Here is a 141,627-nt window from a genome sequence, read left to right as displayed (position 1 = left end):
AACTGGCACCTCCGGGTTGGGCAGGGAGCAAAAAGGTGCAGCATAGGTCACCCAGCATAGTGGTGGGTGCCAGTGAGGGCAGTTGTGCCCTAGTTGCTATTAAATGATTGAAATATTTATTTAACTTGCATATTAGAAATGCGATGGAGGGAGTCTTGCCAGGCTTGGCCTCTCTCTGCTGTGCTGCCCAGTGTGACTGGGAAACACAGCAAGTCAGACACCAGCTCTGACTGCAACCTCCCTCTGGCAGACCCTTGCCTATCAGCCATTCCTATCACTGTCACTGCGGTGGTTTCTTGGGAGCATAAAAGCAGGAAAAAGGGGTAGAAAAGGCTCTTGGCTGGTTCTGGGAGTCTTGGAAAGGGGCTGCCCAGCTCTTATCGGGAGTCACTACTAACACTTCCCTAGGTCACATCAGAAAAGATGGACAGGCTAGGACCAGCAATGCAATCTGGATGCAAGTCTTTGAGGATGTGCCTGTGTGCCTAGTCCATGTGAGACGGGTCCCAGATTCCAGAACTGGTTCTGAGAATAAAGCTCCAAAAAATGAAAATAAAGAACAGCTGCTGTGGTCTAAGGAGAGGATGTATTGAGGGGCACCCACAACTTTTGCTGACACTTCGGACATGGAACAAACATTTCAAGCATTTCCTTTGGGAGCTTGGGATAGAGAGTTAGGAACAGAAATTGCTGCGCTCAGGTGCTGCCCAGCACAGGGTAGGTGAAGTCGTGGTTTTCAGAAAGACAGGCCTAACTGGAGAGAAACTGGGCCTGGGGCAGGACCAGAAGGGAGGCTCATGGGCTGGAGTAGAACTCAAGCCAGTCAAGGCCTGGAAAAGAAGCAGTAGGCCATATTTGAAGGACGAGACCACCAGGGTGGACAGCTCTGGAAAGGACAGGTTGTGCCATGGTAGCAGTGGAGCAGGTCACCATGTAGGCAGGACTGACCCACGGTGGGGGAGGGCATGTGGTGTGTTCGCATATGGAACAGTGAGGCTGGCATCACAATGTACCAAGGGAGAGCCCAGGCCCAGAAGTAGGTCTGAGGCCCAGAGCCAGCCCAACATTCACAACTGAGACCTTCCATTCTGGCTGCTTCCATTTCTTTCTCTGAGGATGCTCTGGGCTGCACACCCATAGCCCACCTACTGGGTGGCTATGTCTAGAAACTCCTCCCCTGTATACCTGTTCTTTAATAATTCACTTGGCTTAGGTAGGGGGCAACCCAAGACTTCCTGACCAGGTGGGCCTCCCAGTGGTACAGCCTAAGTCCCAGGTTTGACTCATCCAAATGGATCAGGAATTCCAGAGCTCACTGGAAAGCCTTGGCGTAGACTTGGGCTCTGCCCACCCTTCCTGGGGGGAGTAGACTTGGGCTCTGCCCACCCCTCCTGGGGCTTGCAGGAGAGGGTAAGGGGCTTTGGGTAGAGTAGGGTTCTCCTGGTTCATAGACACTGGGGATATGGGGAGTGGGCTCTATATATCTCTCCACCAGCTCCCTCAGCTCTTGGTGCCTCCTCCTCTGCTCCCCTCCCCCTTTAATTAATTCTGGGTGAGCAGCCTGGCTTTATTGTGCAAGGAGCTAGGGTCTCACTGTGGGAAAAGTCACACCTTCTGAGCAGCTTCTGATGCCATGCAAATGGAGAGACCGTCCAGGAAACGCTTTCATCTGCACGGTCGCCTGTCCAGCCCCCAGCCCAGTAATTACCCACATTTCATTTGTTTGGGAGCAATTCCTGGGGGAAGCTACAGGGTAGGAGGGAGTCTGGGGTGGGGGGTGGAATGTCAGGCTCTCTGCCTGTGATCCTGGTCACAGAGTGGGGCCGGGCTGGGCCAAGGCTGGTCACTGGCTAGGCCAAAGCTAAACCTTTAGCTCCCAAGCTGGGGGTCCTCAGTCCTTGGGGGTTGCGGGGCAGGATCATGTATCTAGGAAGAAGAGATGAGCTGTGCAGAAAACCAGACCTGCTTTCCAGAGATGGGAAGATGCCCCTATAGGAGAGGGTGCAGGAGAGGTGGACAGGAGGCAGGAATCTGGTCCTTAAGATGACCAGAGGCATTGGGGCTGACCCCAGTAGGTCCCCATGTTGGGACCCATGAGAGTTGAGCATAGAGCAGTGGGACAAGGTACCTACCAACTTGTTTATCTTTGAGTTGCTGCCTCCACAGAGCCCTCGCTAATGGGGTTTTACAGCCCACTCAAGCTGCAACTGGCCAAGAATCAATCATTACCGGCACTTAGTGGTTTGATAGTTAACAGCCTGAACTGAAGCCAAACTGGTTGTTAACTGTGATAACAACTGATTTCAAGGGGTTATTGCCGGCCCAATATGCTCAGCCCATTTATTTCAGGGAAAACAAGCAGGGAACTGTGGCAAGACCCAGAAAAGGGAGGAGGACCCGGCAGCCCTCAGCCAAAAGGCTGACCACTGTATCCCAAGTTGGTGCTGGTTTCGAAGGCCTGGGGGCCAGCTGTGGTCCACAAATAAGCTTGACCACCCAGCATCCTCAAGGTCTGTGGGTGCACAGGTCTTCTGGGCAAAAGGCCCTCTTCGGCCCACCCTTCTCTACAATTCCTGCCTGGCCTCTCCTGGTGCTCCTCATGATGCTCTCACAGCCTTGACTCCCCATGGGAAGGACCCCAGCTCTGGTAGCCAGACCTCTACTTGTCCCCACTTAGCAGGTGAGGCTGGACCCCTCACCCAGGGCTCCCAGATCCCTGCCAAGTCAAACCAGAAACTTGCTTGTCATTTTGAAGCCAGTGAAGATCCTATCTAGGTCTGAGCTAGAAGGAATGAGTGAGAGTTCTCTCCTCCCACAGCAGCAGGTCCTGTCCATACCCCCTGTTCTTGGCCAAATGGAAGCAGGTGAGGCCATGGTGGAGCAACATTCTAGAATGCTGCTATTGCAGCAAAGAACCTCAGTTCTCTACCCTCTACAGATGGACAACATGTGGCCTACTAGTCACATAACTAGTGTCATAGCTACCCTAGAAGTCAGGTCTCCATTCCCAGGTCCAGGCTACCTCTTAAAGGCTATAGGTCTCATCCTAATTCTATTCATTCATTTGTTCATTCGTTTAGTAAATCTTTCTTGAGTGCCTATTATGTGTCAGGCTCTGTTCTGAGCAGAGAAGACTGAGCAGGCAATAAGGAACAAAAATTCCTGTTATTATGGTGCTCCTCTCATAGGAAGAGGAAGGTGCAGAACCAGTAGGATACATTGTGTCAGACACTGATAGCCACTATAGAGAAATTCAGAGACAGAAGGTGAAGGGTGGAATCTGTTTTAAATCAGGTGGTCAAAGAAGTCCTCCATAATAACTTTGTGTTGTAGACACCTGGCAGAGGAGAGATGTTCACATGTGGGTGGGGACTGTTCCCAGGTAGAGAGACAGCAGGTGCAAAGGCTTATTGCATTTGTGGACAAGGAATGAGGCCAGTGTGGCCGGAGCAAAGTGAAGGGAGGATGGTGGGGTTGTTCTTGGGGACAGGGAGGAGGAAGCTAGATGCTGAGGTGAGGTCAGAGAGGTGGCAGGGTTAGTGGTGAAGGGCAGATCATACAGGGCCCTTGAAAAGACTTCAGCTTTGCCTCTCAGTGAGATGGCAGCCCATTTCAAGTTTTTTGTTTTTTTTGTACCAGGGATTGAACTCAAGGGTGCTTACCACTGAGCCACACCCCCAGTCCTATTTTATATTTTATTTAGAGACAGGGTCTCACTGAGTTGCTTAGCGCCTTGTTTTTGCTAAGACTGGCTTTGAACTTGTGATCCTCCTGCCTCAGCCTCCCAAGCTGCTGGGATAACAGGTATGTGTCACCATGCCTGGCCCATTTTGGGGTTTGAGTAATAAAGTGACATGATGTGAAGAAAGGTTTAATAAGATTACTTTTTTTTTGGTACTGGGGATTGAATCTGTGGCACTGTTTTGGCAGGGGGATACTGGGAATTGAACTCAGGGACACTCAACCACTGAGCCACATCCCCAGCCCTATTTTGTATTTTATTTAGAGACAGGGTCTCACTGAGTTGCTTAGCACCTCGCTTTTGCTGAGGCTGGCTTTGAACTCGAGATTCTCCTACCTCAGCCTCCCCAGACGCTGGGATTACAGGTATGTGCCTGCCCAGTCCAGGGGCACCTTTACCACTGAGCTACATTCCCAGCCCTTTTTTGTGTGTGTGGTGCTGGCAATCGAACTCATGGCCTTGTGCTTGCAAGGCAAGCACTTTACCGACTGAGCTATCTCCCCAGCCCTCCAGCCCTTTTTAATTTTTATTTTGAGGCAGGTCTCCCTAAGTTGCTGAGACTGGCCTCAAACTTGTGATCCACCTGCCTGAGCTTTCTGAGTCACTGGGATTACAGGTGTGTGTCATCATGAGCAGCTAACAAGATTTTTTTTTAGTTATAAAGTTACTGGAATAATTAAAGATACTAGTGGATTGGGAGTGGTGAAAACGGATTAGAATTTTGGACATTTTTTGCAGGTAAAGATGATAGGATTTGCTAATGTGTTGGGATGTGGAAAAGAAAGGAGTCTAGGGATTTCCAAGGTTTCTGGCTTGAGCAAACCAAAGAATGAAGATTCCATTTGCTAAAGTGAAGAAGATTCCAGAAGGGGCAGATGTAGAGGAGAGAAATGGGAGTTTAGTTTTGAACATGTGAAGCCTGAGCTGATTAAATATTCAAGAGGAGATGCTGAGTGGGTAGTTGCTTGGGTCTGAAATTTAGAATATAAATTGGAAGTGTACAGCACAGTTGATTTTCAAAGCCAGGAAATAGAATGGATTCCCTAGGGAGTGGGTGGAGGTAAAGCAGAGAAGAGATCCACACCTGAGCCTTGATGTGCTCCAAACATTTAAAAGTCAGAGGGAAGGGAAACCCTGGTAAAGATGGAAGAAGTTTGGCCCAGGGGTGGGAAGAAAACCGAGAGAGTTCTGTATCCAGACAACATAAGAGAAAGAACAATTTCTGAATCTGTAGCTATACTAGCTTAAGGATACATTTGCCTGTCATCATCTGTCTTCCCCACCCAATCCCCACCAACCCCAGGACCAAGAGGAAGTGGTCAAAAAACAGTTGGTTTAACCTGGGAGCCTGCTGGATTCTTCTCTCAGCCCCACCCCTGGCTCTTGTCAGCAGGTGCTGTCTTCTCTTCCAGAACATCTCTCCAGTCTAGTTCATCTGCTGCCCTACTGTGTGCTGCTACCACCCTGCTCCAAGCCAATGTCAGTTGCCCCTGCCCCTACATATTCTCCTTTGTTCCCTTCATACACCCCACGATCCATTCCACACTCTGGGGCCAGTCTTTTCAAAACACAAATCTGATTGAGTTACTCCCATCATACCTAGATGGTCTTCCACATGCACTGGCTCTGGTCTGCCCATCCAACCTCACTGCTCACCCACTCTCCCACTGCACTCTGGCACCTGCTCCCAGCTTTATCTGCCCATCTGTGCCTCAGAACCTTTGCATTTGCCGTTCTCCACACTTGGAATGCTTTTCCTCTGGATCGGTGAATGGCTGACTGCCTGATAGGGATCTCTGTTGTCATTCTCTGTTTTATTTTCTATATTATGCTCATCATTGTCTGATGTTTTTCTTGATTTTTATTAATTTACTATCTTCTAGTCTATCTGCTCTACCTTCCAAGAAAGAAGGTAATTTGTGTAACTTGCTCCCTGAGGGAAAGCACCTAGCACACTCTGGGCAGTTGGTGAACAATGTCCCCTTTCCCTATTCAATGGATAAAGTAAGAATTACCCTGAGGCTGTTTAGTGGAGAGGGCATGTTGGGAGTACTTGGTATCCAGGGACATGCAGGATGACCCTGGGGTGGGGATCTCTCTAAGCCTATCTAAGAAAGCCCAAGGTCTGTTTTCTCAAGCTTCAGTAAAAGTCTCCCAAGCCTGGACAAATGGACATCTAAGCAGGACCTGTTGGGCTGGACATCTCAGAACCTTCCAAAATTCTGCTTCCTTTGCAGCCTCTGGGTTTCTATAGCAACCAGGAAACTTCAAAGGAGAGAGTGAAGGGGAATTAAGAGCCAGAGAGAACAGAGGAGAGAGGAGGAGTAACTGGTAGCAAAACAGATGGGGAGCTGGCAGGAACTCCAGGGGGATCCCCAAGTCCCATGTTACTCTGGAGGGTTGTGCCAATAAGGTCTCTTTGGTTGCCCCCCTTCCCCATCTGGATCTTTTGCTGACCCTCAAGAAGTAGCTGTCCATCTGGGCAGGCCCCAGAGCTGACCCTTCATGGAGAGCCCCCACCCCATCCCCCTACACTGGCTGGCAGATGCTGAGCAAGGTTCTGGCTCTGTCCTGCAGTCTGGCTCCTCCCTCAGTCCCTCTCTCAGCACTAGTGAAACAAACTGGAACCCCTGGGCTGGTATTTCTTTTCCTTTCTTTCCTTGGCTGTGTATGATGGGAGGAGAGGATGCTATCCCATGCTGAACAAGCATTAGCATTTGGAGATCATGGTCAGGCCCCCAATCATAAAGCGTCTTGCTTAGGGCCTGGCTGGAGGTGCTCAGAATAAGGGTCCAGACCAGAATAAGGGACTCTTTTTGAGGGAGCAAGGAGAAGCCTGGACATAGCTCTTCCTGGTTTGCAGCCACCCCTTCTCTTGAGCCCAAAGGGTTGGTAAACTAGGTCCAAGACCTAGGAGTGATAAAACAGTGAGCCTGTAAGGAGCCATGGTACTTTGGTCCTGAGATTTAGGGAAGCTTCCTGGAGAACCAGTCAGTGACTTTCAGGGGTGGTAGTGGCCAGGGTCACCACCAAATTCCAGCTGTCTCTCTGTCTGCCCACATGCACATGGCTCCCAAACATCTTACCCATGTCTTGAATCCTTTAGCAGGATTCCTGTCTCTGATTCAACTTTTTTTTTTTTTTTTTTTTTTCTTCTTCTGTGCTGGGGATTGAACCAGGGCCTTGAGTACTCTGGGCATGTGCTCTCCCACTGAGTCACATCTCCAGTCTCAATTGTTTCAATTTGACAAACATCACCAAATCCTGCAAAATCTTTCTTCATGAGCTGGCGGTGGTGACACAAGTCTATAATCCCAGTGATTCAAGAGGTTGAGGCAGGAGGATCCCAAGTTTGAGACCAGTCTCAGCAACTTAGTGAGATCCTGTCTCAAGATAAAAAATAAAAAGGGCTGGGTATATAAGCTATGTAGTAGATCACCCTGTTTCTAATCCCTAGTACCACCAAAAAAAAAAAAAAAAAAAAAAAAAAAATTTATTTTTTCCACAAAGAAATTCCATCATAACAAACATCTCAGTCCCTCTCAACTCACTTCTGCCCAGTCTCTCCTGGGCTTTGGCTATACCCTCCCCCTCCCAGCCTCTGCACCAGCACTCAGTAATGAAGAAAAAACTCATGAAACATTCATGCTGTGTAATACGCCATGTAGGATCTGCCTGATCTCAGTTCTGATAGAACAGTCCAGGTCAGCAGCCAGCAGCATGCTGGGTCTTAGGCTTCTCAGGGTTTGGGCCAACTGCTCTGTCTTGGGCTCAAGTTCCATCCACTTCCCTTCAGCCAGGTCTGATCCTCCATGGGGAACTGGGGTGGGGGTCCTGAACAGAGTAACAGAGGAGATTCCTGAGAAGGGATGCTGGCAGCCCAGTGGGGAGAGTGGGTTCTAAGGGTGCCCTTAAGTGAGGTGTGATTTGGTAGCTTTGAATAAACACTAGAGCACAGGTGAACCAAGTGACCAAAAAGCTAAAAAGGCGAGAGGCTTGTGCTGAGCTTGAAGAGGAGCAGAGTCTTGTGTTGCATCTGAACCCAGGAAGATGGGCGTGTGCACAGGTGTTGAGGGATGGGAGGACTGGGGTTGGTGACAGGCCTTCTGCAGAAGCCTTGCTCTGGAAAGCAGGCCTCCACCTGGGGCACTTCCATCAAATCAGTGGGGTGGGCAAAGAGGGAAGGGAAAGGAAAGGGGGGTCTTCCATGTTCTTGCTCTGCCCCCCACCCTTGGAATTTGCCCCACACTTATGTGGCAGCCCCGCCCCACCCCAGGGCTTAGCAACCAGAGAGAAGGAATTCAGAGGAATGGCCGGAAATCCAAAGTGGCTTGATGTGAGGGTTAGGAGCAAGGGCTTTGGAATCGGAGCTCTGTCACTTCCTACCTGTGTAACTTGGGCAACTTGTATTATGTCCCTAAGCCCCAAATCCTTCACATGCAAAATGGAGAGAACACTCCACCACACAGAGTTTTCAGGATTAGAGTTGGTGCAAGTATGTATAGTGTCTGGTGAGGCAGGGCTCTTGCAGGCCACCACCCCATCTACCCCTCTTGGTTAGATGCTTAACCATGGTTCCTAGCAAGGTAGTTACTGTGACAAGGGACTCTGGGGGAGGAGTTGGGCCATGTGAGCAAAGACCCTGAGAGCTCAGGTTTGCAAGTGATGTCATCTGATGGCACAGTGAGAAGCTATGAGGAAGTCAGAGTCTCCAGGGGTCCTGCTTTCCTGGGGAAACAGTTCTGGTAGCCCAAGGTCCTACGGTCACCAGGAAGCTGCATAGATAAAGGGGAAAGTTCTGCATGCACATGAGGCCTGACTTGTCCCTCAGCTTTCCACCCATTCAAATAGTGTGGCCACCAAAGGTCTAGGTCCCTTAAGTCCCACCTGTGAGAACCAAGAAGGGTAGATGAGGTGGTGGCCTGCAAATGGTGAGAGTTTTCCTGCTTGCTCTTGGGGGGACCAATGTGTAAGTTCTTATACCCTGGTCCTCAGAACTGGCCTTGCCTCCCCTCTCCCTGACTCCCAGAGAAGCCAAGACAAGTTGAGAAGGTCAAGTCTGAGTGGCCTGGAGTGGGGAAGCACAGAAGGTGAGACCAAGAACCTCTTCTCATCATGCCTGATGTCTCATCTGAGACAGATGACAAAGGACATGAGGGTATGAGTGGTTCTTTGTGGTTCTTTTGGGCATCCAGAAGATAATGGGAGGACCCTCCATTGGGGAAGAGGTGGGTGGGCTCTAGAACTATTGTCCAGAGACCCTGAGGAAAAGGTGCCTCCAGGCTGAGAAGCCAAGCCTTGCTCGCTCCTCAGAGCACCTGGGCTATTGGGCTGTTCCCATGACCTCCCAGAGCAGCTCCTGTCTCTTCCTGCACTGACCACTCACACCCAGGGATTATCCCAACCAGAAACTTCCATTTGGAACAAAGCTCCCAGGAATGAAACCCGAGCTGCCCCGAAGAGGCTCAGCAGCTAACTGGGAAGTGGCTGGAAAGGGAGAGAAAACTTGCAAAGCACTGGGAGCCTCAGGGAGGCTATGAAACTGAAGACAAACGACCAGCCAGCAGACTGGTGCCGCGGAGCTGCCTCCACTGCCTTGTGCAGAACCAGAGGTCAGGGCTGAGCGAGAGGAGAGCGAGGGGAAGTGCACCCCAGGCTTTCTTTAAGGGGAGAGTAATTGGTGCACCTGTGGCTATGGCCAATATCCCCCCTGAGGCCCTCAGGGCTGGCCTGCAGTCACTCAAGCTGTCCCCTCCTCTCCCTTCTTCCCCACCCCCCTCCCAGCTGCTTCTACTTACTCCAATGGGCTGCTGGAGCTGTCAGGGTTGGGCCTGCCAGCAGCCAGGGGGGCCTGTAGCCACAGGACACAGGGAGGGGAGAGAAGAGCAATAACCATTCTCCCCATTTATCGAGTGCCCTCTAGGAGCTAGGCATGCGGAATATACTGTTTCTGATCCTCACAACAGCCCTGAAAGGTCAGTACTACCAACTCCATTGTATTGACTATGAAACTAAGGCTCAGAGGAATTAAGCAATTTGCCCAAAGTGCTAGAGCTCATTAGTGATTGACCATGGATCTGAAACCAGGACTTTTAGACTGTACAGGACAAACAGGTCAAAATCCTGCACTAGGGTCCCAGAGCCCAGGTTAATTTCCAAATAAAGTCTTCTGTTCCCTTCAAGCCACTGTGGGAGACAAAGGAATGACTAGGGTTTCTCATTTCTCTGACTTGGATTCTGTGACCTTGAGAAAGTTATTTCACCTGATTGGGACACAATCTTCTCTCTTCGTGTGTAAAATGGGATTCATAATGGTGCCTCCTGATAGGTGGAGGACCAAAAAGGGAAGCTCATCAAATGGAAGTATTTACAACAGTGCCAGGCTGAGTCAGGCTTGTTACTGTTTGAAGAGTTCTTTTCCCCTTCTTCAGACAGCCCCAGGAAGAAGCTCACACAGGTTGAATGATTCAAGCTGAAAACCCTCCTTGCCTACCTCTAAGGATGCACAGGGGCTAAGGACCTTGGGATATTCTGGGAGCCAATAGGGACCCAATGCTCACATCTCCAGGGTAACTGCAGGTCTCCCTGTGGCTGAGCCACCAAATCTTGCCACTTATGTAATGTGCTTGGCTGAGCTATTGGATCGCCCTGGTATGCCTCTGAGGACCAACTGCCAATTCCTATCCCTTTGGAGGACCCTTAGAATTAAGCCAACTAAGCCAGGTGTGGTGGTGCACTCCCAACAATTTGGGAGGTTGAGGCAGGTGGACCACAGGTTCAAAGCCAGCCTCAGCAATTTAGCAAGAGGCCCTAAGCAACTTAGCGAGACCTTGTCTCAAAATAAAAAATAAAATGGGCTGGGGACGTGACTCAGTGGCTAAATGCCCCTGGATTCAATCCCTGTTACATATAAAAAAAAAAAAAAAGAAGGAGAAGAATTAAGTCAAACTGCCAACTGGGAATGGGGTGAGGTGAGGAGTAATTTTACTGATGCTGAAGGCTAGGAGCTTATTCAGATGCTGTGGGTTCTCTGCCTGACCTTCACCTGTAGCTCCCAAGCTCAGGTTTCCCAGAATGATCAAGAACTGGCTCTGCTGATCTTTCCCTGCTCATTTCCTTAGCATCTGAGCATGTCAAGGACAGGTGTGTGACGGTCATTAGTGACTGGGGCTTGCATCAAGAAGCAGAACCCACTCTTCAAGACAAACACAAAGTAAACTTTTGGCATGACCACGCTTGAACCTTTGCCATCAGTTGAATGTCAACTGAGAGGGAGCAAAGGGCTGGGAAGGAGGGCAACTCCTGGTTCAGGGACTGGCTTCACATGGAATATGGGTTACAAAGGATTCTCTCCACCGACAAGCACCATGCCCCAGGCTCCACTCCACTTCTTACCACGTGGAAACCAATGATTTGTTCTGTTTCTCAGGAAGTTTGCAGTCTAGTTAGAAATACTACATGTAGTAGTCCCTCTTTATCACAATTTGTGGTTTGAAATACCTGTGGTTCAAAAATATTAAATGACAAAGAATTTTAATATTCATATTAAATATTAGAAATTTAATATTAAGTGAAATTTAGAAAGAGATCATTTGCAGTAGCACAATAAAATCTTGTGCCATTCCACTCTCTTTGGCCTGGAATATGAATCATCCCTTTGTCCAGAGTATCCACACTCTGTATACTCTCTGTCCATCACTTACATTGTAGCTATCTCAGTTATCAGATTGACCATCCATTGTGGTACCACAATGCTTGTGTTCAAGTAGGCCTCATTTTACTAATGATGATTCCCAAGTACAAGAGTAGTGAGACTGGCATTTTGGATTTGTCAAAGAAGAGCCAGAAAGTGTTTCCTTTAAAAGGTAAAAAAGTTCATGACTTAATAAGAAACCTTGTATGCTGAGGTTGCTAAGGGCGACAGAAAGAATGAATCTTCTATCTGTAAAATTGTGATGGAAAAAGAAATTCATGTGAGTTTTCTGTCATACCTCAAGTTGCAAAAGTTGGAGCCACAGCATGTGACAAGTACTTAGTTAAGATGGGAAAGATGGGGCTGGGGAGATAGCTCAGTTGGTAGAGTGTTTGCCTCACAATCACAAGGCCCTGGGTTAAAAAAATAATTCAATATTATTTGCAGTTTCAGGTATCCACTGGGGGCAGGTCTCGGAATGTATTCCTTGCCAATAAAGGGAACTACTGTGTAGAAATGATGGTTGGATTTGCAATAGGCAATTACAAACGGGTTTTCAATTTTATGCCACCTATTCAGTGCAATAGGTGAGTTAAATAGGGTCATTACCCTTTAAAGGTAAAAAAATCAAAACATAAATACAATATCAACATTGCTGAGGACATATAATGGGGGGTGGGAAGTGTTAGCGTTAGGGTTAGGTTTAGGGTTAGGGTTAGGGATAAGGGGGGTGGTAAGAATGGAGGAAGGAAGGACTGTATAGAGGGAAAAGAGGGGTGGGAGGGGTGGGGGGGAAGGGAAAAAAATAACAATGAATCAAACAACATTACCCTATGTAAATTTATGATTACACAAACGGTATGCCTTGACTCCATGTACAAATAGAGAAACAACATGTATCCCATTTGTTTATAATAATAAAAAAATTTTTAAAAAGCTTTTTATGTTATCTTAAATTATATTTGTTATTCACTAATAGCTTCCATTGTATAAGGAAAAGACATGACATCTAAGTTGAAACTGGACTATTGAAAGAGAACTCTTTAAAAAATTAATTAACTAATTAAAAAATTAATTAAATTTTTCAACAAGGATTTAACCCAAGGAGGGTTAACCACTAGGTCACATCCCTAGCCCTTTTAAAATTTGTTTTGTGACAGGATCTCACTAAATTTCTGAGGTTGCCTTTGAATTTGTGATCCTCCTGCGTGATCCTCCTGCCTCAGCCTCCTGAGCCACTAGGATTACAGGCAAGCACAGATCTCTTTTTAATAAAAAATAAATAAAAAGTGATAATGTGATTTTCTTTTCTTACCATCAAAGGAATTCCCCAGCATAATATTTTAATATTTTACAAGTTAAATATTTTGAGGGCACACACATATGGTCAAAAAAAAATATAATATCAACATTGGTATTGAGACCACACCACATGAATATTTTATGCTAAGTGCTTAGGTACCAAGACTCTTCTTTTTTTGTGTGTGTTCACATTAATGTTCTTTAATGAGTGCCTATGTTTCAGGTACTATGTTTACATACTTTATTTCAGTTAGTCCTTTTATTTACTTTCTAATGACCCAACATGTTAAGTATTAATATTCTAAGTTTTCAGAGAAGGAAATTTGAGTGTTTAGCAGGGTTAACTGATTTCTCAAGTCACATCACTGGTAAATGGCCAAGTCAGGATTTTTAGCCAGATCCACTGACTCCGATCTCTTTTCACTCTGTAAACCACACAAATACAAAGCAGAAGATAATGGGGAAAATGCTCTATGACAGGTAACAACCTGGCTGGGGAACTTCAGAGGGGAGTGCTCCATCTGGTTGAAGAAAAGAAGCACTAAGGAACAAAGACTGGCTTGCTCAATGTCATGTAACTGACTAATCAGAAATTAGAGGTAAAATTCAGGTTTCTTGATTCTAAGATCAACACCAGTTTTTACCAACAATAAGAACTTCCAGAGGACTTTCCTTCAGCTTTGTTCTTTTTTTTTTTTTTTGGGGGGGGGGTGGAGTGGGTGGGAAGTGTACCAGGGATTGAACTCAGGAGCACTCAACCACTGAGCCGCATCCCCAGTCCTTTTTCGTATTTTATTTAGAGACAGGTTCTCACTGAGTTACTTAGCACCTTGCTTTTGCTGAGGCTGGCTTTGAACTTGTGATCCTCCTGCCTCAGCCTCCCAAGAGTCTCTGGGATTACTGGCATGTGGCACTGCTCCCAGCAGCTCTGTTTAGTTAAAGCAAAAATTCTGAAGTCTTTGAAAATCTCTCAGAACCTTTGGGAAATTTCATGAACTAAAAGCACATGTAAAAAATGGAAAGGTAACTACCTTCTCCCTGGGCCTGGGCTTTCCCTCTTCAGAACAGCAATAGTGCTTCCCGCCTTCCTGGGCCAGGATCCCTTTCCCTGCCCCAAAAGGCTGGACCTTGAACTGCAATCATTGCACTACAAAGCAGCTAGAACAAAAATTTCTAAACAAAACCAAAGAGCCTATCAAGTCACCTGAAGTTTCAAAAATCTCCAGTTTCCATTTGCCCACAGGATAAAATTCAAATTAGTCAGGCTTATGGGGCCTTCCACAATCTGGTCATGGCTTTCCAGTCACCTCAAAACCTTAACAAAAGTGAAAGGTTCTAGTGATATAGATCTTGTTACCATTTCCCAAGTACTCCATGCTTTTCCATGTGTTTGTCTTCTGACATGCCATTCCCTCTGCCTAGGCAAGCTCCTTCATATCCTTCAAGACTAGAAATTGTCTCCTTTCCATTACCTCTCCAGGCAATCCTCTGTGGTCTCATCTTTATTCTCTTTATATATCATCTTGTAACTCCCTACATATAACCATAAGTTTTCAAGTAGTGTTGGAGTTTAGTAGGTAATTTGTAAAATTTGGTGAATGATTGAAGTCTATTCTGGATGCCTCACTGCTTGGTCCTACCATTCTGGAGCAAATAAGAGGACTATAAACATAATCTGGGGAGACTTGGCCCCAAACGTTCAGAGTTCTGGATTCTTCAAAGATGAGAGGTAGTTTTATTTATTTATTTATTTATTTATTTATTTATTTATTTATTTATTTATTTATTTTGTGGTACTGGGGATTGAACTCAGGGCCTTGTGCTTGCGAGGTAAACACTCTACCAACTGAGCTATATCCCCAGTCCGAGAGGTAGTTTTAGAAAGAAAAACAGCAATGGCACTATCATTTATGTTCTTTTTTTTTTTTTTTTGGCAGTGCTGGAGATCAAACCCAGGGCCCTGTGCCTGCAAGGCAGGCACTGTACCAACTGAGCTATCTCCCCAGCGACACTATCATTTATTAAGTGCTTACTATTTGCTAGGGACTGAACCAAATCCTTGATGCATTTCATGTCATTCATCTTCACAATCCTATCATGAGGTACTACTATCTCAAGGGACTTTATCCCCCAAATAAGTTGTTACCCCAGTTTACAACAGGGGAAACAGGTTTAGAAGAGTAAAGGAATTCTTACCTCTAAAGATATACAGCTAGGATTTAAATCCAGATTGGTTGGTCTTTCAAACCCCAGGTTTTAACCACTAAGCTCTTCTGCCTCTAATTCCTTGAAATGTGACCTTTTCTTCTGTATCATGGAAGGACCAAATGCCATTGCTCCTTCTATTGAATCTTAGAAACACCATGGGAATGCGGGTTCATCACTGTATGGCACCGGGCTGGGGTTACAAGGCAGGCTGGGAGAGATTAGGAATTCCAGCCTGACATTTGCGCTGAAACTTTGTCACGCATCCTTGTGGGAAGTGAGGCATTACAAATCATTTACTTAAAACTACCTCTGCCACACCCTGGAATGGCCTAGGTTGAGAACCAAAGACAAAAACAACAACAACAACAAAAAAAAAAAAAAAAAAAAAAAAAAACCAGAAAACAAAAACAAACAAAACCGACTTGTATTGACTGGGGTTTCCTTCTTCAGATTATAAACACTTTGTTGGGAAACTAAAATCCCTCACTGGAAGCTCAGAAGGACTTCATTCTAAGGACTAAACCCAGGTTCTAGCCTGGCTTTTGTTACTAACCAGCCGTGTGACCTTGAGCAAGGGATTTAATCTTGTAAGCCTTCCTAAGTGGGCAGAAAAATGGGCAAGGACACAATGTACTTAGGAAAGAAAGGTCCAGACAGCATCCAGAGGATGGGAGTCTGAGCTGGAGCATAGGGCTCTCAGGGAAAGAGGCTCCTGAGCTGCCTGCAGTAGCATCCCAATTGCTGCTGGGGTTGAGGAGACAGCATGGAAATAAGAGAGGACGCCAAAGACAAAGAATTTGGCTTTCCTTGTGTGGGGTGCCAAAAAAACGGACCCTGTTGCAGTCTCTTTGGAATGTCAGAAGGCAGGCATCTCCAAACTTCCACCTTCAGGAAGAGCTAACTTCCCCATCTTTGGACTTCTTTGTACACAGAGGTGACTTCTTGGTAGATAGAGAATTTCTTTTCTTTTTTTTTTTTTTTTTTTTTTTTTTTTCCTTTTTTTTTTGATAGAGAATTTCTTGAGGGAAGAAAACCTGACCTCTTCATCTAATTCTTCAGCTGCTACACTGACTGACTACCTGGCACCAATAGACCACATAATTGAGAAATGAATGAATGGGTAACGGAATAAAAGTCAAGGTAACAGACGAGGCCCAACGTCAGAACAGAGTGAATCTTTGAAGTTCATTACAAAAGAAGAGGTCCATGCAACAACAACAACAGAAGTAGAATTCCAAATGGCTTGGGAAATTTAGGAGCAGAAGAGTTGAGAATACCAATTCACACGGTCCCTTGGACCACCAGTGTGGCCATGGAATCCTTGACTGTTCTTAGGCTCCTTGAGGCTATAAAGGCAGATGACACACAGAGCCCAGGTTCACTGTCTCTAGCTAGAGTGAACTTAAACCACATGTCCTGGCTTTATGACTACATATTTTCCCAGGGTAATTATTAATACCTTGAAAGATTTGAAAGTCCCGGATTGAGTAACATAATTTTGGGGTGGTATTTTCCTCCTACCTTATCTATTTTTATTGTTGAGCTAGTATTCACATACCACAAAATTTACCACCTTTAAAATGAACAATTTAGGACTGGGGACATAGCTCAGTAAAGTAAAGCACCCCTGGATTCAAGTCCCAGTACCACCAAAAAAAAAAAAAAAAAAAAAAGTTTACAGTGTACAATTCAGTGCTTTTTAGTATATTGATGACATTGCACAATCATCACCATTATCCAATTTCAGAACATATTCATCACTCTAAAAAGAAACCCTGGTATTAGCAGTCTTCCCTCCTTCCCTCTCCCTCAACCCTGCAGCTTCTAATCTACCATCTGTATGGATTTACCTTCTCTAGACATATAAATGGACTCACACAATATGTGGCTTTTAGTGTCAGACTTTTTCCAGCATGTTTTCTGAGTACTTGTAGTAGGAATCGATACTTGGGACAAAAAACTTTTTTGGTCATAGTGCTATGGTTTAAATTTGATGTATCCCCCAAAAGCTCAGGTGTGCGATAATGCAAAAATGTTCAGAGGTAAAATGATCAGTTTATAAGGGTTTTTTTTAACCTATCAGTGGATTAATCCATTGATAGAGATTAACTTGGTGGTAACCGTAGGCAGGTAGGGTATGGTTGGAGGAAGTAGGTTGTGGGGGGAGCCTATGGGTTTTCTGTTTTGTCCCTGGTGAGCAGAACTCTCTCTCTGCCTTCTGGTTGCCAAGTCCTGAGCTGCTTTCCTCTGCCACACCCTTCTGCTATGATATTCTGCCTCACCTTGACCCCAGAGCAATGGAGTCAGCTGTGAGTCAAAATAAACTTTTCCTCTCTAAATTGTTCTTGTCAGGTCATTGGTTCATGGTGACGAAAAAGCTGACTAAAACACTCTTTATAGCCCTCAGTATTTTGGCTATTGCACTATGGGTGTTCCCACAGGATCAAAAAGGAAGTAAGAGGAAGGAGCTATACTGACTGACTGGAGAGGCCATTCTGTTGTTCAAGGCACAGAAACACAGGTGTGGGTGAGCCAGAGAAGGAGCTGTGCTCAGAGTTCTAGACTCTAGAGTTGGCACTTATATTGGTTTTGATGTCCTGACTTCCAAATTGTAGTTGTAGACATGACAACAATCTAATCTAATGCCAGTTTCTTAGGGAAAACAATGCTTAATGAATTAAAAAAAAAGGAATCAGGAAGAAAATGGAACAGAAGCTCTACTTTGAGATTTTGCTCCACAGTTGACTTTGAACGATCTTGAATGGGTCCCTCCATTTTTTTTTTCTAGTCCCTGTAAAATGAACACAGTGATAAGAAAGAAAATCCCAAAGCTATTAGGTTTTAGGACATTTCACAGATTCTTCCACTATTCTCTGACTTCTTCCATAGATGTGTAATGCTGAGTCCCACACTTAGGGTAGGCTGATTGTTTTTGAAAGGTAAATGGTTCCCCACCGTGTGTGATTTGGAGCACTCCAGTCATTTTGTAGTTCATATGCTAAGCAGTTAAGTCAGAAAGGTTTGGTATACTTTGCACTATTTAGGATGAGAAAATGTTATGGATGTGGCTACAGATCCATGTCTACTTGTCTCATTTCCCTTAATAAGTTGAGTTCCCCGGGTCCAGGGCCAATTTTTAAAAATTCAGTTCTGTCTCTCCTATAATTGCTAGCAAAGGCCTTACCCACATAGGGTCCTAGTATGTAAGGTGAGGAAGTGAAGTCTGAGCAAATCACACTTGCTAGTGTGTGGAAGTATTTCCTCAGCTCCAGGGGACTGTTAGAACAATCTGCCTAAGACTCAGGGGACCGGGAAAGGGTCCCACGGCTCCACCTCTGGCAATCAAAAGAGGGTTGGAGGTGCCACCAGACCACATACCAGCAGCAGGGCCTGTGAGCTGGCAGAACTGGGGAGGCTGTCCTCAGGGGAAAAAGGAGGAGGGCAGGGGCGCTAGCCAGGCCTGCTGCGCTGAAAGCGGCAGACGGGTAATTTCCAAATGACCATTTCAAAGGAAGGTTGAATTTCTTCAAGATAAGAGGGAGAGCAGAGAGCATGCCTATATCTCTAACCCCCTGAGCTCCGGGCCGTGATAACAGCTGTGGGGTTGGAAACCTAATGCTGATGAAAGAGTTAAAGGGTGGCTGCAGGCAGCTATCGGTGACACTGCTAGGAATTGAGCATGCTCCTGGAGCGGCTGGGGACTGGTGTTACTCCATGAATAGAGGCCACTCTCAGGGAGTTTTTCCAGGAACAGAATGGGGTCAGGGAGCCGCTTGGGGAACAATGGTTGCCACCGACTAGCTGAATTTCTTACAATCACACACCATACCCCCTGATCAAATAGCTCCTTTGTCCGGCTGATATAAAAACATGTCATACAATGATGATTTGGAAGAATGACACGGGTTTGCCTTTCACAGAGATCAGAAGGGCTTGTTGTGCAGCAGGGGGAAAAAACATCAGAGTCAAGGAAAACCTGGAGAATAAAAGGAGCAAATGGAAACAGACCGCAACAATGAGAAAAGGGCTGGGTTGCTAGAAAGGCGGACAAGGGCTTGGTTACCAGCAGGGAGACCGACAGCCGGCAGCTCTGAGGTAGGAAGAGCCCGCTGGCAGCCTGGTAACCAGTTTCACAGCGCCCCCTTGAAACTCCCGGGATTAAAGGAAGGCAGCTTGGAGGAAGAGGTGGCCTGAGTTGGCTGGTGATTGCAAGGCTGTTACAGACCTGAGAGAACACGAAGGTACCTGAGTTGGGACCTGAGTTGGTTCTACCCACACCGTTACTTAAGGGATGGGGATACTGAGACCTAGGGAGGCATGTGGCTGAGTCATCTATTTGAACTGTCTAGACCCATGTCTTGTTTTATAAAGGCCTCTCCCATTCCTTTGGCTTTGAAGATGGAATTGCAGGTGCTTCTTTTTTCTTTCTTCTTTCTTTCCTTCTTCCTTTCTTTTTCTTTTCCTTGCATTACTGGGGAAGGAACCCAGGGGTGCTCTACCTCTTAGCTATATCCCCAACCCTTTTTAAAAAAAATATTTTTTAGATGTTGATATTTATTTAATTCATTTATTTATATGTGGTGCTGAGAATCAAACTCAGTGCTTCACACATGCTAGGCAAGCGCTCTACCACTTGAGCCACAACCCCAGCCTCCCAACACTTTTTTATTTTATATTTTTAAGACACTTGCTAAGAATGCTGAGGATGGTCTCAAACTGGTGATTCTCCTGCCTCAGTCTCCCGAATTGCTGGAAATATAGGTGTGCCCCACTGCATCTGGCTGCAAACACTTCTTTAGCATTCTCTTCAGACAGTAGAAGAGATGAGTGTTAGAGCTGGAACTGGGGTTCCTGCCTGACCCAGGGTTTCCTTCTATAATGAAATTCACTCAAGGCATTGTCCTGCATGCCTCTGTTTCTCCATCTTTGAAGTGAGGGTCTTCCTGATTGCAGCTAGTCAGTCAGCCATTTGCTCAGCCATCCTTTATTAAATGCCTCTGTGCCTCCCACCCTGGATGAGAGCACTCACTAAAAGATAAGACAGAGTCACTAGACCTAGTCAAGTAAATGCTGTCTAGATAGACTGGTGGACAACAAGCCCTTATGCTCAGCTGCAACCTGTAACTGAGGTGGGTAGGTTTCCTGTCTGTTTCAGCTAGGTCAGATGGTGACTTTGTTGTTCAGAGACAGCAGGCTTATGTAGCAAGATTCCTGCAGCTCCCAGTCATCAAGTAGGTTCACAAAGAAATTGATAATTGTTAACTAATGTCACTAATTGACTCACCTCGAGTGCAGCATCTGTAAATGGATCTGACACCTTTGTATTAGATTTCCCTAGAACTATGTTGGATTAAAAAGCAGGAGTATTTTGTGTTAATATATTCTCTTTCATCCCCAGATCCTGAAATCTGGTACCAGTAGATAGGAAGTTCTCGTTGCTACCCCTGTGGGGAATGCAGCAAGTCCCACTCTCCTGTTCTCCAGCTGGGAGGCCTGGCTCATAGAAGGGTTCTAAGTCCTGTAGTGGGGGATAGAAACCAAGACCACCAGCCTGTCATTCACTGCTCTGGCTTTGAACTAAAGAGCAAGGTACTGGAGACTAGATCCACAGCAGACTGGTTTACTTCTCTCATAAGAAAGCAAAAAGTCTGTTATATTTTAAAATTTTGTTTCAATTGATAACACATATAAATGGTACTTTTAAAAATACAAAAGAATAGAGAGTTTCCTCCCAACCTCTCTACACACAGCATTCCCCACCCTAGGGAAGACTAGTCATTAAGTTATTAGGAGCTATTCTACATACTTCTAAGGCTGGGGATGTAGCTCAGTAGTAGAATACCTGCCTAGCAAGCATGAAGTGATGTGTTCCATCCCTAGCACTAAAAAACAAAAGTTGTGTATTTGTAAACACAAAATATTTTCCCTTGCTCATGTGAGACAGATATATGTATACACATAGAGATTTGTGCATATATACTGTTCTATATATACAGAACGTTTTTATAAAAATGAATATGAAATGGATAGAGACATAGGGTTGGGAGAGCTATATGAACCCAAAGGTTGACTGCAGGTACTGGGAAAAATGTCCACCAGCCACAAACTGAGCTGCTGGCTTCCTGGGCTCTGATTCTTGGTTTCGGAGAAAGCTATGTAACACCAGGGGTGTGGGGTATGTATGGCTTCTTACAAAGAATGGCCTCCAAATGAGGATGGTTGTGGTCCCACAATTATTTTTCTACATCGAAGAATGAAAACAGCCTCCAAACAGCCCAGAGTCTCGTCCTTCCTGCAGGACTTGGTGTGATCTCTACATAGGACTGAGAGCCCTTGGAAGGCATGCATTCCATGTAAGTTTCTGAGCTAACGTTTTGAGTGCTTCTTGGCTCTCAAAGGGTGATAAGCACTTTCCCTACATTATTTCACTTAATCCTCATGGCTGTTATCTCATTGAACCTCTGAGGAGACAGAGGCTTAACTAATAAATGGCAGAGCAAGGAAATCTTGACCTTACGTCTGGGTTCTACCTCCACACTTACTCCCCTGAGGTCTCGCCTCTGTCTAGTACCTGAAGAGTCAAACCCAAACTCCTCAGTCTGTAGTTTCAGACCCTCCAACATCTGTATGTATTTCCTTCCCAGGCTTCTCTCTTCTTGCTCCTCGCCCGGCACTGTGTGCTTGAGTCACACCAGATCACTCGCTGTCACCGGTCCTTACATTCTTCAGGCCTTTGCACAGGCTCTTCTCTCCCTATGGAATCTTTCTTTCCCCTCTGCCTGGCAAGCTGCCAATGTGATTTCCCCCAAATTCAATCTGACTGTTCCTTTGCTGTTTAAATCTCTCTGTGTTTCCTCACCACCTAATGTGAGCAAGACCAAGTTTCTTAACTTCAAACAGAGGATCATTATGCTCCAGGTCCCTCTGACTCTCCATGTTCACCTCTCCGGCTTTTGTCTCCTACATAATCCTCCATACTCATGAGCTACTTCTAGTTTCCTAAACATTTCGGGTCCTCTTGGTCCTAGGTCTTTTCATATACTGTTCCTTCTGCCTAGAACACTCTTCTCACCTTCTGCCTTCACTTGGTCAATTTCTATCTGTCCTGATCATAGCTTGGGGCCCTTCTTCTCAGAGATCTTTTCCTTGTCCTTTCAGGACATCTACAACTTCCTCCTACCCCAGGATATCCATTTTAAAATATCTTTTTCTATACTTTGAGTTCCTCAAGGTCAATGACCACATCTAGTTAATGTTTGGTTCTCTAGAACCTCTCAGAGGCCCTGGAAGCTAAGCAGTCTCAAGCCTGGGTGAATGAAGGCGTTAATTAATGGAGCTAGAATTTCGAGCCCTGAATGGGGTCTCGCTATTCATTCTAGTCTCAGGTCTTTCCTTTTTTGCCAGTTGCTGCCTGATAGTCTTGCAATTACCTCTTCATAGTGTGACCTAGTACCTCTCTGAGACTCAGTTTCCCCAAATGTAACATGAGAAGGGAGGAGCACCTGATTCCTACTGTACCTTTCAGATCAAATTCTACGTAAATCCATGCTATCTGCAAAGGCAAGGGGATTTTCCGAGTCCTATGGGATGGCGTGTAACAAGTGCTTCAGTGGTGCTGGTGTTGGAAGAGGTTTCCAGAATTTCCAGTTTAGCTCTCCCAACTGCGAGACTGGCAAACTATAGCCTGAGGGCCCAATTCCACCCACTGCCTGTTTTTGTATGATTCATAAGTTAAGGATGGTTTTTACATTTTAAATGACTGGGAAAAATCAAAAGAATAATATTCCATGACATGTGAAAATTATGTGAGATTCAAATTTCAGTGTCCATAAATAAAGTTATCTTGGCACACAGCTAATGCTCACTGTTTATGTATTGTCTGTGACTGCTTGTGTACTCCAATGGCGGAGTTCCACAGTTACAGTGAATTGTATGGCCCTTAAGCACTTCAATACTTACCACTGGGCCAATTACAGAAAACATTTACCAAGCCCTATTCTGACTCAACAACCCTCAATGGCTTTCCACTATCCATCATGGAATATTTCCCAATAGAAATATAACACAAATCACACATGTAATTAAAAATTTTCTAGTAGTCATTTTAATAAGTGAAATAAACATGATTTTTAAAAAAGCCAGGTATGGTGGCACATGCTGATAATTCCATTGATTCGGGAGGTTGAGGCAGGAGGATTAAGAGTTCTAGGCCAGTCTTGGCAACTTAGGGAGATCCTGTGTCAAAATAAGAAAATAAAAAGGACTATGGATATAGCTTAGTGGTAGAGTGCCCCTGGGTTCATTGTCCAGTGCTGCAAAAATAAATAAATAATAAAAGTTAAAACTAAGACTAATAATGTTTCATTTATATGTAATCAATAAAAACTTATTAATGAGGTATCTTCCATTATTTTTTCACTAAGCCTTCAAAATCTAGTGTATATTTCGTACCTATAACACACCACAATTTAGGATGTTTTAGGTGCTCAGGAGTCACATAAGTTACATCAGTGGTTAGTGGCTAATATATTTGACAGCTCAGAGCTTTAAGTCCAAACTCTTTGTCATGAATTTCTAGACCCTCTGTTTCATTTCTAACTGCTTCCTTAAATGACAATCAGACTGACCCGTTCTGTATCCTCTAAATTATATACAATACCTCCCACCTCTCCATCTTTGGCCCTCCTTTTTCTTTTCCAGTGAACACTTTATTCAGGTATAATTCACATTTTATACAATTTACCCATTTAAAGGGTACAATTCAATGGTTTTTAGTGTATTCACCAAGTTGTACAACCATCTCCACAATCAATTTTAGAATATTTTCATCATTCCCAAAAGAAACTGTCCTTTTAGCAGTCAGCCTTATTCCTCCCAGTCTCCAGCCAGCCCTAGACAACCACGAATATATTTCTTTCTCTATGAATTTGTCTATCATGGACATTCATATAAGTGGAATTATATAACATATAATCTTATGATTGGCTTCTTTCACTTAGCATAATATTTTTGAGGTTCATCCATGTGGCAGTAGGTATCAGTTCTTCATTACTTTTTTTCCTTTTCTTTTCTTTTCTTTTTTTTTTTTAAACTCAGGGGCACTCAACCACTGAGCCACATCCCCAGCCCTTTTTCATATTATATTTAGAGATGGGGTCTCACTGAATTGCTTAGCAACTCACTGTTGCTGAGGCTGGCTTTGAACTTGCGTTCTCCCTGCCTCAGCCTCCTGAGTCGCTGGGATTACAGGTGTGTACCACTGCATCCAGCGTCTTCATTCCTTTTTATTGCTGAGTAATATCCCATTGGTTCTTCCTTTCTGGTATGTTCTCTTCTTCCAACAACATTCCTTCAAGAGACTGACCCCAGCAAAAACCCAAGAAGTGGGGGTGGGGTTGTGGTAGAATGCTTGCCTGGCACATGCGAGGCACTGGGTTTGATTCTCAGCACCACATAAAAATAAAATAAAGATATTATGTTCATCTACAACTAAAAATATTTTTTAAAAAACCCAAGAAGGAAAAGAAAAATCTGCCTGTCCTAGTCCATAATGTCTATGAACAAACATGGGATCTGTTCAGATTTTTAGAGGAAAAAAGAAGATGAAGACTTTGTGCAATCATTATATTAGTAACAAAATACATTTTTTAAAACAAGAAAGCCCTCCAAACCACCATATAGTCCAAAGGAAGAGGAACTTCAGATCACATCCTGTATGCCTCTCCAATAACGTATGGCTTGGTGCACTGGCCTGAAGACAGCAATCCAGCTTCAGCTCCAAGCCAGACCCAGCAGCACTAGGCCCAGGAGTTCCACCCCAGCTCCAGGTTCCTTCCATCAGATGCTCTGGTCAAGCTGACTGGTTGGTTGATAACACCACGGATAATGATGCCCATCCTCCATGCTTTCACAGCAAGAAAAAAACAAATTATAAACACGTACTAAACTACAACTCTTTTTTAAAAAATATTTTTTAGTTGTTGATGGGCCTTTTATTTAATTTATTTATTGATATGCGGTGCTGAGAATCAAACCTAGTGCCTCACACATGCCAGGCAAGTGCTCTACCATGGAGCCACAACCCCAGTCCAAGACTCCAGCTCTAATTCAACCCCTAGATTAGGCTCCAGGTGACTGGTGTCATCTTTTTCTTCTTAACAGATTCCTCCTTTCCTATTGTTCCCTCTCAACTCTTCCTTTTCCTCCTTACTGTCCATCCTTTGATCATCTCTTCTATTTTTTTGCCTTGTTCTCAAATTCTTCATCTTCTACCCAGGGCCTCACACATGCCAGGGAAGAGTTCTACCTCTAAGCTATATCCCCAGCTTTTTTTATTATTTATTTATTATTATTATTATTTTTTTTTTTTTTTTTTTTTTTTTTTTTTTTTGAGCGTACCCGGGATAGGACTCAGGGGCACTTCACCACTGAGCCACATCCCCAGCCCTATTTTGTATTTTATTTAGAGACAGGGTCTCACTGAGTTGCTTAGTGCCTCACTAAGTTGCTGAGGCTGGCTTTGAACTCGTGATCCTCCTGCCTCAGCCTCCTGAGTCACTGGGATTACAGGTGTGTGCCACCATGCCCAGCCTTTTTAATTTATTTTTTATTTTTAAATTTTTTTTTAGTTGTAAATTGACACAATGCCTTTATTTTATTTATTTATTTTTAAGTGGTGCTGAGAATCAAACCCAGTGCTTCACACATGCTAAGCAAGCGCTTTACCACTGAGCTGAGCTACATACAGCCCCAGTCCCCTTGTTATTTTTTTGAGAGAGGATCTCACCAAGTTGCTGAGGCTGGCCTTGGACTTTCCATCCTCTTTCCTCAGCCTCACCTGTCGCTGGGATCACAGGCATGCACCACCAGACCTGGAAAATTCTGACCTTCTTTACAGTGTCTTGGTTGCTTCCTTTTTCCTTACTATCATTCTTCCTCCTCTCTTTTTTCTCTCAGAACATTAGCCCTGCCCTGCCAAGCCAGGAAGGCCCGTAGTCAAGGATCTAGCAGCAGACCCAGGCTGAAAATTGACTCCATAATTTGATAGCTGTGGACCCATGAGCAAATTACTCCATGTCCCTCATAGGATTAAATGATATAAAGCAGCATACGACAAGCATTCAATAACTTCTTCAAGAAGAGAATAGGAGACCCTTCCCTCCGTCCCAGAACTGCCAGCCGCCTCTGCGATCTTTCCCGCACACTGTCTCCTGTCATGGTTCTCCTACCCGCATCACATTCTTCCTCTCAACTTCCGGAAGCTCTTTCACTGGCTCCCCATCTTTGCTTGGCTCCCACCTTTTCTACAGGTCTGCTACTCTCTCTTCTCCTCTCATTTTCCTAACTCTTTGGGGTACCCCTCCCCCACCAAGAGCCCTACAGGGCAGGCACTAGTGGGACCCGGTGCGAAAGTCAGTCCTTTAAGTCAGGACTGACTTAAACGTTCCTTAAAGTTCATGATCCACCAAGACCCTGAGTGTCTCCTAATAGTTTCTCTGGGATGGGGGTCTGCTATTCCCACTGTCTCCCACTGCGCAAGCCTGCCGGTCACATGACCCAGATGCCCAGGACCAGTGCTTTCTGAAGGTCAGGGCTTGGCTAGAGTTTTTAAATTTCTCTTCCTTCCCTTCTTCCCCCTCCTCTGCCTCTTCTCCTCCCCTTCCTCTCCATTTCATCTCCTCCTCTTTTTAAAACTTTCCATATTATCCTAGTCACTAGTGCTTGGCAAGGAAACCTTGGGAAAATACATAAAAGTGGAAGCAGGCACTCTGTCTGTTTTTTTTTGTAGACATTCTCTTCTAAAGTCAGGCTGCCCTTGAGCCTAGGGTCCAGGGGAAGCATGGTAATAGATGTATTATTGTTAAAGCATTGGGGTCTTGCTGCAACAATAAAAGAAGTAGCAATAATAATAGGTAAAATCCACTGACACTGTCCTTGTTCCGGGCACTCTACTAAGTGCTCTTTGCATTTCGCATTGATACTATCTTTATTCCCAATTAAGGATGAGAAAAGGGGTTTGCAAAAGCTGACTAATTTGCCCGAGGTGTTGCAATTAGTAAGTGACCTGGGATTTGACTCAGAGTCTGACTGCAGAGCCTTGTGCCCCTCTCCCCTGTCTGGAGTGCCTTCACACCCCATGTCTAGTCTCCCTCTGCTTTGGGAACAGTCTCTCTTGACATGACTTCTTATTCATGACCTCGGTGCATCATCTCCGGGTGGCAGATATTAAGGAAACAGCAAACCCCAAGTGAAAACTGGGTTAACACCTTTAGAAAAAGTCTATCAGGCACAACTGAGAGTTAACCATCCTTTAAAAAAAAAAAAAAAAAATCTTCATGGCGCTGGAGTGGAACCCAGCGGCCTGCTACTGAACTACATTCCCAGCCCAAGTAAGCCACCCTAAGTTCTCTCCAGGAATACCAAGAGCTAGACCACGAAGAGGCTGCTCCTGGGATGAGGGGTTCTCCCTGGGATTTAGTGACCCGGCAACCCCAGCTGCCAATGCTTGATAATAATAACAACGACCATCTTTATCCAGATACCAGGAAGTTTATGAACATTATTTCAATCAGCTCTCACAATAACTCTACGAGTTGGTTGATGATTTGTCCAAAGGCAGAGTTGTTGGGTTCAGACTCAGGCCTGTCTGATGCTGGAAACTGTGCTATTTCCATCTTGCCCTTTGCTTTTTCTTAGAACTAAAATGGCCACTAATAATGAGCCTCTTGTTATGTGCCAGGTACTCTACTGGAGTTTTCTCTTTTCTTTTTTTGTTTTGCAGTGCTGGGGATGGAACCCAGGACCTTGCACTTGCTAGGCAAGTGCTCTGCCACTGAGCTACATTCCCAGCCCCTCTACAGGGTTACTTATGTACATTATTATCTCATTGAATCTGCAGTAATCTTTTCTAAAGTATATCATGATTCCCCTTTTACAGATGAAGAAGCCAAGATTCAGAGAAACTCAGTAACTTACCAAGATTACATAGACTAAGAAGAAGAGGGCTGGGGGTGTGGCTCAGTGTAGAACACTTGCCTAGCACTCACGAGGCCCTGGGTTCCATCCCCAGCACTGCAAAAGGCAACAACATCAACAATGAACAAACAGACAACACCAGAGAGAAATAATACTCACACCAAGGATTGAATGCAGGGGCTCTTGCATTCATCCTAGGCAAGCACTCTTCCACTGAAGTACATGTCCAGCCCTTTAAAAATTTTATTTCATGACAATGTCTTGCCAAGTTGAGACTGGTCTTTAATTTGTGATCCTCCTGCCTCAGCCTCCAGTATAGATTACAGGTGTGAGCCACTGAGCCCAGTCACACCAGATTTATTAACTTTTTTTTTTTTTTTTTTTTGGGTACCGGGGGTTGAACTGGGGGCACTTTACCACTGAGCCATTCCCCCAGCCCTTTTTTGTATTTTATTTAGAGACAGGGTCTCACTGAGTTGCTTAGTGCCTTGCTTTTGCTGAGGCTGGTTTTGAACTCACAATGCTCCTGCCTCAGCCTCCTGAGCTGCTGGGATTATAGGCATGTGCCACCTTTTCTGGCTCAGAATTTATTGACTCAAACTCCTGCCTATCTGCAGCCCCACACCATGGGGCAAAGTTTTTGATACGGAATGTGGGTTTGACTCAGAGCTGGGTTCAGCTGGTAGGCACTTGTTTAGAAAACAGTTAAGAGCTCAGATCTATCTGAAATTTCTTCAGGACCCCAGGTTCTTCCTTGCCATCCCTATGAAGTGAAGCAGGACAAAGCCCTGAGAGGAGGCAGTTGCAAAGGGATCACCAGGAAACTCTGTGGTGTTTTTATTGTTAGCTCAGTCCCCTAACCTGTGCACTTTGGTTCTCTTGGTTTTGTTTAAAAGAGAAATATTCCCATGCTATAAACTCACAGAGGTGGAAAAGACTCTGAAAGAAAGTTTCTAGTACAATCTTCCATGTGATGCTTCTCTGTGCACCAATTTCTTTCACTGTCTCTCAAGATTTCACAAAGTCTTAAATAGGAGAAGTAATCCAGGTACAGTGGCTCATGCCTGTAATCCCAGCGGCTAGGGAGGCTGAGACAGGAGGATCGCAAATTCAAAGCCAGCCTCAGCAACTTAGTGAGGCCCTAAGCAACTTAGCAAAACCCTGTCTCTAAATAAAATATTAAAAAGGGCTGGGGATGTGGCTCAGGAGTTAAGTGCCCCTGGGTTCAGTCACTAGTACCAAAAAAAAAAAAAAAAAAAAAAAAAAAAAGATAGTGAAGGTGGTCGAATAAGAGCTACAATAAATAGAAAGCACTTGAGATCAACAGTTCTCAAAGTGCAGTTTAGGGACCTAAGATCCTTTCAGGGGTCTGCAAGGTCAAAACTATTTTCATAATAATACTAACATGTCATTTGCCTTTTTCACTCTCATTCTTTCTCAAGTATATGAGTAGAATTTCCAGAAGCTACAGAACATGTAATATTGCAACAAATTGAATGAAGAAGCAAATATGCAAATCATATCTTTTATGAAGCCACAAATTAAGTAGATTTGTAAAAATGCAAATCAATGCTACTCATCTGTTTTTAAAGCAAATTTTATGTTTTATATGTTATTTATAGGTGGGCACAGTGGAACATTCCTGTAATCCCAGCTTCTTGAGAGTCTTAAGCAGGAGGATCACAAGTTTGAGATCAACTTGAGCAACTTAGTGAGACCCTGTCTCAAAATAAAGAATAGAAAGGACTGTGGATGTAGCTCAGTGGTAGAGTGCCTAAAAAAAAAAAAATTGGCTGTGGTTGTAGCTCGGTGGTGGAGTGCTTGCCTGGCACTGGGTTCGATCCTCAGCACCACATAAAAATAAATAAATAAATAATAAATTAAAAAATAAATAATTTAAAAGGTTATTTATGTCATAGGTAATAGGTTTATTATTTTTTAGAATGAATTAACCATCTTTTAAATGTCTCAGTTTCCATTTCTAACATGGTAAGTATGAATAGATGTTGCCCATATAAACAAAAGCTCCTTGGGGTCCTCAATACTTTTCAAGAGTATGAAAGGGTCCTGAGACCAAAGAGTTGAGAACTGGGAGCTGAAAGAAAAAAAAAAAAAGAGTTAGAATTGCTGCTTTAGATCATCAATAGCATCACACCAACTGTGAGTGATGCAGAAGAATTTTTAGAACCGCAGTCCTGACTAATAGAGTTTCCCGTGAGAAGAGCCAGTAACAGCCAGCTCCTCTCCCCCAACAGGACCCAGATGCAACAGCATGAAAGCCTGAAGCAGAGTCCCTCTAGGCCCTGCAACGTGAACCATGGCAAAGAGTAAATGCATTTGTGGAAGTGATTAGGAATGGGATTTTTCCCCCTTTTATTTTCAACCTTACTGAGATTTATTTGAGATGCACTAACTTGCACATTTTTCATGCACATAATTTGAGCAGTTGAAAATTTGTTTGCACCCCTTTGTAACCCATCCTTCCCTCCATCCCATCCCCAGATGACCACTGATCTGCTTTCCATCACTATAAATTAGCTTGCACTTTCTATAATTTTATATACATGGAATACAGTAGGCACTCCTTTTGTGCCTAGTTTCTTCACTTTGCATGCTGATTTTGAGATTCATCCATGTTGTGTTGAGGATGAGGTTGGAACCCCCATTCTGCCATATATTAACTGGGATACTTAAAAAAACATTGTTTAACTTCTCTGTGCCTCCAAAAGAAAACAGTACTTCCTACTTTGCATAGTTGTGAAGACACAGTGAGTCAATCAATGTAAGCAAATAAAACATGTGGTTCCATTCCCGGTACTTACTGGGTACTTGATAAATAGTAGTTATTTTTAATATATGGTTGGGGAGGACTTAAGGAGGAATTTAACACAGCATATGAATGGAGGAGTTTTTTTTTTTTAGACTAATTTGATTCATAGCTAACATTTAACTATTTGTTAAACTTTTTTCACTTGTACACCCAGTCTCCACACTTCACCAGGAAAATTTCCTTCAGTGTAGGCTGGGGGCATGGAAATTTGTAGTTTTGAAAGCCTTGCCAGTTTGGAGTTGCCCTGTTGGAAAAAAACAAAATCCCACTAGGCTGCTTTGAAAACGAAAAAGGTGTATTCCTTCTTCGTCCTCATTGATTTCCAGCCCAACTGGATGGCTTTGCTCACACCTGGAATGAAAACTCCTTGCCTGAGGATGGGGAAGACTCCAGAAGTTTCCTGGCCAGAGGAAGTCTGAGAGAGAGGTTTTCTGTGTGGCTCCTCATAGCTGAGCCTGGGTGGGGATGGCCGTAGTCAAGTTGAGAAGTTTCTCAGAATCCTAACAGGATCCCCTGCTTCTTGGTCTTTCCAAGTGCTAAGGGTCATGGGGTCTTGCTACAATCAAGTGGTGCTTGCTACTGGCAATTGAAACTGTTTTTCCCTAAGTCTGAAGACACATTCTGAGAGAAAAAGAACACAAAGAGGACATGAGAGAAGAAGAGAGGAGGGAGGGTGGGAGAGGGTTGAATGGATCACTGTCTGTTCAGGTCTAGCTAGAAAACACAATGAAGTGAAAAGGCTTCGTGGTTGGTGTGCTTCTCCTCATTTTTCCCCCACGGTTTGAAGTAGGGAGGGAGGGATGGGAGAAAAGAAAGGAAGAGGAGGATTGGCAGGGCCCTAGCAGAAGCAGCACGAAGCTGTTGGGGTTGAAGGAGAAAGTCATTTACTGATTCTGGATCTCTCCCTAACTGACCAGTCCCTTCTTTCCATACAAGACTGAGACTGATGCTACTGGTTGTACTTAATTAATAATAAATTAAGAGATGAGGTCTCTCTATGTTGCCCAGGCTGGCCTTAAACTCCTGGGTTCAAGCGATCCTCCTCCCTCAGCCTCCTATGTAACTGGAACTGCAGGCACATGTCAATGTTCCTAGCCACAATAGTGCCTTTGGAAGGAAGAAAACCCAAGCTGCTGAAGCCTGTCTTTCCCTGCCCTAGAAAAAAGAAATACCCTACAGTTTTTCTTCTAGGTGGGGTAGGGTGAGAGTTGATGTTGATTTTAATTTTTCCAGCATAGAGAATTTGTCAACTTTTCTTCAGTTCTGACTTTGTGCTGAGCACTGTGGCAAGTTCTATACATGTAGTATCGCAATTAATTCTCATAACAACTTTGTGAGGTGTGGGTTTTATTACTATTACCAATTTACAGATAAAGAAACAGAGGATTGGACCGGTATGGCGGTCACTCCTGTAACCCCAGTGACTTAGGAGGCTGTAACTCAGTGGTAGAACACCACTGGGTTCAATGCTCAGACACACACGCACAAATAAAAAAGAAAGAACCTTGGAAAGATTAAGAACCTAAGGTTCTATAACTAGTAAGTGGCAGATCAGGTTTCTTTGCCAGCCGTCTGGTGGCAAAGCCTGCATTCTGAAGTGATATATAGTCTCTTAAATAGCTCAGAATTTACTGTTATTGGGGGGAAGGAAGTTTGGAGTTGGGGAGGAGGAAGATGGGTAATCACATATGAAAGCAACTACAATTCAATGTGTGGCCATACCAGCAAGCTGAAATGAATACTGGAGAGCCAGCTGTGACAGTGTGCACCTGGAGTCCCAGCTACTGAGGAGGCAGAGGCAGGAAGATCTCCTGGGCCCAGGAGTTTGGGGCTAGCCTGGCAGCATAGCAAGACCTCATCTGGGGGTGGGGGGAGTTTGAAATGAAGACTGAAGAAGAAAACAACTGCTTCTAGAGGGCTGGAGTGATGGCATAAAGGAAGGTTTCTTTCTTTCTTTCTTTCTTTCTTTCTTTCTTTCTTTCTTTCTTTCTTTCTTTCTTTCTTTCTTTCCTTTTCTTTTTAATGTATGTGACTTCTAGAAAGGTTAAAGCTCAGGCTGCCGAGCTTGCTGCCTGCCACTTCGTAGCTCATTAACTTCGGCCAAGCTACTTACCCTGAGATTCCAGTTCCTCATTTACAAGCTAAGAATGCGTAATTCACCCATCAGAAGTTTATGAACACTATTACGTGTCAGGCGCTGTTCTAGACAACAAAGATCTATTGGTAAACAAGACAGACAGGACCCTGGCACTCACAGAACGTACATCCCAGTGGCGATAATCATTGCAACTACCTCATGGCGCTGTGTCTGGAACGTTCTCCTCTGGTTCTTCACTCCTATTATCTCTCCCCATCAGTTCAAGTTCCATTTTGTCAGAGTATTCTCCCTAGACCTGTCCGTTTCCACAGGTCCAGGGATTTATCCTTTATGACATCATTGTCAGCTTTTTGATTCTTTGTCCAAAGTCTGTAAACTCATTAAGGACAGGCATAATGTCTGATGTTTTGTTTTGTTTTTCACTCATGGATTGACGGCTTATTTTAAGTTCTCGTGAAATGCTTGTTGAATAAATAAAATGAGACATTGTGGGGAAAGGGTTTGGTGTGGCCTTGGTACAGTCAGTACTCCATGAAATACTGTCTCCCACTGGTTCCTGACATTTAGGCTTCCTGACTGGAAAACTGCAATAAGCCTCCTGCCCCCATCTGCCTTTGGCATCTGGCATTGTGTAACGGGCTTGCTGGGCACCTGCTTGCCCACCATGCTTCTTTCTTTCTCAGTAGATCTGGGATTCCGTGAGGTTGTTCTCCATTTCCTCCAGACTAGTAAGTGGCAGAACTGGGGTCTGAAGTCAAGCAGTAGACACTACAGCCTGAGTGTCTAACCTTTAAAAAAAAAAGTCACATATTGGTAACTATTTGCAAACAATATATCTGATAAGGAGTTAATATCCAGACTAAATGAAGAAGTCCTATAACTCATCATCAATGACAATAACAAAAAATGAGCCAATTAAAAAATGGGCAAAGGACTTGAGTGCATTTCTCCAAAGAAGACATACAAATAAATGGTCAATAAGCACATAAAAATATGCTCAACGTCACTAATCATCAGAGAAATGAAAACGAAGAGCACAATGGAATACCAGCTCACACACTTTAGAGTAGTTACTATAAACAACAGCAACAAAACAGAAAAGAACAAGTGTCCGTCAGGATGTGGAGAAATTGGACCCATTATGCACTCTTGGGAATGTAACATAGTGCAGCTCCTATGGAAAAGTTTGGTGGTCCCTCAAAAAGTTAAATAATTCAACAATTCTCCTTCTAGGCCTGTATACAAATGAATTGGAAGGAGGGTTTCAGTTATCTGTACATTCCTTTTCATGGCAGCATTAATCACAATGGCCAAAAGGTAAACGCTACCCATGTGCCCATCAACAGATGAGTAGATAAATAAAATAGGGCATATCTATATGATGAAATATTATTCAGTCCTGAAAAGAAAATTCTGACACATGACATAGCATCATCCTACCCAATTCTGTTTCCTTTCTCTTGTGTCTTTCTTAGGTCCCCTCCCCACAAGCCAAGCTGCTCACAGTGTCTCAGCATCTGCCTCCCCAAGGATCTGTGTGACAGAGTTCAAGATCAACAGTGACTCTTTGGAGGGATTTGCTTAGTCTGTCTGAAAGCAGAAGGTTTATTTTCTCCTTCTTGTCATTCTATATCTTTCTATACAGATTCCTGATATCTTGAATAACACATCAGTGAATGTTCAATTATTTAGCCACTGTTTGATATTCTTTTTTTTTTTTTTTCCCCTTCAATACTGGGAATTGAACCCAGGGCCACTCTACCACTGAGCTACATTCCTATCCCTTTTTATGTTTAATTTTGAAACAGGGTCTTGCTAAGTTGCTGAGGCTGCCCTTGAACTTGAGATCCTTTTGCCTCAGCCTCTCAGGTTGCTGGGATCAAATCATGCTCTACAGTATGCACTCTTTAACACTATTCAGGTTAGCACTGTGCTGCAAGACATATATATATATATATATATATATATATATATATATATATATATATACTTTTCTTTTCTTTTTCTTTTTTGGCACTAGGGATTGAAGTTAGGGGCATTTAATCACTGAGCCACATCCCCAGCCCATTTTCGTATTCTATTTAGAGACGGGGTCTCACTGAGTTGCTGAGTGCCTTGAGAAGTTGCTGAGGCTAGCTTTAAATTTGCCATCCTCCTGCCTCAACCTCCAAAGCCACTGGGATTACAGGCATGTGCCACCGTGCCTGGCAGGACTTACATCTTTTGTCTTATTTCCTCCTGATGGAAGTCATGTGAGACATATGTAAACATCATTATTTAACAGGAGGAACAGAATCTTGCAATGTGGGTGATGTATCCAAGTTTACATCATTGAAGAACACTAGGTACTTTAGTTCTGGTTGTCAGAGAGCCCTGCCTTCCTGTCTAGCACACGTCCCCAACCTCCGTTATTCTCTTTCTCTGTCCCATTTTATTTTTCCCCATAGCATTTACTGCTCTCTGAAATTTGCTTTATGCTTTTATGGTTCCTCCCTCTCTGAAAGTGAACCATTTGAGAGCGGTGGTCCTGTCACATTAACTGCTATGTTCCCAGAACCTAGAGCAGCATCTGGCAAATAGTAGTAGAGTGGATGCTCAACAGAAACTAAACTCATCTTCGGAGCACACTTTTTCTCAATGCTATGTTGTCCAAAATGTCTCTGCTGCATCTCATTTGTTCCTCTTGAAAGTCTCTGAGGCAGGAGTGGCAGGGTCTTCTCACACTTGCTGTCCTGCCCGGAAGGACCCCTTCCCCACACTCATTCTTTGCCTGTATCGCTCTTCTTCTATATTTCTTCCTTAGGGAGACTGGCCCTGACCTTGCAGCCCAAGCTAGGAACCTTGTTACATACCCTCCAGCTACTTACAGGTATAAAATGAATTACTTCTACTCAATAGAGGAGGACTCAAACCCTCTGGTCTAAGCCACTGACTTGAAAACATGTTTGCTACCTATTGTGCATTGTGCATTGTGACCCCAGGAAACACACATGCACATGTATGTACTTATCCTACTGTGAACTAAGACTGATATTTTCTGTTTCATTCAGCTTATTATTATTATTTTTTAAAGTTCCAATCCATCTCTTTGATTCCATGACCAACTCATATCTGGATAACCCTGGCCTGTGCGACTTGCCCAAGGTCACAGAACTAATGGAATGGTGGAATCCAGTATTCTTCTGTCTGCCACACTCTTGGGGGTTTTCTTCCCTGAAGGCAAAACTGTCACAATAGCTCTGTGGCCCTTTTGGTAACCCAGAACAAATACATTCCATCTACTTCCACAGCCGCAGTCAAGGCAAGGTTGGTCTCACCATCTGTAGGCATTTCAGTTTAGTTCATCCGGATACCTTGGCTCTCTGCAATTTAGGTTCCTCCTAGAAGTTCCAAAGGGAAAGATGAAGCCCTCAGGGGTGGCACACTCAGACTTGCTGGAATTCTCATCCGAATGACACCAAACATTAACATATGGACAAAGACACATGGCATATTAAATGATTTACTGGGGTCAAAGATCAAGTCAATGGCAGGCCTGAAGTGAACCTGCCACACATCCTCAGTCTGCTTGGCTACGACACAAGAAGCTTTGGCTGGGCCCAGCCGGCAGCCTGGACCCGGTCAGCCGTCAGCCAGTTAATCTACAAGGACACCTTCTTTTCCTACCAGAGGGAGACTTTGACTTGAACTCCTGGGAGACCTGCCTTCTTGGAATTCAGATTTCTCTGCTTTATAAGTCTAATTTAGTTGCTATTGGATGCAGAAGCCTAGAAAAAGCTGAAACTTGTTTATTTGTTCTTTTATTCCTGGATTTATAATTTGACCTAATATACTGTACATGTGTTGATCTCGAAAAATGTTTGAGCTTGCCTGCTCCTCAGACCATGTTGGCAGGCAGCTGTTAAAGCCATCAGCCATGTTTGCTTCCAGTTACAAAAGAAAACATTCTCTATTTGGGGCTATGTTGTTGTCTTTTTCTTTCTCGATTTAAAAGGGGAAATACATTTCCCAGTAGAGACGCGGGACTGCCCCCGTCCCCTTTCTAGGGCTGAGAATGGCTAAGAAAATGTTCGGCACACCTGGCTCATCATCTTTCCAATATTCGTACTCTTTTTCTCTCCCTGTGGAAGTATTCTTTAGGGGCTTTTGTTTGAAATTATTTGAGCAACTGGGCAGATTTCTCTTCCTTCCCTGGGGATACCAGTTTATGGTTCAACATCTTCCTCAAACCCTGGTGTGTATTTTAGCTGAGAGTCAGTTTGTGTTCCTTTATCAGGTGCACTGACAAAGTAACAACCACTGATGGGAGCAGAAACACGTGAGAATTCGAACCTCTGCCCAGAGTCTTGGAAGGCGTGCACAGACCCTGACCTTGCTTTGGTGCTTTGGAGACACCATCTGGGGCAAACTTCATTTCCCAAAATATGTATGAATTTGAGAGTTCCTCTGGCTGGGAAGTAGGGAAAGCCATATGGCAAATGTGGGGTTCACATACGCAAATATTTGTTACAGAAAAGATTTAAACAAGTTGTCCATGATAAGCACACCTTTTTAGTGGAGTGGAGGAGTACTTTACCACTGAGCTACATCCCCAGTCCCTTTTTTTTTTTTTTTTAAATTTTGAGACAGCATCTTACTAAGTTGCTGAGGGTCTCACTAAATTACTGAGGCTGGCCCCAAACTTCTGATCCTCTAGCCTCAGCCCCCCACATTGCTGGGGTTATAGGCATGTTCCACCACACCTGGTGGTGAGTACATTCCTGAAGTTCTAGTCTATGTACCTGGAGCGGTGAGAGGAAGTGAAGCTGAAGGAAAAAGAACAGAGAAGCCAGACCAGAGGTGGGAAATGGGCTATCCAGGGCACAGAGGCAGGAGGATTTGCTGTAGGTTGGAGGTGCTTTTGGAAACGTGTAACCAAAGCTTAGTAACCAGCTGGAAGACAGGCAGGAAAGTTAGACAAGGAAGAATGGAAGACTACAAGGAAAATTTGACCCACCCAAATGAAAGAGGCTTGGAAGAGAAGAAAAAGACTTGACAGGTAGTACCTAAGAGGGATCCAGGGAGAATTAGAGCCACTCAATACACTGTTTTGGCTCAAAATTGTAGAAGGGACCTGGGCTACTCCATGAAAAGATCTCAATAACCCTAGGACTTCTGGCTAAAGGACACAGTCAAGTTGAAACTGCTGATCACTAAGAGAAAGTATTCACTTAAACTGCATAACACTAAGAACTAAGACTTGGGGCTGGGGATATAGCTCAGTTGGTAGAGTGCTTGCCCTGGGTTCAAATCCCCAGTACCACCCAAAAACAAAAAAAAACTAAGACTTACAAATAGTATGTTTTTAAATTTCAAATTCCAATTATTGGTGTATAGGAAAACAATTGACTTTTGTATACAGACCAGGTAACATTAAATCTCTCTCCATTTATTTAGACTTCTTACTTTTATCAGTTTTTGTGGTTTTCCACATAAATATTCTATATGTATTTTGTTAGATTCATAACTTAGTATTTCCTTTTTGGGTGTGATTGTAAATGGTATTGTTTTTGTGATAGTCTCACTATGTTGTCCTGGTCTCAAACTTCTGGGTTCAAGTGATCTCCAGCCTTCAGTCTCCTAAATAGCTGGGACTCCAGGCATGTGCAATGGTATTGTTTTTAAATTTCAAATTCCAGTTGCTCATTGCTGGTCTTGAGAATAGTGTAAAATATAAGACTTTTCTTAACTGCCACTGAGTCTTGTCTCCCCAACCAATCTCAGTGAGGGAATCTTGGGCAGGATGGGTCACTAATCACAGCTATCCCCTACCCCATCTTCCCCTCCTTCCTCACTCTCTAAATATTTGTTTATTTCATTTGACTGAGTTGATGTTATGCTAAAGAACAGCCAGGGAGGAAGGGAGACTGAAATAGGGGAAAATGTCCAAGTCCCAAGGTTCAGATCTTTGGAAGAGAGATGTTTGAACTCTCAGTGTTTGAGATGAAATGGTGGGTGTGGGAAAATCAGCAGAAAGGGAGACAGATGCATAAGTTAGAAACCTGGTGAAGTTAAGGCATGTTAGGCCTGGGGCTACATGTAACAATCTATCAAAATAGTGTGTGAATTGAGATCTATCTCTCAGTTTTGGTCTGGAAATTAGAGTAGAATTAAATCATTGCTTCTTAATGCTAACACTTTAGAAAAGCAACTTTATTGTACATGTGGTTATTCATTCAACTTGGGCTTGTTGATTCTAAGTAGGGGCTTTCTGTGAAAACTGGGTTGAGAAAAAAATAAGATTCCAAACCCTTTCCTTTCCCCTCCATGGCAGGCAAGTTACCTGGGAAGCAGTTCTCAATGAACATATTGAATGAATCTGGGAGCAACCCTGCATTAGTGCCCAATTGCTAGGGATTGACCCCAGAGGGGGAGAGAGATGGGCTTATGCAACTGTTATTGACAGAATCTAAGGCAAGATTCATTTGGCCTCCAGGAGTTTTTGTTTTGTTTGTTTGCTTGCAGTGCTGGGGATGGAACCCAGGACCTCCCTCAAGCCAGGCAAGTGCTTTGCCACTGAGCTATATCCCCAGCCACCTTCCAGGAGTTTTCACTGAGACAAAGGGTGGACTTACACTCTGGACAGAAAGGCTGGTAGTCGGGAGATATGGCTCCACCTGAGATTGCAGGTGAACTCTGAATTTACACTTTCCCTAAATCTGAAGAGTGGCGATTGAGCTGTCAGATAAAAGGAGTAAACTGGGCGTGAAGGGATGACCCTTGGAATCTGCTTTTCGAGATCCTCCTGGATTGTGTGCATTTTGCAAGATGTCCTGGAGCTATGATGACAGCTGTGCCCTTGGCTGGAGGAACTCTGGTTCCCAGAGGGTGACTCAGGGGGCTACCTCCTGGGGAGTCAGAGCCCAGGCTTTGGAACAAAAGTCTTTGAGCTTTGAAGAGCAATGGGGCAGAAGGTCACCAACAGGTAGCAAGTGTTTGGAGGAAACTTTCTAAGAGGGCTGCTCCATATAAGGGAAAGGACACCTTCCTATCAAAGGCCCAGCTTTTATTCTGGGTCCCAAGGAAATAATTCATACAGGTTCTCACCTGGAGCGGTTCCTCAAGAATTGGCATATCATGTTCTTTCTTTCATGCCTTCACAAACACTGCAGGGTTTTTTTGTTTGTTGGTTTTTTGTTTTGTTTTGGGTTTTTTGGTATGAGAGATTGAACGCAAGGAAGCTTACCCACTGAGTCACATCGGAAAGGGACAAATGGTATTTACCAGCTAAATATGGAAGTTCTTGTGTTGACAGACTAAGAGCATGAGCTTTGCAACCAGTTCAATTTCTAGTTCCGTCATTCATTAGATTTTTGCTTGGACAAATCACTTGATATCTCTGATTCTCTGAGAAATAGATGATGATGATGATGTTACCTATTCTGTTTGCCTTTTAGGCTATTGTTGTAATCTAGGAAGTGCTGTACATTAGTTGAAATTATTGTTGGGACAAAATTGGTATCAGACTCCATGAAGACTGTTCCAGCAGAGAGTCCATCTAGAAGGACCAACATAGACCTACTAATACAAGAAGGTCATAAGGTACAGGAGGAGTGAAAAGGGTCAGTCACAAATATTTATTTAGCACCTACTATATGTAAAGCACTCTTGACATCAAGGGGGAAATGTGGGGCGGGGAAAGAAGCAGTATATATGGTTTCCATCTTTTGACAGGTTACCTGGAGAAGTAAAAAGCATGACCAATACTAGGTAGCATAGGCAAATGCTACCTAGTATTTAGTGGGAATGCTTAGGTTTTGCATGGAAAGACTTTCAGGCAGGTTGATACACGAGTTTGCTTTAATGGATGGGGAGGATGCAGATGAAGAATTTTTCAGAAAGAGAATAGGTAGAAGCAAAGGCTGAGAGGCTAGGACCAAGAAGGACTTCCTGTCAAATACTATATGCTCTGCATTGTGCTAACTTCTTTTGCATACTGTTATCTAGATTAACACATATACATATATTTGTACATATATATATATATATATAAAATTAGTTAACATATACATAATAATAGAGTGAATTAGGCTTTGTCATCCCTATTTTACAGATGAGGAAACTGAGGCTCAGTAAGATTAAGGATTTTGCCCATGCTCACCTAATACAGCAATGGCACACTCAGCATTCAAATTCAGATAGTCTGATTTCAAGTCCCAAGGTATTTTCACAATATATGCTACTTGTTTGGAATATAGGAAATAGGTCAGTTTGGATGGGATGGAAAGTTTCTTGCTAGGGCAATGAGAATGGTGAGAGGGGAGGCGGAACCAGAATATTGAGTGGTGGGTAAAGGGGTTTGAGCTGACCAGCAAGCCCAGGCTGGCTAAGGATCACTGAGTAATGGAGAGGTATAACTAAAGTTTGTCTAGAATTCCCAGATCTAAGGCTCTCTGGGGGTAAAGGCTATACTAACTGATCATTAGGCAGCTCAGGAGGGAGAAAGACAACACCTTGTTATTTATTCCTAGATGTTTCCTTCTCCTGAATTTATTTTTTGGTTTCTCAATTGTGTTATTCCCAAGTACCCCAAAACACTTCTGCAACTTCCACCCAAGATATAGCATCATATTTCAGTAATGGGCAAAGGGAGAGGGATGTAGGTTGGTCCTGGATCCGGTAGTGAACCTCGGTGATGAAAACGCACTGGCACAGACTAGTCAGCACCTAATGCTGCTGACTCAAGCCTTCTATTAAGAGGCTCCTACATTCTTCCCCCAATCTGGAGGTTTCCATGTAGGTCAATGTGAAAGACAAATTGTTGGAAGACTAACCAACAATGCCCACTCTTTACATCGTGTGTTGGAATTTCTCAACTGATTAAATAGCAGTTTGTATGGGAGTCTTAAGTGAGTAGCATCAGTAGCCATTCACCCTAGCTGCATTTTAAAATGGAATTGATTTCAAAGCTTGAAAAATGTTTATGATAGAGCAATATGGTTAGGAATTTATAAGCAAATTTAAAGCAAAGTCAAAAATTTGGAAATGCCTAAGTTTTCAATAACAGAGAGCTGACTGAGTAAATTGTGATACATCTTATTTAGTGGAATGCTTCCCTTGGCCATTAAATTATATTGTTGAAGAATGCTTAATGACAAAAAAAAAGTTATACTATACTACCATTGAAGCAATTTTTAATTTTTAAAAGTATATAACCACTTCACATCCATTAGGATGTTATGTATCCAACACAAAACAAGTATTGGCCCAGATATGGAGAAGATGGAAACCTCTTGTACATTACTGGTAAGAATGTAAAATGGTGCACCTGCTGTGGCAAAGAGTATGGTAGTTTCTAAGAAAATTAAAAATATAATTCCCATATGATACAGCAACCCTTCTTATGAGTATATATATATATATATATATATATATATACTCACATATATACACATATATGTGTATACACACACATATATATATATATATATATATATATATATATATATATATATACACAGGAGCTGAGAGCAAGAACTTGAACAGTGGGGCTGGGTTGTGGCTCAGTGGAAGAGCACTTGCCTGGTGTGTGTGAGGCACTGGGTTCAATCTCAGCACCACATAAAAACAAATAAAAATAAAGGTATTGTGTCCATCTACAACTAAAAAAAAATTTTTACAAAAGAACTCAAACAGTTACATACACTGATGTTCTTTAGCAGAATTTTTCACAATAGCCAAAAGGGGGAAACAATCCAAAATGTTCATTGAGAGAAAAATGAATGAACAAAATATGGTGTATACATACAATAGAGTATCATTCAGCCTTTAAAAGGAATGAATTCAGATACATGTTACAACATGGATAAACCTTGAAGACATCTTGCTAAGTAAAATAAGGCAGACACAAAAGGACAAATATTGTAGCATTCCACTCAAATGAGATACTTGGAATAGTCATATAATTAGATACAGAAAGGAGAAGAGAGGAACCATGGCTGAGGGAAAGAAGGGATGGGGAATTATTACTTAAGGGGTAGAGAATTTCAGTTTGGAAAGATGAAAAAGTTCTGGAGATGGATAATAATGGTTGTTGTATAATAATGCAATATACTTAATTCTACTGAATTGTACAGTTGAAAATGGTTAGAATGGTAAATTTTATATTATACATATTTTACCATCATAAAAATAATTTAAAGCTATATGTAGTATACTAAAAACTACAAAACATTGGTGAAAGAAATTGAAGAAAATACAAATAATTGAAAAGAGATTCCTTTATGTATTGGAAGAATTGATGTTGTTAAAATGTCCAGATTACCTAAAGTGATCTAGGTTCAAAGTAATCCCTACCAAAATTCCAATGAAAATTTTCATAGAAATAGAAAAAGTAATCCTAAAATTTATATGAAACTATAAAAGACTATGAATAACCAAAGCAATCTTGAGCAAAAAGAACAAACATCACACTATGATTTTAAAATCTACTACAAAGCTATAGTAATCAAAATAACATGGTACCACCATAAAAACAGGAATAAAGAGCCCAGAAATGAATCCATGTATTTATAACCAATTGATTTTTTTTTTCTGGTGATGGGTTTGAATCCAAGGTCTCACACATGCTAGGCAAGTACTCTACAGCTAAGCAACACCCCCAGTGCTGTAATCAACTAATTTTTGACAAAGATGCTAAGAATACAAAATGAAGAAAGAATAGTCTCTTGAATAAATGGTGCTGAGAAAACTAGTTATCAATACATGGAAGAATGAAATTAGACCCTCAACTCATACTATACATAATAATCAACTGAAAATAGTTTAAAGACTTACATGTAAATACTAAAACTATAGAACTACTAGAAGAAAACAGCGGAGCTGGGCGTGGTGGCACACACCTCTGATCCCAATGACTCCCAAGGCTGAAGCAGGAGGATCACAAGTTCAAAGCCAGTCTCAGCAACTTAGCAAGACCCTAAATAACTTAGAAAGACCCTGTCTCAGCACAAAAAATAAAAAGGGCTGGAAATGTAGCTCAGTGGTGAAGTACTCCTAGATTCAGTTCCCAGCACCCAAACAAAACAGAGAGAAAAAGAAAATGGGGAAAATATCCATGATATTGGTCTAGGCAAGGATTTTTTGGTTATGAGTTAAAAAGCACAGACAACAAAAGTAAAACAGACAAACGGGATTGTATAAAAATAAAAAGCTTCCTCAAAAGCAAAAGGAACAATCAACAGAATAATGAGACAACCTGCAGATTGGGAGGATATATTCACAAACCATACACCTGATAAGAGGCTAATACTCGAAACATATAAGAAATTCAAATAACTCAATAGCAAGAGAGTAAATAACTCAATTAAAAAATGGGCAATGGGCTGGGGATATACCTCAGTTGGCAGAGCACTTGCATAGCAAGCACACGGCCCTGGGTTCAATCCTCGGCACCACAAAAAAAAAAATTTTTTTAAATTGGCAAAAGAAGCTGGGCACAGTGGCCCACACTTGTAATTCCTGCAATTTGGGAAGCTGAGGCAGAGGATTCAAGTTCAAGGATAGTCTCAGCAACTTAGCAAGATCCTGTCTCAAAATAAAAAATAAACAGGGCTGAGGATGTGGCTCAATGGCAAAGTTCTCTAGTATAAATAAATAAGTAAATAAGTAAGTAAATAAATACATTGGCAAAAGGCCTAAATTGACATTTCTCAAAATGGCCAATAGATATATGAAAAAATGTTTAACATCATTAATCATCAAGGAAAATTATTAAAACCCCACAATGAGTATGAGGTGAGCTATCACTCATACTTTGTCAGAATGACCATTATCAAAAAGTTGAAAGATAAGTCCTGGTGAGGATTTGAATAGCATCCCACTGCTGGTGGGAATATACATTAGTAAAGTCATTGTGGAAAACAGTATGGAGGTTCCTCAAAAAATTGAAAATAGAACTGCCATGATTCATAAATCCAACCATTGAATATCTATCCAAAAAATATGAAATCCATATGTTTAAGAGATATCTGCACCCCAAGTTCACTGCAGCACTATTCACAATAGCCAAGATACAGAATCAACCTAATGTGTATTTGCACAGTGGAATACTCTTCAGACAAAAGGAAGAAAATTCTTTTATGACAGTATGGATGAGACCCAGAGGCTCATATTAAGTAAAATAAGCCAGGTACAGAAAGGAAATATTGCATGGTCTCACCTATATGTAGAATCTAAAAATGTTGAACTCAGAAACAGAGTAAAATGGTGGTTGCCAGAAGGTGAGGGGTTGGGAGATTGGGTAGATATTGGTCAAAGGATACAAAATTTCAGTTAGGAGGAGTAAGTTCAAGAGACTTATTTTTACATTATGGTGATTATGGTTAAAAATACACTATCTACTTAAAAATTGTTGAGAGTAGATTGTGTTTTTAACACATACACACACACATGCAGTTATACACATGTTAAACAGCTTGATTTAGCTATTCTGCAAAGTGTACATTTATCAAAACATCATATTGCACACCATAAATACATACAAAACTTTTACTTGTCAATTAAAAATAAATACACAAAGTCATATATACAGGGCTGGGGTTGTGGCTCAGTGGTAGAGCGCTTACCTAGCATGTGTGAAGCACTGGGTTTGATTCTCAGTACCACATATAAATAAACAAATTAAATAAAGGTCCATCAACAACTAAAAATTTTTTAAAAAACAATCATATATACAAAGACTATATGGAAGGCTGTGTAGTATATTATAGGTGTTTCTTTTTAGTTATCTTTTATTTGTTTTTTTTTAAATCACTTAACCAGGCACATTGATATATGCCCTCTAATTCTAGTGACTTGGGAGGCTAAAGCAGGAAGATTGCAAACTCAAGGCTAGCCTCAACTACTTAGTAAGCCCCTAAACAACTTGACGAGACCTTGTCTCAAAATAAAAATAAAAAAATACTGGGGATCTAGCTCAGTGATAAAGCATTCCTGTGTTCAATATCCAGTATAAAAAAAAATCATTTAAAAATTATATTTTAATTACATGAGAATTATATAAATACATTCTCCTTGTACAAAAGTCAAACATTACATATAAAATTAAAGTTCCTTATATCCCCTCCCTCAATCTTTGTATAATATATTTATACCTGGACCTACTAAAATTATACAGGATTATTTTGTACATACCATTTTTGTGTGTGTGTGTGTTACTGGGAATTGTACTCCATGGTGCTCTATCTCGGAGCTACATCCCCAGTCCTTTTTCCTTTTTATTTTGAGATAGGGTTTCACTAAGTGGCTGGGCCATCCTTGAACTTGTGATTCTCCTGTCTCAGCCTCCTGGATTGATGAGATTACAGCTGTATGTCATCACACCTGTTTATACATCATTTTCCTAAAATTATTTCACATATTTGTTTTACCCAACAGTATTTCTTAGATATGTTTCTGTATCACTATGTTACAGTTTTATGTTCTTTTTAATTAGTGCTCTTTTTTCAATATTGGATATTGAACCCAGGATCTCACACGTTCCCAGCAAACACTTTACCACTGAGCTACATCCCTAGCCCTTAAAAAAAAAAAAAAAAAAAAAAAAAAAAAAATTTTTTTTTTTTTTTGAGAACCAGTCTTGCTAAATTTTCCAGGTTGGCCTTGGACTTGTAATTCTGCTTCAGCCTTTCACGTAGGCCGGATTACAGGTCTGTTCTGTCACACCCAGCTAACTATTTCACTTTAAAAAGGTATTACATATTATTCTATAGATGGATACATTATCCTTTATTTGGCCAATTCCCCACTAATGAACATTTAGGTTGCTTGCAGTTTTTTGCTATTATAAATAATGCAGCAGGAATACCAATCATTTACCTTTTTTTAATATTGATTCCATTGCAATGGGTTACAATTGAACCCAGGGCCCTGTGCATGCTAGACAAGTGTTCTACCACTTAGCTACATCCCCAGCTCAGAAAAATTATTTTTAAATATTAAAAATATTTGTTTTAATTTGAAGTGGAACAAAGGTGGTGCCTTTTAGGTATTAATTCAGAGTTTACTGCCATTTTCCTAAAGGCCAAGGTGGCCCCAGACACAAACAGTGCCTTAACACTGTTGATGCACTGGGGACTGAAAGATCATACTTGGTTTCTGTCCAGTATTTTTTTCTCATAGGATTTGGAGCAATGTAAATCCATCAACTCCCTTGAATTTTCAGGATCCAGGATCCATATGAGAACTGAAAGACAAGGGGTTGAATCCCACTCCCTCTAAAACCTCAAATAAAGGAACTGAGACCTGGTTGGAGATTTTTCAACCCATAGAAAGGCAGGAGGAGATAGATACCTCAACCCCCATGGCATCACCGAATCCTTGGGTAGAATTTATCTAATTCCAGCCCTTGGATATGCATCCCCATTAGCTTTTCTTGCCACCTGATCTTCAACTCTCACTCATACACTTGGGATGCGGGAGATGGAATTAATGAGGAAATCAGCAAATTCCCAGCACTTTCTACTTGGAGCTATGTCATCCTTAACCAAAGGTGCAACTGAGTGTAAAATAAGTAAAGTTCTTGCATTTGCTAAAATGAGTTACGACACAAAGACTCTCCAGTTAAAAAAAAAAAAAAAAAAGAAAAAAGAAAAAACACTCCCCTCCCTTCAGACTCCCCTCAAGCCTCTAATCTCATCTGTGAAAAGGAACTGTACTTTACTGTCCACAAAACAGTCTATTTTCAAAGTGGAGAGCAGAAGGGCCCTGCGAGGAGAGCCATCGGTAACTGTAGCTCCGAATTCCTGCTTGTTTATAGAAAGCAGTGGCTGAGGATAGACACTTTGAAACCACCTGTGAAAGAATTAAAGACCAAGGGGGGCAAAACCCCCATCACAAACAGAATCTCACTGATCAAGTGTGAAAGAAAAGGAAGAAAGAAAAAGCCAAGTAGATCTTTGCAGGCAACCACTAGATGGACATAGAATTCAAAAACATTCTTTAGTGAGATCAAGGATGGCAGGCTTTGAAGCCTGGAGGGCTGGCGAGTCTCAGAGCCCGCCTGGCCGCGCAAGCCCCACACCCAAGCGGCCGCAGTCTTGCACTTGCTGGAGTAAAGCATTTAAATTGGAACAATGTCAAATTTCACAGCTATCTTATGTCCAGTGACCTTACGGGACCCCAAGGGAAAGACAGATAAAAAATGATTGTTCTCAACAAGTTCCTGAAAGCGAAGAAGTCAAATAGGCAACCTCGAGAAACAAGGTTTCAAAATGAAAACGCCCACAGACTGCTGCGTGCGTGGCGGCGGGCTAACTGTGCTTATTTATTTATTCATCTGTTTATTCTTTTGATGGAGGACTCACAGTGTATCTCATTCTTTATAGAACACACACAGAGATAAAGTTCCATCCCACAGTCCATTAACTTAGTAAATTTTATTGTGGGGAAAAGAGGAGGTAACGACTTTTCTGAATGATTTAATCACTTTGAAACAGCTTTTACTGTTGTTTAAAGAAAATGAGACATAACTAGGGTCTGACCAAAAAACAACAAAACAAAACAAACAAACAAACAAAACCAACCCCAAAACCAAAACAAACAAACAAACAAAACCTACAGGTTAAGCGAAAGAACAATTTATGAGAACAAAGATGAGATCTGAAACTTTTGTTGTGTTTTTTAGTCAAGAATTTCAATGACACTTCACATCTCCTGTGCCTAAGTGAGTCATCTTAGGTTAATGAGGTTTTTTTGTTTTGCTTTGTTTTGTTATTGTTCTTGTACCCCACCCCATTAAAAGAAACATTATAGATGGAACTAAAAGTCCCTTCCACCATCACCCAAATTTGCATTTTCCAACCTTTTTCCCAGAGGCAGCCACTAGCTGAATTTGACATGTATAATTCTGGTTTCTACTTGTGTAATTTTTTACACATACCTGGTCCTTAAAGAATTATGATGTTATTTCACATGAACTTTTTATCATAAAAGGTATTATTCTATATATATTGCTCTAAATCTTTTTTGTTTATTTTACTTAATATTTTTCCACCTATCCACACATACATATTCTTTCTTTTTCTCTCTTGTGTGTGTGTGTGTGGTGGGGGTCAGGGGGACAATATTTTAAAGGAAAAGACCAAGAAGAAAGAGGTTTATTCACAGAAGAATATTATATGTACATGTAAGTTTCTACCTGTCTGGGAGTCTGAAGTCAGAAGTACTTCGTGCAAGAGTCAAGGAACTTAGTTTGGTTTTTGAAAAAGATTGAAATCATGCAGAGTGACAAGAATGTCATGAGCCATTTCAGAGATACCCCTTAAAATAATTTCTCAAACTAGGAATAGTGAGGTTTGCTGAATGATCTGAACTATTTAGGATATAAGTTCTACTGAACTCGGGTCTCAGTGTACACTGGCAAGTGCTGTACCACTGAGCTACATCCCTAGCCTTCTGGCTTTTTTAACATTTAGGCTAGATGAAGGCTTTGACTGTGAAAGATACATTTAAAAAGGGATGCTGGACTAATCTAGTCAAGATTTACTGAAACAGAACAATAATCCCAGAAATTCTATAAAACATTATCATTTAAACCCAACAGGTGGACACACAAACCAATTACAAAGGAAAGAGACTGATCAATGGAATCACTGGCGTGTGCTGAGTAACAGACATTGAAAATGTATTTGAAAAGTAAGATAAAGATACGAAAGTCACTGAGAGAATGTTGCTTATGCTAGTAGTTTTAATTTTACCTTGTCAGTGCCCCCATGTACAAAATTTGAGAAAGCAGTGCTTTGATTTGTTCAGGTTTCCTTAAGGAGGGGCCACCGAATCCTTGAACCACGATTTGAAAAAGATGGATAAGATATTCTACCCAAAATTCAACATCACCTTTAATCTTGCCCTCTCCTCCTCTAATCCCTAGGTAATGTTTTGTGCTTCTTTTGCAGAAAAGCAATTTTGTTAATCACTTTAGCACCAATTCTTGCATCCCTGGCAATACTCAGAACTGCTTCCATCCAAGTCTTTGATGTGGGAAAGAAACACACACACACTCTTTCGCATGTAATCTGAAAACAATTCACCTCTTGCCAATGAATGCACAGCACTCCACTTTAATAGAGAGCAAGTTCTGTGGAGGTTTCTAATCCTTTCTGCCAAAGAAGAGAAGAGAGAGAATCACTCAGGTAGCCCAACCTCATTCAGGAGTTAAAATCACTTGGAATGTTTTGTGGTGTGTTTGGGGCTTTTTAAAAATATCACTTGCTGAAGATTACTGCTCTCAGGGGAAATCAAAACAACTCAAGATCAAAAAAATAAAAATAAAAATAAAAAATAAAAAAGATTCCCCATCCCCAACTCAAACAGGATATTCTTCTCAACTCAGATAACTCTTGATCTAAGTGTATTACCAAAAACCTGCTTTAATCCCTCAAAGCAATGGTGTTATAGATAAGTAGCAGTAACTGAGGTGGCTTAAATTCCAGAAATGTACAAAAGATTTGGTTGGAAACAAAACTAAAAAAGAAAAAAAGCTCAATCCGCATTGCTGTGACTTGAAGAGGTAAATTTAGGGCAGTAAAAATGCAAAGAATGACCCCTAAGAATGAAATAGCCATAAAAGTGCAGAATTATCTTAATAGTCTCGTAGACTGCTTTGTGTGTGTGTGTGTGTGTGTGTGTTGAGGGGGTATGTGTCAGGGCTTTAAAAAATTGAAATTTTTCTACTGACTTTTAGATATAATAGACTTCATTTAAAATATTATTTGTATGTGTTACTGTGATATTGCAACATTATGAAACTATTCCAAAAATGAATTTCTCTTTTTATAATTTTTAGTCGAGTTCTACTATTTTTTCTCCCAGTTTAATTCTTTCCCTAACATCTTCATCTTATTGCTTACTAAATTATTGCAATGGGATGGATTTTATTGTTTTTCCTTCTATTGGTTGTTCTCCATTGCAAAGTAATTGTGGTTTCTCTCATTATGACTTATTCATTTACCCCAAACATGTTTGATAAAAGCCTTTTCATTTTTTAGAGTTCTATTTTATAGATAAAACTTTTTTTTTTTTTTTTTTTTTTTTTTGGTACTAGGGATTGAACCCAGGGGCACTTAACCACTGAGCCACATCCCCAGCCCCTTTTTGTACTTAGAGATAGGGTCTCAGTGAGTTATTTAGAGCCTTGCTAAGTTGCTGAGGCTGACTTTGAACTTGGAATCCTTCTGCCTCAACCTCCTCAGCTGGGATTATAGGCACGCACAACTGCACCTGCTAAAACTTATTTTTTTTGATAAGTAATACAAGTGAGTAGTTAAAAGCTAAAAATTCAAAAGGCATAGGTGTAAAATGGTAGTGAAAAGAAACGGTCCCCCATTTACCTGATTCCCCTCAGAGGCAAACACTAATACTAGATTTTTTTTTTTTTTTTTTTTTGCGGTGCTGGGGATTGAACCCAGGGCCTTGTGCTTGCAAGGCAAGCACTCTATCAACTGAGCTATCTCCCAGCCCCTAATACTAATTTTTTTGTATATCTTTCCAGAGATAACTCAGCATTCACAAGGCAAAGCGCATACATGCAGTTTTTTCCCCTTCATAATAGATAATACACACGTTTCTGCACATTGCTGCTTTTCACTCAATGTACATTAGAGATCGATCCTTTTATAAGAATGCATATGATATTTTGTTTTGTTTCTATTTTTTGCAGTATTTGGGATTAAACCTAGTAGTACTCTACCACTTTTTTTTTTTTTTTTTTTTTTTGAGACAGGGTCTCACTAGTTTGCCCAGGCTGGCCTTGAACTCCTGATCCTTCCATCTCAGTCTCCCAAGTTAGCAGCACAACTGTGCTCAGCTTTCTCATTCATTTTAACAGCTACTTATTATTCTAATCTATGGATGTTCCATGATTTATTTACACAACTCACAAGACATTTGTTCCAATCATGTCTATATTCTGACAGTGTCTTGTTTCTTCTCAGGTTGTTTCTGTGACTCTGTCTTGGGTACTTTTGAATAAGAGATTTAAAAATGTAACACTATAGGCTCTTAAATGTCTTATTTTCTAGCAACTTAATTTTTTTTTTTTTAGTTACCAGAAGTGATGTTTATAGTTTTTTGAAAATCATCATTATGGAAGTTGTATAATGCCAAGACTTTCAATTACTTTTTCTCAGTCTCCTCATGGATCCCACCTAAACTGTGTTATAACTGCTTAAACATTTAAAATTGTATTTATGGATTTCCTATGTGAGTTAACACAGGCAATGAAGTGAGAAGTCCCTTCTAACAGCTGATATTAACTTTAACTTTCTAAACCATACAAAATATCAAATATTATTGCTTTACATACCTGTGATTAAATTCTGATTCAGCATGCTATCTCTTATGTGGCTAAACATTCAAATCAGGGAAATCAGAATTTCCGATTGACCTCAACTATTTTGGAAGGTTAGGCAGTTCTGGGGCCTGATGCTTGTGGTTCTTCTATTGTTGAGCAGTACAAGAGATGAAGATCTTGACATATTATAGATTAAATCTCCCAAGTTGTGCCATGGGTGTGAAATGCATGAGCACCAAAGTTCCTCTTTACTTTTGGTGGCTCAATAGTATTCAGAGGACCATACCCTTGCCAAGTGAGGATTTTAACTGTCTCACCAGGGTTGATACCTTTGTGGTCATTTTTTAATTCTATTATCAGATGGACTTTGGTTTCAGATTTTTAATTTACCCATTTGGCTCCTAAGTTCTGAGCTTCTTTAACAGATGTGAAGTTCAGTGTTTCTTTGCCCACTCTTTTGCTAGGAGACTCTTCTAGCAGACAGTCTGTCATCTGTTGGGAAGGAGATCTGGAGTTGACTGGAAGCAACAGAGTTGGTGGTCCAGTGTCCATTGTCCTGTGAAGAGTAGGTGGTCTTGCTAAGCTCCACGTGTTTGGAAACGTCTCTGACTAGCACTTACCTTGCTGAAGGAAGAAGAGCTAGGCTGCACTCCTTGTTTCCAGGCCAACCTACTCAACCTGAGAAAATCCCTGGGGGCTAGCTTGGACTTCTTCCTAACAGGGCATTTTTCTCATTCATCTCTCTATTTGGTTTGAAACAGCTGCTACAGGAAAGGGGAAAGACATATTACTAGAGTATGTAGTATTTTAGGAACAATCACAAAATTTTTCAAAAGATAACATTAAATTTTGATTCAAAGGCCATAATTGCTCTTTAATTAGTATGTGTGTGTATATATATGTATATATGTACATACATGTGTGTTTGTATGTTTAATTATACATATAAAAGTACAAATATGCATATGTATGTGTGTGTATACAATAAATACGGTATTGAAGATTGAACCCAGGACCTTGTATGTATTAGGCAAATACTCTACTACTGAGCTACATCTCCAACCCTTATTTATTATTTTATTTTGAGACAGAGCCTTGCTAAGTTGCCCAGGCTAGCCTTGAACTTGTGATCCTGCTGCCTCAGCCTCTCTAGTAGCTGGGATTGCAGGTGTGTGCCAACACCCAATTGTTTTTAAAGTTAAAAAAAAAAAAAAGAAAAAAAAGAAAAAATTTAAATTAGACCTATTCTTGTTTTATTGACATCGAAACTTGTGTTTATATTTAATAACTGGACATAGTCCACCATCTGTTGAAAAAAATGTAACTAAATGATACTTTAGAAAAGTTGTCCTTTGGGACTGGGATTATAGCTCAGTGGCGGAGTGTTTGCCTAGCATGTGTGAGGCACTGGGTTAGATTCTCAGCAACACATAAAAATAATAAAATAAAATAAAGTTATTGTGTCCATATACAATGAAAAATATTTAGAAAAAAAGAAAAAGAAAAGTTATCCTTTGTGCTTTTTTTTTTTTTTTTTTTTGATCCTGGAGATTGAATCCAGGGGCACTTAACCACTGACACATATCCCAATCCTTTTTTATTTTGAGACAGGGTCTTACTAAGTTGCTTAGGGCCTCACTAAGTTGCTAAGGCTGGTTTGATTTGTGATCCTCCTGCCTCAGCCACCTGAGCTGCTGGGATTCCAGGCATGCACCATAATGCCCTGCTGTTTTTCACATTAAAAAAAAAAAAAAATCTTTATTAGTTGTTGATGAACACTTATTTATTTGTATGTGGTGCTAAGAATTGAACCCAGTGACTCACACATGCTAGGCAAGTGCTCTACCACTGAGCCACAACCCCAGCCCCTATTTTTCACACTTTTAACAGGACCTGAAGCCTAAGACAAGATCAATAATTGACATACTGTGGTTTCATTCAGTGTAATGAATGTATTAAATGAAAAACAATTTTACTTGCAGTTAGGCATTGTTAAGCATCATTAATAATAGTTAAAGAATCAGAAATAAGAATTTTATATTTAACCTGGTACTTTCTTCCAGAAGAACTAACTAAGATTCTGAAAAAGTAATCTTTTCCTAGTACTTATCTTACTCATTTATTGGAAAAGAACTGATAAGATCATATTTGTCCATTTATGGTGACTGACTGACTTTATTGATCCTTTATTTATTGGTCCTTTAAAAAAGAACCAGAATCTGATAGCACAGTAAGAAATCTCCAATGATCAGGAAAATTTCACATGATTTTATAGTTCTCTTCAAATATTATATCTTCCATTATTTTTGCCAAATGACTCAGTCTTCTGAAGGACAGAGAGCAGAAAAATCACAAAATCTGATGACACATGGCAATTTATCTAAATTCCTAATTCTGATGCCTCTATACCTTGTTCAAAACTTCTGTGAAGCCAGGCATGGTGGTGCATGCCTGTAATTCCAGAGACTCGAGAGGCTGAGGCAGGAGGATTGCAAGTTCCAGGCCAACTTAGGGAGGCCCTAAGCAACTTAGCGAGACCCTGTGTCAAAATGAAATACAAAATGGGGTGGGGATGTAGCTCAGTGGTAAAGCGCCTCTGGGTTAAATCCCCAGTACAAAAACAAAACAAAACAAACAAAAAAACCCAACAAAACCTCTTTGAACATCACCTATTGACACAAAGGCGGCTCTTGCAGACTGACTGATGAGAGCATTACTTAACTGGCAAATCTCCCAGAAATCTGTTTTGGCTATTTTCCTCATCAAAGTTACATTTTATATTTCCTGTGCCCTCTCTTACTTGCTCTTCCATTCATTATTGACATATTGTCCTTAACTTTTATATACATGAGTATATTTACATAATATATAAATACATACATGCATATAATTGATATAAAAATAATGACTGGAAATGTCTGTTTTCTCACAGTTGTAAAGTCAGGACAGCGTCTCAGAATGATGTTTTCTGACCCTTTGGAAAATGAACCTTTCTAGTAAGAATGTTAATCTAGATGACTAGAATTTATTATTATTATTTTTTGTAGTGCTGGGGATTAAACCTAGGGACTTGTACATGCTAAGCAAGTGCTTTACCACTGAGCTACACCTCCAGCCCTAGATGACTAGAAATCTTAATTAGAGGTACATAGTTTATTGGAGATGACTTATGAGACATCATTTTTACTTTTTAATTCCGCATGTGAGGTAACAGGATAGGGTTTCATAATATCATGAATCTATAACTCAGGAGACATACTGCTTTCATGAATTGGTTTTTGCAGAGACTTTTCTGTTGTCAGAAAAGACTAAAATAGGCTTTCTAAAAACTTCAGTTTTTAGAACAGTTTTAAATTTATTGAAAAATTGTGAAGATGGCATATAGGATTCTTACATACCCCCATCAACACACTTGATGTTAGTATGGTGTATTTGTTACACTTTATGAACCGATCAGATTTCCTTAGTTTTTATCTAATGTCCTTTCCCCCCCCTGTCTCAGGATTCTGTCAAGGATACCACATCACAGTTAGTCTATTATGTCTCCTTTGGTTCCTCATGACTGTGATGTTTTCTCAGACTTTTCTTGTTTTTGGTAATCTTGACATTTTTGAGGAGTACCGGTAAGTTATTTTATAGAATTATTCCTCATTTGGAATTTATACAATTTTTCTCATTATTAGACTTTTAAAATTTCTCATAATTTGATTTTTTTCTCTATTATTGTGGGTTCCAGGGAGGAAGACTATGGAGGAAAAGTGATGTTTTTAATCACATTGTGATAAAGAGTAACTACTAGCAACATGACTCATCACTGTTGATGTTGACCTTGTCATCTGACTGAAGCAGTGCTTGTCAGGATTCTCCACTGTAAAGTTACCCCTCCCCCTTCCATATTATATTTTTGGGAGGAAGTCACCATGTGCAGTTCTTAAAGAGGAGTGGGGAGTTAAGTTCCACTTCTTCAAAAATGAAGTAGCTATATAAATTATTTGTAATTCTTCTGCATGGGAGAGGGTTGGGTGTGTAGCTCAGTGGTACAGTAGAGTACATGCTTAACATGCACAAAACCCTGGGTTTAATCCCCAGCATCAAAAGAAAAAAACAAAAAAGGGCTAGTTCAACTAAATTATTTCTTGTACTGAGGTATGAACATCTCAAATTTTTTTCCTTAAAAAATGATTATTGATACTTAGATACTTATGCAGGAAGCATACAAAGCAAGAACAAATAGATTTACCCAGAATTCCACCTCTAATCATCAACAAAGCATTTATCATTTTTTTCCAGTCTTCACTACATGAAGTAGCTTTTAAAATAATTTTTTTGGCAAAGATTTTTTTGTTTGGTTTTGGTACTAGGGAATTGAACTGGGGGTGGGTGGGTGGCACTTTACCACCAAGTTACATACACCCCCAGTCCATTTTATTTTTATTTTGAGACAGGTCTTGCCAAATTGCTGAGGTTGGCCTTGAACTTGAGATCCTTCTAAGTGGCTAGGATTACAGTTGAGCACCACTGGGCTGGAAAGTAACTATTTTTATTCAACACTTGCTTGAAAAAGGTTCATATCAACAAATTTTATCTTTGAATTTGGCGAATGGTGGATTCATATAAAAATGGCTGATCTTGGTGGCATTCCTAAACAAAATTCAGAATATAAAATGTCTACCGGTAGATAATTTATGAGCTTTTTAGACTCTTTATTTAAAATAGTATAAATAAGATTTGAAGAAACTTGGGACTTGTTAAAAACTCAGGCAATGATCTAGGTATCAAATCTCCAACTTAACTGGCGCATTTAGACTCATGGAACTTTTTCTTTTTGAAGGAATTTTTCTTTTCTTTCTTTTTTTTTTTTTAGTAAAAATACTATATTTATTAAATATTTTTACAGTCCATTTAGATGTATGTACAGAACTATTTCTGCATAAGTTATATTACAGACATCCAATTCAGGTAATTGCTTCTTGAGTAAGACAAAGGACGACAATCTCAACATGATAGAATTTATTAATTTTGTAAAGGTGATACACACTTATGATACAAAATCAAGCAATAAAGTACAAAGTAAAATCCAAAAATTCTGTTACCTAGATCCATTATTAACGTCAGTCTACAAAAACCCCTCTTTGCATACCACATATATATATAAATTTATAAGAAGTCTCATTTAATACATGCCTGTTACTAAATAGTTACTAAATGTAATAGAATTGTTAAATTCTGTTAGGTAAGTGTTTAACAGAAATGTTACTAAATTTAACTACTTTGTTACTAATTATTTTTTTTGGGGGGGAATTGAACTCAGGCACTGAAACACTAAACCACATCTCCAGTCCTATTTTATATTTTATTTAGAGACAGGGTCTCACCAAGTTGCTTAGCAACTTGCTTTTGCTGAGGCTGACTTTGAACTCAAGATCCTCCTGCCTCAGCCTCCGGAGCTGCTGGGATTACAGGCCTGCACTACTGCACCTAGCCTTTGTTACTAAATTTAACAGAAGAAAATGAAGCTGAAACAAAATGAAGGAATCACCAAACTTGTCTTGAATGTTCTTTGCTAAGATATATTAATTCCTATAAATACCTTTCAAGTTTTGCAAAAAAGATGAAAAGCGTTTGGAGGTTGAGGGTCTTCACGATTAACTCCTTTTCCTCCCTGGTCTTGGGGGTCAAACCCAGATCTTATACATGCTAGGTAAGTACCCTACTACATCTCCAGCCCCATAATTAACTCTTAAAAAGTAATTAAGCCAGGTATGCTGGTACAGGGCCTTAATATCATCTACTTGGGAGGTTGAGGTAGGTAGCAAGTTCAAGGCCAGCCTTGGCAACTTAGGGAGATCCCATCAAAATAAAAATTAAGAAGGGCTGGGGATGTTGATGTTCCATGCATGTCAACAATCACTACTACATATGTCACTTACGTGGACACAGTAACAAAGGACTTTATATATCTGTACCTAAAAATCCTCTTTAAGGTGGCCTTCCACAGTCATTTAGAAGTTTTTATTAAGCATTAAATTCTAAGTTCCTTAGGGTCTCACTAAGTTGCTGAGGCTGGTTTTGAACTCACAATCCTCCTGCCTCAGCCTCCTGAGACACTGGGGTTACAGACTTGCAGCACTGTGCCGGGCTTTTTTTTTTTTTTTTTTTTTTTTTTTTTAATGTTTGGGACACATAGCCCTCCAAATAATAGAATATTTGCCAATTTTTTATTTTGACTTTGCCTTTCTTCCTGTGTAGTGAGTACTTTTATTTATTTACTTATTTATTTAGGTACTGGGGATTGAACTCAGGGGTGCTTTACCACTGAGTCACATCCTCAGGCCTTTGTATTTTTCATTTTGAGACAGGTCCTAAGTTGCTGAGGCTGGCCTTGAACCTGTAATCCTCCTGCCTCAGCCTCCCAGATCACTGGGATTACAAGTGTGCACCATTGCGCATGTAGTACTATGAGTCATTTTGGAGATCATTAAATAAATTCTAGACTAAGTAGTTCATCTGATCTGTAGCCTGGGTATAGGACAGTGATTTGACATTTTAAAATGATGGTTTAATTTCTCCATCAATGAAGGCAATGTGGAATAAAGGGTTAATTATACTTGTTTGTGGATTTTAATCCTGACAATTTATATTGGGTTAATTAAATAATTGTATTTTTGTGGCTTTAAGTCTCCACTAAAAACTAGGTATAACCAATGTGGATGAACTACTCAGCTTTCCTATGTGCAAACAAGGGTTTAAAAAGTTGACAAAGAAGTTACAAACATGTCAACACAAATATGCACACAAAACACGAGAACCATATGGTATGTTCATTTCTGTCTTCCTTCCAGAGTGCCTCACAATACAGATGGAGCAAGATAAAAAAATGTTGAATTGATGAAGACTTCTCAATTTGCACTGTTCCTACCCCAGTAGCCTTTGAATAGTTTGATACCTAAGAATAAATCAATTTCTTTGAAATGATCTTTAAAAGATGCTCTAAATTCTTTGGTTATATTGAAATGTAGCAAATATTGCTCTTGATAAACCACTGCTTACAGTTTGGAAATCATTTTCTTACAAAGCCTTTGTTTTATTTGTGTGTGTGTGTGTGTGTGTGTGTGTGTGTGTGTGTGTAACAGGATTTGACCTGTAACTGTTACTGAGAATTTTTTTCAAGGAGTTCAAAGCATTTTACAGGGATCATCTCATTTATCCTCCGAAAGTAAGGCAGAGGTATTATCTCCACTGTAGACTAAGAACACTAAAAGGCCAAGATAGGTGGGGTTTTTTGTTGTTGTTTTGCTAAGATCAAAAAGTCTAGGGCAAAGCCAGATTCCGGTCTGACCTTGTTACATGATTCTTCTGTAACACAATGCTGCAGATTCCCCTGGTCTCTTTTTGGCCATGCTAGATGAATCATTTTCAGAATTGAATTTTCATTTATTCCTGCTCCCTGAAAATGGGTATTAAGATGTCCGTTAAGTCCTTCAATCAAATATTGATTTGGGGTACAGAGTCATCTTCCTCCACTCTTCCAGGTCTTACTGTGTAAACCAGTGCTACCTCATAGAAAAATAACTCAGGGAAAAAAAACCAGACAAACCCAATAACTTGGGTCACAAATGCAAGTCATATGTATAATTTTAAAATTTCTAGCATTTACATTAAATATATTGTATTCAGCCCAATATATCTGAAATATTAACACTTTACTATATAATAAATATAAAATTATTAATGCTATTTCGCATTCTTTCTCTTGTATAAGTCTTCAAAATCTGGTTTGTATTTCATGCACTTAGAGCACACTTCAATTTGAACTAGTCACATTTCAAATGCTCGTAGCCATGTGTGATCAGAGAGGATTGCTTTGAACAGGACAGGTCTGGAACTAGGCCTCAGTAGATCTCTCTTCAGACTGATGCCATGTGAATGGAATTGGTGATACAGGAATGGGATCCTAAGTGACCTTGGGGGATCAACTTGCACTTGGGTGGGGTCTAATAAGAAGCCCTAGCTCTGCCATTTCCTGATACATGACTGGGGAGTTATGGAATCCGGACCTAGTAGATTGCAACCTCCCAAAATGTGTCTAATGATACAAGTTCACTGCTAGGACCTTGGTTCACATCCTCTGTGAGAACTCCAGTAACTGCAATGGAACCTGCCAAATTCTAGGGCTGCAGTTTCCTGGGGCTCGGGTATGTGGCCTGCCAAAAGGAAGTATCACTTGGGGAAAAGAAATGTTCTGAGAGGGGACCAACTATGCGCTGCTTGAGGGCAGGGGCTCCAACTTGATGCTTCCTGAAGGCGCGGGTTCCCTTATGGTCTTGGATGGGGCCTTTCAGCGAGCCTCAGAACGAGCTTGACTGAATGCATGTGCTTCCACTAAGTGCTCCCGGCGGCCCTGGGGATGGGGATACCAGAGCCCCGGCCCGCACCCCGAAGTAGCTCCACCGCCGCAGGTGTGAGGGGCGGGTCTAGGCCTCAGCCCGCGCCGCCCCATGTGACCCGGTCCGGCATGGTGTCGCCTCCTCCCGGGGCGGCGGCGGTGGCTCGGCCTCGGCTCTGCGTTGGGCCGGCCCCGCGGCCGCTCATGGGCAGCCAGGGCCGCTCGGGGATCCCCGGCAACAGCGGGCCGGGAGAGGGCGGGGAGACGAGGGAACTGCAGGAAGCGAGGGTCGTGCGGGGGAAGCGAAGGAAGGGGAAGGGAAAAGCGGGAGCAGGGCAAGGCGGAAGAGGAAGCGGGCTGGAAGGGAAGCCCGTACTACAGAAGGCGCAGGAGGCAGCGGGGTCGGGGACCGAGGCAGAAGCTGGGGCAGGCCCGGGACAGGACTCAGAGGCAGGCGGAAGCGTGGAGGAAGAGGCGAGAAGCATCGTGAAGGGAGATGAGGGGAGCGTAGGGGCCGGGAAGGAGGCACAAGGAAGACATGATGGGAAAGAGGAGGAACGGAGAGTCAGGACTGGGCGGCGGGAGGATGCCAGGCCGGGAAAAGCACAGGGACAAGGGGGTCAGGCTTGGGGCGGCATCGCAGGGACAGGGGCGGCCATGGCGGCGGCGGCCGATGAGGAAGCGGCGACTCGGGAGCCCGCTGCCCGGCCGGCTGCGGGGCCAGCGCTCTGGCGCCTGCCGGAGGAGCTGCTGCTGCTCATCTGCTCCTACCTGGACATGCGGGCCCTCGGCCGCCTGGCGCAGGTGTGCCGCTGGCTGCGGCGCTTCACCAGCTGCGACCTGCTTTGGCGCCGGATAGCGCGGGCCTCGCTCAACTCCGGCTTCACGCGGCTCGGCACCGACCTGTAAGCGTCCGCTCGCCGCCCGCTCCCCGCCCCGGGCCGGCCAGCATCCCGGGAAAGGGCGGGGCGCCGCGGCCTGGTCGGCCCGGGGCCGTGTCGCACCCCGAATTCCGAGGCCCAGACCCGGCCTCCGTCGAGACCCCTCCCCGAACACCTTCGGGGATCCAGTGTCTCTCCTGTCCAAGGTCCTCACCGAGGAAGCCCCCCAAGAGCATCCCTCAGTTAGCACCCTCCCCATAGGGCGCTCTTCGCAATTATCCATATTAAGCACTCGCGTCAGCTTTTAATTGTGGCTTCCGAGGACCTTGACTGCCCGGTTTCCTCAGCCCAGAGCACCTAGGACCGGTGGCCCGTCACGCTTTGGACGATTTCTCCAGTCCAGGTCGAGGACCCAGGTCCCCTAAGTGGTCTATTAAAATGGTTTTGTGGATGTTCATCTTCCCCACTCTCTTCTAAAGGTAGTTAGGTTTCAGGACTCAGATCCTAATAGAAAGCACTTAGTTACACTATCAACATAATTTATGACTTGATATAGGCAGAAGGACCCAAAAAAGGGTGCTTGCTTGAGGCAGGAGGCTGGATTAGGACACGGCCTAGGTATTGTGGTTTGGCCTGTTTGGGTAGCATCTGAGACCTGAAAATGAAAAACTTTACTGAATAGTTAAACTGTTAAATATAGGAAGGGGAAAAAAATGTATGGAATTGGAGTAAAAGCTTTCAGATTGTACTCACTCTGTACAATTATAGTAGAATAACGTTAAAGAAAGTTTTTAAAAACATAACCAATTCCATTTAAGTTTTTTCAGTTGCACCTCCCCCATAGTGTCTATCTTACTGATCCTAACAGAATAGGTGCCTAATGAATAATTTAATGCATTTTTGGGTAACAGCTTTATTGAGGTGCCACACACCATACCATTTGTCGTTTTGAATTAGTTTCTTAGAATAAATATCTCAGGATAGGCATTATTGGATCAAAGGTTATGACTTGCAAAGGCATTGGACCAAGTTACAGTATACCAACAAAGAATGACTAAATCAATTTCATGTGAGAATTTAAAAAAACTTACGTGTTTATATGACAGTATGTCCAATTTGATATTTTGTATCTCTTTTAATCACTGGCAAGGATAAATATCTTCCCACTTGTTTGTTTCACATGTGAGGTTGTCTCTTCTAACTTTTTGACAATTTATTATTGGGGTCTTGATGTTTTTCTTATGAATTTTGAGTCTTTCTGGATCACAAATATTAAACTCTAGTCTATCATCTTTGGTGCAAAAAATTTCTTCCAGACAATTCTTTTTACTTTACTGGTTTTGTCTTAGAGAAGTTTTATACATTATTAGAATCTGCCATTCTTATGATTTTTTTCTTTTTTATCCCCTGAAATTGAAAATTTGTAATTCTGCACAGACCTGATAAATCTCTTTGATTTCCCACTGGCTTTCTTATAACTTGATTTTTAAGTAGTTAACACTTTGATTTCATCAGTATCACTTTTGTTTTGGTGCAAGAAGTGAATTCAGCTTACTTTCCCTCCCCCCCCCCCCCCCCCCAAATAGTTTAGTTGTCACTGCATCCTGTGTTAAATTTTCTCTCTCTGTTTTGGAAAATTTACTTTGGCACTTATTAAGTTTGTATGTGTGTCTACATATATACGTATGCAGGTATATTTGATTTATATGTGAATCCTCTGTTTTTTTCTCATATTTTTCCATTTCCATACCACTTTAAATATTGTTGCTTTTTTGATGGAGTCTTATATCTGTTATATTATACTCGTTGAATTTATGCGTGTGTCACATCTCCATATCTACTCAATTCCTCATCCCCCCCCAAAAAATTCTGTGCCTTTTCAAGTATTTTTGTGGATTTTCACTATAAAGTTCTTGCATATCTGTTGTTATTCTTGGGTTTCTAAATATCTTATACATTTGATTTTTGTTGCAAATGCCATCTCTTTTTTCAGTGTGTTTCTAGCAGAGTATGATTGATATACAGGATTACTATAAATTTCGTAAATTTTGAACCTGATCATTTTGCTTAACTCTTTCTTTTCTATTATGATTTTGTTGATGATATTATCCCTTGGGGTTTTTTTAGGCAGGGGCATCTTGTCAAAAATAGTTTTGTTTTTTTTTTTTCCCCTCATCCTTTCTTATCATAGTAACCTTTTTTTGGGCGGGTACTGGGGAATGAACTCAGGGGCATTTGACCACTGGACCACATACTCAGCCTTATTTTCTATTTTGTTTAGAGACAGGTTCTTACTGAGTTGCTTAGGGCCTTGCCATTGCTGAGGCTGGCTTTGAACTCTCTATCCTCCTGCCTTAGCCTCCCAAGTCTCTGGGATTACAGGCATGCTCCACTGCACCCTGCACCCGGCCTAAAGTGACTTTTTCAAAGAATATTATCAGTTGACCTACGAGAGAAGTTAGTTAAAATGACTGGAACCCAAGCTAACCAACCAAAGCAAAGTTTGGCTTTCTGTTGCACCTTACAGAGACTGAATGAAGGAAGGAATTGGTGTTTATTTCCCTTTCAAATGTTCTAAAAGAGACTTAGGAAGAATAAGTCTATGTTCTGATAATGGGAATAATATCAAAATGAAAATGAAAACAAGTTTATAGTGTAAGGTGCTTTGAGACTACCAGATCTCATTATGACTTTACTGGTTTTTAGACATGTGTGTTTTGATTTCTTGCCTGTGTCCTAGCATGAGGTATCACCTGCCTTCCAGGGAGCTTGTTTTGCTACAGCACTTGATAAAAAGCAGGGTCACTGCTCATTTTTCTGGGTTGAGGGGAGAAGTTATGTGTGTTACAGCAGGTGGAGAGGGTGTTTGCCAGTGTGGTCTGCTTCTGGACAGCTGCAGAGACTTAATAAACCACTAAGAGAGGTGATTGCCATCCCTGGAGAGAGAAGGCTTGTACCCCAATCCTCTTAGGACATCATGGAACCTTGGCCCAAAGTACAGCAAGAGTACAACTATGTGGATAGTGCAGGGATGCTACTAATTTACTGCCCAAAGATGAAGACATAAGATGTTTTTATAAATATAGCACAAAACCTAATTTTTATCAGAAGCCACAAAACCTCACTGGATCTTTGTTTTATCATCTATAAGGAATGGGAATAACATTACCCAGTAAAATGAGGCTTCAGTGTCATGTGCTGGCTAGCATCATGTTCACATAATAGGCACTCAATAAATTGTTGTAAAACAGAACTTTTTTATTTGCTTGACTTCTACAGTCAGTCTGTGTATGGCAAAAGTGGGAATGGTTATGATTTGGAGGTGCTGCCTAAAAATCTCACTCTCTCCTTAGTTTCTCTCACCTGCCCTAAATGTTTTCACAAATATAACAGCCCAATCTGTGGCCTGTGCTCACTGCTTAAGAGCCTCCTGATTCTCAGAACACAAACTGCTAAGGTTTACTGACCTTCCGGCCCAGGGCAAGCCCTGTTCAGTTTGACTCTTCTAACTGATCATAGCTTTGTTGAGTAAGATGAACTGCTTTGGTTCCTTGTGATTTGTTAATGGTCTTATACTTGTGCTTGAAGGCATTTGGGCCACTTTAAAACCACAAACAAATAATTTGCTTCCCTTTAGGCCTCTTGCCCAAACAGTGAACACTAATAGGTATCCTGAGCATTTTTTTTTTTTAAAGGGGACACAGATATGAGTGAGTCAGTCATCTGATTTAAAATCAGCTTTGTTTGAAGACTTTATGAAGCCTGAGGGAATAGAAAGATCTTGAATATAATAAATAAAAAGCAATGTTTCATTCAATAATATTTTAAGTTATCCCCAAAGAGTAGAAGTAAAACTAGCCTACTTCAGTGTAGAGGGACAAAACAGTGGAATTCAACTCTGTCAGTATAAAATGCAGGTTGAATGCAAAAAGTAGAGGATATGACCAATGAAGAGCAAAGGTGCTTTCTGCAAATTCTGATACTGAAAAATAAGAGTATATCTGTGCATATGTAAGGGTATGTATATGTTAAGAAAAATACTTTTGCCATTCCTGTGTTAAAGAAAATTTACTTGATCTCCTTCCTCCCTAATTAAGTGCTACACATTTTCAAATAGCAATTCTATTTTAAATACCCTGTGAGTAGTACCTGGGTGTTCTATTGCATTTGCCTGTGATAGATTTGCCTGGAATTAACAATAGGTGTTTGAGGGTGAGGCTCCTGAGGTGTTTGCCCTGGCACGCACACTCATTCCTCCTGCGGGGTCCTACAGCCTTGGAGCTCTTTGAGGCTGGGGACCAGGGGTATCTATTTCAGTGATGATTAACATCCAGAGTGGTGAGATAGACACAGATAAGCAGAGTGTGTTTGTTTGTTTTAAAATGATTGCACCTAAGAGCATTTTGGGGGGGAGGGCACCCACAAAGCTTAATGTTTCTTTTCTTAACTCTGAATGGAGAGGCCATTGATGACTGGTTTATACATGAAGCCTAAACTGTATTTTTCAGAGAACAATTAGCAACTCAGAGTAGCTTAGGCTTTCTCCTTCCCTTTTCTGACTTAATCAGGGAGAGTCACTTGGTCTCTATTTCATTGAAAGACTTCATATATAGATATATTGTCTTCAGCCATTTTGGAAAGACTTTATTTTTAATGGCTCTGGGAGTTAATAAAAGTAGGGTTCTGTTTACATGCTCAAAATAAAAAATGCACCTGTAGAAGCAGGAAATGGTTTAGTACAGTCATTACCTTCAAGTGGAAACTGGAAGAATGGAAGCACCTTTTCCAAGACAGCAGGAATGCAGAATCTGCCTGTGTCCTTTTCAGTGTAGTAAAATTTCATAGTGGTGGTAGGGTATTCCTAGCTTTCAAGGCAGAAGCATGGAAAAACCCACAATCTTCACAATCAGCAATATGAATTCATATTGGAAAGGAATATTTGAAAGTATTTCAGTACTCCATAACTTAGTTTTCTGTGTCTAGAACCTTCATCTTAGGTAAAGATTGTGTTTGAGCTGCTGAAATTCAGCTGACAGGTTACTGTGTAGGCATACAGGTTTTTTTTTTTTTTTTTAACATAATTTTTTAAGTGTTTGATTAGAGAAGAATTACCTTTGTGTAATAAATTAACCTTAACTGTGGGTTGACCTAGCCTTGGGTTAGTTTCTGGTCCTAATTTCTAACCATGGAACAGGGAGAAATTCAGGTAGACTTCTTGAGGCCAGGTTCTGGTAAATTTTTACAATTAAGATGAAGAAAAAAATGGGAGGAGAAAATTGGGTTTTTAACTCTCAGTGAAAACTAATACCACCACCCCATTTACAGAGACAGATTTTTCAGACTTTTTCTCAGGTATGTTAACCATCAGAAAAGGTTGAGAATACAAAGATTTGGTTTACTTTTGAGGGAAGTCCTTTCTGTTCCGTGATCCTGCTCAGGTTTGAATGGGATTCAGTTGGAATGCCAGTTGTAACCAACAGAAGCAAGATAATATGCTAATTAATCTGTGTATGAATGCCAAATCATGTGAATACTCAAGTTGTATTTAAAATTGAATGTGACACTCATGAGGAAGATTTGACCTCTTACTAGAGGGTTGGCTTCCTTGTCTTAACTTACATCAGTTCTTCATTTTCTCCAAACTGTCCACACTGCCCTCCCTGGAAGTTGGGGCCACCCAATGGGCCCTTGTGCCTGCTCCTCTTTAGCACACAATTAATTGCCAGCACATTCTTTCTTTTTCACCTTCTTTTTTGGTATTTGACATGAGCTCAAATTGCTGAGAAAGGTGACAACTGTGAAATGAAGACAGGGCTTGGAGACACCTTAAAAAATACATGCAAAGGCTACTAAATGACAAGAGCAGACTGCCAGGCTCTTTCAAAACATCACCATGTCTGTTGACTTTCCATTCCTTGTCCACAGCACAAAATTGGAGGTCAAAGAATCATAGGAGTTAGAGATGGAAAAGACATTTGGGGTCAGCCAGTTCATCCCTCCACCTTCTCCCACCCCTGATTCCAAATAATTCCTTACATTATATTTTCTCCCCCTGGCTCTTGTACAGTTTTCACGGTCTTCACTCAACCCCAGCCGTCACCTTTGGGGAATGGTGCTGGAGGTTCTACAGAGTTTCTCCTCGGCAGAGAGAGATATTGCCTCTGCCCCCAGTTGACATTCATGAACTTTGTTGGTGGTCTCAACTGAGAGGCTGAAGCTTCACTGGATGTCTCCCTCTTGCCTGGCGATGGGCTTTTCTAGACAGAGTTGAAGAGCATGTGTATGATGACACTGGGTAGGGGATAAAGGGGTACAGAGAGCCCTCCTGAATTTATTCCTAGACTTTTGTCTTTCAAGTCTCTTGCCCTGAAGGGAACTTGTGTGTGCACAGATGTGTGATATTGGGGTAGGTGGTCAGAGAAGGAACTTATATTGAATAGGAATTTGATAAGAAGCCTAACTTGGAAATTGGTGTATTAAACAGATAAATAAAAAATACCAGTTCACAAAGAAATAAAGGAAAGGAAGAAATGGAATGTATAGAAGCTGCAGTTTGAGTCAAACTGAGAACAAATGGGCTGGAGATAAATATTTTGAACTGTGAACATTATCGTTGTGGTTTCCCCTTACTTTAAGAAAGCACAGAAAGAGAAGTCTTATGCTCACTGGCTGCGTGGTTTGGAAGAGGGAATGGTCATTTTTAGAGGCAGCTTTGGAGGGATACCCCCATCTCCCCCCTCTTGTTCCAGCAGCTGTTGGGAACAGTCCAAAGGGGGTATTATATTTCTTCTGGTAACTCTGCCAAGAATGAGAGGAAATCCACAATCTGTGGGGTTTTTTTGGGGGATGGGGATGGGGTGGCAGGTGATGGGACAGGGAAATTAAATTGTTTTATAGTATATATGTTGAGATACTTTTCCTGGAAAGCTGTTTTCACTGAAAGGAATGATATTTCCCTTGCTCACTAACTGTAATGAGTTCCTCTCTTTAGAGAAAGGAAAAGTAGTCTGAGTACTTTTTCTTACCTGTAGTTCCAATCTTGACCTCCCATTTCTTTGAATTTTTCTTTAGAAAGTTCCTATTGAAAAGATGAATCAAGATTCAGACATGGATGGTGTGTGTTCAGAGGGGGTTCCCTCCAGAAGTGCATTGCTGGGAGAAGCTCTCATTCATCCCTCATCTTGCTGCAGTTTGACTTTATCACAGTAACCTAGAAACTAGAGATGTGAAAACTGGCTGGGTGGCATCTGGTTCTCTCCATCCCTTCATCCAGGTTGGGTAGACACTAGGGATTTTGAAGTTTGGCCACTTGGGGTCAGAACCTGTTTTGGTGATTAATATGGAACACAGTTTCAAGATTAAAAACAATTTTAAAAAACCCTGGGAAGCAGAGCAGTGTAATTATTCCTCACATTTCAGATGGGGAGTCCAGGGAAAAGTCACTTTGAACGTGAGAGAACAAAGTCTAATTCTGGGTGCCTAATTCATGACTCAGAGGAGCCTATTCACAAAAAGTGGCATCTTTCTTGCTATTGTTTATTCTCAGAAGGTGCTAGATCAGACTTTCTGAGAGTTATATTGTGGGATTCTTAAAAAAATAATTCTGTAACCAAATGAATGTGGAAATACTATACCACATCCCCTCATCTGGGGATCACAGTACCCACTGATAAATTAAAGGCACTGAGAAGTCCCATGGGAGAGGGACTTGCTCCATTTTGTTTTAGCCAGCATTGTCCACATGTTTTGATCATAAATTCCCCCTTGTTTATTATCACTTAACATCTGCCACATACACACTGGTCAAGTGCTTGCAAATTAGTCCCTGGCCAATAGCAGGAGGAAAAGAATGTGAACATGGCCCAACTCTAAATCTTAGACTCATACATATAAAGGACCAAGGTTATGCCCAGTGCTTCTGAAACTGCTTTGACAGCTTTGACATGTGGATCTCTTACTAAGAGACTTTATGTGCTTAGATTTTTTTTTTTTTTTAGATTTTTTTTATATGCTTAGATTCCTTCCCTAAGCCTCTCTAGCATAAGAATTTGGAGGTTTTGGTTGAAAAAAAAATTTTTTTTTTTTGGGACAGTACTTGTGATTAAACCCAGGGTCTCTCTACCACTGAGCTAAATGCCCATCCTTTTAAATTAATCAACCAATTAATTTAATTTTGAAACAGGATTTCAAAGTTGCCCAGGCTGACCTTGAGCTTGCAATCTTTCTTACTCAGTCCCCCAGTGCTGGGATTACAGGCGAGTACCACCATACCTGGCTCCTTAGTTTAATTCTTGGAGATGTGGTGTATTATAGTATACCTTTTAAGAGAGAGCTTTTAGAGTTACCGGTATTGTTAGAAGTGTGACTTGCCAAAGGGATATTCATTATTTTGAGAACTCTTGCTTAAGCAGTTCCTAAGCAGTGTTTATTAAAATACCTATTCTGCTAGGGCCATGGTTCTCACTTTTTATGTGTAAGACAAACTTGTATGATGTTGGAATTTTATTTTTATAATTATACATAGTACTGTGATTTATTATGGGATTCATTATGCTATATTTGTACATGCACATAATTTGATCGATTTCATTTCCTATTACCTTCCCTTTCTCTCCCCTTTTCCCTTCCCTTGATTTACTTATTTTACTCTACTGATCTCCTTTATTATTTTTATTAGTAGTAGCAGTAGTAGTAGTACTAGAGATTAAACCCAAGGGCAATTTACCACTGAGCTATATCCCCAGTCCTTAAAAAAAAAAAAATATATATATATATATATGTATATAAATATATATATATATATAAACATATACATATATATATATAGCCACTTTTAGAAGTACTAAGTTGTGTAAGATTTGATTCTATGGAGTTTATGACTAAATTGGACAAAAAAGATGTATGGCTGTGGAAAGCTAGCATTGCCTAGTTTTCTGGTAGTGTCTATCTCAGAATTTAGTGACATGGAAAGGAATGTTTGGAGGAGTCAGGGAAGTAGAGGCTTTAGCTTGATCTTGAAGAATGAATGAATTTGACTAGTTCCCGGAGGAGGACAGCAAGCACTGTTAGAAATGTAAGTAGACTGGTGCTAGCCATATAGGTGAAGGTGTGGATACGGGAGAATATAGAGAAGTGGCTTGACTGGAGTCCAGTTGCATAGTGTAGAACATGGAACATAAGGTTGATGGATAAAGGGGGTTGACATTTGAGAGCCTTTCAAGGGAGGTGTGGGTCAACCAATCAGCTTTGTGTCCTCCTATGCATGGCCCTTTCCCCCACATGTTCCCTACATTCTCAGTTTACCTTGGGTGTTGGGGCTATTTCCTATTCCTTAGCAGAATGGCTAGCATTTTAACACCATTAATTTATTTTCATTGATATTTTTTTTTGAAATTCAATCAGACTTAGTTACAATAGACTTCAAAGTCAATAGATTTAGTCTAATACAAGCATAAAAGAAGAGTTAAAAGTTTCTCATCTTGTGCTGCTTAAATACTTGTACACTAAAGTCAGATTCTCAGTATTGGTAGAAGTAGTGGGTACAGGCAATACGGGGAGAAATCTGCTTTCTGGAGAGAGAGGAAGTTAAAAAGAAAAAAAAAAAAAAAGCTGTTAAAATCGCAAGCCCCCAAGCATGATTTTGCTTAGACCAGTGCCCCTTGACATGGCCTTATTCTACACTTGTACCTTCCTTCCCTGAGTCCCAAGTTGGCAGGCAGTTAGACTTATGACAGTTCTGACAGTCATACTATTAGGCAGTGTTGGTGGTATCAAGGAGAATCAAGCTTCAAGAAGAAGCAGGGGAGCCAGGTGTGGTGGCACTTGCCTGAAATCCCAGTGGCTTAGGAGACTGAGGCAGGAGGATCACAAGTTTAAAGCCAGTCTTAGTAATTTAACGAGATCCTAAGCAACTTAGCAAGAATTTGTCTCAAAAAAGGGGAGGGGGCGCACTGGGGATGTGACTCAGTGGTTGAGTGCCCCTGGGTTCAATCACCCCTGGTACCAAAAATAAATAAATAAAATAAAAAAAGATGGGGCAGGGAAGGAAATTGATCTGCGTTCCAGGAGTTTTCTGATCTTAGAGATTACTAGACTTAAGACCCCTCTGATATATCCATATTTCTCCCTGCTTTTCCTAGCCACTATTCTTCAGGCTAAGTTTATTTGCTTTTAGTTTTGGAGTGTGAGTGAGGAGAAGGGAAATGAAAGGCATTCTAGATAACTGCCTAGATTGATTTATGTTCCTCTGGACTCACTTGCCAAGATTTTAAGGGGCCAGATAACTTACTGTGGATGCATGTTGTATTGTTATTGTTTAAAATAGGCCAGGCACCTGGGAATGCAGTCAAACTCTAATGGTGACTAGGCTGGAAAGCTGAGAGAGAGGGGGCCCAGTGAAAAAAGGAGCCTGAGGCAAGAGAGGGAGGGCTAGGAAAATGGCACTTCAGTCAGGCCCATAGCCAAGTTAGAGATTCCTCTGTGCATTAACAGCCTTAGGGAAACTTATTTACAGGGCACTAATAATCCTTTTGAGGGAGCACCCTCACTTTACATCAGTAACTGTATGAGGGAAATGGCTAGCCAGGGGCCATTTCAAGGGAGGGGTTCAGGATCTTTACAGAATTCCAAGGGGCACCTGCTATAATCCTCAGGGATTTTTTTTAGTTTTCCCTTTGAACAATGACAGGTCCTGGTAGAAAGAGAGATACCTGTTTTCAAAGAAAGCAAACTTTCTTTTTTTAATTCCTCCTGATTTTTTAGGTGCTAAAGCCAATAAGAATATAAATGCAATTTGACTAATGGCTAGGGAAACTAACCATCAAGGACAACTGGACAAAAAGAATGAGAAAACTGAATTGTTAAGTGCTTTTAACCAAGTCAAAAGTCAAATGGAATAATTCTTTCTCAAGTCAAAACCAAATGGATTGATTTTTTCCTAAGTCAAAATTTGATTTGAGGAACTAAAGCCAAGTATTTGATTATCGCATTCGCCTTGGGAGAGGATGCCTGCACCTGCTATTTGGTAGCAGCTTCTAAATTTCACCTTTGAAAGTTTCTTGCTGCTGTGATCAAACCCTCAGGGGAGTACTTTGACCCTTAGTAAAGTGTCACCAAATGGCAGTTAAGTGACCAGGGAGATGAGAAAAATGTTGTCCTTATCCTAATTCAGGAAATATGTGAATTCTTTCTCCCCTGCTGTCTTCCTGCTACAATCCAGAATATTCCATTTTTAGTTTCATCTTTACCCGTTCATTTAGACCAAACTCAAGAGAAGAGGTGTAACTATAAAGAACCTTTCTTTTTACATCCAGGAGGGATTTGCAGATATGAATTGGCAGGGCAATCTATTCTTTTTCAGTAAGAAAGTTCTTTTGGTCCATTCTGTCAATTCTCTTTCTGTCCCAGGTTCTTGTTCCATCTGGCAGTGTAGCTGCTCTTAGTCAAGTGAAACCAGGGACCATATTCATTCATTGGGAAAATTCAGTGAAAGATTTGCCTTAACATGTATATGCCCAGTTCTAACCATCCAACCTAAAAGATGAAATGTTTGCTACAAGAGGAACAATTTCTGAAAGTGACAACTAAGTTAATTGAAGAAAAAAATGATTATTAGCATCACTTTAGTGATGATACCATTAGTGGATATTAACTACTACATTTATTTGTATTTATGTAAAAATAATTAACCTCTTTTGAAGTAATTCATACCTTTACTTTGTTTTAGGTGTCATCTTTAAAACACTACAATTGTGTGAAATATTATCTTCATTTCATAGGCGAAGAAATGGACAATTAGAGAAGTTAGTTACTTGGAGGTGTGTAACAAACAAGTGGGATAGATTCCAGTTTCTTGAGCCTGCCTTCTGTGCTTTATCCGTAACTTTACTTAATTGATATAACTGTCAGCAATTATTGTCCTAAAGCACCATTTGTTTACATCTTCTGACCTTGTTATTTATGGAAACATAATTTATATAGTGTCTTCTTACTTCTACCTTTATAAATTTGAATTAGTTTTAAAATTACCGTTAGTTGCTACACAGTAGTTGTTTTCAAAATGTTTTGCATTTCTCACATTTGTCCTTTCTGGTGGCAGTATATTCCATTGCATTAGAATGCCATTCTCCACAAACAGGCTCTTGGGCAGTTTCCAGATTTAAGGTATAATATATTACTGCAGCTATAAATATCTTTAGAAAAATGTATTTTTTATTTTGAATTATTTTTTTGTGAAGTTGTGCTCAAAGTCAGAATGCTAGATCAGAAGCAATCGTTTAATGACTTTTATCTTAGAATTCCTTTCTCAAAGATGGGACCAGTTAAATGTGCCACCACTGATATGGAATTAAACCTAAACCTTTTATAACACCAAAAGAGTCTTTCCACCTATTTGATGTGAGACTGTACTTTTTTTTTAAAATATATTTTAAAATATATTTTTTAGTTGTAGATGGACACAATACCTTTATTTTATTTATTTATTTTATTTTTTTGCGGTACTGGGGATCGAACTCAGGGCCTTATGCTTGCAAGGCAAGCACTCTACCAGCTGAGCTATCTCCCCAGCCCTAGTTATTTGTTTTTATGTGGTCCTGAGGATTGAACCCAGGACCTCACATGTGCTAGGTAAGCTCTCAACCACTGAGCTGTAGCCCCAACCTGAGACTGTACTTTAATAATTGTTTTAAGGTATATGTCTGTAAACTAGTGTTATGGGATATTTTCCCCAGCATTTTGTTATGTGAACACCAAGTGACTATTCTAAAGCCTCTGCTGGACATGGATGATTGGGTACTGGAGACAGGGTGTTTTCTTGATACATTTTTATTAGCTCCCTAAAGTTTTAGAGATTAAACTTGTATCTGTAATGTTGTTATTTTCCCTTACTCTGTAGTTTTTGTTTTCATTGTTTCTACCCCCTTCCCCGCCTCTGTGCAGTATTTAAAATTTGATAGAATCAAAGTTGAGAGCTTTATAATTGATACATTTCTATTGGTTGTATAAACAGGAAATGGTCTCTGTTTTTTTGGAGAATATGTATGTATTTCATTTTTGTCTAAACTTTTAAATTGACTTTCATTGTTTCAAATTTATTACATTATAGTATGATTTGTGGTACTAGGATTGAACCATTGAGCCCAAGGGTGCTCTACCACAGGACTACATCCCTAGCCCTTTTTATTCTGTTTTGAGATAGGGTCTTGCTGAGTTGCTCAGGCTAGCCTCAAACTTGAAATTCTTCCATCTCAGCCTCCTGCGTGGCTGGGGTTATAGGTGTGTGCCTCCACACTTGGCAATGAATGTCCAGTTTTATCAATAGTATCTATTGTTATTTTTTGTTGCTGGGAATTAACCAAGGATGTCTCACATGCTAAGCATGTTCTACTACTGAGCTACACCCCTATTATTATTATTATTATTATTTATATTTTTAGTTGTAGATGGACACAATACCTTTATTTTATTTATTTTTATGTGGTGCTGAGGTGTGAACCTAGTGCGTCACATGTGTTAGGCAAGCATTCTACCATTAAGCTACAACTCTAGCCCTACCTCTATTATTTTAAGGAATAATTTCCTCTTAAATGTTATATTATAGAAAAATTGGGAAATACAGAAAAGCACAAAGAAGAAAATAAAGACACCTGAAGTTGGCTATCCACAGTTAACTATTATTATTTTAGAATATATCATTCCAGTGTTCTTTTTAGACACGTATATTCTTTTTCCCTTTCTCCCTTTCTTCTAATAAAGTCAGCAATATGCTACACAGACTCAACAGCAATAATTAAGTAGTGATTTCTTTCTTTCATTTGAAATTTTGCTTTTTTATATGTTAATTTCATATCAGTTTAGGCCATTTCTGGCTTTCTTTTTTAAAAATCAGAGACTGTTTGCTCATTGCCCATTTTTAACGGCTTATAATTGAGCAGAGCTAGGAATAAAGGAAGCATAATCCCTCTATCAATAAACACTTACTGAGCCTGGTGTGGTGACGTGTTCCTGTAATCCCAGTGACTTGGGAGGCTAAGGCAGGAGGATCCCAAGTTCAAGGACAGCCTCAGCAACCTAGTGAGGGCCTAAGTAACTTAGGGGGACCCTGTCTCAAAAAGTAAAAAGGTCTTGGGTCTGGGATTGTGGTTCAGTGGTAGAGCACTTGCCCAACACTGGGTTTGATCCTCAGCTCCACATAAAAATAAATAAAATAAAGATAAAGGTATTACGTCTATTGACAATCAAATTAAAAAAAAAAAAAAAAGAAAAGTAAAACGGTCTGGGGATGTGACTCAGTGTATAAGTGTCCCTGGGTTCAATCCCTGGAACAACAACAACAACAAAACGACAACAAAATTAAATGTCTGAATAGATATAATACTATAAATTAAGTGAAAAAAATGATAAATGAGAAAAAAGTTTACAATGTACAAGTATTTCTCAGAAGAAATACTAATGGCTTTTAAAATTTTGTTTTGTTTTTGTTTGTAGTACTGGGGATTGAACCCAGGGTCTCACACATGCTAGGCCTGTGCTCTACCACTGAGCTAGATTGCCAGCCCCATACTAATTGTGTTTAAACACATGACCAGATATTCAGGCTTTTTCACAATTATAAAATACTTGTTTAAGCAGAGAGGAAAGTATTTTTTTACTTATTAGAAGTACAAAGATATTTTTAGTATCGTGAATAATAAGGAAAGACTAGAAACTGTTTTAGGCCAGAAGAGACTAAGGACACATGGTGACTAATTACAATGTGGAATCCTAGATTGGATCCTGGAACAGAAAAAGACATTAGTGAAGAAATTGGTGAACTCTGAATAAAACCAAACTTCGTTAAATGCTTCAGTAATGTACTAGTATTATTTTGACAAATGTGCAAATAGTTATATAACATGTTAACATTAGGGCTGGAGTTGTATGTAGCTCAGTGGAGAGTGCTTGCCTAGCACATGTGATGCGCTAGGTTTGATCCTCAGCACTACATAAAAATAAATAAATGAAATAAAGGTATTATGTCCATCTACAACTAAAAAAAAAAAATACTGTAACATTAGGGGAAACTGAGCTAAGGGAACTTTGTGTACTTTTAAAAAACTTAATATGCTATCAAAAGTGAAAGTTGGTTTGTCTTGTTTTGGATGACAATTTGTCAGCATCTACCAGAATAAAAAATGTACAGTTTCCTCTGACCCATTCAATGCCATTTCTAATATTTTTCTCTATATGTAAACAAAGGTACAAAGGTATTTACTGCAGCATTGTTTATAATGGCAGAAGTCTGGAAATAGTTTAAATATCAGTAAGTAGGTGGCCGATGAAATAAATTATGATTAAATCAAACAAGGAATTCTATTTAACTGTTAAAATGAGACAGATCTAAATGTATTGCTGTGGAATGACTCTCAGGATATATTATTATATGAAGAAAGTGATGGAAGGATAGTGTCACTACTTTTTTTTTTTTTAATTAAAATGGGATAGATATAGGATTATACGCACTCCAGTATATATGCATCTACAGTTTGTGTGTAGTTGCTTCTAAAAAGGAAGGAGAATCTTGGCCAGATATTAGGAGAGTGACTTGCTTTTGCATTGTTAACCTTTCATCTATGTATGTGCATTTTTATTTTTTATTTTTATTTCTCCTGGATAATTACTAGTTTAAGGAATAGGTATATGTTTAGATTTATAATGAACTGCCAGATATTTTCCCCAAATGGTTGTACCATCTACCACCAATGTAGGAAACACCCTGTGGGTCTTTTAAAATATATATAAACATATACAGAGAGGATTTCTTCATCTGGATACAAGTGCTTTTTCAGATAAACCTTTTGTGAATCTTTTCTCCCAGACTATAGTTTTGGTATTTGTTTTGGTGAGCACAAGTTTTTAATTTTGATAAAATCTAATGTATTATATTTTTCTTTTGTTATTGCTTTCTGTGTCATAAGAAAACTTGCTCACCTGATAGCTTTATAGTTTTAGAGTTTATGTTTAGGTTTATGATCTATTTTGTTATTTTTTTTTTCCTGTTTGGTGTGAGGTAGGAGTCATGATTCTTTTTTTTTTTTTCCCCCATATGGATACTGAGGAATTCCAACATTATTTGTCATCTGTTCTCTTTTAGATTGCTTTGGCATCACTATAGATGTTTTCAGTAGTTTAAAGGGTAGGCTTTTCTTGACTTTCTTGGTTATCTAAGTATGGAGAGAGAATTAGGCCTTCCTGGTGTTCTACTCCCTTTACTTACATTTTATTATTTTCTGAATGTTCCCAAGTCTTGAGTCTGCTAATAAGCCCATAGAATTTTCTCTTCTTGGCAATGAGTTGCAGTGACTGGATTCTCTGTTTTGTTTGGACATAGGATGAGCAATGTCCCAGTGAAGGAACGGGTGAAGGTGTCCCAGAACTGGAGGCTGGGGCGCTGCCGAGAGGGGATTCTGCTGAAGTGGAGGTGCAGGCAAGTAGCCTTTCACTCTTTTAAATCTTCCTGGGACCGAAGAACATAATGAAAACTGAAAAACTGAATATAATGTCATGGGGGCTATCTTGGGTGGGATGGTAGTGGTGATCCTTTGAATAGCACAAAGGGTGCAGCAGAGGGACAACTTGTTTTCACATTTCACATAATAAATGTACTTTGTTAACAAATTCCATATTTTATGATTACAAAAAATGTTTATTGTAGAAGTTTGAAAAGTAATTGGAAAAGTATAAAAAAGAAAATAAAAATTACCTCTGATTCTCAGAAGGAACCTCTGTTAAATTTACTTCATCAAAAGGCGTAAATGAAGCCAGTGTACAAATCTATCTTGTTTTACAATTATTTTCTTTAAATCTTTCATTTTAGGGAGTTACTTCTTCACTCTTGGCTTGCTTTAGCATTCTCTTGCACCTTTTTTTTTTTTTTTGTTAAGTTCTAGGAATCAAACCCTGGGCCTTGTGCATCCTAAGCAAGTGCTCTGCCACAGAGCTACATCTCTAGACCCATCTCCTCTGTATTATTAAAAGGCAAAATGGGATCTAAATGATTGGGTGTATATGTTATGGAAAATAGAACTTAGAAAAGGTGCCAGAAAATTTAGATGGTGGCTGTGGCACTGCTAATGTCACAAATTTTATGCTCTGTCAGTGCTAAATTATTTCAGTTATTATTTGATTGCCTGCCAAAAAAAGTGCTTCTTGTTGATTGATGGCAATGGGTAGGAAATGTCATGAGTCCTCATTTTGAGCTGACTTTTTTCCCTGTGCTGATAGATGCAGGCAGGTTTTGGTATCTGGTGATCCTCTCCCTTGCTTGGTTCACTGGCATCAGCTGCTGGACTTATACAGTAGTGGTGATGGTCAAGAAGCTATGGGAAATGAAGAACTTATCCTTTGCTTCCCACTTGTGTCTTTTGACTTTCCTACTTCTCAACCATGAGAGTATGCCGGGCATGGTAGCACGTGTCTGTAATCCCAGCGATTTTGGAGCCTGCTCTAGGAGGATCTCAACTTCAAGATCAACCTTAGTAATTTAGTGAGACTCTGTCTCAAAAATAAAAAAAAGAAGGCTGAGGATGTAGCTCAGTGGTAGACTGTCCCTGGGTTCCATTTCCAGTACAAAAAACAAAATAAAACAACAACAAAAAGAAACCCCAGAGAGTAGAGTTTATTTCTCTATCAAGGTTTTGTCCCTGACATTGTCTTTTTGGGCTAATTTCCAGCAGTTTGGCAAATAAACACATAGGATGGTTACCAGGCTGCCCTGGGATTCTCCACTGTTCACCTGGCATGAACCTGGTGTCTTGTCCTAGGTAAATGCTGTTTACCAGATGGCTCTAAAGCACATGAATTCCAGCCCCCTCTGTTTGCTGCCTACTCGAGTGGGCCACACACTCATGCCAAGAATATTGAAGGGGAATGTGCATAATGAATGAGAATTCAAGCATTTATACACAGTCTACACATGTTCCATGTAATATATGCACACCCTTATAAAATCCTCATGAGCAGAAACTCAGTTACTACCAAGTCCAAGCTGCATTTAATGGCCCGTCAAGTCAATTTGCAGAACTTTTCCACATTCCCATGACGCTTGTTTTAAGGAACCTGGGGAAGAAACAGCCCAGTTTGCTCAGACAGGCTTGGCAGTGGGAGATGGTGTCTGTACATGGGGATGACTCAGCTGTCCCTGTGCTTTTCTTGGGACCTGGTAGCTCTAAGACCTCAAGGTAGGATAGTACAGATGGGATAGCTACCTTGGAAAGGGCCTTAGTTCCCACCAGAAAACTTAGTATCTGGCAGAATCTTCTTTCTTCTTAAGGCTCACTCTGTGCCATGGGACTGGCCTGTGACCTCTAACCTTTCTTCCTCCTGCAGATTGGAGAGGAACTCTAGCTATTTGTAGATTTCTTTTATCAGTCGCTATGAGAACTGACTTTCTCTATAGCCTCTGAAATCTCGCAGACCTCTGGAGCTGTTTCTCATCACCACATTTATCCTTTCATTCAGCAATGTAGATATCTCTCAGAGGATCTAGTGTGTATCAATACATCAGCATCCTTTTCTGAATGACTTTATTACTTTCACTTAAAAATTTACTTTCCCTTGTCCTTTGTCCTAGTAGGACAAAGGACTGGGGCTTCTTAGGACTCACTCTTCTCCTTTCTCCATAACACCTACTTCACCTATTAGGAAAGGGGCATATGTGAGAGTCTTGGAACCTTGAAACTTACCACTTATACATCAGTGAGGATGCAGGATGAAAGTTGCTTTACCTGACTGCAGGACTGAAAGAAAGTTACTTCACTTGACTGGAAGATATTTTGACTCTACCTACCACTCAACCTTTTAATCTTTCCCCACCCCCTGCCCCTTGCCGGCAGTGCTGGTGATTGAACCCAGGGCCTTGTGCTTGTGAGGCAAGCACTCTACCAACTGAGCTACATCTACCTTTTAATCTTATAAGTTCTGCCTACTCATGAGAAATCCAGGTAGCACATAATTCAAATATTTAGCCTTCCCCAATTAAAAGAGAGATTTAGTTGGTCTTTCTTGCAATTATGACTCTTTCAGAAAGTCCAAAAAGGGCTGGTAGAGTATTTGCCTAGCATGCATAGACCCTGGATTTGATTCTCAGTGCTACAAAGAAGAAAAAAGGTCCAAAGGTTAGGTCACCACAAAGCTCACTCTGGTTTTCTATGGGTAGCCAAGGGCTGGGCAATTTTGAAATGGGGATTAAGGTGTGAACTCTTAGCCTTGCAAGCTGTCCTTGGTAGGTTGGGGATTGGTCTCTTTAAAAAAATGAAGTCAGGTTTTCATGCTCTATCTTGATGAGCCCTACATGTTCTTTTCCATCTCTGTAGTCAGATGCCCTGGATGCAGCTAGAGGATGATTCTCTGTACATATCCCAAGCTAATTTCATCCTGGCCTACAAGTTCCGCCCAGATGGTGCCAGCTTGAATCGTCGACCCTTGGGAGTCTTCGCTGGGCATGATGAGGATGTTTGTCACTTTGTGCTGGCCAACTCACATATTATCAGTGCAGGAGGGTAAGTGCTACAGGTTTCTCCTTCCACCTGCTTCTGTAATATTCTTTGGGGAACTTGTGCCTACCTCTGACTTCCCACCACGACTCCAAAGGGACAAAGAGGGATACTAGGAGAAGGGCTGGTGGTTTTTTTCCATTTAAAGCAGAGATTTACCAAAAGCAGTTAATAGGGTTAGCTGGAGAAGGAAAACAGGAAGAGCCTTTAATGCATAGTGAAGCTGGTTTTGATACTTGCCAGGGTGAAATTTATTTTAAGTCTTAGTTCTATTCAGCCTCAAGTGTGCTGCAAGATGTAAAGGTACCTAGAAGCTCAGCACCTTTTGGACCAAATTGCCTTACACTTAGCAAATTTGGAGTCACTGGAGACTTGGACTATTTTTGTAGATTTATTCTCTTCCTATGGAGAGAATAATTGGCTCTTGGGGATGGGCTTCTTATTTCTCTCCTAGAGATGGGAAGATTGGTGTCCATAAAATTCACAGCACCTTCACTGTCAAGTATTCGGCTCATGAACAGGAGGTGAACTGTGTGGACTGCAAAGGGGGCATCATTGTGAGTGGTTCCAGGGACAGGACGGCCAAGGTGAGGTGGTCTCCCCCTTATGTACTGTTATTCCTTCCTGTCTTTGGGGAGTGGGGTGGAGAGGGTGGATAGAGCCTTGAGTCCCAGGATTGGCTGAGAGCACTGGTTGGGGGCAGGGGAGAAATGATACAATAAAGAACTCACTTATGTGCCTCTGGTGCACAGCTTGCCATGCCAGGCTGTGTCCCTGCCAGCTGGCCTAGGAAAGGAGTGGACAGTGGCTGGGAAGCTTGCCACTCACTTGAAATGTGGCGTGAACTCAAAAACAGGGCCTGGCCAGCTTTTCCTTTCTGAGCTGTTCCTCAAGTTTGTGGGTTGAGTTCTAACCCCAATATTTTATTTTAAAATCTCCCTACTTTTGCTTGCTCTCTATTTAGGGAGGTTAATTTTTCACTACCTTGTCTAAAAGCAATCAGGCTGATAATTAAAATGTGTTTTTACTGCTTCTCTGGAGAGTGATGGTGGTTGGTAAGCAGTAGAGATGATGAGAGTGTTGTTTGTTGCGTCATTGCCAAATGCCTGGTTCACAGCCACCCACCAATGCATAAAAGAATGAGGCTGATAAACAGTGTAAACCTTGCTTTATGGAATCAGCTTATCTATATCTGGGTCAAATTGGCCCCTCCTCATGAGACAGAAAAGTTCTCCATGCCCATGTCCAGCAGCCCTAGCCAGGAAAGGGGCCTGGTTCTTTGAGGCTGCTGTAGGAACTTTGCTGATAATTAAGTTGGTGGTGTGTAGGAGACCCAGGAGTATCTTCCTTGTCTATTTTATAGCATCCAGAGGCTCCATAGTGCTAACAGGAGCAAAATGCTTGCTGGTGTCAGCAAATGGGCCACTAAGTCATGCAGGGAGAGGGAAGTTGCAGTCTTTACTCAGTAACTTTTCTGATTCTTTATACCCTGTAGTGTTTACTTCTTCATGTTGCTAATTCACGAAAAGGAAGAGCTAAATGTGTTCCCTCTCTTAGCAGTTTTTTGCCTTTCATTTTGTATTTAGTCAGAAAGAATGCACACCAGCACAGGAAACTTGGGGAAAATCCCACAAATGTTTTGAAGCAACAGGACTGATTTTCCTGTCACTTACTTCTTCCCCTGTCCCATATTTATGTCATATTTCTGATTGGTCACTATGTTTGCATTTCTTGGCCATGCTGCTTAAAAGTAAATTTGCATAGTAACATTTTGTGGCATATGTGACCTAGATATTCCCATCTCATTCTGGAATCTTACTGTCATGCCTGCAGGCTTCTTCCAGTTCCTCCTTTTTAATGACACCTCTTTCTTCTATTCTCTGTGGTCTGACACCCAGAGCAGTATAAAACTGAGCTTTGTGACCACATAAAGCAATCTGAGGGTATGGACTACTTACTGTTGAAGAATGTTATCAACTTCATGTGGGTTCACTTCATATATAAGTTATTAAATCAGTCCTATTTAGTGACTTAAAAATATTTAAAATAAGTACTTTCTATTTCTAAAATTACAACACAGTTCACCTTCTTCCTTTTCAGAATTTCTTTAGGGTCATTGATAGAATTCTCTTCTCTGATTCTTTTTCATCTCCTGAAAGGTGGGTTGCTCTTTGGGGGTTCCCAAATGCCCTCCCAGCTAATTCATCTTTTCTGACATTCTGGATGCTACTTGGGTTTTCCTCCTTTTTGTTGTTGTCTTTACATTCAGCCACCTTCCTTTTTCAGGCCCAAATTTGTCTATAACTAACTCTCCACATCTTTTCAGTGGCATCAGTAAGTCTATAACCGCTTCTTCAGGCTTCTAATACACCTAAACCTACATAGGAATTTACAACTAATGGTTGCCTATAAACCTCTATACATTGTATTTTGGGAGTTCCCCAAATATATACTGTCTTTTAGGAAAGATAAATTTGTCTTATGGGGTGATTACAGAAACATTCTCTTTGCAAGATTTCTGAACTAGGAAATCTATGCAGAGAGCCTTCTTTCTTCTCTTCGTCTTAGCCCCCAGTTTTGAATTTTCTTACTTTTTTTTTTTTAAGTTGTAGATGGACACAATACCTTTATATATTTGTTTATGTGGTGCTAAGGTCCGAACCTAGTGCCTCATGCTTGCCTGGCAAGCACTCCACCACCGAGTCACAACCCTAGCCCATCTTTAACTTACTTTGAATTGCTTTTCTGGGATTTAGCAGAGCCGGTTTTGTCCTGAGATGTCAATTAATTGTAGCCTATGTTTTTGGTGGCTTGGGCTGGTACTGGTGATAATCCTTCCATTTCCTCTTTTATTTCTCTATTGTTCAATGCATTTCTCTGTTGTTTGATTCATTCTTATTGTTTGTGAGACTTGGTGCACGAGGCACCCCAGATCTTCAAAGATGAGGAAGATGCAGCCTCTGTACTCAAGGGGAGCTCAAACATGTGCACTTGTCCCTGAAACTGATGGGAAGTGGCCAGGACTATGAAGTATAAGGCTCTTGGGAAGAGTCAGAAAGTTCTGAGGATGGAGAGAACACACTGGTTGGGAAGGGGGAACTTTAAGGAGGGAGCACTTGAGCTGGTTTTCTTATCTGATTTTAGTCATTTTTCAAAGCATAGGTTTGCTTATTTTGTAATGATGTAGATTGCAACAAGGTATTGGTTCATTTTTCTTACTTTATCCTTTGGGGTAAACTTTTCCTAACATAATTCTATTCATAATATGTTTTGGATATCCAGCATACCCTGCTGTATTTACTCTATTTTTTTTTTTTTAGTGCATTATAGTTATACATAATTGGACATATTTTGATAAATTCATAAAACATAATTAACTCAATTTCAATCCCCAGTACTATACTCTGTCTCCTGTATCTACTCTATTTTATAAGGGTTTTCATTATTTTATTTATTTATTTTTTTTCATTATTTTTTTGTTTTTTGTTTTGTGGTGCTGGGGATTGAACCCAGGGCCTTGTGCATGTGAGGCAAGCACTCTGCCAACTGAGCTATATCCCCAGCCAGGGTTTCATTATTATACAAATTATTCGTGTTTTCTTTAATGACTTTAAAATGGACATTCCATCATTTACTTACCATTTTTCTCTAGTGGGTGAATGTTTGCACCCATTTTTTTTCTGGATCCAAGGATCCTGTAATAAGAATCACCGTAACTGAATGCCTGATACATGTCAAATACTGTGAGGTGTGCTTTATGCTTACCTTTACTTTTCCACACTACATCCTGAGAGATAAGGATAATTTTTCATTTGATATATGAAGAAACTGAGGCTAAGAAATTATGAAACATCCCTAAAATCAAAGATAATAAGGAACAACTAGGGTTCAAATCCAGATTGGTTAGATCCCAAAGTCTGCATGCTTTTTCTGCAACCACAACCTGCAAGGAATATTTTACCATTTAGACTTTTCTTTGTTTTGGAATTATTTTCTTAGGATAAATTCTCAGCATTAGAATTCTTGCTATCCCTAATCTGCTTTTTAAAAGGGCTGAATAAGTACGCTTCCCCCCTGAGTCTTTTCCAGGTTGGGTCTGTTTTGAATTTGGCCATTGAGGGTGAAGATATGACCAGCATACTGTGTCAGCTCCTTGTCCTTCAGATACCAGGATACTCAGTTTGCTGAAGGATGCTGTGCTTCTGGGATGGGTTGGGAGGGTCACATTCCCAAAGTCATGCTCAGAATTGGCAATGTGCTTCCTGAACCACTCCCAGAGACCTGGAACCTTTTTCTGCAGTTTGCAGAATCTAGGAATCCACCAACCCTCTCTGTGGAGGGTACTAGTGGATTTGTACTTAGGTTATCCCCAGAAATTTTGTAAATTAGAATCCTTAGAGCCCATCCCCTCCCCATAAGCAAGAACCTGCTTCCCAGGGAGTTTATTGCAGGGAAAAATCAAAACTGTCTTCCAAGATGGAGCAGTTTATCAGAAGTACATCCAATTATTGTCAAAAGGACTAATAGAGTTCAAAGAGTAAACTGGAATCCTGGCATTCCAGGAAAAATTATAGTAATTACCTTTTTTGTTTTTGGTTTTTTTGGTGTTTTCCCCTCCCTTCCTCATTTAGGATCTTCTTGTTAAATTTGTTTTCTTACCCCAGTGTTGGGAAAAGCTATACTATCACCCCATCCCCAACCCCCATCACACACAGAAGCTCTAAGAAACACTTTCTCCTTTTATAGGGAAGAGATACCATGTGACCCTAAAGCAGAACCACCCCCACTCCATCACCTACCCCTTAAACTGAAGGAATGTTTCCTTAAAGTTCTTCCATCTAAGGTCCTGCCTGCACTGGGTGTGTTCCTCTTATAGCACTGTGGGGACCTTGAGAGGTCATTGATCCATCTGCCTTGGGATCCCCTCTGTGGCTGCTGTCTTGGGACAGCCCTGTACATTTGAGGTTTCTTTTCTATTTGGTTAGAGGCTTATGTTCCTGTGTGTGTCATCTCGGGTAGGGGAGGCGAGGGGGGAGATTTCTAAATGCATTGGCTGCTGAGAGGGCTCTGTGAGTGTCGATTAGAGTTAAGCCCAGAGTGGCTGCTAATGTACATTCCTGACTGATAGGGACCAGATAATGTGCTCCAAGCAATATTTTTAACCTGTAGGAGATATGGAAGCTTAAGAGAGCTAAGCTTTTCTGTTGCTTTTGGTGACACTAGGTGCTAAATTCCCTGCTGACATGAATAGCATTGGATTCTGGGCATTATGAACAAACAACAACACACCACTTTCCTGCTTTGAAGACTCTCTTCTTCCATTCTTTCCTTCTCTGGCAGTTCTCTTTTTACTCTTCTAACTATTCATGCCTCCCCTTACCACATCTTGATCTTCCTTCCTCTCCTACTTGCCCAAAGTAAATTCTTGGTGAGAGATAGAAGTAAGGAATATCACAAACATGGGAGGGGGGGGGTGGAGAGCTATTGCTGAGAGAGGCAGGCCCCATCTGCCTACCCTTTTCCTAGTCAAATCTCAGCTGAGGAATGTGGAAGTTCTAATGCCCTGGTATAAAATCGACTGGTATGTGAAGGTTCTTGGGCAGATATAAAAGAAGGTAGTTAGAACTGGGAGTTAGAGTCTGTTTGACTGGTAGGTAAGCCAGAGGCTGGAGAGGCCTCTCTGCTGATACCCTGAACTCTGTGTATACAGGACAGAAAGGATTCTCCATTTTCCCACCACCTTATGTACAGTCACCCCTACCTGCTATACTTTGTCTCCCCTTTAATCCCAGGCAATGCCAATGAGAGCATCTCCTCTCCTGTTTCCAGGTGTGGCCTTTGGCCTCAGGCCGACTGGGGCAGTGCTTACACACCATCCAGACTGAAGACAGAGTCTGGTCCATTGCTGTCAGCCCATTGCTCAGGTAAGGGGACATTTTGGATGTAATTTTGTCTTATATAATAATTTTTTTTGTTTTACTAGTTTAGATGAGCTAGAAAATCTTCCAACTGTGTATTCTAGGTTGCTTTGAGCCACTCTCTTGGAGATTTTTTTAATTCTCCAGAGACTTCAGGTTTTTAAGCCCTTTCATATTTTCATGGAGTTGAGATAACTTTCCAGGAGCTAATTTCCTAAGCACCTAACCTCAGAAATATTAAGGAAAAAATACCATATTGGAATGTAATTAAGAGTCCAGCTGTGACCAGGGGTGTTCTTTCCAGAGTAGATGCCCTCTGGGATTGCTCCAAAGCAGAGGCCTCTCAGCATCCCTGGGAGGAGAAAGCAGCAGCTAGTCTGCTGTCATGACTCACATTTCTGCTTTGTTTCTTCTGGAAGTTGTCCCTGACTTATCCCTTTTAGACTTGAGTTGTCAGGAGAGGCTCAGGGCCTGTATCCTAGTAGACCCTCATCCAAAGGCATAGATGTGGAGAAACAGAAACTGACAATGTAGCAGAAGTGCAACATTTTTAATGATGGTTTTACCCTACCCTTTAAACAAGTGAACTTTGTGTCTCGACTTCTGGTCCCCCCTTATGTGCCCACCACACTGTCAATACTGGAGATTAAACCCAGGAGCACTTTACCACTGAGTTAAATCACCAACTCTTTTTCATTTTATATTTTGAGATAGGGTCTTGCCAAGTTGCTTAGGGCCTTACTAAGTTACTAAAAACTGGCCTCAAACTTGCAATACTCTTGCCTCAGCCTCCCAAGTTGCTGGGATTATAGGTGTGCACCATCATGCCCAGCTTGACTTCTGCCTTCTCAGCTCTCCTGAACCAAGTCAGGGTCTCTGTTCTCCCCAGCAGGATACACTGCCTCCTCCTGTACCCTTTAAGTCACAGTAGTTCCTAGGGTCTTCCCCATCTTCGTCCCTCACTCCACACCTGAATGGAACTGGGAAAGCTGGAGGACTGCTACACTCCAGCACTGGGTTCCGTTAGTCACTTGTTTTATGAGCGAGTTAGTCCCCCCCTTTCCCTCAGCCTCTTTCAACCTCTTTCTCCTCCCCCATAGAGCCTGCACCCCTCCTCCTGCTCCCTTCTACAACTCCCTTTCAAACTTTTTCTTCTTAAGAATTAGAGCCGAATTAGCCACGTCATTAATTCTTCAATTTGACGGCTGATATAGCAGGACCTGAAACACATTGCTGACCCTAGAAAATGGAGACCCCATTCCTAGCATATTGACGATGGGAGAAGTTAATTAAAATTCCACAGAGCAGAGGTGTCGGCTAACCTATAACCTGTCGCTGTTCAGAACAATCATTCCAGCAACCCTAGGAAAGAGGGAAGGAAGACGAGGTGGGGAGTGGAGAGGCTAAGTGTGTGGAGCAGAGTGGAAAATGGAGCCATCCAGCTTTGTCTCCTCCTCAGTTTCTCCCTCATAGTGCCCTTTTAAAGTCCATTAGCCAGGTGCAGGCCTTATGGGCTAGGTATGCATAAGGATTAAAAGAAGGCAGGACAGTGTATGGGAGGTGACAGGTATGCTAGAGACTTTGCCTAGTAGTTGTCTACGGAATTATGCTGGCTTCAGAAAACCAGGATGCATTGGTGGTGGAGGAAGTGCTTCAGGTCCATGTGTCCTACATGTGAATTGAGGCCAGAGAGCACAGATAGGTTCTTCCCTATCCCCCCAACACCAGCATCCTCTACTCCAGCTACCTCCTCTGGAATGTGTTAGGCTACCTCTCAACAGAAGAGAGCACAACACCCATTGCAGATGGTGCCAATAAAAGAGATCTCAAGAAGCATTTGAGATCATAATAAACTGAGTTGAGTTTTTGGGCACAACTTGGAGACTGGCTTTGGGGAAGGACCTAGCTCTCTGATGTTCCTAACTACTGTATGACTGCTGCCATTCCTTGCAGCTGACAATCATCTGCTAGTTCCTAGTTATCTGCTCTGTGCAGACCCTCTGCTAAGTCCTCATTTCACTTCATTTTTAGTGAAGATCTGGGGCTTATGTTTTCTTCTCAGTCTTCTTCAGAGTTTTCTTGATGTATTTTCTTGGTCCTGGATGGTTCTTTTGCTCATAGTTAGCTATTCAGCTGCTGACCCACAGTTCGTTTTAGTTTTGGTTTTTTTGGGAGGTACCAGGGATTGAACCCAGGGGCTCTTAATCACTGAGCCACATCCCCAGCCCTTTTAAAATATTTTATTAGAGACAGAGTCTTGCTGAGTTCCTCAGGGCCTAAGTTGCTGAGGTTGGGTTTGAAGTCATGATCCTCCTGCCTCAGCCTCCCGAGTCTGTGGGATTACAGGCATGCACCTCTGTGCCCGGCTCTGACCCACAGTTTTGAGATGGCTTTCCTTCCAGCTTCACAGATGATGACTTGAACTCTTAAAATAGTTTGCATTTGGGATTCTGTCTTTACACCAGATGACCAGAGTATGTGCTGGTGTTATCTCTGCTCTCTTTTCTCTTATCCAGAGAATACACTGGGCTAAGATCTTTATACTTTATTATTAGATTCATTTCTTTTTATTGTGTTCATGACTTTGATCCTTTCAATAAACTCATCCAACATTGGAAGGCTCTGACTCTAAGGTCTGTTGTCTAGAGCAGTCTGGGGGCTCTACTTTGCCCGCTGCTTGCAGGGTGGCCTAGGTAAGTCATTCCCTTCTAGCCTTCACTTCCCCATCTATTAAGTGTGAATACTCTTTTCTTTACAAACCTTGCTAGATTACTGTGAAGATGACCTGAAAGAATGTATGTGAAAAGACAGAAAAGAATGTGCTCTTATCTGGTATAATATTTGCTTAGTGACTTCAGCTGCTCTCAAGTGTATTCTGTAGGCTTCTCTGGGCTTCTCCAGACCCACAGGGAGTTACACTACTCAAGAAGAGACTCAGCAGGAACCTTTCTTTTCTCTTCTTTTTTCCCTGGAGTGTCCATGCCTCAGCCACTGCCTTCTGTTCCCGTCCCTGCCACCATTCCTGTTGATTGTCATATCACTAATGTGATATGACCCTGGACCCCTCATGAAGAACATGAGGGGATGTGGACAGCAGCTGTCCTCCAGGGCAGGTCCTCCCCCTTTACCTGCCAATTTCTCAGCCCCTCATTGTTTCCTTGTATAGTTACATGGAACCTTGACATTTAAGAGACATTTAGCTCAGCTCTTTCCTTGATTAATTTCTTTCTTTATTTAAAACAATTCATCAGACCTACTCACTTTACCTGTCTTTGATGCAGGGGTTCTACTTCTTATGTTTGTACTCAGTCACTTGTAGTAAGAAACATGGAACCTCAAGCTTCCAGCTTAAGAGGTGCTATTGACCATGAGAAAGCAGGTGTTCTGTCCTCTGTCCAAGTGTTGTTTTCTTTGGTGACCTTGAATTCTTGATTTGTAAAAGTGGAGATGATATTTAATACCTCTTATGTATTAAGAGCTGTGTTTAGATACTCAGAAAATGCAGAAAGAAAACAGTAGGTTCTGAAGAATATGTCAGACAAGGACCTTTTCCTCTGTCTCCCTTGTGCCTGCCTACTACCCCTCTTATTGTTCTGACACTAATAATCCTGTTTTCAAGGCTGGGGTTGTGGCTCAGTGTCACAGTGCTTGCCTAGCACATGCAAGGTACTGGGTTCGATTCTCAGCACTGCAAATAAATAAATGTCCATTACCAACTAAAAAAATTTTTAAAAAAAATCCTGCTTTCAAGATTCATGTCTTATGAATGAGGCCCTCTTCCTATAGAGGAAATTCCACCCCAAGCTGTTAGATGAGTGAAAGAAGAATGGTTGAGGTGGCAGGGTGTGCCTGGGGTGGAAGGGTCTGTCTGAATGTAGTTATGGGGCAGGAATACATCCAGCTCAATTGACTGCAGCTGTACAACCTGCAGTCACTTTGAATTCTGAGGACTTTCCTGTGAGTAAAACAGAAAAGCAGATTTTTTTTTTTTAAATGTGTAATATATTTGATTGTCATTTAAAAATTATTTACGGCAGAGTAAAGTTAGTAAATTAATACTCAAGAGCAAGGACATGCAGAACTGTTGAGGACTTAACTTCGTTCCTTTCTACTTCCCATCTCTTCCTTTCTCATTCCCTTTTCACCTCACTCCCTGTGTTTTCTGAATACTTGCTATGTGGTAACCACCCCAGGATCTTACTCAGTGGTGGGAATAGGGTAGATACATCATTGTAACGCTTGCTAGACTAGACTAACTGCCTTAAGCCTAGACCATTTCTGACTGGGGAGGGAGGTGTTATTATCTTTTGGACAGAGGGGTAAATTGAGGCTCAGGGAATATCACTTCAGGGAAATATGCAGGTTGGGGCAGAAGAGGCTGCAGTTGTGCTGTCTCTAGCCTGTTGCCTATACTATGTGCTGAGGGGAGCCACAGGCAGGCCTCTGGATCATTGCTGTGCCTTACTCTCCAGCCTCTTGGTGGTAGCTGTGGCCCTTGAAAGTCTCTGTGGGAACATCCTTTCTTTCTGAAGGCAAGAACTGAGCTAGAGAGTGGTGGGGGAAGGTGGTGTGCGGGAGAGGCTGGACCCACTCAGGTGGCTGTGAATGATGCACCATTCTGGGGATGCCTGTGTACATAGACCCTCAGTTTTCAAACTTCTCCAACCAGCAATGTGGACCCTCTGGTGAAATGAATCTGAAGCCCCCCCTGCCCTGATTGTCTGGGAGGGGAAGAGAGAGGCGTGCACACCTCTGCCTTCCTCTGCAGATACCATGTCTATTGCCCTGCAAGAAAAAAAGGTACTCCAAAGAGCCCTCTTCCCATCTGTGAACAGTGCTGCTGTCATGTTGGTGAGTGTGGTCAGGAAGACTTCCCAGGACTCTTGGGTTTTAATCCCTCCTCTCCTGCTTCTGTCATCAGGGAAATATATGTGTGGTATAGGTGTAGAAACTTGACTTAACTGTGGTATAGGTGTAGAAACTTGACTTAACTGTGTTATTAAATATACAATATAATCTTGTGTAACTTTGCTCACTGTGGTGGCCTGTTTGTTTTTGGGGGGATTAGTCCAAGTCTCCATGAAATGTACCGATTCAAATTTGTAAAGTGAGTTGTAGCCTCTGGGGGGTTTCGATGAAGGAGCTGCCCCTTCTTGCTTCATTTCTTCCAGAGGTGAGGGCAAGTCTGGAAGGAAAGCAGTCACTGTGCACTGTTCAGTAGGGGTGGGGATTCTGGGAGAGCAAGCAGGCTGTTTGTTCCAGCTGCAACAGAGTTTACTGTGTTCTGTGTGTGGTAGACGCTCCCCACCAGTCTGCTGAAATGCATCTTTCTTTACTAAAAGGAACTTGCATGTGGAGTGTGCTCTGACAGGGAGGTGTAAAGGACTGGAAAAAGAGGCAGCCAGCCTTCAGTATGAATTCTGTTGTTTCCAGTGGTGCAGCAATCCTCTGGCCCCAGCCTTCGTTACTCACTCTGTGCTTTGAGAGGGTAAAGAATAAAAAATAAAGATTGTGTCTTTAAGTTTTTCTTTTTCTGGGTGGCAGTGGACAGTTGGTGTGAAGGGACTCCTTAGCCTTGATAACCTGGAAAAAGATCAGTGAGTGACAGTGACTTTCTAGTGCTTCACCTTGTAGCTGGTCCTCCTGGTGGCATGTGTAGACCATAACTATCTCAGGGATCCCTGTGTTCTCCCTCCCCAATGTTGGGCCAGAGGGGAATCCTCCTCTGGGGCCTGCAGTGGAAAGGAGACCCAAAGAGCTAGGCAAGGAGTGGCTTGGTGTCTCCCTTCACCACAGCAGAGCATAGTAGGGAGCATTCTGCATGTGGTGTCCCTGGATGAGAGACGTCAAAGGCACAAAGAAACCATAGAGGGACTGGCATGGCTGGAAGGGGCATAATGACACCTGAAGGAAGATAGAAGCTCTGGGTAGTGGTAGATGGCCCACTGGTCCAGACTGAAATGAGCTAATCTTGGAAAGGCATAATATGGGGTGCCATTGAATTGGAGTCAGGTCCTGCTAAGTCTCAATGCAATGCCCTTCACCCTAGCATTCATTGCCTATGAAACCCAAACCTCTCAGGCATCATATTCATCAGAAGCAAGTCCCAAACATCACAGGGATGGGTTTCAGTTCTTTGAGATCCTGGATTTCAGCCATTATACAGGGCAGAATGGGAACAGAGAGACTCATGTGCAGGGCTGCTGGCCTGAGACCAGCACCCTCCCAGTCCTGGTTGGTTCAGAATCCATTTGTGGGAGTAGTTTCTACCCTGGCCAGCATGGCTCACTTTTTAAGGGCTAACTTAAAAAAGAACAAATTAAAAAAAAAAAAGAAAGAAAGAAAGAAAAGGGAAATGCACAAATTTAAAAATGTATAATAATAAATACTCATCACACACACACACACACACACAGTGCTAACTTAAATAAACACTACAAATAGAAACAGAAGGAGAGGGCCAGATATGAGTACAGAATTGATGCATTGAGACTCTGACCCTGATAGCAGCGAGCCATTTCCATCCTTTGGCCTCAGTGTTGGAATTCTGATTCTCTCCCTTTTTCTCTCTACTTGCCTTCTCTACTTCCTCCTCCCTCCCTCTCTCCTCCTCTCTCTCTCTCTCTCTTTTTTTTTTTTTTTTTTTTGTGGGTGCTGTGGATTGAACCCAGGGCCTTGTTCATGTGAGGCAAGCATTCTACCGACTGAGCTATATCCCCAGCCCCTCTTTTTCTTTCTGGACACTACGTAGGCATTGCTGTTTTAAAATTAGGATTTTTTCCCCCCTTTTTCTCTCTTTCTTTCTTTTTTTTTTTTTTAAACTCTTTAAACTTCAGTGTGTGATGAGGCAGAGAGGGAGGCGGGAGGGTGAAGGGGAGCCATAAATTCTGTGGCTGGTGTAGCTGTTCTCTGAGCAGCCCTCTAAGCAGCCGGGAAGCCTCTGATGTCGCCACAGCACTTTCATTAACATTTAAATTAAGGGTTTGTTTTCCAGGCTGTTTTATAGGCAGGGACCTTTCATGGCCTGTCACATGCAGCAACCCCCCCCCCCCCCCCAAGCAAGTGTGTAATTGTAGCCACTACTCTGTCCTAACTCTGGGTTGTAGCCGGAGGTTCAAAGGAAGTTCTGGGGATGAAGCTCTGGAGGTACAAGCTGTGACAGTCAGGATGGGGGTGTTATTCCTTAAATGAAGGTGCTTGTAGGGCTCCTTCTCCTCTTCTCTGACCTATGCTTTTCTTTGCCCTTCAAGGGACACACTTTGATCCAACTCTGACCCTCCCACCCTTCCTTCCCTTGGGCCATGGCCAGGTGGGAAGGATGTAGTCCATCCATCCCAGAAGTTTCTCTTCATAGCGAGTTAGGGTCTGGGACTGATTGTTCAAAGATACAGGACTCTCCATGTTAATCTTTTTACTTTTGATTATTATTTTTTAACCTCATAAATACTTCTCCTTACTATACTTACTCTTAGGGTAGTAGCAAAAGGGATTACTGTCTGCAAAGAATTTATAATACAGTAGGGTTCTTTGGTCCTAAAAAATGCATTCTTAGAAAAATGTGTGTATACACATCTCACTTAATCACTAGCTCCCACCAGTACTTGTGCTGGAAACCGCTTACTGATAAAGGAGATCATTCAAGGAAACCTTCCAGATCTTGGCATTCAGAGTAATCTCCCCCATACCCTCAAGGAGTGAATTTGTTTCCAAACTTTTTTTCACATGGAATAAGTGGCAGTATTTGGGGGTGTATTGAAGAATCATGTCTGCTCTGTTCTCTCTCCTTCCCATCAACATTCTGTTGATCTGTGGATGACAAGAATGTGGACCATTCACAGGAGGCAGCGCCTGAGTTCACACCCTCTTGAGGCTTCATTCACCCAATGTGGTTGGTGGCTACATTTCTTCTTTATAGTGCAATGGAACTTTTCTCTTTCCTTTCAGAGGCTGAGAACTTTTTCTCCTGGGGCCTTGACTTCACTGCCTAGTCACCATGTATTTTCTCTTTGTTTCACTAAGCCACTCAAACCATCCATGACTTATCTACTGGGTTGAAGGTGGCTGAGTATCTTGCCCTCTTGTCCCAGGTAACCTTGTCAACAGGTGGATACCCTCATGCTTTGGGGTCCTGCCCAAGGGGAGTGAGGGAAGTGCTGGGGCAACCCCTCTGCAGGTGCCACTTGGGCTCAGATTGCAGGCTAGTGTGCAGGCCCTGCCTGTTGGTGATTAATCTGGGACACAGCCGGCAGAGGCCCCGCCAGGGCAGCTTTGGTCCCTCACTGTGAAGACCTTTGGCTCGGAGACTGAACTGATCTCTGTAGCCTGCTTCGGCTTAGAGTTTGATCTGTCAAGGCTAAAGAGGAACCCGATGGTGAAGCGGAAGCTTCTAGTCCTGTCTGACTTATGGCACTGATCCGTTCCAGTGGCCTTGTCATGATAATACTTGTACATTTGAGAAGATTTCCCCACCTGTTAGTGGTAGCACTCAGATCAGTCAAAAGAGGAATCTTCATGAAAATCTGTGCTTTTAGTTTTTTGAGCCAATGGAGCTTACTCTTGTAAGTAGACTGGGGACTGGGGTGGGGTTTGTAGTGGGAATAATGGAAAAGGGCAATATCGAGACTATGGCTAGATGAGTAGTGATTATATGTTTGAGGGGAGTGGATCACATTGGAGGTGGAAGGATCACCCCATCCTCCCGCAGTTAGGTGGTGGCTCTCAGACTATTTTCAGCAAATTTCAATATTTCAGCTTGGAGTCAAGTCTTAGCTTCCTTGTTTTCCTTTTCATTTCAAATAAAATTTCTTTTTGAAATAGGTCCCTCACACACCCCTTTTCATCTTTCAGTGTCCTGGTCCCTGGGATTTCCAGGTGACAGTCCATGGTGCCAGTTGTATTTCTTCCTATTCTGAGTTCAGAACAGGAACGCATGAATTTACAAAGCTACCTGTGACAGTTTTCCCAAGTCAGTGAGCCTCAGTGAGTTTCATTATTATGCAGTTCCATTTGGTAGTTGGGGCGTAGGACACAAGGGTTGGAACATTTTCCTTACACCATCAAGAAGAAGAAGGGCTCCTATGTGTGCCATCGACAGTGGAATATGCTGGCACCATTGATACGGGAAACTGGCTATAAAGATGCTGTGAATCACAGGATTTTGTCTTGATTCTGAATTTTGCTGTGCCAACTAGAATTTCTATGCAAGATGACAATTTGTTTATGCATAAGCAAACCAATGAATGTGTTGGGCTCTTCCTTCAGACCCATACTACAAGATCTCTCTCTGTATGGGCTGAATGTCTGCTAATCCCTGTGCTTTTATAGCAGTTTCTCTTTCCTCTGTCCTTTCTTTCTTTTTTTGGATTTATTTCAAAGGTACTTTACTACCAAGCTATTCCCCATAGCTTTTTAAAAAAAATGTTTGTTTATTTATTTATTTATGTGGTGCTGGGGATTGAACCCAGGGCCTTGTGCTTGCAAGGCAAGCACTTTACCAACTAAGCTATCTCCCAAGCCCTTATTTTTTATTTTGAGACAGGGTCTAAGTTTCTTAGAGTCTTGCCAAATTGCTGAGGCTGACTTTGAACTTTTGATCCTCCTACCTCAGCCTCCTGAGTCACTGGGATTACAGGATTGTGCCACTGTAGCAGGCAGGTATAGCAGTTTCTTGAACAGTATTCTCTAGAAGTTTCAGATTATGAACTTTGGGGAGTAGGGGTTTTCTCTCCTGTCTTGTGGGTGGTACCTGTTGTTGAAGATACAATGCCTGTGTCTCTGGTGTGCCCTAGTAGGCTGATTACCCAAGATCCTTGCACTTTTCTAAGCTTTTTCTTGCTCCACTTTCTGAGTAGGACATTTTCATAGGAGGCAGTGAGTGATCTGGACTGTGGCACTCCATCAGAGAGGTTTGACTCAAGCCTATGTGAGGTGCCGACAAGGGTGGGAGGAGCAGAGGGAGGAGGGAAGTGAGTACCTGAAAGTAGAAGCCATGGTAATTGCAAAGGGAATATTAGTCCAGGAGCTGCTGGCCCAGGAAATTGCTTTTTGCAGAAGCTTTCCTTTTTCATAGTTTGCAATGCAAATTAAAAACATGAATGGGCACCAAAAAGTGTAGAGGGGATGCCAGTTGTGATGTGCTAAAATTGAAGATTATAAGCAGTGTCTTAATTTGCAGGAGAAATTTTGAAGTAAAGAGAGAGAATCTTTGAGCAGAGTAAAATAATTTAAAATCACAATTTACTGTGATTTTTCCCTTATGCTTTCCTTGTACTCATGTTCGGACCTGTCTCCGGACCTGCTCAGCTTGCCTTGCTGTCTTCTCCTCTACTCCTGCCTGCAGCAAAGTCATAATCCAGCTTTTAGAACAATGGCTGTGGTGGCCATGGTGTGGTATTTCAATCTTTACAGCAGCCCCATCTAGAGTCAGTGTGCTTTAGAAAATGTATACATTGATGCTGGGGATTGGAGCTCCCACATGCAGGCTGAAGAGCGTGCATCTCAAAGGCAGGAGCTTGCCTGCTTTGAGAAGGTGTTAAAGCCAGGGCTCTTCTCTGGTCCTTGTAACACCAGTGGATATGCTTGATAAGCAGACCGTGAAGTTACTAGGTTCTTTTCCTCTCTTGATTCCCCATGCTTCTCCATCCATGACTTTCTGCTTTCAGACTGGATACGATTATGTCTTTGTTGCCTCTGGATGCTTTGGTTTATGCTGGAGGTGAGGATGTCAGGGGTGGCCTCCACTGGCCTTGTGCTGGCATAGCAAGAGATCAGGTGAGAAACTCCATACTGACTTCTTTCTAACTGTTGAGCTTGACAGGGAGACATGAAAAGGGAACTGAAGGTTTTGTGGAGGGCGAACATTCCCAAGTATAAATGTGCCCTATTTGTAGAGACCACTGCTTAACTACAGGGTCCTATTTGCCTCCTTCATTTGGGGCTTCATTGTATACACAGCATACATTGGCTGAAGGACAGGCTTATATGTGAGGGGTAAGGTGATGTGTACCTCTTTTTTTCCAGTGGCCACCAGAGTGTCCCTCTCTCCCTTCTTCATGGATCAAGGATTTTTTTTTTTTTTTTTTTTTTTTTTCCTTTTTCCCTGCCGTGCTGGGTATTGAACGCAGAGCCTCATGCATGGGAGACAAGCGCCTACCCCTGAGCTACAGACCCAGCCCCATTAAGGAATTTTGAAAGAGAAATTAGCTTGAGATTTGTCCCAGGTCAGGCTCATGATGCCTGACCAAAACTCTGGCATATCAGAAGCACAGTCCCCCGATAGGTTTCTGTCTAGATTTAATTGCCATCACTGGCATAGACTTCTTACTCCAGGCTTACTCTACCATGATCTCTGGGGCCACAGAGAGAGTTGCCAGCACAAAGCACGTGGCCCCGTCCCTCCTTCTGAGGATTCTATTCTTGCAGGGTATTTCTCTTTCCCTGCTATTTTCTGCCTTGTTGCAGCTATAGCATTAGCCATCCTGACCCAGTCTATGTCTCTTTCCTCCTGTATCTAAAGGAGGAAAGAAGAGTGAGACTTGTTACATTTGGCAAAGAGAGGGGAACACGTAGGTTAATGTGTCTGAAGTATTCTCCTTTTTCTGCTGGTTTAACACTAGTGCCCAGGGTGAGTTGGGGTTGAGAATTTTTTAAAAATTAATAGGAAAAAATCCTAGATTATTCAAAAGATTCTTCTACTTGTTAGAAATCTGTGGCCAGGAAAATCCTTCTTTACAGACTGGTAATGGCACATCCAAGAATAAGGAGAGAAAAAGTCAGAGTTTTAAAATTATATTAGGTTGGTCGAGTGTATCATAATAGGAATGTAAAAAACTTTCAACACATAAATTCCACTTCTAGGAATTTAACCTAAGGTAATAACCACACAAGTTGCAAGATATAGGTCTAAAGACTTACATCAGGTACACACCAATATCCATGAGTTTGCTTAAACGTTTACCCTGCATTCACTCAATACAATACTATGTAACCTTTAAAAGAATGATATAGATGTATATTTATTGACCCTAAAAGATATCATAACAGATTGTGGAATGAAAGAAGGTCCCAAAATAGTATGATAATTTAAATATCACCTCAGGGATATTTATCAAGTGTTAGATTTCTATTGACATTTAGTTTCTTTTTACTTTCTTGTATTTAATGTTTTTATAATTAGCCTGTTTCATAATAAGAGAGAACATAAATTACATATAAACATTTATTTCAATATCAGGCAATTATGGAAGGACTTTTTTTCCTTACACAATTATTTAAATTAGGGATACATGGACCTACCTTTACTTTTTATTGTAGACAGCTTTATTGAAGTATAATTTATAAACCATAAAATTGAGCCATTTAAATGTACAATTTAAGTGTGCAGTTTTCTGATTTTTAGCAAATTTACAGAGTTATACACCATAATTCAGTTTTAGAATATTCTCATCATTCCAAAAGATCCTTCCTTACTTTACTTACACACAAGTTTTTTGCTTGGGACCCTTTTTGGGAAAAGAAATAAGCAAAAATAACTGGAATTTAAAAAAAAAATTAGATGTATAAATTCAGAACTATTTTTATCTGTAACTCATCTGTCTGAGATGAGTTATAGATGTATTAAATGCCGTTGTGCAGTCAGATGGGGAGCAGGAAGCCCACGAAGTAGTTTGCACTGTCCAGCATAGTTGGGTACATGCATTCAACAGCAAGGTGTTCTGGCGTATATGTAGTATGAGTGCATTGCTGTTGGGGCTATTTGTCTGCAGGAAATCAGAGGAAAGCCGTAGCTTTGTTAAATCCGGTTGCTTTGGAGTTTGAAGTGGGTCTAGTACAAAGTCCCATTTACACTGCAGAAGGTAACTTCAGACAAGGGAACTGGTATGAGAAAAAAAACATAAAAAGGGATGAGGAAGCTGAAGATAGGTTTGGGGCTCAGGGTGGACACATTTGGCTGGCTGAAGGGAAAGGAAAGTTTGGGGCCCAGGTTTGGAAGGTTTTGAAGAGCCAAGTTTGAATATATCTTGAGGAATATAGGTAACCATGGATGACTGCTGACCAGATTGGAGTAGTTTAATGATTAATGTGGCATAGTGTGCAGGATTCTCTGGAGGGAAAAGACTGAGGCTGGACATTTTTCCAGTGATGCACTGGATCCTAGGGACAGTGGGAACTATAAGGCTGTCCTGAATGCATGTAGGAGGGGAGGGGAGAGACTAGGAGGAGAACTTTGTGAGCCTGGTGACAGACAAGGTGCTGGTTTGAACAGACCCATTACTCTTTTAAGGAACAGTCAAGTAACCTGTGACTAGAGATAGCCAGGAATGGTGTCCTGGGGCTCAGATAGTGGGCCAAGATGCAGAAGGCCTCCTTCACATGGAGACAATAATAGAAATAACATGGAGATTAGCACCAAAGGAAAATGCAGAGAGAAAGAAAGATAGCAGGACAAGAAGATTCAAAGAGGCAAGAGGAACAATCAGAGAGCACAAGGAGAACTAGGAGCCAGGGAAGAGTACAGCACCTGGCCAGAGAAGATGGTGAGCAAATGAGGATTTTCTGGGAAACTTACATCAATCAGTTGAGCACTACCTTACTTGCTATGCCTCCTCCCTATCCTAATTAATAGGTATCATAGATAGGTAAAATGCAGACTCTCATATTGATGCACAGAGATTTGCAAGTATTTAGTTTTCCTTGCATGATTTCAGCATTTTGTTTTCAAATGGTAATAAGTTTGCTCTTTTTCAAGTTCCCCCCTCTGGCTCTTTTGCTCTTTGTTATTCTTCCTTATGGATATTTATTTATTTTTTCTCCAGGGTTGTCTATTTCGGGTTTGCAAATTTTTCTCCTCTTCCCACAAAGCCACTCAATCAGTCCCGGAGGTGGTTTCGAGGGTCAGTAACCGAACTGGAGATGCTCAGTGACACAGTGAGGGAGTTCTTGAATTCCGGTTGTTTTCCCCAGGGACTGTGGTGTCTAGGGCAAGCGAGAGAGGCTGGTTTAGGAGCAAGGAAAGAAGCACCAACCATGTTGCCACTGAAGGTATTTGGCATTGGAACCATGGGCTGGCCAGGTTCTGGGCTTGCTTGAGCCACTATTCCTGTATGAAAACCTTTTCTTTAAAGAGACTTGAATAAAAACTTTCCAGTCCTCCTTGGACTCTTTTGGGTAGTAATTCCACAGGGCTTGTCATTTGTGTTTGAAGCTAGTGGTGAGGAGGGCGGAGTGAGGAGAAGCGAGGGGGTGGAGATGGGAAGCAAAGAAGGAATCGGAGAGAGAAATTTTATTGAGGGAGAGTTTGCTGGGTTTATGGGAGGGAATCTCTCCCCTCCTCCCCATTCGGATTTGAAAGGGCCGGTGAATCTTTGATTAGGTGCAGGTCAAAAGAATTTACACATTGTGACCTTAATAACTAGAGGTGATTGGCAGGCGGGCTATGGGGAGGGGGCTGCGGGCCCCTTTCATCTCACTTAGCACAGAGGAGAGACAATGGGCCAGCCGATTTTCCTTGTTGTCCCTTGTTTGAAAAGGTCTGGTGTCTCTACTAGGTACCTGTGACATGGGGGTCTTGATTGGGGTCTCATAAAGGCCCCTGTCAGTATGTCCAAAGGCCAAGAGTACAAAAGCAAGCAGTGGGTGGGGGTCTCAGCTGACCACTGAAGAAGGGAGGGGAGGACCCTGGAGGCAGTGGAGGGAGAAGCAACCCCCGATGGGAGCCCTTATAGAGGGAGGGGAGGCGGGGGGCAGAGAAGGGCCATTTTTGTCCCTAACTCATCAAGCACATCTGCAGAATTGTCCAAGCTGCTGCCTCCTGGTTTCAAAAGAAAAAAAATGATCGTTTGATAAACCGTCCCGATTCACCACTTTCTCACAAGGGTGGGAGACCCAGCCCTGACCTCTGTATGATTTCACATCAAGACCGGGCTTTCTTGCCCCACCTCCAAATTGCTAGAGAAACTTTGAAATGTATCCTGTGGCTTTCTCTCTCCCTTCTTTCACCCCCCCAATTTCCCACCCTCTCTACCCCACTGGCCTCTGTTTTCTCCCTGGGCGCTCCAGAGTGTAGGCGAGTAATTAGTCCCCTCTTTCTGGGGCACAATGAAGCCAGGGTGTTTGGTGGGCCCCTTCCCACCGCTCACAGAGCTGGGGGCCTGGGGGGAAGGACCAGGTGGCATGTGCAGTGTGTTCCAGGCCTGTGCAATCACTGGGGGCCAGAGCGGGGGCTCAGGGATTGGTGTGCTCCTGCTTCTTGAAGGAATGTGCAGAGGCGCATGCATTAATGGTCTCCATACAATGCTTGTGTTTTTTTTTTTTTTCCGCGCAGAGGCATCTTCCATGAAAAGCTGCCGAACCCAGAGCCCAGGCGGGAGCTGTCGCTGCCACAGTGGCGTTATTTCCCACCCTGCGCTTAGTCACTTGGAGCTAACATGGGAGACCAACAGGCCGCGTCTCCCGAGAGCTCAATCTTTGTATCTGATGTGTGCTCCCCCTCTGCCCTGTCAGTTTTGTGTGTTCACGGAGTGTTGATTTTAATGCGGGCCTGTGTTGGTCTGGGAGGCCAGGCTGGGGGGCCTCAGGTCTTTGTCTTGCAGGGCTTTTTCTTCTTGGAGGGTCTTCAGCCCTGGAGGCTAGTGGCAGATTTGAGAGGTAGGGTGAGATGCCAACTCTGGTTGGCAAAGGATTCCCCCATCCATGCGTCTGTCACAGACCACTGCGGGGTGCCTAGAAAACAAGAGCACCTTGGGATGCTCCAGCACACGCTCGCTTGGCACCCCACCACCCCTTGAGGGGGGTGGTTAGTTCTACCCTGTAGGCTGCCAGCTTGAAGTGAGGAAAATCCCCCCTTGCGTCTGAGTCTGGCAGGAGCACAGATTGTGAGCCTCCGGGAGTAGGGCAGGGCCTTGTTTGCAGGGGTTTCAGGTAGGCGGGGCAGGCAGCAGGGGTACTGGGAGAGTATTGGAGTCAGCTGCAGAGACTGCAGCAGTTGTAAGGGCAGGAGCCAATAGGCGAGGCAGGGTGGCAGGGGAGCTTCGGGAAATCACACATGCTCATCTCCGGCACTGAGGGCAGTGTCCCTGGTAACTACAGGCTGAGCAGGAGGCATTTTCTTTCATGAGGAGAACTGGGTGCCAGGATTTGTACCCTGTGTGAGCCCCAAGGCTTGCTGGGGAGAGAAGATAAAGATGAGTGACTTGATGGGGGGACTCTGGGGGTCTTTAGTCCAGATGTGGCCTGCTCTGCTTTTGGGGAGAGCATACCCTCCTAGGCACTGGCTGTCAGTGATGAAGCCTGCTCCCTGAGCCATGGCCAGGCCATATTTCTAATATCTGTCATGGTCCTGGGTGTGGAAACCTTCCTCTGAGGAGCAGGTTTTCAGAACAGGGCTGTCTTCACTTTCCATGTGGATCAGAAGGCAGAGATGAGGCAGAGATGACCCTGGGGAGGCATCTGCTAGGGTTCACCGAGCACAGCGACTCCTCTGTGCTGCTGTTGGCACCCTTCAGACTATCTCAGGCATTAGTGCCAGTTATGCTTCTGGGTCCAACAAGGAAAACGAAGCTGGAGTGTGAAGGCCTTTGAGGGATCCGAGTCCTAAAGGGGCCTACCAAGAAGAAGGGTCTTCTGAATTGGGTTACTATTCCAGTTTCTTTCATTGAGAAATAGGCATTCCCAGCAATACCCACCCCCTCTTTTTTCACTTTTCACTGTTCTCTTACTTTAATTTTTCCAGGTACTGTTTCTCCCTTCTTTTCTTTTCCATTTTGCAGAAAGCCTGAGAGAGACAGCTTGTGTGTGTGGCTATGATAATGGATATGGCATGTCAGGGATGGTCAGCCTGGAACTTAAAGTTTGGACAAAACACTGTTAAACTCCCCCCAGGTTGTCCTGCCAGTGCCCGACTGGGAAGGCACTGCCACATCACAACTTCTAAATGCTAACTTGATGGAGAAGAGATACAAGCATGGAAACAAATTAGATATATCTATGGGGGGTGTTCAGCTGGAGAAAACGAGCATTTCTTACTAATTGGTGTGCAGGGCATTTCATTATTAAGCTTCATTATAAGAGGAAGAGTGCAGTGGGCCTCTTTGGGGATTCCCTAGGCTGGGCTTTTTTTTTCTTTCCCCTTTTCTTTTTAAAAGTATAATTGTATTTAGGGTGGAGGAAGAAGCAGAAATTGCAGAGTAACCAGTGGTTTAAAGCAGAGTTTGAAGCAAGGTAGAAGAGAGGGACAGATGGACCTGTGGGAAGAAATTGAGTCCTTATTCTTTTATTTTTAATTTTTATTTTTCGATACTGGGGATTAAATTTGGGGGCACTCAACCACTGACCCCAGTCCTATTTTATATTTTATTTAGAGACAAGTTCTTAATGAGTTGCTTAGGGCTTCACCGTTGCTGAGGCTGGCTTTGAACTCACAATCTTGCTGTCTCAGCCTCCCGAGCCACTGGAATTACAGGTGTGAGCCACCACACCTAGCTGAGTCCTTATTCTTTTACAACAAAAAGGGGGTGGGAATAACTCTGGTGTGGTGGGAACCTCACTTCTGAAACCAAGATCAAGGAATCTGGAATGATGGGAACCAAGGTTCATCAAACACCCGACTTTCTGGGAGACCTGGTATTTGACTTGAGATTGAACTCAAGGGCGCTCTGCCACTGAGCTATATTCCTAACCCTTTTTATTTTTTATTTTGAGACAGGGTCTTACTAGGTTGCTGAGGTTCTTGCTGCTTGGCAGGTTCTTGCTGGTTGCTATCCTCCTGCCTCAGCCTTCTGAGTTGTGGGATTATAGACATACCCAGCTTTGATGGTGATGATGACTACTACTATTTCTTCTTCTCCTCCTCCTCCTCCTCCTCCTTCTCCATCATCATCATCAGCAGTAGCAGCAGCAGCATCTAGGGCCTTTAATATACTAGGCAAGTACTCTACCACTGAGCTGAATCTCCAGCATATATTTGACACTTCTAATTTCTGAATTAATATGACAGAATGGTAGAGAACAAATGAAGCACTAAAGTCTGACAAAGTGTCATTTCCCAGCATCCACAGGACCTTTTGCTTGTGGGTCAGGAGGAATGGGGTGGAGTAGCCTTTGGGTGCACATTAACTTTGATCCAGGCAGGGGCAGCCTGGGCTGTCCATGGTGGATTGTCTGACTTAGATAATGAGCTTGGCTTTACGGTGCTGACTTAGTTTCCTGCTGCCATCATCACTGCAAGACTCATGTCCAAAGTATAATCAGTCCCCCAGAAAACTTTGATTCAGTGTGCTTGCTTAGTTCAAGTTCTGTCTAATCAATCAGATTATCAGGTATCCAGTGTTCTTAGGAAAGCCAAGAAGAGGTATTGTCATGAGTGTGTACCCATAAGCAGGGTACAAAATCTCAAGTCATTTCATATCAGTACTTACTGTGACTACATCAAAGGCCCCAAGTTTTTGCTTTTCTCCACCCAACAATCCTTTGCTTTTACTACAAGCTTATACTTGATTCAGTATCCCTGAGACATCAGGACTTTAAGCACACAGAGCATCTACCTGTGGATGGTAGACCTCACTCCTCATGGAGGGCTTGTCCCTTCCTTCAGCAAACAGGAGCTTCCTGGTGACTGGATGAACCTGGAGTTTAAGAGCTCAATAAGTACCAGCAGGAGGCAGCTCACTACTGTCTTCCTCTTCTCTTTCCCACAGAGAGGAAAAGGTGTCCCCTGTGCTTTTTCTGCTTTCCCAAAGCAGAGAAGAAGTGATCAGAGGAAGTAGTTAGCAGCCATGAACATTAGCTAAATGATGGGCACCAGCACTGCTGTTGAATTTGCAGGCTCAAGGCCTGTACCTTCTCTCAGCTCTGTGTATGTGCATCTGTCACCTGTCTCTTAGCCTGTGCATCCATAAGTGTGTCAGGATAGCTGGCAGTCCTTCATCTCTGGTGCCTCCCATCAATCTTAAAGTGAGGTGAGTCATGGGGCCATTATGTCAGGAACCCATACCATCAGCATGTTTGCAAATTTGTCATTTCTTTTCATTCTTTTGAAAAGCGGGTATCCCTCCCAGGTGGCTTAGTAGAAAAGAGGAAGTCTCTAATCAAATGATCTTTTTGGTATCCTGCTATTTTTCCCAAGAGAAAAACCTCATAGTTTTATGGTTTTGTGATTTCAGAAATAAAGGAAAAATATGCCACCAGAAAAAAATCTACTCTAAGGCCAGTGTTGGTGTGGTGTGAAGGTTGAGCTAAACTAGACCTGCCTGAATCCGAGGCCCAGCAGCTTCTGATGCTGCCATGTAAGAGTCTCTCCTTTAGAGATCCAGTGAGGACAGTCTCTCTCATCTTCTCTAAGTGATAGTCACCCAAAGAGGGCATGGCATCAGCACGCTGGGGCCCAGTGGAGAGGAGCTGACAGAGGCAAGAACAAGAGGGGACTAGATGAGTTAAAGGAAGTGGCCTAGTAAATGGAACCAGTGGAATGCAGGTCTGGCAGCCCTGGGTGTGGAGCCTCCACTTGGGAAGCCCTGCATGTCTGAGCCCAGCAATGCTATGTGGGTGTATTTGGTCTTGGGGAGCTCGAGGGCCTAGAGTTTTGTGGTGGGACAGAGTGAAGCCATGCTTGAGTCACCCCTACCCCTGGCAGGTGATAGAGAACTTCTTTCTGAGATTCTTGGGACCAACTCTGGCTCTCTTGGGACTTTAAATCTCCCAAAAGGGATAATAGATACTAGGTGCTATGGGATCACTGTTGGCTTTTTGTGTCCTGGGTTTGAAATGAATTGGATTGCAAAACAATTTCCTCTTATTCCTTTTTAAAACCAACAAAATACCCCCAAATCAAATATTAAAACCCCAAACCTTTCATCTGTCTCCCTCTCTCTGAGGCTTTATTTGCTGGAGGATGAAAAGTGCTTTTCCTAGCCTCCTTTAGGTTTCATGTTGAACAAAGTGAGAAATCCAGGGAAGGAGGAGTTTGGTGCCAAAAGGGCTGGCCACTGCCCCTCCTGCTTCTGCATCCCCTGGCCTGCCCCAGCACAGCTGCCTCACATCTGGGCTGCAGCCCAAGCAAGCAAAGGCGCCTTGACCAGCAACAAGCCCCAGCTTTGTTGTGCCTGTCGGGGAAATGCTTTCTGGAGCCCAGGGATCTCCTCTGAGAACCACCTGTGCCTCCTAGCCTCCTGCCCAGTTGGGCCTGCTGGCACAGGGCCCTGCATTGCTGCCAGCAGGCTGGTAGTATGGAGTGTGGTGGGGAAATGGCTGAAGGAACGCAAATTCCAGTTTGCCCCTTAAGGCCCCTGCTTGGCTCAGGATTTCTTGAGGCCCTGGCCAGGTAAAATTGGTCCTGTCTGTCATCAGCATTGATGGTGTCTTTCTGAAGTGGTCTCACTTCTTAACTCCAGTTCTTGGTTCTTCAATAAAGGAACAATATAAATTCCCTTTATTAGACCACTTACTTGATCAAGGATTTGTTGCCTAGCCAGTGATGATGATAATGATGAGATCGACCAGCAATTATGGAGTGCCAACTAAATTCCAAGAACTATGCTGAATACTTTATGCCCCAGATATGTACTGTCATCATTTTCAATTTACAAGGAAGAAAACTGAGGCCTGAGAGAAGTTAGTTAACTTGTCCCAGTCACATCTCTGATGTTCCCAGAGTTTGAGCCTTGGCATCTGACTCCAGAGTTCATGCTTTTTAGCTGCTGTGCTGTGCTGTCTACTTCCCCTTCCCATACTAAACTCTCTTATTTGGGAATCAGAACTTGTTGACCATCTTGAATTGTTTCTAGTTTTAAAAAAATGAATTTAAGACTTGATTTTCTGACTGGCTCTGAAGCTGCTTATGGGCAAACCTATGGATTTTCTTTTTCTGAATACCTGAGCACCTAGCACAGGACTGGCTTGGAGAGCACACAGGTACTTACTGAAGGAATGAAGCCCTGTCTTTGCCCACCTTGAGATCAGGAATTGCAAGGCCTTGTTCTGTGAAAGGAGCGGGCAGTGCCAGAATAGGATCTTCTGTCTGTCCTGTAGGCAGCCTGAGTGTGGCTAAGGAGAAGAGGATGTCCTGTATGGGCAGGACATATGTTGATGCAGGGGTGGCAAGAAGAACAGAAGGCAGAATCCAGGCTGTATGTGATGGGGGTGCCCAGCCAGTTGTTCCTAGCAGCCTGTTTCTATGGGCCTGCTGACCTGCTTATCTCCTCCAGGTTGTTGGACTAGACTGTTGGAAAGGAGGAGGCTACTCCATGAATGGCCAGAGTGTGAGGGCAAGGTCTTATTTCACCTCTCTGAACTATGGGTGTTGGGATTAGCCACCCTTTCTTCCATAGATTCTGCTATAGAGACACACTTGTCAGGGCTTATGGTGGGGCTAGGGTCAAACTGTAGTTCCTAGCAGCCAGCCCAGCCCAGGCCAGGGAAGGAACAGGGTAGGGGTGCCCCATCATACTATAGTAGTTTTCATGGCTAGGTCGGATACATCTATGTTGGATACATAGATGAAAAGTGACATGCTTACTACCTTCAAACCATGTACCAAACTGCTCCAACTGCCCACAGCCATAGCTGCCCTTGAGTAGAGTTCATCTGGACTCTCAGAGACTCCATGGTGTGCGCCAAGTTTTGATGGCAAATGGGGCCTGATCTTATTTCTGTTGGTGTGACAGAAGGCAGTCTGGGAGGCAAGGCGGTGCAGCAATGACCTGTGCCATGCATTTGTCTAGATGCTGCTATGTCAGAGTCAGTAGTAGTCTTAGAGAGTATCTGGTTCTGGGGTTTCTAAGTGTAGGGCTTGTCACAAGAGGGAGGGGTTGGAGGTGACTGGGCTGAGACTCGGCTCATTTGTCCCCAACCTCTGCTTAATCTTATAAAATTTACTATAGATGCTAGCTCACAAAAGTGTTGTTTTTAAAAAAGTTGAAAAATATTATCCTAGTATAACTGGTTTCTTTTTTATAAATAAGAATTATGAGGCCCCAGGAGGTTATGGACTTGCCTAAGGTTAGGTAGCCTGGGAGCCACCAAGCTGGCACTAAAGGCCAGCTGCTGTGCCCAGCTCTGACTCTTGCCAGGGCCCAGGGCTACTGGCAGTGGGCCTACTCTGCCCAGTGCTCTGGGCCTCTTCACCTGGCCTTTAGCTCAAGTCCTTATGCTTTCTCTTGCCTATGCACAACTCATCTGTTAACCACCCCTTCTATTTGTGTTTTTCATTGTTAAATTTTCTCAAGGAGAACTGCTTCTCTCTCCTGTGTCTGGGGCCCAGGCTCACTAGGGCTAATGGTGTAGGGCCAGTAGCCTGCTTGCTGCTGGCCCTGTGGTAGCCGCCCCCTCTGGAACATGCATTCCACCCTTTACACGCTGTGGCTCTGACCCCAGATAACGCCATGCTTCTTCCCACCCTGCACCTCCCTAGCCTTGCTGCTACCACTCAGTAGAGGGCTCAGTTTGCCCTTGCTTAGTGTTGGGTGGCAGGGTAAGTTTCAGTGTCATAGGGGTTTTCTGAGTCTCCCTTGCTTTTCACTCCCAGGAGATTCTTTTTCTGAAGAAGTTTCCTGACTCTGGGCTGCTTATGCCCAAATAAGGTGTGAGCTCTGGCTCCAGGGCAAGCTAAGCAGAAAGAGCACTATGGTCACTCTGCCACATAGCCACCTCCCTCTTCCCAGCCCGCTCCAGCTCCATCACCATCCGTTCCCTGTTCTTTGCTTCATAATGTAGGGCTGTGGTGCCAAGTACAAGTCAACTGGCTTGAGTGCCTCCACCCCCCAGAAAGCCTTTGGGGCACTGAGACTGCCCGAAGACATTCTGAGTGGATGACCGTGGAGGTAGTGAATGGCAGCACCTTCCCTCCCTCATCCAGGCCCCACCCTGGCTGTGTCATCCAGGCCCTGGTCTGGCTCACCCTGGCGATTCAGAGCCCTCTTTTGTTTGGCCTGCACAGAGCAGCCCTAGCCCACCGTTCCCACATGCTGCAGTCTCCCCACCATTCACTGTGAAGGCTGAAAAGCCCCTCAGCTAATTGCGTTGGGCTGAAAATTACCACTTCCCTGTGTTCCCCTGCTGCTGAGGACATTTGTGTCACTGCTGTATTTAGGGGGAACAAAGACCCCCTGTGGGGACAGCCCAGGTACGAGTGTGGGATGGGGGGAATAATTGCGATCTCTCCAGGTGAAAGCCCCTGTTAAACTTCAGTAAGTCAATTAGGCTTGGAGGGGAGGGCAGAGACCCCCACAATAAACTGTTCCCACCAAGCAATTAAAGAAAATCATTTTAACTTTGAGGACAGAAACTGCTTATTAGAAATTTTGTGGGGCCCCCTCCTCCCCTACCCCAGGCCCCCTTGGGGTTGAAGCAACAAAACGCCTTCCTCAATAGAAGTGTTTCCCCTCCTTCCACTCATTGTGTGGCCTGAAAGCACTTACTGTGGGAGGGCTGAGGGAGGGACAGAGACAGGCCAAAGGGGGAGAAATAGCAGGGGCTTAACACCTGGGCTGGTGCAAAATCACAACTGCCCAGTGAGGTTGGGTAAAGAGACTCCTGTGGGCACAATATGTCCCCAGGGTACATGTGGAGTGTGCTCTGGTGGGACTAGCATGTGCCCTCAGACTACTAAGAGTGGACACTAGCAGCGCACACATGTGTGTGCAGCCTCTTGAATGCTCCTTACCAAAGGGAGCAAACACAAGGCTGCGTGTGTATGCAAATGCACCTTCTCACAAAGGGTGGCAAAACCAGAACAACCCAACTGGGCATGCACCTCTTCCCAAGGCTGTGACTGGGCGCATGTTCTCACACCTCCCAGGAGCCAAATACCAGCACCTGGGAGTTGAGCCACAGCATAGCTTTCTGCCTCAGACTGTCGGCAACAGAGGGTAAAATGCCAGCAGCCACCTACTGGCCCCAGACTTAAGAATGGTTTAATCTCCACAGTGTTGTTTCCCATGTTGCTTGGGTTAGGGTGAGGTGTAGAGACTCAACAAGAAAGAAATCAGAGGCCTCAACTGGCACATGCTTTCTTGGTATCTTGTGTGGCTGATATGGCTTACGGGAAACCCTGGTTTACAAAGCCTTACCCTCCCCAGTTTCTGGGAGAAGCACAGATTGAGGAGATCAGGGCTCTTTATCTTTTCTGGGGAGGATGGCAGGAAGGGAAGTAGACTTGTGCAATGGTTCATAACTGTAATTTCCCAGTGCATATGTATGTGTGTACCAAGAGCACAGATGATGGAGGTCCTACACCTACCCTGCCCTATGTCTTGGCACTTTCTAGGAGAGCTGGTGGCACTGATGGTGGGCATGGCATTAAGTCAAGCCCTGCCCTGGCCCCAGTGCTTCTCTGGGGCTCATGATGTGTTTGGCCTTCGTTCCAGTGTTCCAAAGAGGTGGAATTAAACATCGAGGGGTAGACCTTTCCCAGAAATCAAATATGCCAAGTTATTTGCCTACCAAGGGGCCTTTGGAGGTAGAATTTGGTGCTTACAGGCTGGCATTGGGAGGGGAGGGCTGTTGACAGAGTCCTAAGCAGGAGTAGGGAGGTGAGACTTTATGGAGAGCAAGGGCTGACTGGAATTTGAAGGTCTTGAATGGGTGGCCAAAATGGATAGGAGCAGAAAGGAACTGCTCACTGTGACAGATGGGATACAGTGGCTACTCTGAGGAGAAGGGTCTTTAGAGCAACCTGAATTTCAAATACTTGTCATGGTTAACTTTGACTTTTTAATATATATTTGTATATAGATACATACATCTAAACACACACGTCTGTTTATGTACTATATAAAGATATATTTATAGAATTTGTATGACATGATATCATTTATTATTTTTATATGCCAAAATGTGATTTTCCATGAATGGCTTTTGGTTTCCTCATACCTAATTTCTGACTTAGGACTTCAAATGTCTTTATGATCTGAGGCCAAATTAATTGGAAAAAAAAAAAAAAAAAAAAAAAAAAAACAGAGCCAGGCATAGTGCTGCATGCCAATAATTCCAGCAACTTGGGAGGCTGAGGCAGGAGGAATCCAAGTTCCAGCCTCACCTGGGCAACTTAGCAAGACCCTGTCTCAAAATATAAAAAATGGCTAGGGATGTAATTCAGTGGTAGAGCACCCTTGAATTCAATCCCAATACCACACACACACACATACCCACACCCCTGCAGCAAGAGAGTTGCTTGGGGTTACAAAAAAGGTTGCAGTCAGTTGACTTTAATTGTGTATGTGTATTTTTAAACTTTTAAAATCTGAAAAATTTCTAACACTCAAAGAGAAAATTAGTAAAATCAACATCCACATTTTCCATCAACATCTTAATTGTTTTGTGCATGGCTTTCAATTGACTTAGATGACCACCTGGGAAGTGTCTTTAAAGCATCTACTTCTTAGATGCCCCGCACTATAGTTGGTGAGAATGGACAGGTCTAAGGGTGGACCAAACTTGGTGCCTCATGGTTTCTAGTAAATTTTTATTTTCATCAGTCATGAAAAGGAGTCCAAGGAAGGGACCAAATCTCTGATCAGGGCCGTGAAAACTCTATTTCCATCTCTCTGGTGACATCCTTGATACCTGCTTCTGTCTACACTACCTCTCCAGCCCTCCTGGAGTGAGAAGGTAGATTTTTCCTGGTGCTCCTCTTGGGCCTTGGTGTGAGAGAACCCCCCCATATCCTTTCTGAAGCCCCAGGTCAACCAGCCCGTGTGGCTTAGTTTCATCTGCTCTCCTAACAGCTCAGCAGCTATTGATTTTATGGTTAAGGTAGCTGTTCTTGGTCAGGTCTCCAGGTCACCAGTAGATGCCTGGCAAAGCACCTCTTGGTGGCACATTCATTTAGGTGAACATCTAGCAGCTACTAAACAGAGACTCTGTATGAGTTAGGACAAATTGGTTTTGAGTACAAGTTCAAATTAGCATAAGTAAAACTAGGTTATATTTATGAAATCTAAGGGAAAAGCTGGACAACAAAGCTGAAGTAGGAACTCAAAGGCAGTGGGCCTCAGAAATAGCTGGAATCAAAGGCTACAGTGCTGCCGGGACTTTGTCCTTATGTCCTTCTCTGTTTCTTTTTGAATCTTGGCTCCTTCCTTTTCCCCAACTGATCAGCTTATTCTGCAAGCCTTCCAAGAACTCCTGAGTTTGGCAATCCAACGTTTAAGTCACAGACCATGATTGGCTTCCAAAAATCCCAGGCCTTTCCTTGATCAATTAACTGTGGCTAGTGAGAGAGTCATGTAAGAGCATGACCGTCACTCTTGAATCACATATATGGAGGGAGAGTGTAAGACAGACAACAGGGCTGGGGAGATAGTTCAGCTGGCAGAGTGCTTGCCTTGCAAGAACAAGGCTCTGAGTTCAATCCCCAGTACCGCAAAAAAAAAAAAAAAAAAAGAGAGAGACAACAGTAGCTATGTACTTTTCATTAAGGCCAAAATGACTCCATGACATTCAGTTCTAAAGTGTCTATGTGAATAGTGGTTAAGCTCAGAGCTGTTGGCTACTAACTCTCAGGAAGTCTGAAAAGAACAGTCACACTACAGAGTTTAACCTCCTTCTCTTTTGATTACTAGTCAACTGTTTAGGGATTTCTCCTCTGTACGCTGTTGATGTTACCCTTAGAAAACCTGCCATCTTCCTAATGTGACATGCACAGAGGAAAGAGCCTGGCCGCAGATGCATAAGGTTGGATGAGTGAGCAGTGGCCTAGCACCAGCCCAGGACTGGGGAGAGAGAGACTGGAACAAAGTCCTAGGATGGCATAGACCTGACCTGACCAGGTCTCCTCCAAAGGAAAATGGCTAGCAGGCTGCATGATTTGGAATTAGATTCCAGAAATGTAGCTTACCTTTCAGAATTGGGTGGAAGACAGGGACTCCTGCCTCTCCCCTCCTCAGTCAAGAACAGAAATCTTGGGGAGGAACAAAGTTCAAGGTCAAGATTCCTGGTGCTACTAACTAATTTGGAAACAGGCAAGTTCCAAGGAATTTCTCTGATTACATGGTCTTCCTGAAAAGTCATGTAATGGAAATCTTGCAGAAGGTCCTCTTCTGTTGTCCCCAGCCTGATTTTTTTTTTTTTAACTTCACAGTGCAAAGTTAGCCTCAGTCAATGTGTGACCAATGCAAGGACTCTGTCGACCCTGTTATCTCCCAGTGCCGGAAGGAGTTGACACATGCATATTGTTGGATTTGCATATTGGTTTGCTGGTGCATTCTACAAATGGAGCTTTTCTATAAAAATGAACTCTATTCTTTAGTGGAACTCTCCTTTCCCAATGCAGCTTTTCTCTCCAGTGGAGCTCTCCTTTACCAACAGAACTTTCCTTAAGGAATAGGCTTTATCTACTGGGTACATAGATACAGATCTTATTGTCAAGGATCTACTTTTATAGCCCTGCTATATATAATTTATGATGCTTATCAGGCCCTGCTGTTCTATCAAGCTCCATGATATTCCTTCCCTTCTCTTGTCCCCTAGCTCCCATAGCCTTCAGGATAATGGGGGGAAATGCTGCAGCAATCAGACTAGGTCAGAGTGTAGAGCTTCAACTCTCTTCGTATTCCCTTCATCTTGATGGAAGGAAAGTAGTCATAGGTTGACACACCCTCTGCCTCCCTTTTTTCAGCTTGCTGGTTGTTGCTGTGGGACTCTTTTCATTGATTGGTCATCAGGGCCTCTTTAAGCCCTGCCACAGATATGAGGCCACTGAATGGGGAAGACCATGCTGTCATGTAGTGGTCAGTGTAGATGGAATCTCCTGCCCTTTGTTTCCTCCAAGAGAACGCTTTTCTAGATGGTCTTAATTGTGATTTAATGCTTTTCATGTGAAGGTGCCATAGGTTGCTGGGAATGCAAATAAGAGGCAGCTAATCTCTGGGGACTCCACTGGCTCGGGGCCTAAATATTATAGAGGGTCAGGGATGTAGGGTCTCAGGATCCTAGGTCACACAGATTTCTCTTTGACATGTCCTCATGTATCTTCTCTATTTGATCATATAAGCACTTAATTCTCTTAACCAAATCTGAATCAAACCTGAGTCTCAAGGTTCCTCAGTGACCTGTTAAATGCGAATATGTTTAGAAAGAATCAAATATTAAAATAAACTTGCCGAGTCTGTGTCTAGCTTATCTATACAGTTTTCTAGTTAAGCTCTGCTATCCTATGTTTGTGGAGTCACAACCGACCCTAATGGTTCTTGTCATCCTCCTATCTCATCCCTGTTCAAATGCCCACCACTTATGTTCATCCTCAAACATGAGAAAACACTAGAACTTGTCTGATCTTGTTCTTCTGAGTAATCGGCAGACTGTGTAGGCTACCCATGCCCAGGAGATGTTAGGAGGCTGGTGGCCCAATCTTGGGCTGACCACTACCATGATACCAAAAGGGAAAAGAATTTTATTCTGAAATTAGCAATGTGTTCTGAGCTTCAGGCTTAGCTGGCCACAGTAGCAGCAATAATTTTGAGTACCAGTGTGGGGCACCTGGGCACTATTGCAAGGTAGGCCAGGTCTCAACCTTTAGGGCTCACGAGGGAGTTCAGAAGGCCACCTATTTGAAGAAACTTCTTTACCTCTTCATGCTGAGCCTGGTTGTGAAGCAGCTTGAGGGAAAGCCCTGTTAGGGACCCTGGAGTTCTCTAAGCAACTGCTCCCAGGTCTCTGCCATTCATGAAGCTAACTATGCACAGGAAGGGTCTGTCAGGATCAGCATGCAGCCAAAGGCCAAGTGGTTTGTGTGATACTCAGAATCACATTTAATTCAGTGTTCCACCATTTGTGACCCATCTCCAGCTACTTCAGAATGAACATTTTTATTATCCTCTCCTTTTTAAAAATATATATATTTTTAGTTTTCCACGGACCTTTATTTTTATTTATTTATTTATATGCAGTGCTGAGAGTGGAACCCAGTGTCTCACACATGCTAGGCAAGCACTCTTACCACTGAGCTACCAACCCCAGCTCTATCATCCTCCTTATAATTTCCTATTTCTATTCTATTTTTACAGAAGTAATAAATGAATATGTTCTAAGAGTAAAAAATCTGAACAATTTAAAATATTTGGACTATAAAGTAAAAATCTCATCAGTTACCTATAACCCCTCCTCGACACACCTTTTTTTGTAGGAACTCTGGTATATTTCTGTTCAGATCTTTCTATTTTAAGCAAGCAGTGGACATTATGTAATCTCATAAATATGTACCCAAACAAATACATGGTTCTATGTTCACATTATGCATGTGCCTGTGAATTAAATTCCTCATCTCCCTGTGGGGCTCAAAAGTCCTTCCGTGTCTAACACCTAGTCTACTGCATCCTTTTCGAATGGATGAAGCAAGTGTGTGACCAGCCTTCTATTGATGGGCACTTGGGTGGTTTCCAGTGTTCTACTATAATAAACAACCTTTTATGAAACATCTGTGTACTTACCTAGTGATGCCTATGGTTAGGTATTTTTCTAGGAAAGATACTGAGAAGGACATGGATTGAGGGGGAAATGCACTTACATGTTTTTCTTTTTCTTTTCTTTCTTTTTTTCTTGGGGCACTAGGGATTGGACTCAAGAGAGCTCTAACTCTAAGCTATATTCCCAATACTTTTTATTTTTTTATTTTGAGACAGGGTCTCACTAAGTTGTCCAGGCTGACATCAAACTTATTATCCTCCTGCCTCAGCCTCCGAAGTAGCTGGAATTACAGGCCTGCACTGCCATGCCTAGCTACTTACAAATTTTTAGATGCTCTAAATTGCTTTCTAGTTTTGCTATGTTGGATTGTTTAATCACAAGTAGTGTGTACAATTACCTATTTCCTCTCATTTATCAGTAATGAGTAATATCAAGTTTTTGAAAAATTTTGCCATCCTGAAAGGTTAAAAAAGTAATATCTGATTTAGGGAGTAGGTATAGAATAGTGATTAAGAGGTGAGTCCTCTTCCTAGTTGTGTGACCTTGATGAGTTTATTGAACTTCTCTGTTCCTCAATGTCCTCATCCATAAAAGGGGATAACATTGGTTATATACATCATAGTGACCTTAAAAAACTTGTTTATTATAGAAAATTTCAAAATATACAAAAACAGAATAATTTCCAACCCTTGGCTATTCTTGCCTCACTAATACTTTCTTCTGTCTCCTCCCATATTATCTCTTTTTTTTTTAGTTTGTTTAATTAGAGTTACAAACCAAAAAGAGACTTTTGAAAAAATGAAGACTTAAATAAATCTTAACCCTTGTAGGACTTAATTTTTCTTTAAGCAATTAAAAATGAACAGTATCAGCAGGCCCTCCTATATTATCTTAAAACAAATATCAGATATATTTTAGTGTATCCTCTGAAAGACAGTGATACTTTTAAATGTAATCATAATACCATTATCATAGCTAGAAAAATATTATCAGATATGTAGGAATGTTTTGAGAGTTAAATGAACTACTCTATGGAAAGTGTTTAGAACAGTACCAAGCATGTCTGTAAGGATCGTAATGATTTTTGTTGTTTTTCTGATTTGTAATCCTTTGGTTACTGTAGGTTTAACAATATTCACATTTTATATATAAATAATTTGGGGGAGGGCTATGGGGGATTGAACCCAGGCGAGCATAACCACTGAGCCACACCCCCAACCCTTTTTATTTTTCTCTTTTGAGACAGGGCCTTACTAAGTTGCTGAGGCTTCTTTGAACTTATGATCCTCCTGCCTCAGCCTCACAGGCCTGCTGGAATTACAGGCATGTGTGACCATGCCCAGCTGGCCATGTATATTTTTTTCTGTAAATTCCAGATTCACTTTTTTGTCCCTTTAGCTACTTTCCCCCCATGATTTATAAGATCTCTTTATACAATCTGTATTATATTAATCTTTTGACTATCTCATATGTATGGTAATGCCTTTCAGCTGGTTGTTGTGTAGAAGTTTCTGTTACTTGAAGGTTAATTCTATCATCTTACCTTTATAGCTCAGAGTTTTATATTTGATTAATATCTTTTTGAGATTATAAAATTATTTTCCTATAACTTTCATGATTTTTCATGGAATTAAAAAAAATGTTTATTTCCTGAGTCCATCTGGAATTAATATTTTCTGGGAGGTAGGGCTCTAATTTCATTTTTCTTTTCCACATGTATATTCAGTGATCTGTATCATTTATTGACTAGTTTCATTTTTTATCCACTCTCTAAAGGTCACATTTAAGATCTGATTCTCCACAAATACATGGGTGTGGCTCTGGATTCTTTATTCTGATCCATTGATCTATCTACTCTAGCATGAATGTCATACTATAGCTTTACACTATGTTTTGATCTGGTAGAGTAACTTTCTCATTGTTCTTTTTCAAATATGTCTGGGTTATTCTTACACTTTTCTTCTTCCAGATGAATTTTAGAATCAATCAATTAAATAAACAATCTTGGTTAGATAGGACTATATTGAGTTTGTAGATTGATTAGGGGAAAACTGACAGTCCTATAATCTTGAAACTTCCCATCTAGAAACATGATACATTTCTTCAATTATTCAATTATTTATGTCCTTTAGTAAAGTCTTGTGTGTTTTATATGTGGATATTTTCTTTTTTATTAGTTTTTGAGAGAGAGTCTCACTACATTGCTGCAGCTGGCCTCAAACTCATGACCCTCCAAGTCACTCAGATTACAGGCTTATGCTACTGTGCCTCTTGGTCTTTTTAAAAATTTTTTTCTTGACTATTTTATAGCTTTAAAATTCTTTTTGTGAGGGCTGCGGCTGGGGCTCAGTGGCAGAGTGCTTGCCTAGCAAGTGTGAGGCACTGAGTTCGATCCTTAGCACCACATACAAAAATAAGCAAATAAAATAAAGGCATGCTGTCTTATCTATAACTACAAAAAAATTTTTTTAAAAATTCTTTCTGTGAATATATGTTTACATTTTTAATTATTTTTTGCTGGTGTGTCTGTGGGTGTTTGTAATATGCCATACACTGTTCTAAGCATTTATCCCCAAGAATTTTTACAAGTGTATGTCTAGGTACTATTGTTATTCCTAGATGCATTTGTCTATTTTTCTCTTATAAGAACAAAATATGTGAGGCTGAGTAACTTTATGAAGAAAAGAGATTCATTTTGGCTCAAGGTTCTGGAGATCCAAGGTTGATGAGCCACATCTAATAATGGCCTTCTTGCTGGCAGAGTCCTGAGTTGGTACAGGGCATCGCCTTTCAAGAGATAGGGAGCATGCAGCTGTGCCATTGTGTCTGCTCTGGTGCGTCTGTCTGTATTTCTCTCTTCTTGTAAATTCTCCAGGACTCAGTCATGGGTGCTGCACCCTGATAACCTTATCTAATTCTCACCACCTCCCAAAGGCCTCCTCTCTAAACACTGGACTTGGGTTAAGTCCCCACCTTCTGAATACCTCACAATGGGGATTAAATTTCAACACATGAACCCTTAGGGGACACTCAGAACACATTGAACCCATAGCACTGGACTTTAGAGAGGTAAAATAACTTGCCTAAAATCACCTAGTAATTAGGTGGCAAAGCCAAGAACCCATGCCTGTACTCCTTTCTGCTATTCCACATATCTGCCATCTCATCCAACCCTGGGATTAGTTTAAATTACTTTTTTTCATTGAATCTATTGCATTTTCTAGATAAAGTTATATTGTCTGCAAATAATGACCATGTAGTCTTTTTCCATGCTTCTTTTTGGGTATCTGGTTTTGTGAATATCATGTTGTCATTTCTTAGGAAGTCTGCCCTGGTCAGTGTTTCCTTTAGCCCTGGGACACATCACCATTTCTTTCTTTCAGAAGTACACAGGGCATGCAATTGCATGTGTTCCAGGGCCATATAATGGAGAATATAGTTTAGAAACTCTTCTTCCTGCAGTCCCCAGCCCATCTTGTTAAATTCAAAGATCAAACGGAGCATAAGTCATTCCACTGTAATGTTTTTTTGTTGTTGTTGTTGTTTATTTTCTTAATGTTTTTCACTCTCTATTAATTCTGTCCCTCCATTGCTCAAGTTTCTGATTCTTGAGTGAAATGAGTACACCTGGGAAGAACAGCCTCTGCCCCAACCACTTCTTCTCTATCCTGGACGAGGGTCTTTTATATTTACCATTGGTTAAAATGAAGAGGAATCATTTTGTGACTCCCCGTAGACACTTCCCAGCTGTGGGACTGCACTCCTCCGTGGGGCCCTTTGTTGGGCCTGCCTTGTTAGAATTGCAGTGGGGTGAGAGGTGAAGCAGCAGGAGCTCCAGCCACTCTATCCAGCCCTAATCTTCTAGGCATCCCCTTGTACCATTCTGTCCTTGATGGTCTTGGCCTGCGAGAGGACTGAGGCAGGTGTGTGTAACTGAAGAGAGAGGTGGTCCAGGTCTTCACAGTCTTGCTCCCTACTAGCCAGGGCCACTGGGAGGAGAGGCCGGTGGAGTACCTGCCCTCTGATCTGGGGCTTCCTATCCTGACCTACCTTGGGTACTAATCAGTCCCAGTACTTCAGAACAAGGTGTGTCAGGGTGGCCATTGCTGACACTGGCTCTAGCAGGCAGTTCATTATCTAGTCTGCCTGCTCTTGAGGGCCCTGAGTTATGGACAGGAGTATCTAGTACATTGTGTTTTCTCTTACAAAATGTAAATAATGTGTTTTTCTCTTTAAAAATTAGTACAGAATACTCATTAAACAAGATTTGGAAAAGAAAAAAGAGGAAAGAATTACTTATTACTCTATTGCCCTAACACGATTACTTTAAACATTTTAGTGTTTTCTCTCACTCTTTCTTTTTCTATGCATAGGCTGGTTTTTTTGTTTTTTGGTATTGGGGATTGAACCCAGGGTGCTTCACCACTGAGCCACATCCCCAACCCTTTCTATTTTTTTTATTTTGAGACAGGGTCTCACTAAGTTGCTAAGGAACCTGCTAAGTTACTGAGACTGGTCTTGAACTTGCAGTCTTCCTGCCTCAGCCTCCCGAATCACTGGGATTACAGGTGTGCACCACCACACCCAGCTGCACAAACTGGTTTTTTTTTTAAATAGTTGTAATAGGGCTGGGGATATAGTTCAGTTGGTAGAGTGCTTGCCTTGCAAGCACAAAGCCCTGGGTTCAATCCCTAGCACTGCCAAAAAAAAAAAAAAAAAAAAAAGAAAAGTAGTTGTAATAATGCAGTGTGGACCCTACTTTTTTCTCTTATAGCACTACATCATAAGTAACTTGCCTGTAGGCATTGGGAACATCATTTTAAATGACCATGTACTATTCCGTTGAGTAGATGGACCATCGTTTATCTCCCATGTTTTTGGTCTTGGCCCCTCGAAAGCAAGGCATATTCTCCTTCCCCAGTTACCTGATTATGACCCAGTCATCCATGAAGTTGGATAAACTGAATGTATATTTTTTGCCTGTCTTTAAGGTAATTGTATGCTGGTTTTGTGTGAAGTAGGAGTTCTGTTTGTCTTAAACTTCACTCATTCAGGTTTCAGACAGGCCTCGAAGTGCCCTTTAGTTTGATGAACACAGTTGTATTTAGCTCTTGGAATCCCCCTCTTCCTAGACATGCCACTGTAGACAGTGGGCCCCATTTGCATGCTCTGGGCCCCCATCACCAACATAGCCCGCAGCTTTCCAGGTCTGTGGAAGTATTCAGGGTGGATGGTCCTCTGCAGCAAGGTGGGGTGTTTCTGTGAGAAAAACAAGATTTCTTTGTCTCTTTTTTGCCCTTCTCATGCACATTTGTTTTCTCACCTCCTGGGTGCCCAGGGTGCCCTGTGGGGCTGAATTTCAGGCACTAGCTGCTTCATAGTTTCACCTGCCCCCGCCTGTCTTTCCCTTTCCTGACTTCTGTTGACCTCCTGCTCTCCCTCCACTGGTCCCTCCCTCACTGTGCTGTCACTGCAGCCACTGCCCTGGCTTCCCCTAGCCAGTTTGTGTGACCTTCGCACTGTATTCATGCTTCGGGACTTACCCGCTGTAATGATGTCAGCGGCAGAGGTTAGCAGATGGCGGCAGCAGCAATGAGACCTGACATGTTCTAATGACTCCCTCCTTCCCACCCTTGCTGGCCAAGCCAATAGAGGGGCAGGGGTTTTCTTGAGGTATTTAAGGAGGGGACCAAGGGAAATCGGGGGGCCCCCAGGTGCCGATGAGGACTGTGACCTTTGCTGCTATAATATCAGTGTTTCACAAGCAGGGCGGTTCAGGAGCCCACTTGCAGCCCATCAAAAATTGATTTAATTGCAATTTTTCCTCCAATTAGGAGCAGTGGAGCCTGACTAATTGGAGTAATAGAGAGTAATAAGGCTCAGATAAAAAGCCTTCCTCGGCTGCCTTTGTATCTCGTGTCAGTGCCTGTCAGAGGTCAGAGAGCTTGCATATTCTATTAGGCAGCCTGGCCTTCATTTGTACAAATTAGTTTACCCAACAGTAATTAAAATGCCAATGCGGGTTGAAGAGAACTGAATACACTTGATGGGCATGTTGGTGAATGATGTGACAGCTCTGGTGGCCTGCCTTGCCAAAGTGTGTCAGCCCAGGTTCAGAGGCTGCTGGGGCCTGGGCCAGCTGGGAGGCTCCAGGCCAGCCACGGGCACAGTCGTTGATCACACCACTTCTGCCACTGTACCTCCAAGCCAGGCTCTTCTTTCTTCTTCAGGTGAAATCATTTGTTCATTTGTTGCTTCATTCATTCAATAAGCATTTGAGTTTTCAATATGTCATGCATTAGGCACAGTATAATGTTGGGATACAAACAAGACTAACTTGAAATGTAGCCCAGATAAGAGGGGTAAGCAGTGATATGATAGCTTGGGCTCTGGAATACAAACTGACCAGGGTTCAATTTCAGTCCTGCTGTTCATTACTTATGTGAGCCAAAGCAAGTTACATTACCTCTCTAAGCTTCAGTTTGGTCATCTATAAAATAAGGGTTATGAGGATTAAGTGGAATAGTGCTTTTGAAACACCTCCATAGTAGGTGCTCAATAAATTAGTGAACATAGTAGGTGCTCAATAAATTAGTCATCATCAGTCTCTTGGGCGTTTGGTTCTAGGATTCCTCCTCCCATCAATGCCAAAATCTGCAGATGTTCAGGTCCCTTATTTAAAATGGCATAGTACTCAGATATAACCCATGCACATCCTCCCATATACCTTATTTATTTATTTATTTTGGTACTGGGGATTGAACCCATGAGCACTTTATCACTGAGCCACGTCCCTAGCCCTTTTTATTTTTTATTTGGAGACAGGTTCTCACTAAGTTGCTTAGGGCCTTGCTAAATTGCTGAGACTGGCTTTGAACTTGCCTCAGCCTCATGAGTCTCTGGGATTACAGGTGAACACCACTGCATCTGGCTCCCATATACTTTAAATCAGTTTTAGATTATTTCCTAATATGATGTAAGTGCTAAGTAAATAGCTGTTATATAGTATTGTTGAGGAAAAGAAAGCCATGCTCTGTAAAGATGCAGTCGTCGTTTTCCCTGAATGTTTTTAACCAATGGTTGGCTGAATTCATGGAGGCAGAACCCATAGATATGCAGAGCTGATTATACTAGTGTTGTTAAGACAATCTAAACTGATGCAGAAGCAGTGGCGATCTACCTTCCTTTCAGCTGTCTGTGCCCAACTCATTTTAATTTCCCTCTCTCTTTCCTCTTCCTCTTTTAGTATCTTGTTACTATCTGTTCTTCAACTTATGTACAGAACCTCTAATTGTCCTGGTGTTTTTTCTGATGTGAGGGCTTCTGTGTCTACTTCTTGGGCTGATGATGGTCTCTGTGATGCCAGGCTCACCTGAGCTTGAGCTAGGGGACAAGTACAGTAGGTTGAAAATCTGGGGAAAATCTGTGACAGGATGAGAAATTGTAGAAGACTGGCTTCAGGTAAGGACTTTCTGGTCCAAAAAGGACAGTTTATGGAGTCTGAATGACTTTTGGACCATCTAGCATGTATGGGCATATGTTGACACTGGTTTTAGATACTTCTGTGGTTCTTATGAGGGATTTCTCACTCCCCAATGATGTATGACAGTCATGTGTCATTCAGGTTTCAGTCTTTGATAGTTTGGGGGTATTCCTTCAACAAGCATGGGCCCAGTGCACATGCCTGTGATCCCAGATACGCTAGAGACTTAGGCGGTCTCTAGCGTAGTGAGAACCTGTCTCCAAATAAAGGCAGAAGGATCACAAATGTGAGGCCAGCCTGGGCAGCTTGGAGACCCTGTCTCAAAATAAAATAAAAAGGGCTGAGGATATAGCTCAGTGGTAGAATCCTTGCCTAGCATTTGCTAGGTCCTGAGTTCAACCTCTAGTACCACCAGAAAAAAGAAAGAAAAAAAAAAAAAAAAAAAAAAAGCAGCAGTGGGACCACCTTCTCAGCCCACATGACTGACTCTGGAGCTATGTTGGTTTTGGGCTCTGGAGGGCCCTTTCCGTGCAGTGCCACAGATTTGTGTGAAGCACTTCCTCTAGGTCTTGTACTGCTGAGCACCAAAGTACACCTGACAGCCCCTCAGGAGAAGCCATAGAAGGAATGGCATGTGTTTTCATTTCATAGCTCTTTGGATTTCTTAAGAACCATTGACATACTTAGCATTGGACCCAGCACAGTAAGGGATGTGGAGAGAATAGGTGCTAACATCAGGTTGACGCCCAGGGTGCAGGAGATCAGACCACGGTGTTACATCGGGCACAAGAGCTTAGAGGGCAATGAAGCTACCTGTGAGGAACAAATTCCACCCACTAGCCCCCTTCAAAGCACTCTTTCTGGACAGTATGGAGGGTGCCAAGTGTGTGTGCAGCAGGTCCCACATTCAGCCACAGAATCTTGGTGTGTTCCTTGAGGTTGGGCTGTTGTTTCAGTTCCCTCTCTACAGTGGGAACAATAACTGTATCTCATGGGCTCACTGGGATGTGAAGCATCTTTTGGGTATGCCCAAGTAGTGATCCCTTCCCTTCTTCTGCCCCATGTATCTGTTGCATGCTCTGAAACACTGCATTTGAGCTTGCTGTTTTTTAACATCTGGTTTTGAATGTGGCTGCTCCGTGGCTTTTACCTTATTCTTCCTAATGACTATGGGAACTGGTAAGTGGGGTGCAGAGCAAGCATGGCCACAAGTAGTGGGGAGTAGTTCCAGGTATGCTGGATTGTGTCTATAGGCAGCCTGACTCCTGGTGCCCCAGGCAGTCCCCCTGGTTTGGATGTGAGTCCTGGTGTCCCTCAGCAGGACCTGGCTCAAGGTATGCTAAACTATTGCTCACATGGTTTTTTTTACTGAATGTTATATTTCATTAAACTCTTAAGTCTTCATAAGCCCCTTGAAGACACTCTATCTCCTTTCCTTCCTGCTTCACAGAGGCTAGGCAAGAGGAAAGGATAGCTTTTGGAGAGAAACATTGATAGGTGTCATGTCCAGGCAATTAAGAAAGCCCTTCATAGGATAGGAAGATGCCGGGCCCTCCTTTTGGTGGCAGATGGTCAAGGGTAGGGATGAGTGAGTAGAGGACAGGATTTCCTGGGAAAGGTATCTGCATCCCCACCCTATCCCTGCCTGCTGGGAGGTCAAAGCTGTGGGTGTGGCAGGGATTAAAGTTCTGTCGCTACCCACCATTGACTTACCTTGACACTAATTTAGGTCTGTGGCCAACCAGAGGCCTGCTGCAGGCCTCCTTAAGATGTCTGTCTGTCTGTGCGCCCTCTACCTGGCCCCCCTCCTTGAAAGTCTGGAGAGCCCAATTGCCTGCTCCAATGATTTCCAAGTGGCTATTATGTTTCCATCCTAAGGTAATTGGTTTACTAGTTATTACTGGATTATATGAAAGAGAAAAATGTGGTAGGAGGGAGGTGAGGATCATACCTCTTGATTTTGTAGTTTGACTCTTCAGTGTCCAGTGGATGCTTCCTAGGCTGGGAGTTGCATGGGGCATGGCAGGAATGGCTGTTTTGGCACTGCTGCTCTACAGTATAGTGGCTGCTGGCAATCCTGTAGATCAAGAGGAAGCTGGGATGGTGGAGCATGACCCTGGAGGAGGAAGTCTTGGCTAGAGGCAAGAGAGCGTTAGGTGTCTCATATGGCTTTGTTATCAACTTGACACAGACAAGCCACACTGGCCCTGCAAATTTTTTTTTTTTTTTAATGGTACTGGGGATTGAACCCAGGACTTGTGCTTGCAAGGCAAGCACTCTACCAACTGAGCTATATCCCAGCCCTGGTCCTACAATTTTGATGGTAAACCAGCAACTTGACTAATGCCTGTCCTAACATCCCCTTATCAGCAACAGCAGCCAGCTCCCCTGTCCAGCCCCGGGCCACTGTTTTCTTCAGTCCTCCTGGTGGAAATCCATCTCTCACTGACATGCTTGGGAGTAGGGAGCACAGGTGCTGGGGTCCTGCCCCACACTGCCAAAGTGTCATTAGTATGTCCAGTCTCTCTTCCCCCATATAAAACATGTAGAGACATGGCCCATCCCTGTCCCAGAGCCCCTGAATGACACAATTGCTTTTAATTTTCCAGTTTGTCCTTAGGTTTTCAAGCCTGGGTTTCCTGAAGGCAACCCCCTACCCCTTGTGCGCTGCTACTGCCAAATTCTGAAAGGACTGGTCTGGTTCATAGGTTCAAATTCTAGTCCTAGCACTATGGACAACCCGGCTCATTACACTGATCCTTCCCACACAGCTCACATCTCCACTTAAAATGAAACTATGCAGATTGTACATGTTGAGTCTTTAGGGGTTTAAGAGGTGCTCAGAAAAACATGACCAGCATACTTCTTCTCACCTGCATCTTGGCAGCCTTGGGCCCTATCTTTGGAGGACTTTTCCTGACTCACATAGCACTCCCCTGGCTGCCTGGTCCCTCACATGCCCAGCCTGTGTACTAGCATAAACTTATCTGTGGGATTTACTTACCTTTCCTCTTTGTCTTTTTCTCAGTTTGGTGCATTTACATCTGTCCCATGCTTATCCCATATTGCCAGGTTCTCTCAGTTCTTAAACCATTCAGGAATGATCCAGTCGCCCTTGCCTCTGACTAGGGCATCATCCAGCAGTCCCCAATTGCATGCTCCCAAGAGGCTTTCCCAGACTGTGACATTGTACTCTCAGTTTACAACTGCAGCCTGACAGGCTTCTCCCTTGGACCCAGAGTGGGATATCTAGAGGTCTATTTTTATGGTGGGCAGAGGCCACCTAACCCAGTGGGAGTAGTAGGCTCTACTATGATTGAACCTGAGGGTCCTCTGACCAGGCAGCCCTGGGAATCTGCAGCCTTACCTCTCCTTGCTGTCGTCCCATGACTGCTCTGATCACTCTCAGATGCTTCTCACTCTGGATTAACTCCACCATCCCGGGAAGTAAGCCCTGCATTTTCCATTGTGTAGCCATTTCCACCACAAGTTCTGACAAGCCAGATCTAACTCTGCTCTCTTTTTGTTTGGCAGCTCTTTTGTGACAGGGACAGCTTGTTGTGGGCACTTCTCACCCCTGAGAATCTGGGACCTCAACAGGTAAGATTCCTGAGCCCACCATGGCATCCAGGGGGAGGTGGGAGAACAGCTGGGGAGACAAAGGAAAGAGCTTGCAGAGCCAGCCCTGCCTTAATTGGCCGAGGTCCTGGGGAGGAGGCTGGGGAAGATCCTGGCCCGAACCTACTGACAACCTCCACTGTGGTCTCTTCTCATGTGGAGTCATTGGGGGTCAGATGCAGGAGACAATTGAAGTAATTTATAACAAGGGAATAATTTCATATAGAATTTGTGGTAACAATTTGGAATTATGGTATCTTCTCTTAGGAGTTACTGGCTACATGACTACATAAAATCCCATTTATCCTCAGATGATTTTTATAAAAGAAATTTTGGAGGTGGCCTATAGAACCTATAAAAACAATTATACAGAACAATTAAAATACATCCAGGTTTTTCCCTGCTTTGGCAGGCTTGATACTGTCCCATCTGATTATCTAACATTCTGTTGTTTTAAAAAAATCCTTGTATTTTGAAATAATTATATATGCATAGTGTTACAAAGGTGACTTAGATACTCATTAACATCTTCCATAACATAGTATAATGTCAAAACGAGGGAATTGGCATGGGCACAATCCGCAGTCCTTTATTTAGATTGTGCTCATTGTGACTATATGTATAATTCTATGCAGTTCATCACATGTGAAGATCCATGTGCTGACTCCCACAGTCAACATAAGAACTATCTGTTCCATTAGCACAAACATCCCTCATCCAGCCCTTCACAGTCACACTTATCTTCCCCGCATCCATTCCCTCTTGTCTGTAACTACTGGAACCAATTCTGTGTTCTCCATCTTTCTAATTTTATCATTTTAAAGTCACATAAATGGAATCTCACAGTATGTCACCTTTTGCGATTGGTTCTTTAAAATATTCAGCACTTTCATGAGATTCATGGAAGTACTACATGAATCAGTAGCTTATTTCCTCATTTTTCTGAGTAGTGTTCCATGGTGTGGATGCACCCAAGTTTCTTTCCCCATTAAAGAACATCACCCCTTTGAAGTGCATTTGGGTTGTTTTCAATTTTTTGACTATTGCAGATAAAGCTGTTAACATTTATGTATAGGTGTTTATGTGGGTGCACATTTTTTAAAATTTTTGTTCTTTTTAGTTACATGTGACAGAAGAATGTATTTTGACATATTATACATAGATGTAGTATAATTTCCCATTCTTGTTGAACATGATGTGGAGTTACACTGGTTGTGTACTCATATATGAACAAAAGAAAGTTATGTCTGATTCATTCTATCTTTCCTATTCCCATCCCCCTTCCCCTCACTTCATTCCCCTTTGTCTAATCCAATGAACTTCTGTTCCCTCCTCCCTTATTGTGTGTTAGCATCTGCATATCAGAGAACATTCGGCCTTTGATTTTTTGGGATTGGCTTATTTCATTTAGGATGATAGTCTCCAGTTCCATCCATATACTTGCCAGTGCCATAATTTCATTCTACTTTTCTACTTTATAGCTGAGTAATATTCCATTGTGTATATGTACCACATTTTCTTTATTCACTCATCTGTTGAAGGGCATCTAGGTTCGTTCCATAGCTTAGCTATTATGAATTGAGCTGCTATAAACACTGATGTGGCTGCACACTATAGTATGCTGATTTTCAGTCCTTTGGGGATATGCCGAGGAGTGGGGTAACTGGATCAAATCTTAGTTCCATTCCAAGTTTTCTGAGGAATCTCTATACTGCTTTCCAGAGTGGATGCACCAATTTGCAGTCCTACCAACAGCATATGAGTGTTCCTTTTCCCACCACATCCTTGCCAGCATTTATTGTTACTTGTATTCTTGATAATTGCCATTCTGACTAGAGGAAGATGAAATCTCAGTGTAGTTTTAATTTACTTTTCTCTAATTGCTAGAGATGTTGAACATTTTTTCATATATTTGTTGACAAATCATATTTCTTCTGTGAAGTCTCTGTTCAGTTCCTTTGCCCATTTACTGATTGAGTTATTTGGTTTTTGTTTTTTTTTTGTTTTTTGTTTTTTTTTTGGTGTTAAGTTTTTTGAATTCTTTATATGTCCTGGAGATTAATGCTGTATCTGAGGTGCAGGTGGCAAATATTTTCTCCTGTTCTGTAGGTTCTCTCTTCATGTTCTTGTTTCCTTTGCTGTGAAGAAACTTTTTAGTTTAATGCCATCTTATTTATTGATTCTTAATTTTACATCTTGCATTTTAGGAGTCTTGTTGAGGAATTCATTTCCTAAGCTGACATGATAGAGATCTGAGCATACTTTTTCTTCTAGCAGGCACAGGGTCTCTGGTCTAATTCCTAGGTCCTTGATCCATTTTTGAGTTGAGCTTTGTGCAGGGTGATAGAAAGGGATTTAATTTCATTTTGCTACATATGGATTTCTAGTTTTGTGGGTGCACATTTTCATAAATGTGAGGGAGTACAAATGCTGGGTTGTTTGATAAGTGTATGTTTAGTTTTTATCTGTCAAACTATTTTTCAGAGTATCAGTACCATTTTACATTTCTACCAGCAATGTACAAGAGATTCTTTACATTTTTACCAGCATTTGGTATTGTCGCTATTTTTTATTTTAGCTGTTGTATTAATAGTTATGACACCTCATCCTGGTTTTAACTGCAGTTTTGCTAGTAGCTTATGATGTTGAACATATTACCATGTGTTTATTTGCATGTTCTGCTTATTAGCAAAATGTCTGTCCATGTCTTTGGCCCACTGGATTGTTTGCTTTTTTTTTTTTTTTTTTTTTTACTATTGAGTTCTGAGCATTCTTTATACATTCTAGACATGTCATTTGCAAAATCTTCTCCTAATCTGTAGCTTATCTTTTTAGTTTAATGCATCTTCTGCAGAACAGATTTTAAATTTTGATGCAGTCCAAATATCAACCTTTTTTTCTTATTGATTATACCTTTGGTGTTAAGTTTGAAGACTTTTAAGCTAGCCCTGAGGTCCCCCCCCCCCATATTTTTTATTGATGCATAATAGTTGTACATAATGGTGGGATTTGTTGTTATATATTCTTACATGCACACAGTATAACAATAACTTGGCCAATATCATTCCCCAGTATTTTCCTTTTCCCTTCCCTCCTCCTGGTCTCTTTCCTGTACTCTATTGATCTTTCAGTTTTCATGAGATCTCATGAACTCTCCTTTCTTTTCCTTTTTCCTCTCTAGTTTCCACATATGAGAGAAAACACATGACCCTCGACCTTCTGAGTTTGACTTATTTTACTTAACCTTATATTCTCAAGTTCCATCCATTTTCCTGCTAATGACATAATTTCATTTTCTTTATCCATTCATGTGTTGATGGACACCTAGGTTGGTTCTATAGTTTTAGCCCTGAGGGTTTTTTTGTTTTGTTTTGTTTTGTTTTTTTGCGCAGGTACTGGGGATTGAACTCGGGCACTCAACCACTGAGCCACATCCCCAGCCCTATTTTATTTTATTTAGAGACAGGGTATCACTGAGTTGCTTAGCACCTTGCTTTTGCTGAGGCTGTCTTTGAACTTGTGATCCTCTTGTCTCAGCCTCCCAAGCCACTGGAATTATAGGCATGTGCCACCATGCACAGCTTAGCCCTGAGTTTTTAAGTGCCAAAATTTATAGTAGCAGTGAAGGTGTGTTTCTTGCCAGCCTCCTCCTCTGGTTCATCTAGCTTTGTCTTCTTTTCTCTACCTCCATGGAGAAGTACTCACAAAGTCTTTCTGAAAAGCCCATTCTGTCATCAATCTTTCCAAAAGATTTTAACACAAAATATTTTAATTAAAGATGGTTTTTCTTTTAACATTATTATCTTCTGATGGCCATCCATGAACAGGGATGGAAAACTCAGTACATCCCCAAACAGCACACTGCATCTCCGAATAGCTCTGGGTGTTAGGATGCCTACCCTTCATCAAGGCCATTTGCTTCCTAGAACTGGACAAGTAGGCTGAACCGTAGGATAGGATGTAGATACCTGAATTGCTTCTGCTCTTCCAGGGTCCTATTTTCCAGAAGAAAATTCTAGGTTCTTCAGTTTTCCCTCATGGACACAGTAGATCAATTAGCCATAGAGTTTGACTATAAGTAACAAAGACCTAATTTAAAATGGCTCAAGCAATAATGGAATTATTATGATCTTAGATGACAAGGAGTGGAAGTTGGGTGGTTCCAGGGTTGATGGGTTCAGTAGTCAGAGGCCATAAATGTCTATCTATATTCACTCAGCTTTCTGCTATGCTGCCCTAGTCACAGTGGCTTTTGCCCCTAGTTTCAGATTGGTTTAGAGAAACTCTGCTAACTCATCAGGCAACACTCAAAGGGAAGAAGGAAGGAAGAGGTCATATCCCTGCCTGGACCCCTTTTTAAGATGAAGAAGCCTTTGCTAGGGCCCCTGAGCAGACTTCTTAAATCTAGTAGCCAAAATTGTGTTCCAGTGCTCACCGTAAACCAAGCCCTGGCAAAGGGAAGGCAGGACCAATGACAGTTCACCTTCCTGGCCTGGGGAAGAGCCAGCTTCCATTGCACACTGGCAACAGCAGGGAGGAGGGCAGGGTGTGGCGAAGAAGCTTGAATCTGAGGATAGCTGGAATAGTGTTGGGATCATGCCTGCTCCTGGACCACTGTTACCTGAAAGGATCCCTGAGTAATCTGCTTTCATCCCTCTGAGGACTGAATAGATCAGGTGCTGTCTGGTGAGTGGCAGGTGCTATCACCTCCCTCATCTTAGATCTACTTTTGTTGGTGTAGCCAATGGTCATGTTACACCGTCACCAGCCTAGCTAAGACTAGGGGGTCAAGCCCTCGAGATGTTGGCATCCTGTAGGCTGTGAAACTTGTTCCTGAGTTTACCCCTGAGCTCTTGCCACTGGTCCTTCTTCCTTCTAAACGAAGCTGAGCCAGGAGCCCTCTCTAGTGGGAAGAAGCACGTCAGGACCAGGGCCATGGGCTTGGAAGCTGAGGAGCTTTGCAGGGAGCTTTGCTGTGTGGCCAGACAGAGCTGTTTTCCAGAACTGCTCCACCACTTACTAGGTCTGTGATCTTGAGCCTCTCTGGGCTTCAGTGGGAACTTAAAAAATGGGAACTAATTATTTCTACCTAACAGAACTAGTATGAACAGTTATTGTGAAAAAGTGCCCCACCTCAGGGACACTCAACCAGTTCAGGCTGTGTCTCCTTCCCTCCTCCTCCCCACCCACAGCTGTTTCCATACTAGTACCTTAGAGTTTGTGGAGGCCTAGCCTTTAAATCCTCAAAATATCTGCGACATTGCGACCAGTGGAAGGGAAAAGAAAACTGCTAACCTCATGGCACACACACACAAAAAGCTCTTGCCAGGAAGGCTGTGGGTCACAGATGGGTACTTCTGCCAAAAGCCAGTTTCATTTAGTCATGTCAGTGAGTCTTAGGCTTGGTTAGCATCCCCCTGCCTGGGTGGAGGATGGCACACAACTGGACCATGTGAGCTAGGTGTACCACCATGGCCCAGCATCATCTTGAAGGCTGGGTTGACTTTGAGCTGCCTGGTTACCTTGAAGGGGACAGCATCAACTCTTTGAATGTCATTCTCCCCAGACCTCAGCAGCCATAAACACTGGGTCATTACTGCATCCAGAATGAAGTCGAATGAAAATGGGCACAGGAGAGCTGCAGCCTTGATTCTTACTGAAGTCGGACAAGACTGCTGGCTGGCCTGTTGGCTCTGCATGTGGCAGGATCACCCTGGGAGGAACTGGGACTTGTATAAACATCTCCTGTCCTCAACGGGGGCTGAAGGACCAAACCGTTCAGGGAGTGAGGGGAGATGCCCTGCCGCAGGAGCCTGCTTTCCGTGGGAGGAAATGAATGGGCAGGATGACTCTCCAGAGCTGTCTTTCCCAGAGAAGCCCAAGCAGATAATAAAGCCATGTAGAAAATAGGATTAAGGTAATGACCAGGCAGGACCCAGTTTGATCTTTCAATAACACCAAAGCCTGACTGACAAGCGACCTGCGAGGTGGAGCAGCACTGCCGGCAGGACTCGGGTGGTGGTGTGCTGCTCTGGCTGGATTCTTTGCTTTTAAGCTGTCACCACTGAAACCTGAGCAGCTCCTGGATTTTCTTTCATGTGTGTGCTGTGACTTGAGTGGAGGGGGCATCCTGCAGGGACAGTTGTATTCTGAGCATCTAGGCTGCCCTCAGGATGGTGGGGGCTAGGACACCCTTCAAGGGGCAGGCACCCTGCAGGGCACCAGCATTCCCACCTGTGGAGCCATAGCCATAGCCCACACCTGTGCCTGAGGTACCCGTCCTCAGGCAGCCTACACACTGAGTGACTCTGGAGACTCCTTTCAGTGTCCTCCTGGTTCCCTCAACCCCTCATTCCATCAAAACGTCTAGGACCAGGTGCGGTGGTGCACGCCTATAATCCCAGGATGAGGCAGGAGGATTGTGAGTTCAAAGCCAGCCTCAGCAAAAGCAAGGCACTAAGCAGCTCAGTGAGACTCTGTCTCTAAATAAAATATAAAATAGGATGGGGATAATCCCTGGGACACAAACAACAACAACAATAAACCTTCTAGGGACTATTTTCCATATGAACTAAAGCAGGGTGGGGTGGAAGAGCAGCACACAGCCATTGTCTAGATGGCAAGGAGCTTGGCTGTACCCTTTTCCCTCTCCCCCTCTTCTAGAGCTGGGTACCATGGAGCCTGGGCCTGAGGACAGGGGATTTCTAACCTGTCTAAATGAGAAAGATGAAACCCTTTACTCAAGCTTCAGATGCTGCTGCAGGTTCCTGTTTCTGATGGTCAGTGGTCTTCAGGACTAGTTTTCAACCCTCAAGTGCCAGTAACTCCCACACCTCCATCTTGGTGGACTTGGGTGACAAGCAATCACTGAAATAGCCCCAGCTTGGCCCTGTGAGGCCTAAAGGAACTGTGCCAAAGTTCCTTGAGGCCTAGAGGAATCAAGGTCTGCCATGTCATCTCTTCCTGCATTTCACCAGGGCCCTTGACTAGGCCCTGATGGTATAGGTACACCTCTCAGTGGCTGGAAGGTCTGTGTGGGTCTGATAGCCAGGCATCACTTGTCCCCCGTGGGTGTGCTTTTGCTGGGGGTTTGCCTTTTTTGTCAAGGAGCATCTGAACTATATCTAGCATTGGTGCTGACAGCAGGGCATACCTTCCCCCCGCCCGTGGCTGTCTGCAGGTGAGCTTCAAGATGAAGAGGCTTGCGATCCCAGACCTGAAGGGCATCACAGTGGGGCCAGCTAGAGCCCTAAGTCATTCCAAGAACTGTAAAGTAGGGAAAGGGGCAGGGGGGTTTTGGTGACTTGGCTACTCTGGGGCACTGAGTCCTCATCTGGGTACTGCTGCCTTGTATATACTATGCTCTTGCGCATCCCTGAATCTTGCTCTCCTTTGAGCTGGGGTCATCCTGTTCCCTTCATTTTTCATCTCAAAGCCCCTAAATCTCTTCTCAATAGGGCAGGGCACCCATCACATGTGCCCTATATTCCCACATAGCCTTTGCTCAGGCTGACTCCATGAACACCCCACATAAGGAAGCCTGCTCATGTGTCAATATGAACAGTGCCCCATTGAAGCCCTCCTTGATCTAACCCTGTGGCTGGAATTAATGGCCTCTTCCACTGTGCAACTTGTGGGCACACTCATAAAGGCCATTTGGTTGTCCACAGGTATGACCTGACCTATCTGCCCCTCTGAGCTAGGAACACATCTTGGTCTTCTTGCATGAGCACAGGATATTAACATGGGACATCTAATGGCATTTGGAATGGCAAGGGGCAATCTGAGCGCCCCTGCTCTGAGGGTACCATCTGTGCCTATCCTACCCAGGTGTGACTTTGTCTTTGCCCCTGGCCCTCTGCCCCCCCCCTGCGCAGGGACCTGGCCCTCAGTCAGGCTGATTACGGGAATTGCCCTTCTTTTAAGTACCTGCCTTCTCCTTTGAAAGTATTACTGACGGCTTTTTTCATTCTTTTTTTCTTTACCTCTTTAAGGAACCCTGTAATTTCTTCCTCTCTCCCCCCTTTCCTTTTTCTTTCTTGTCTCCTGTCTCCCTAAACTCTTTGAAATTGGCTCTCTGCCTGCTGACACCAAACTGATACTTTGCATTTCACTTCTCCTTATCCCTTTATGGCAACAGATGTTGAAATTTTGTATCCTTTTATCTGCCCGGCTGTCCCTTCCTGTAATTATGATCCCCTTGTTAGCAGTACAAAGTGGGCTGCCTGGCTGCCTGGCCTTTGAGCCACTGTGTCTGAACACGTGTGTGTGGTGGGTACTAGGGTGTGTGCACACACACATACATGCATGTGAGAAGCCATGTGCTTGGAAGAGCCTTTCCCCTCTTACCTGGAGAGGCTGGGACCAATGAAGCTTCCACAGGCTTTTCCTCATTTCCACTCCATTGTCATGTTTGGGATGTTTCTTTGATTCTGTCACTTACCCCACTGGAGGGCCAGCCTCTGGGTACCTGGGAGGTGGAGAATCCTGCAAAGCACAGATGAGGCTTGCAGGTAGCCCTGAGTGTGTGTGTCTTTTGGGGCAAGTCCAACTGTGCAGCTGAACAGAGGACATTGAGGGCACTGTGACAGGGTGGGCACATTGCCCAGGAGAAATATCACAGCTAAAGTGTGTGCTCCAGAGAGCTCAGACCTGACGTGACTGTTTACTAGAAGTATAACTTCTGAGCCTTAGTTTGCTCATCTAAAAAATGAGTTACGACACTTCCTAGACCTTGTTAGAGGATCACATGGACTGGTCTGTGTGAGGCACTCCACAGCGCAGGGCACACAGAGGAACCTACCTGAGCTGTTGTGTGGTAGCTACTCTGCTCCTTGGTAACCTGCAAGGCTGTTATGCCTTCAAGCCATTTGTCCTCTGGAGAGCAGAGATGTAAGAAGATAAACTTCATCCTCTCCCCCCAAAATCCATTGCTGTACTTCAGGGTAGCACATGCCAAAGAGATGTCCTTACATGCAAACAGAAGCAGGGATGAGTACCAGAGGAAGTGCCATCGGGAACCCAGTATGTTAAACATGGCTGGAAAACAGATTAGATGTGGACTGGGAGATGGAGCCAGCGCTGGCTGAGAGTGCTGTAGCATGGGAGGCCTGTGGCAGGTGCTAGGGCCAGAGTAGGGGTGAACAGGCTGAAATAAGACTGAAGCAGGGGACTGCCTTCTAACTTGGCACTCAGGATCTCCCCCAGAGTGTGTTCAGGGACATTACCTGCTTACAGTTAGCTGTCCTCACAAAGATAGGGATGGATGTTTTAAGTTTCCCTCGTCCCTGACTGGCAGCAGTTCCTCCCTTCTACCTTCAGGTGCAGCAGAATCACTAGGGCAGGGTGAGTTTAGGCCAGGGGGACCTGATTTTCTTTTAAGAAACCACTCAAGGTTGTGGCCACTCTCTCCTTTTCCCTGCTCAGGTACCTGGGGCTCCCAGGAGAAGCAGCACACAGCCCAGGCCAGGGCAATGGGTCTCCTTCAGGCTACCCCTCCCTAGCCTGTCTCATTCATCAGGCTCACGCAGGCAGGCGGCCCCATCTGTCTTTATCTTTCCCTGGGTCGAGAGAGAATTGCTGGAATAAGGCTTGGGGAGGCTGGGGTGTGGAGGCCCCCCAGCCCTCAGTGGCTCCTGGAGGTTCAGGCTTTGTCCAGAGTTGGAAGGGAATGGACTTTTTGTCTGGCCCTCTATAGTGACAGACTGGGCCCCTGCTCCTGTCTTGGCCCAGGGCTCTGAGGGGTAGCCCTGTTCCCACACAAGTGTGCGACAGCCAAAGCTCTGCACCCCCAACCCCCCACAGTGAGAGGCTGAGAAGCATTCTTAACATTCTTTACAGAGAAAAGGGGTGAAATGTCTGAATTTGGGGGTCACCACGTTATACAAATTGCAATCTAATCGTTTTTACAAGAACACACTTGCAGTAAGAAAAGGAGCCCAGGAGGAGGGGTGAGGAGACAGACAGCTTGTTTTGTCCCCCTCCCCTCAAAGTTCGGGGCTATTGTCGGGCCAGTCTCTCCACCAGAGCAGTTGAGCTAGAGTTTTCTAGTTAAATTGGGCTTGGGGTGGGGGCCACAAAGGACCCATGGTGCCATTTCTGTTTGTTTTCCCAAATCAAAGCCCCAGCAGGGCTCCAATGGCACTGCTGGGCTGCTATTTGAAGAGACCAGGCCATTTCCCAGAGCCTGGTGTGTCAGTTTATGCTCTGAACTTAACCTCACAGGCACTGCACAACAGAGCCTTGAGGGTCTTGAGTCCAGAGGCAAAAGAAATTGTATCTTTTTATTAGCCCATTTAAAGTGTGTGTGGCCATTTCAGAGAATCAAGAGAACACAGCAGAAAGCAACTCCTCAGCCCCTGGCCAGGCCAGGCCAGGCTGGCACTTACTGGGCCCTTGGGACTCTCCCAAAGGATAGGAGTCCCTGGCTTGTTCTGTACTTAGCAGTGGCAGCTCTGACGCCGAGGCAGGGCCCCAGTTGGCATCCCAGTTCAGATGTTTCCCTTTGCACTGCTGACCTGCCTAGCCCTGTGGGTGCCTGGCTCTCCTCCCCTCTGAACCCCAGGACCAGGGTGGGTAGGTAGTGCCGTGCTGGGCTCCACTCTGCTCGTTCTCCGCCTTTCATCTTCTATTTCAAACAGACAAACATGAAATTACTTCTATAGATTAAAGGGGAGAGCGCCTCAGTCATTCCTTATGGCCTCACTAATGGAGGGGGCAGGGCCCCCAAATCTGGAAGGAGAGAGAATTGTGGAGTACAACAGCCTTCAACTGGTGTGCACAATGTATGTGTGTACCTGTGAGAAGAAAAGAGCGAAATTCCCATTCCCCACCCCACAGTAGACTCTGTCCTGCCTAGTGTGACATGGCTGGTGGCCCAACTGGGAAGACAGGGCTGCTCTGGGAGCAAGGTCAGTGACTTCTAGGGGATGCTGATCTGGGCAGCCTTTCTACCTGCTCCCTTTCAGGAATCCCCAAGACAGGCCTGTTTTCTCCCCAGCCTCGCACAGGGCCACTAGGAAGATAAGAACTTCTTTCCAAAGGAGGCTGGGGTCACAGGGAGAGAGTTGGGGCCTAACCTACACTGGACAGCAGCAGTGCTCCTTGCTGGGGCTCATAGGGAAAGGCCAGGTGGCGAAAGGGAACCCCCAGCTTCCTTCAATGACTTCAGCCTTTAGAGAAGATGGAGGCTCCCTTGGGGAGTAGGAGGGTTGAGGGTCAGTGTCATAGGTGAGGAGGGAGGCCTGGGGCAAAAGTCTGCCTTTGAACATATGGCTGGCCACCCTATTTGACTGCTGGGGCCATGAAGTCCTCTCTACCTCATGCCTAGGCCTCTTACCTGAGTGCCCCTGTGGTGAGTTCATGGCCTTGTTTTCCCTGTCATGCCAGGAAGGAGGGTCCAGCATCTCATGGGTAAAGGAAGTAGAGGCATCTGGCCCAGAGTGCCTTCTTCTTCATTCCCCCAACATTCTGCAGAAACTCAATACTTCCACCCATCCCCTAGCCACAGGGATTAGCGGGTGCACTTGATGTTGAAGGGTAGTTGCTAGGGCCAGGAGGCCCCCCTACATGGTTGCTAGGGGTCTGGCATGGGGCAAAGGGTCTGCCCACTGCCGCGGTCACGGAGGGAATTACACAGTCACAAAGAAATTGTTCTTCTCAGTAATCTGCTCCCGGCCACCGGGTGGGGCGAGGGTGGGGGAGCAGGCTGGAGCCCAGCAGGCTGGGGGCTGTGATCACAGAGGCGTGCTAGCCCCAGGCTGGGGGCCAGAGGGCCGGGAACACCAGGGACCAGCATGCTAAGCTGCTTTCTCAGCGATTTCTCTCCTCGGACACAAAGGTGTTTACTTGTTTTAACATCTCCTGGGACTCCCCTTCTCCCTTTGTGTGGTCTTTATCCCCAATGTGGTTTGAGCCCCAGATTACAGGCAGGAATTAAGGCATTGGTCTCAGGCAGCTCAGAACTGCATGACCTGCAGGATCAAGGAGTATAAAGTAACCAAGTGCGCACACGTGAGGGGGGCCGACCCCTTCAGCAAGGCCATTCACTGCCCTGAGAAGGAGCGGCCGGGTGGTGGGCGGGCAGTGCAGGTGTGGCAGCAGGGCTGCTGTGTCCGTCCCATTGAGGCTTCAGCTGGGGGCTGGGATGTTGGGGGAGGGGTGGGCACGGGTGCCGGTGGGAGTCTCCTTGCAGAGGAGGGAGGGCTGTACATCTGCAAGGCCTGATGCCAGCTGCAGGGTGAGAGAATGCACAGCCACGCAGCCAAGGTGGGGCAGCCTCTCACCCTGTGCCCTGCCTCTCCCCAGTGGGCAGCTGATGACACACCTGGGCAGTGACTTTCCCCCAGGGGCTGGGGTGCTAGACGTCATGTATGAGACCCCTTCTACACTGCTGTCCTGTGGCTATGACACCTATGTTCGTTACTGGGACCTCCGCACTAGTGTCCGGTGAGTGTGCTAGCAGGGGAGGATACATGGTGGGAGCCCAGTGCCCATCCCAGTCCTCCCTCCAGTCCTGGGTCAGCCCGTGGGACAGGCACAGAGAATCCTGTCAGGAGCTGGGAAGGAAGGGGCTGGTAAAGTCACATCAGACTTAAGACTATACCCTGTGACCAACAAGCCCTGATTAGGACAGGCATTTCTCAGAGCCTCCCTGGCCACCAGGTACTGTCCCTCAGTATCCTGCCCCAGCCTTCGTTAAGGCCCTTATTCTCCCCCTCATGAGTTCTATGACATGCAGCTGCACCATGTGAAAACACATATGAGGGGTCTGCTCTGTGGCCAGGGCTTTTGAGAGTGTCCTTTAAAGAGGACGCCTTCTACTTAAGTTTGGTCACTAAAGAATCTCTTCCAGCCCAGAATGGCTCCATACCCCTTACCCCGCAGCTCTTCCAGGACTCTGAGGAAGCTGGATGGGCACTGAACCTCCCTGTGTCTCCTCTTCCTGGACAGAAAATGTGTCATGGAGTGGGAAGAACCACATGACAGCACCCTGTACTGCCTGCAGACAGATGGCAACCACCTGCTGGCCACAGGTTCCTCCTACTATGGTGTCGTGCGGCTATGGGACCGGCGACAGAGGGCCTGCCTGCATGTAAGTATCTTGCCCACCTCATGCCTCTGGGATGCCAGGACTCATTATGGGCCACATCTGGGAGGAGGTGATATGGTCAAGGACATGCCTAGGGAGGGCTGGAGGAAGCCTACAATGACACATGTTCCTGTTTCATTGGGCCTGAGACTAAATCAGGGAAATCCTCATTTCCCACTTGGGAAGTTCTTATACCTTCATGTGACCTCCCTTCCAGGCCTTCCCGCTGACATCTACCCCTCTCAGCAGCCCGGTATACTGCCTGCGGTTCACCACCAAGCATCTCTATGCTGCGCTGTCTTACAACCTCCACGTCCTGGACTTTCAAAACCCATGACAGGCCACCCTGCCTGCCAGCCAGGGGAGTCAGCTACTCAGGGACCTCTTTTGCCTGGAGGGCGCAGTGATACCTCCTCCCACCACCCCTACTGTGCTCCTAGACTTGTGGCTACAGTGTTCAGGCATCTGAAGCGAGACACATGGCTTACCCAAAGATCCAGTGGAGGCACAGGACCTGCTGCCCTGGGAGAATGCAGCTGAACCCAGGCCTTGCACCCATCTGACCAGAGCAAGGACCTAACCTGGGAAGGCCAATCCTGCCACCATGTCTTCATAGGGCTGTAGCAGCCACAGAGTGAGGTGGGGCACTCCAGCTTCGCAGCTGGCTCTTTCTGTCCTTCCCTAGAAGGAGAGGTGAGGCTGCCAGTACCCCTGCTGGCACCAGCCAGTCCTCAGAATCCACCTCTTAGGGCTCAGACCAACCTCTTAGGGCTGTGAGCTCATTCCTGGAACAACGTGACCTAGTTTTGCTTTGAAGTCAAGAAAGGACAAAAGGAACCTAGCAGTTTCGAGTGAGTTCTGAGCTAGCCCTACCTCAGGCCAGCTGTTGAAACATGCTACTCTTTTCATTTTTGTAAAAATAAAGCTTGATTGTTCAGACCTGGTTCTTTACTGACGAGCCTGTTCTAAGAGGTCAAAACCAACTTGGTGGCTCTTCATTCTTTATGCCAAAGAACGAAGGTTTCTTTTTCAGGGAAGACCTCCCATCGACCACCTACTCATCTATCCTCAAGTGGGGACTGTGGAAGGGCTCTAGGATGCTGGGCACTAAGCTGCTGTCACCTGTGGTGACCCTTCTTTCACTCTA

General features: G+C 42.9%; 1 protein-coding gene across 3 annotated transcripts; it reads left to right on the top strand.

Moving 5' to 3' along the window:
- Positions 1 to 60,691: 60,691 nt before the first annotated feature.
- Positions 60,692 to 141,424, top strand: Fbxw4 (F-box and WD repeat domain containing 4). Of its 3 annotated transcripts, XM_047553586.1 has the most exons (10): positions 61,411 to 61,469; positions 73,171 to 73,261; positions 77,815 to 77,910; positions 80,798 to 80,983; positions 81,432 to 81,564; positions 86,807 to 86,901; positions 127,307 to 127,372; positions 139,697 to 139,837; positions 140,342 to 140,483; positions 140,698 to 141,424. In XM_047553586.1, the coding sequence occupies exons 3-10, from the start codon at positions 77,816 to 77,818 to the stop codon at positions 140,815 to 140,817; spliced, it is 978 nt and encodes a 325-aa protein (XP_047409542.1). In that variant the 5' UTR covers positions 61,411 to 61,469; positions 73,171 to 73,261; position 77,815; the 3' UTR covers positions 140,818 to 141,424. The 3 variants fall into 3 exon arrangements, with proteins under 3 accessions (XP_047409540.1, XP_047409539.1, XP_047409542.1); XM_047553583.1 differs by lacking the exon at positions 73,171 to 73,261 and having other exon boundaries at positions 60,694 to 61,469; XM_047553584.1 differs by lacking the exons at positions 73,171 to 73,261; positions 77,815 to 77,910 and having other exon boundaries at positions 60,692 to 61,469.
- The last annotated feature ends 203 nt before the right edge of the window (positions 141,425 to 141,627 follow it).

This window comes from Sciurus carolinensis, chromosome 5 (assembly GCF_902686445.1).
Source record: "Sciurus carolinensis chromosome 5, mSciCar1.2, whole genome shotgun sequence".
Taxonomy (NCBI): Eukaryota; Metazoa; Chordata; class Mammalia; order Rodentia; family Sciuridae; genus Sciurus; species Sciurus carolinensis.
The sequence above is the reverse complement of the archived record's forward strand: the minus strand, read 5'-3'. Positions and strand labels throughout refer to the sequence as shown.

What these genes read in the sequence shown, in the direction of transcription:
- Fbxw4 (XM_047553583.1), top strand. Translation starts at nt 60,694, where the DNA reads ATGGTGTCGCCTCCTCCCGGGGCGGCGGCGGTGGCTCGGCCTCGGCTC. An exon ending in CCAGGGACAGGACGGCCAAG is followed by an intron (nt 81,565 to 86,806) that starts GTGAGGTGGTCT and finishes TCCTGTTTCCAG; the next exon opens with GTGTGGCCTTTGGCCTCAGG. An exon ending in GACCTCCGCACTAGTGTCCG is followed by an intron (nt 139,838 to 140,341) that starts GTGAGTGTGCTA and finishes CTTCCTGGACAG; the next exon opens with AAAATGTGTCATGGAGTGGG.